Source organism: Thermobia domestica, chromosome 3 (assembly GCF_964235325.1).
Source record: "Thermobia domestica chromosome 3, izTheDome1.hap1.1, whole genome shotgun sequence".
Taxonomy (NCBI): Eukaryota; Metazoa; Arthropoda; class Insecta; order Zygentoma; family Lepismatidae; genus Thermobia; species Thermobia domestica.
In genome coordinates this window covers 54,029,717-54,142,861 of record NC_137456.1, presented here as the reverse complement: position 1 = coordinate 54,142,861, position 113,145 = coordinate 54,029,717, and the positions used below count along the sequence as shown (strand labels likewise).

At 35.8% G+C, this 113,145-nt stretch overlaps 1 protein-coding gene across 1 annotated transcript; it reads left to right on the top strand.

Annotated features, from left to right (window-relative positions):
- Positions 1-39,963: 39,963 nt before the first annotated feature.
- LOC145680388 (uncharacterized) lies at positions 39,964-112,614 on the top strand. Its single transcript, XM_081750827.1, has 9 exons — positions 39,964-40,115; positions 55,953-56,135; positions 61,944-62,085; positions 76,224-76,432; positions 84,433-84,579; positions 91,434-91,669; positions 95,615-95,806; positions 97,202-97,364; positions 110,244-112,614. The coding sequence occupies exons 2-9, from the start codon at positions 55,959-55,961 to the stop codon at positions 110,286-110,288; spliced, it is 1,311 nt and encodes a 436-aa protein (XP_081606953.1). The 5' UTR covers positions 39,964-40,115; positions 55,953-55,958; the 3' UTR covers positions 110,289-112,614.
- The last annotated feature ends 531 nt before the right edge of the window (positions 112,615-113,145 follow it).

The window sequence follows — 113,145 nt, the reverse complement described above, 5'->3', positions numbered from 1 at the left end:
TAATACGATTTGGCAATGTTCCCATATACAGGTTATCAATAGTTTTGGATTGTATATCCTTCGGGATGGTAAATGATTTCATTTGAACCCTTGTCAGAGGATACTTTGCCGGTGTAGATTGTAAAATTTTATTGTGTGCCAATTTAACACTAGGGCTGATGCTGACTTTTTTCACCTGCAACGATGCATCTAGAATATTGATTTTTGCATTGACACCACTTTCACCGGCCATGAGACAAAAGTTTGGTTTTGCAGGAATAAGTTTCACACGTAATTCCACTCCATGAATTAAAAATTTATCTTGATTAAAAATGTCACAATGAAGATGTCCAATCATATCGAATTTCATACTTTGTTTTGTCAGTTCATAGCGTTGTTGAAATCCTTTGTTCTCACTTGTGGTTGCGTTCATATGACCAGCCGTATCTTGAAACCACATTGCTGTTTGTAAATGTGTATTTTTAGCTCCATCACTATAATTGAGCAGTTTTTCCATGTACGAACGATATGGATGATTATGTGACGGAAATGAAATCAGTTTATTGTTCAAGTAGATTTGTACTTCACTAAACATAGCATTTAGAAAATCATTGACAGGTGCAATTGCTTTATCCGTATTGGTGAAGGAGGAACCATCTGGTTTCACAATTTGTGCTTGGATGTACAATAAGGTTTGTGGCAAATCAATGTATTCATCACTGCTACCACTCACTACAAATTCTATTGGTGAATTTTCAGCTATTGAACTAATTGGTTTGTAGCCTATAATACGATTGTCCAGAACACTGGTTTGCGTGGGCAACGTTGAAAAAATGTCCAATTCACTTTTTACACATTCACAGGATTGATGATGTAAGAAAGCCATCGTTGAATTAATCAAAAATATCTGGTGACGATGCCAATGATTTCTTCTTCTTCTTATGTGATAATTTACGTCTCTTTGTAGGATTGATGGTGTTGTTGATCGTTGGAAGGTCAACCTCAAACTGAGAGCAGTCATCCCATTTTCGTTTATGATATCCACTTCCCAGCATAGTTTTCAACTTATTTTTAGCTTTTTCTTGTAAATTTGATTTTGCCTCTTGCATCCGTTGATGAAACGATTCTTCCAGCGGTTGATTCGAGATCACAACATCATTAATCATATTGGCACCTGATTTTAATAATTCTTTTCCCACAGTTTTAGCTCCTTGCTTCACAAGTAGTAACACTGAACGAAATAAGCCACCAAGGAAACTTCCAATGCCATGTCCTGCTTGATAGGGACTTCCCACATAGACGTTGCCGATACCGGACAACGCTTGTTTTTGGTAGTATTGCAAATACGGATCAGTCATGACGACGACGACGGAAATGTAGTTTTGTACACACCGTTCCAAAGGTGAATGGCATCCGATGACCTGTGCTATCCCTTATATCGATTTGTATTTGCTCAAAATTCATTTTTTCCACCGGAACATAATGTGCAGGATTAAAGATTTGTACTGCATGACTTCCAAAAGTATGATTCACAGGATCCATGTTGACAATTCGTAGCAATGGTACCATTGTATCTCCAACAATGACAGATTCAATAATGTCACAATAGACGTACATTTGTGATGGTAAGCCTAATCGTACATCCGGTGTATATTGTCCCTTTTCCATATCTTTTAAATCACTTTTCGGTTCAAATCCAAGCATTAAACTAGCACTTGGTGAAATTTGTACAGAAGTATGGATTTCCTTTTTGGGATGTCTTATGAGGCATATATTATTAGTTGCGTCATGAGATATAAATAAATTGGTTTCTTTATGATGTATATTAATTGCATGAATAAGATCCCGTATATTGTTATAATAGCGAACAGGGATCGTTACAACCTTCCACGGTTCTTGATCATTACTACTTGATGATTTGTAATATATTTTATTGTTTTCACTGTTAATGTTCAGCAAAGAATGTGGATAATGAATCTCTACAATTGCCACATCCCATTTCTGGCGAAACTCTACACGCCGTTGTAATTTCGTAATATATGAAGTCAATGTATTTTCTGGAAAATAATCCATGGAACTATTACTGGGAAGTGTAACGTAAAAATCTTGATCAGGTTCCATTCTTCTTCTTCAATGAAGTTGCAGGGATCCACGAATTGAATGAGGAAGGATATCCTTTCCACTGGACGAGATACTCCTTTCTGCGACCTTTTGTTCTTGTACGTAATATTTTATCGATGAGGAACGTCGAAGGGAGCGGTACTGGTTGTAATTCTTCTCTGTAGAAAACGCCATCGATGAGTTGATGATTTAAATCCTCTAGTCGATACACTGGTGGGTTTCTTGGTACAATGGCTTTTACTCTGAATATTTCCCAAGTCCAGTTCTCGAGGTAACCCTTGTCAAAGATACGTTTTGTTTTACTTATACGAACAGTATCACCAACAGATAAATCCGTATCTTGTTTTGAACGTTGTAGCTTTTTGTCGTATAAGTTATGCCACACCTCCAGTAAATTGTCCTGAGAAACGTTTGCAGGTGCCATTTTAATACTGGAATGCCGACTTTCATTGTATGCTTTTACAAGTAAAGGCAATACTTTGATGTAATTGTATGTTTGATATTTGGTAAAGTATTTCCACATACGATGTTTCAATGTCTGATTAAATCTTTCTGCGATGCTGGCTTTAATATCTGGATCCTTTGTTGTAACATGTTGCACGTTGTGTTTCCTGAGAAACTTTTGTACTGTCTTGTTGGTAAATTCAGTTCCTTGATCACTACGTAGTACAATTGGTTTCCTGTCCTGGAAAATCATTTCAAATGCATTCACTATATCCTCGGCACTTTTTGATTTTAGTGGTACAGCCCACCCGTACCGACTAAACACATCAATCACTGTAAGAATATAGCGGTAATTGTCATTATAGTTTTGAAGTGATTGTAAATCATTTAAATCACATTCCCATTGATCATCAATATTGTTGACAAGATAAAAATCTCTACGGAAACGACGACGTACAGGACGGTGTAACGTGTAGGTAGGTTGTTTGTTTAACCAAAGTTTTATTTTGGCTAGAGGTATAGATTTTCCTGTGGCTTGCCATAATTTCTTTGCAGTAGAAAACGATGCAGGATGTGCTGGATTGTAATAAATGGATTTCAACTTTTTGTTCATGGTTTGTACGTTGACCATTGTGGAATAATACGTTTTCTTTTTGGTCGGACTTCTAAAACATCATCATCATCTTCTTCTTCTTCTTCTTCTTCTCCGGAAGAAAATAATTCAGGTGCCGGTTTTGGTGGTGCAGATCCTTCAGATGCTGTTGTACTATTATGCTTGACAATATAGTTTAATCTTCGTGGATTACCAATCAATTCTTGAGGTGTGTTTGACGATGCAAGGTAGTTGCAAAACAATTCCCAGCCTTGAGGATTAGAATGTTTCCTCGGTCGAGTCACATCACACATTAAATCTACAATATTGGATCCATGTAGTTTATTATCGTTGATGTACACTGTTCCTTTATGATCCCACGTAATTGCGTCATCTTGTTTTAAACGACGGAATAGTAGTTCGGCTTTCTTACGATACATTTGTGGTATTGCGGCTAAAATTTCTTGTTTCGTGCTATCGTCAACATTCGGGACGTCACCATCAGGTTTCATTGATGTAATTGTAAGTGGTATTGGTTCTTCTTGTTTACGTATCACATAAAGATATTTCTGTAATATTCTATTGTACTGATTCCATTTTTCTTCATCACTTGGATACGATGTATTCAATATAGATTGCATTTCACGATCGAGATTAGATTCTCGATTTTCACTCACACGGGATGATGATGCATGAATTCGTTGAAGCATTTCTGGTGGCACTAAAACCATCTTCTTGCTATGTTCCATGAAGTTTATTGTTTAAACAAAATACTGGATAACACACTTCCTACAATAGGTGCAAGTAATGCAGGTAAGAATCCTCCTTGTTGTACGGCTAAATGTTTCTTCTTTTTATCCAATGATTTTGTATTGTCTACGAGATAGCGGAGCGTGTTCTTGTAACGCTTTAATCTTGACTTCTGCGCACTTGTCAGTGGAACATTGCCTTTTAAGACATTATAACAACATTCACAAATACTATGAATTAATGAAGCGTCTGCATTGGCAATAATAGCTTTACGCAATCTTGGTTTAGCTTTGTGCAGAGCACGTAGCAGATCAGCGTGTTTCACTGTAGGAGACATCGTGACAGACTAAGTCATTCTTTTCACATGCACAATAATTTAAACATGTTTTGTTGGTACGTAAACATAATGATGCAAATCGTCGGGAAAAATATTTGTACGAAATCGCATTTCATCGGGTGTATCTTGTTTAAGATCCATCAGTAAATAACCATGTGGATTTCTTGTTGCGTCTGCATAACTTTCTTGTAGAAACAGTGGATGCTCAGGCATGATTTGATAACTCATATGCTTGATTTGTGACTTGTCACGTGGATTTTTAAACAACACCAAATACGAACAATTTAAACTCATATTTCTATTTGCTTTACTTTGATGAAATACATTTTGTGTTATAAAAATCACACTAATATTTCGATGATGTGATCCTTTTGTGAACATATCAACAATATCACTATTCACTTCTCGCATATGGTCATCAATAATAATCAAATGTGGTCCATCTTGAGGCTGAAAATCTTTCATTCGTGGAAGTCCTTCGTGAAATTCTACTGGAACTGGCATTGTTGCATACACGTCTTGCCATTCTGCATAATACCAGTATATCTTACGAAATTTTGCATTGATCATGGTTGGGAGATGTGACAGTAATCGCTTCACAAAATACGTTTTTCCACACCCACTAGGCCCTGCGAGAATACAGGTAAATGGATGTTTCCACTGTGTATCCATAATGAACACTAACACCTTGTTTCAAAAATGATGCGTATTTAAAGAGAGTACAAATTTTCTTTTTGTTTTAGATTGTAAATTCTTGCACTCACTGGTGTGAAAAGGAAAGAAACAGTTCATCTGTTTATCGAATAGTTGAAAACCGTTTATTTGTTAATCGAATAGTTGAAAACCGTTTATTTGTTAATCGAATAGTTAAAAACCGGATAAAGTTTAACGGTTAACCGTGAAAGCTGGTCACTGTTTGATTTAAATTCTAATTGAAAATTTTTCGTTTGAAATTTGTTTTGAAAATTGTTTCAAAAATTTTTGTTTGAAAATTTTTTGTTTCAAATTTTTTTCAAATTTTTTCGTTTGAAATTGTTTTGTTTGTAAATTTATTGTTTCAAAATTTTTTGTTTGAAAATTTTTCGTTTCAAATTTTTTTGTTGAAAATTTTTCGTTTCAAAATTTTTGTTTCAAATGTTTTCGTTTCAAAATTTTTCGTTTCAAATTTTTGTTTTGAAAAATTTTTTTAGTTTCAAGATTTTTGTTTAAAAGTTTTCGTTTTCAATTTTTTGTTTTGATTTTTTTTAGTTTGAAAAGTTGAAAAAAAAAGTTTTAAATGCCAAGAATCTTGTTCAAAGTTTCCGCCTAATTCCTAGAGAACATTGACCAGGGACCTCGTCGCGCATCAAAACCAAATCATTGATCACGTGACCGTACTACACCCGAAGGGTACTACCAAATTGAAAGGAGATACCGTCCATACCTTATAACTTTATCAAATAGGATAAATTGAGTCAGTAACCGAACACGTGGTTGTACTTAAAAATTTGAAAATAGAACCACCGAAACATATTGAGGTCCTGTACTATGCTTAAATTGGACAATTTCAGTGGACCCCCATTGCCAAAATTTAAGAAGGGTGCAACAATATACCCATGTCTTATGATAGGATATGGACCCCTTGTAATCATAGGATCTCATCAAAGGGGATAAAATGGACCAAAAAAACAAACACGTGGTACAACGTATTACTTACGTTTATATTTTGGCAATTTTTGTACCCCTAAAAGGGAACGATGTAGACCATCCAAATTTATCATGATACATATTGAGGACCTGTACTATAATACCAAATGTTTAAATTGGGCAATTTCCAAAATTTAAGGGGTGGGCCAAGGTACCCCTCCCGGGGTGCACCAATGTACCTATGTCTTATGATAGATAATGAACCCCTATACATGACCATATAACCATATAAGGTAATAGAACCTTATCAAAGGGGGATAAAATGTACCAAATACCAAACACGTGGTTGTACTAAAATTTTGGCAAAAGAGGCAAAATCAAATTTACAAGAAAAAGCTAAAAATAAGTTGAAAACTATGCTGGGAAGTGGATATCATAAACGAAAATGGGATGACTGCTCTCAGTTTGAGGTTGACCTTCCAACGATCAACAACACCATCAATCCTACAAAGAGACGTAAATTATCACATAAGAAGAAGAAGAAATCATTGGCATCGTCACCAGATATTTTTGATTAATTCAACGATGGCTTTCTTACATCATCAATCCTGTGAATGTGTAAAAAGTGAATTGGACATTTTTTCAACGTTGCCCACGCAAACCAGTGTTCTGGACAATCGTATTATAGGCTACAAACCAATTAGTTCAATAGCTGAAAATTCACCAATAGAATTTGTAGTGAGTGGTAGCAGTGATGAATACATTGATTTGCCACAAACCTTATTGTACATCCAAGCACAAATTGTGAAACCAGATGGTTCCTCCTTCACCAATACGGATAAAGCAATTGCACCTGTCAATGATTTTCTAAATGCTATGTTTAGTGAAGTACAAATCTACTTGAACAATAAACTGATTTCATTTCCGTCACATAATCATCCATATCGTTCGTACATGGAAAAACTGCTCAATTATAGTGATGGAGCTAAAAATACACATTTACAAACAGCAATGTGGTTTCAAGATACGGCTGGTCATATGAACGCAACCACAAGTGAGAACAAAGGATTTCAACAACGCTATGAACTGACAAAACAAAGTATGAAATTCGATATGATTGGACATCTTCATTGTGACATTTTTAATCAAGATAAATTTTTAATTCATGGAGTGGAATTACGTGTGAAACTTATTCCTGCAAAACCAAACTTTTGTCTCATGGCCGGTGAAAGTGGTGTCAATGCAAAAATCAATATTCTAGATGCATCGTTGCAGGTGAAAAAAGTCAGCATCAGCCCTAGTGTTAAATTGGCACACAATAAAATTTTACAATCTACACCGGCAAAGTATCCTCTGACAAGGGTTCAAATGAAATCATTTACCATCCCGAAGGATATACAATCCAAAACTATTGATAACCTGTATATGGGAACATTGCCAAATCGTATTATTGTAGGATTTACATCGAATGAAGCATCCAGTGGAACTATTACCACCAATCCATTTGAATTTCAACATCTAAACATTAATTTCTTTACATTGTACGTGGATGGAAAAGCTGTACCTTCAAAACCATTGCAACCCAACTTTGAAGAAAATCTCTACATTTCATCGTACCACACATTGTTCTCAGGCTCTGGCATACATTTTACCAATACTGGAAATACAATTTCAAGAGCCGACTACAAGAATGGATATACACTGTTTGTATTTGACCTAACTCCCGATTCTTCTGCTGGAGATTGTCACTATTGGAATTTACAACGACATGGCGCCATCCGATTGGAAGTTCATTTCCAAGAGAAATTAGCAGCACCTGCAAACTGTATTGTGTATGGAGAGTTTTCCTCACTTCTAGAGATCGACCACCAGCGCAACATTATCCTGGACTTTTAAATTACAAGGTACGTATACGTTATGTATCATTTCCATTCACGATGTTGAATACATTACAATTAGCTAGTGCTTTACACGGTAGTCCATTATTCAGAAATCATTTTACCGGGGTATTTGCAAGCGATGAGTTGCCCTCACGGATTTCTCTTCCTCTGGCAATGATTGTAAATACAGATCCATCCACAAAACTAGGAAGTCATTGGATTGCAATTTATATTGATCATCGCGGTGTTGGAGAATATTTTGACAGCTATGGCCTTCCTCCTTATGTACCACAACATGTTGCATTCTTAAAACTTCATTGTATGTACTATAAATATAATAACAGCCAAATGCAAAGTCTTGGTTCATCCGTATGTGGCTATTATGCTTATTTTTATTTGTGCTGTAAAGCCCAAGGAAAATCTCTGCGTGAAATTCAATACTTGTTCACAACAGTACCCACGGTTAATGATCGTAGACTGCTGCAATATACCTTCCAGGTAATTTTATCATATTTATCATTGCAAATGTATTGTTTAATCATCATCTATTTCTATACTAATCATCTTTTTCCTCGTTCTTTTTTACAGAATTCACAATACGAAGCTTTGCAAACGGGTGCTATGCTGCAAAACATGGAAACAAATCATTACAATCAAGAAGAGGAGGCGGTCTAATGAAGAAACCCAGCTCAATATACAAACATTGTCAATAAGAAAGAAAAAGAAGAAACCAGAAAAATGAATAAAATACAATTTATACTTATTTATGTGTTTTTATTGTCCATTCCATATACAACGTTATCAGATTCTCCTAAAGAATTGTGCGATATAAGACGAGAACCCTGGACAAAGTTTCCACCTAATTCCTAGAGAACATTGACCAGGGACCTCGTCGCGCATCAAAACCAAATCATTGATCACGTGACCGTACTACACCCGAAGGGTACTACCAAATTGAAAGGAGATACCGTCCATACCTTATAACTTTATCAAATAGGATAAATTGAGTCAGTAACCGAACACGTGGTTGTACTTAAAAATTTGAAAATAGGACCACCGAAACATATTGAGGTCCTGTACTATGCTTAAATTGGACAATTTCAGTGGACCCCCATTGCCAAAATTTAAGAAGGGTGCAACAATATACCCATGTCTTATGATAGGATATGGACCCCTTGTAATCATAGGATCTCATCAAAGGGGATAAAATGGACCAAAAAAACAAACACGTGGTACAACGTATTACTTACGTTTATATTTTGGCAATTTTTGTACCCCTAAAAGGGAACGATGTAGACCATCCAAATTTATCATGATACATATTGAGGACCTGTACTATAATACCAAATGTTTAAATTGGGCAATTTCCAAAATTTAAGGGGTGGGCCAAGGTACCCCTCCCGGGGTGCACCAATGTACCTATGTCTTATGATAGATAATGAACCCCTATACATGACCATATAACCATATAAGGTAATAGAACCTCATCAAAGGGGGATAAAATGTACCAAATACCAAACACGTGGTTGTACTAAAATTTTGGCAATTTTGTACCCCTAAAAGGGAACGAGGTGGACCACCCAAATTTATAGTGATCTATATTAGTGTCCTATACTATAATACCAAATGTTTAAATTGGGCAATTTCCAAAATTAAAGGGGTGGGCCAAGGTACCCCTCCCTGGGTGCACAAATGTACCTATGTCTTATGATAGGTAATGGACCCCTATACATGACCATATAATCATATAAGGTAATAGGACCTCATCCAAGGAGATAAATTAGGTCGAAAACCAAACACGTGGTACAACGTATTGCTTACGTTTATAGTTTTGGCAATTTTGTACCCCTAGAAGGGAATGAGGTAGACCACCCAAATTTATCATAATACATATTAGGGTCCTATACTATTATACCCAATGTTTAAATTGGTCAATTTCCAAAATTTAAGGGGTGGGCCATGGTACCCCTCCCAAATTTTTCAAGGGGTGCATTAATATACCCATGTCTTATGAAAGGTAATGGACCCCTGTATACGCCCATATAACTATATAGGGTAATAATACCTCATCAAAGGGGATAAATTAGGTCAAAAACCCCCGAAATTTGAATTTTTGGCAATTTTTTACCCATGAAAGGGAACGACATAGACACCCAATACTGATAGAGGTACATACTATGGTCCTAGGCTACCATACCAAATTTTTAGATTTGGCAATTTCCAAAATTTAAGGGGGGTGGTCCTATGTACCACTGCCAAAATTTAGGGGGTGGGCCAAGGTACCCCTGCCAAAATTTAGAGGGGGGTGGTCCTAGGTACCCCTAGGTCATTGACCCCTGGCCTTGGGGCCCCTCATTGAGGATAATCCAAAGTTAGGCCAAGTGGGGCGATTACTACTGCAGTTCCTTTTCTTTTGTAAACTTCTTGTAAACTTTACAGATTACAGGAGAAATCTTACTACGGTGTACAAATTGGACCGTGAAGTGTAAGCTTGAACAGGTAACCCAGAGTGTTGTTGCTTAAATCATTTGAAATAATGTGTACATTATATGAAATAAGTATTGTCTTTAATATGTATTGTACTCTTCATCTTAATTATATAGATCCTTAAAATATACCATATATTCCTTTCGGAGGTCCAAAGAAACTGGAGATATCCTAAATCTGCAAAACCACGCATCTAGAAAAGAAATAACTGCTCGTCGCGAGTACTTAAAACGATCTATTTGAGTCGACAGAGACTGCCTTTCCGAGCAACGATGATGACAGCAGTTTAAATAAAGGGAATTTTTTGCAAATATTCGAGTAGTTACGACCTTTCAACCCTTTTTAAAAGAATTATACAGCTCCAGGGAATACTAGTTATTTATCCCCAGAAGTTCAAAAAGAAGTTACCTTGTGGTGCAGTGAGAAAATCACAAATGGCATTGTAAATGAACTGAATGCCGCTGGAAAGTTCAGCGTTATGGCTGATGAAACGCGAGATGTTAGTGTTTCTGAATAACTTAAATGTTTGCATGAGCTGAAAAATTCTAAACTGGCAGAGCACTTTTTGGAATTGGTTAAACTTTGTGAGGTAAATGCTGAATACAAAACGAAAACAATTATCGAAACTTTGGTTTCTGTAGGTGTTAATAAGGACTCAATATGCATTGGGTAAGCTTACTATGGGGCGAAAATTATGTGAGGTCACATACGTGGTGTGCAAAAGTTATTTCGGAAATCTTATTCCCTCGCACTGTATATCCATTGCTATGCGCACCAGTTAAATTGAAGAATTGCAGAAGTGTGTTCGTTCGAACAAGCAAATGTTCGTTTTTATTTATTACAGACTTTGCATAATTATTTCTCTGCCATAAAAGCTCATGAACGATTACAGTAAGTTCTGACAGCATTAGGTTTGGAGCAGTCCAGTATATCTGGCCTTTCAGACATTCGTTGGACTTCACATATTCGTTCACTGAATGCCGTTAAAAAGAATTATGGAGCTATAAACTCTGCATTAGAGAGCATGGATCTAAGAAGACTACTGAAGCTGAGAGTAGTGCGAACAAATTGAAATCATTGCAACTGTTTTTAGCAAAATTTGGGAATTACTAATGGCCTGAATAATTTTCTACAAGGAGAAGGTATTAACCAAGGATCTTATAAAATAGAGGATCTGCCCTTACAACAAAATCTTGAGACCATACGTCACAGTTTCGCCACCCCTACTCTGCCCACTCCACCCAATAGCATCGCAATGTTTTGAGCCAACAAACATGGCGGAAACGAAAGTAGCCAATTAGACAATGGCGGAAACGAGAGTAGCCAATCAGACGTGCCGATGCTCAGTTGCTTTTTGGCTTCATTATTTAATAGGATGAAGATACATATGGGCAGATCCTATATTTTATAAGATCCTTGATATTAACCTAGCAGACGCCCACCTGCTTATTTGTTCGTTGTTGAAGCCATAAAAGAACTTAGAGGAAATTTCATTGCGTCTATACACTGAAGCATTGAAGTTTTGAAACAAAAGGAGAGAAAAGCGAAATAATAGTAGTATGAAATATTTTCTGGTTTCGGCTAGTATTCCGAAGAAATATATAAACATTTATATAAATATATAAATATTCCGAAGTCAAATATAAATATCTGTGATTCGTGCATTCAAGTATGTGATTCTAAATCAAAACTGTTCTTGATGAAGGAGACAACGGAAAAGGCTGCTGCGCAATTCGAAATAGATTTTCCTGAACATGAATCCATTGTTGTGAAAAATTATGTAGAATATCTTATGAAGGAAAAGGAAATTACAAATATCTCGGACTTGCAAGTTGTTCTGTTCAAGGCAATTTTTGCCCAAACTACGAATTTGTTGGAAATACCCTTGACGCTACTTGTGTCATTAGCTTCTTGTGAGCGTTCTTTCAGCGACTCAAAGCATATCTTCGTTGCAAGTCTGCTCAGGACAGAACATCAGCATTAGCCGCACTTGAAACAGAACAACAGATAGCCTCTAGCAGATAGCTTGAAACAGATAAAATTATTGACATATTCGCAAAATCGTTGCATAGGCATCACAGTTTGTGTCCAGCAAGTAATTTGTAAATGTAGTGTGGCAGAATATTGTCAGGTGACGTAAAAACAGCATAAAAAATGGTGTTGTAATATTAGGCCAATATTTTAAAATCATTATTTTATATATATATATATATATATACTCTTCGTTGATTATATTTTTTATGTTCCCGAAAGTTCAAAAGTTCAAGTATTGTAGGCCAGTTTGATATTCATGTTATGTTTGAGAAGCACGGAAGACGTTAACGATTTTGTGAACAATAAAAATGTACTAATATATAAAGTAAGTCAAGATCTTTGAATAAATGAAAAAGTTTATTATTATTTAATTTACACAATATAATAGTCAGTTGAAATTATATTGAAGTTTATTATTCTAGTATATAATGTTACTTCAACTCAGTGGTTAAATTCAGCCGGGGCTCAGCCCCAGTACTTTTTTGGTTGCCGGGGCTGAGCCCCGGATCTTTTCTCGTTGCTTTTTCTAAAATTTTCTCGGCATCTGAAATAATGTTGATAAAATCCGTACTTTAACTTTCCTTTGTCACTGTTTCGGTAGCTCACCTTAATCTAAAATTCAAGTGCATTATTGAGGCAACCGGGGAGTGAGAAAATAGCAGAAACAACGTTCTTTTCTCTCCGGTCGCTGCTGGTAGTTTTCTTTCTTCTATTTGTTTTTCAACAGGGGTATAGCTGAGCTATACAATCCTTGGGAGGGATAGTGATAGAAACTAAGAAGTTCTTTCTTCTGCTGTCTTATGTGAGCTTTCTAGCCTTTCAGAATCCTTGCAAGAAAAGACTATAGCCCTACCGAAGGCAAACAAACTCATATACAGAACAATCGAGGTGTTTAAGGCCTACAAAGAGAGAGGAGGCATATACTGAAGAGAAGTACAGAGAACCATAAAAGAGAAACATTTTAAAGGGGTTCCCTTGAAAATGAGTGGCAGTAAAAACAACGCTTCGGAAATTAACAAAGGGCAGTTCTATGAATGTAATTACAACCTTGAACAGAAGGTGCTTGACTGAGAAGGACACTGTGTACTCCGAAATGATGAAAATTATTTACCCCGAGTACTGGCCGGAAAATATGAATGTCGATTATGGAGAACAAAACTTGAAAGAATTGTGCGAATTGTTTTCTTTGTGTTTTCGAGAAACTATTCAAGCTTATCGCGACTTTAAGGATAGTGGAGGCAGGCAAGTCTTGGGGGGAATGAAGGTACTAATGCAGTGTGTGCAAACGATACCAGTTTGCAATGCTGAATGTGAGCGGGGTTTTGAGTGTAATGAATAATGTTGTCATGCCAACTAGAAACGCGCTATCGGTTGAAAGCAGTGCATTTTTTAAGAAATCGCTACTGGGTATCCAGGTACAAAAGGGCCATTGACACACATGGCAGAGTTTTTAAAGTGCCTTTTTGTATAATGTACACTTTTGAAATAATGACATACAAAATGACGCATTTATCAGACTTCTGCTAACCATTTCATTTCCGATTCAACACATCGCCATCAATACAGGAACATTGTACGTAACCCTGCTTTCCCTATGAAAATAGAATGCATGTGGTGTATTGGAGATTTCGGCATTAGATACTATTAGGACAGTCTATTAATTATGTAACGCTACAGAGCATGAGAAAGGTTTACAATTTGTTACGCTTTGTGGCATAAGGGATTCTTTTGAACAATTTAATTGTCACAAACGTTCAATCATTTTGTAGCATCTTACTGTCGTAAAATTATCACAGAAAAGGAAATATTTCTGGCACTATTTAAGAGAACTCGCGCTGAAGAAAAAACCGGAAAATGGACAGTGACTATCTGAGTATTATCTAGTAATAGGGAAAACAGGGGGATTGGCACAGAGGTAACCAGTGACAAATTTAGAAAAATATTTCAGTAGGGGCTTCTCTTTAGGAATAATTTGTATTTAGAAATTTTAAATTTTAAGGGGAGGGGCTTGAAGATTATGAGGAACATTTGATTCGTTTTCTATAGAAATTCTAAAATTTTGGAGGAGCTCAGCCCTTCCCACCGGCGTAATTCCGCTACTGAAGGTAACTGTGCAACAAATTGTGTAAAAAATTGTTAAAAATAGCGCTTTGTTTTTAATGGACAATCCCTTACTTTCTTACAAGTTTGTGCCGTCTATTAATTGCGTCAGAAAATTGCGTGAACAAATATCACTAACCAATATTGCCCATAACAGACACGAAATGTTTGATTGCGAGGAAATGTTACGCCAGGATAAAACAGATTAGGTTAAAGCAGAGATGCAAATAACCACTCGCTCACTCACCATGGACAAGGGTTCATCGGTGCGGGCGAGTATTTAATATCATATCGAAGGTAAGTATATTATTTCTATTGTAGGATGTGGGCTAATAGCTTTTCTCTTGGGCAGTGTTGGGTAAGTTACTTGTAAAAATGTAACGCGTTACAAGTTACTTTACTTTCTCTTAAAATGTAACGCGTTAGTAACGCGTTACTTGCCTCAAAAAAGTAACTGTTACTTTACTTCGAAAGTAACGCGTTACTAACGCGTTACTTTTAGGTCCGAAACTTTGAATATGTGGAAAAAATCTTATTACTTCAGTTTTCCGTACTGCTATTACTATCGATATTATTATTATTATTATTATTATTATTATTATTATTATTATTATTATTATTATTATTATTATAACAACACTGTGTATAAACATGAAAAATAGGCGGTTTATATATGAATACTAAAAAAGTAGTTGACTGCCAATTTCGGTAGTCGTGAAGTCTAGGAGTAAAGTAAGATTGTTCACGAGCTTCTGAGTTTGGGTTGATGATCGAGGTTGAGTATTCGGGGTCGAGCCAAACGTTGTTAAAAGTTATAGGGCACTGGCCAAATATCTTCAAAACTGCTCGGCCCAGGTTTAGAATTGTCAACGACTCGAGCAGATCAGCACATAGCTCATTCACTATCGACTCAAACCGAGAAGTGAGCTGAGCCAACAACTCACCCAACCAAGTCGGCTAGAGCCCTTCGCTCAGTTGAGTCGAACCGAGCAGATGGCTTATTCCAACCAAGCCAGGTCGAGTCGATGGTTCACCCCAAGCGAGCCGGCTCGAGCCATCGGCTTAGTTAAGCCGAGCCGAGCTAAGCTTGTTTTAAAAAAATCTCTTGTAGTCTCGCTATAGAGACGAGACGAGATGCGAGCAGTGTCCCCTCTCGTGAGCAACACTAAAAGTATTCCATATTACTGCTTTGCTTACATTTCTCATGGTTTCGCTTTCCAGTGTAATCAGCCCATGATTTCAAAACGAGTTAAAACGAGCGAGCCACTTATCAAACTCGACTCAACTCGAAACTCGACGCCAAAAACAGTGAATCGGTTCGGAACTCGACTCGAGAATATTACTTTTGACTCGTCTCGAAACTCGACTTGGATTCGAGTCGAGTTTTAGCTTGACTCGTGCCCAACCCTATGCATTAGAAAAAATGGTTGCTTATTATTATTCTGCTAAACTAATAACAATGTTGCTATGTAAAATTAAAAATACAGAATATAGAGAAACATTACACTACAACTGACGAAATGAGAACACATGAACTGGGGGTGAATCAAATTTGCCAATAACTCTAAAATAGATACATGCTTTTTAAAGCTAGTTGTTCCAAACTCTATAATCAACGGGACTTTAGGATATGCAAACTGATCTAAAAGAACCCTAATATTACATACCATCAACATTACATCAATAAAGTAGGCCTGGTCATCAGAACATCCTTTATTCATATTAAACCCTTACTGAATGTCTTTCATTATGGCACCCTAATTGTTGATAAATATTTCCCGCCGGGGCACCACTTTACTTTTAAATTCTGTTCAGCAGTGGCGTACTTACTATTTTGTTTCGTTGGGGCTTTGCCTGAAAATGTGAAAATTCTGCAAGATATTTTATATACTTTACTATAGTAAGTAAGATTTCAGGGGGGCTTAAGCCCGGAAGTCCCACCCCTGAACACGCCACTGCTGTTCACCATCATCTTCAGCTTTAAGAAAAAGTATTCTTTCAAATGTTCGAACGATAAAATATTTTCGTTCTCCATCTTTATAAAATAATAATAATAAAAAAAAACATTCAAAGTAAAATAGACTACCAATACCATTGCACTCGTAGTTCACCTACTGAATGTATTGATTTGGAGCTGTCAATATCTAAGACAAAATCTTCCAGGTGCTTGCAATCAGTACACGTGATTTCCCTGAGGCTCTCCTCATCTTCCAAAAGCAGCAAGTGGCACTATATTTTGTTATGTAAATAAACAAATCAAATTGTATCTATGAATGTATTTGCAAGCCTACCAACGTAAAGTTCGTAAGGCGAAACGGGAAAATACACATCGAGATTTCCCGTTCCGTCTTGCATTAAGATGAAAAGTGATAACAGGTTTTACATGCTAATTTCATTGCTAGAGGTCATAAGGCGAAACGGGAAAAGGCGAACAGTGCAGGAATTGTCGGTCACTGGCATCGTTCATACTCCATTATTCCATTCTGAGAAATTCACTTACAGGAAAGAAACATTTGTTTCCAAAAAAAAAAAAATATACATATATTGTAGTTACTCATTCGAAATGTAACGCGAAAAAGTAACGCAAACTAAGTACGTTACTTAAAAATTTGTAACGCGTTACCGTTACAGTTACTTTGGAAAAAATGTAACGCGTTACTAGGAAACGTTACTGAAAAAGTAACGCGTTACAAGTAACGCGTTACTTGCGTTACGTTACTTCCCAAGACTGCTCTTGGGCGAGTAAAATTTTGTTTCTTGTTTGCATTCCTGGGTTAAAGAGAACAATCTTTGAGAAGACTGGAAATGGGCGATAATGAGAATTGGGAATTTCTGGAAAGGGAACCAAATTACGAGTGCAAGAGTGTAGCTCAGGAATAGCTGAAAGTTAGCCTCAACAGGCTTCTAAAATAACAACTTCAAAATTATGTATGTACTCAATATGACCCAACCTAAGAAAAAAATCAAAATTGCTTTATCAAAGTTTATAACCTAATATGCGTTGCATCAAATGAATATCAACAATATAGTGCATAGTAGATCGGTGTGATGGTCAAGGGCGCCGATTTCTCTGTAAATTTGGGGGACCCCATTCAGATGCAGAAGGTATATATATATGGGGATTTTAAGACAAATTGCATTCAAATTATGCCTAATATTGTATATTCATATATACAATAAGGGGGGCCACATGAGCTTTGGGGGGGCGTGCCCCCCAGGATCGGCGCCCTTGGTGATGATAGGATGTATGAAACAACCACATTATGGTAAAGAGTAAGAGACAATCTGACTTTAAAGGAAAAATCGTCTGTGATCGCCTCTTCTCAATAAAACGGAAATAGATGCTAGGAAACCCGATATTCAATTGTCTCCAGTAAACATGCAGGAAGCAAAGCAAAACAAACATGGCAAGCCTAACTAATTCTGTCACTCTACTTCCTCCCTCCTCTTCAATACTTGACAATAACCTCCTCTTCAATAGGCAGGTTAGCTTACCCTCAAATATGTTGTAAATGGTGGGCCTACCTTATAGATGACAGGCGACAATCCTGGATTTGGCTTCACGTAGCTACATTAATCATTTGGCATGAGATTTTCACTAAAAAGCCACCGGCGTCGGCACTGAATCAGCAACTCCTTCTTGCTCTACATATTGCCGATTTTGATCTAAGTGGCTATCGTTGCAACGCAAAGTGTTCCCCAAATGTGTTGTTCTATTCTCAATATTTTATCAGAAATAATGAGTCTTAATTGTAACGCACTAAAAAAAGTATTGTAAGTTAAGGATTAGTAAAAGTTCCATTTCATAAAAATTAAATATCCAAACAGCAAGTTGTTTTCTTCGGTTATTTTCTCTCAGAGACCATACAAAAGGTGTATAATCCAAACGCCATTTGGATCGTTACTGATGTGAGAGTTCGGCTTCAACCTTTCTACCTCTTTAATCAGTCTATTAACTTTCTCTGTATTAGAATAGAATGAAAGTGCTTACATCTCGAGGTAGACCAATGAGTAGGCGAAACGAAGAAAAGATAAATATCTGAAATTTCAAGAATGAAGCTCTCCAATTTTACACCTATCCACAGAATACAAACTAATACATATACTCACAAAAGCAAAGTATATTGAAGTAATTTTAAATTTACAGAGTAGTAATGACTAGATTTGTCAACGACAATAGATTTTATTGCCCCCTTAATTGCTTTTATCACTGTATACATTTGATGTCAATATGGCCGTGTCGGCCTTGGGAGGTTTCTGGGGGAGGTGGTTTTATTACCCTGTTTGTTAGGTGGTTAGACGGGTTCCTGGAAAAGGTTGAGTGTTAGGAGGGATGGAGTAGTTTCTAGAAGAGAGGTTGAAGGACATGTATCACGTGATTTTGATAGGGTTGTTTCTAACAGCTATGCTATGATCAAATTAATTATTCTTTTATTTGTATTTTCTTAATAAATTAGTCGGAACAATTGTACTGGTTCGCTTGCTAAGCAAGCTCCTTATTTATTAGATCGTTTGCTAAAGCATACTCCATAGAACAATCTCTGATTGTGATTATATTAATTAATTCGCTTCATTAGAAGCTCATTCTTATTTGCATTCTCTTAATAAATTAGTCGGAACATCTTATTTTACGGATTGCTTGCTAAGCAAGCTCCTTATTTATTGGATCGTATGCTAAAGCATACACGTTGTTAAATTTGATTGTGATCATTTTTCCCAAATCGTATGCTAAAGCATACTCGTTGTTAAATTTGATTGTGATCATATTAATTCTTTATTCTTTCGCTTCATTAGAAGCTCTTTCTTATTTGTATTTTCCTAATAAATTGGAGGGAATAAACTTTATTCATGCGGGACACATTGTGGATTCTCCGTCTGAAAGACGTCGTGTATAAAATATGTATACTTCGGTACGATAAGCATTGCTGGTACATATACAGAGCGTGGTTCTTGTACGTCTTTCGCTGGTGAACTCAAGACATGAACTGAACTTTTCGCGCGCTTTTTGGAAACTCGTTGTGCAAGAGGGAAAGATGTCGTTGTCGGGTAACAGGTGCGTGTTAAAACATGAAGACAAATACAAAGGAAAACCGACGACACGATTAGTACACATCACAGAGTGCCGACAAAGTAATAAAAACAAGTTTGGCGCCAGGGTAGGTGAACACAAGATATTGTCGGCGAAGAATACAAAGAATATTGAGGTTGTGGCAGGTAAACATGTTGAATCATGCCCCTTTGCTAATTGGTAATAGAAAACAAGTTTGGCGTAAGGGTAGTTGTACACAAGATATTGTTGACGGCGAATACAAAGAAGATTGAGGTCGTGCCAGGTAAACATCACAGAGTGCCGACAGAGTAATAAAAAGAAGTTTGGTAATGCGTTAGGTGAACACAAAACAATGTCGATGGTGAATACAAAGAAGATTAAGGTTACGGTAGATAAACATTACAGAATACCGACAGAGTAATAAAACAACTTTAATGGTATAGGAAATGAAAATAAAACCTTGTTGACGAAGAATACAAAAGAAGTTTGGCACCACGAATGGTGGTACATGACGCGACACTGAACGGAAATACAAAAGAACTGTTGATTCTGTTGAAACATGAAGCGGCATTGAATACAATAGAAGATTGTCACATTGATATGATACCGAGTGAAAACACAAAAGAAGTTTTGCAGTATGAACTGTGTTGACACTTTTCTTTGTACGTAGATAACATTTTAAGTGAATAGTACAGGATATGAATAACATTATTGAGGGAATACCGTTGTAAGATGTGAATGATCGTAACACAATGTAAATAATATTGACAATGTTGTTTCAAAAGAATGTTTGATCAATAAATGATACATGAGAACATAAATGCAATGTAAGTATATGTTTTCTCCGTCCATTATACCTATTGAAAGTTGTATAGAGAATTGGGAAAGTACATTTGAAAATATTTTAAATGATGTAAGGGGCGTGTTTTAAAGTACCATGTTGACATAAGTTTTCCTTATATACTGGGTATGATGAGAAGACTAGCATAGTATCATCATGGATTCGTCTGCCAGTACAGTACAACGAGAAATTCAACTTTGCAACGAAGTAGATTGCGATTCTTCATTTGACTATGTTGAATCTCCCAACAAAAAGTTTAAATTGCATAGAGAATCTCCGGACTTGTTTATTGATGAAGAAACTTGCTATTTTTCACCGGCTTCTCCAGATGTTATTATAGAGGAAGAAACTTGCTCACCGGCTTCTCCAGATGTTATTATAGAGGGAGAAATTTGCTCACCGGCTTCTCCAGATGTTATTATAGAGGAAGAAATCATTGATTTAAGAGAAGAGCCAATATTAATTCCAACTTCGCCCGTTGGATCAAGAACAACTTCACCAGTACCAGTAACAGGAACACCGGAGCAAAAGTTTCAAGTTCCAGCGATAAAGTGGACACTTGCAGAAGAAGAACAAGAAGAAAGATCAACATCTCCTGATTTATTTAATGAGGAAGAGGAGGAAGAAATTTGTAAGTTATTCAACGAGATAGAAGAGTGTAAACCCAGCACGCCATCACCAAGTGTTTCACCGTTGGACTTTCCATCTTCACCCCAAAAGGTTCCATTGGATTTGCGTGTGCAGTACCAGTGCGAGTGTAATAGTGACTTTGTTAGTGAAACATGTGTTAAAGATAGTATTTTAAAGTGGGAACCGAATACAGTTTTACTCTGCCCTGGTTGTACCCTAAATTTTTTCAATCAGTTCGGGCACAGGTGCCTTCTTGTGAATATATTAACTCTCGAAGCAGAAGCATGGAAAATTATGGCCAGCAAAAATGTGAGAGACAATGTGTATTCAAATTATGTGAAATCGCATTCTGCTAACAAAAGAAGTGAACATTTATTTCATGAAAACTATGACAACTTATTAAAGAACCCAAATTATATTGAAGGACTAGTGAACATTTTATTAGAAAAAGATAGAAACGCTGCAAAGTGATTTCTTTTTTTTGTATGTAATATAATCTGTATATATTATTTTTATATGTGTGTCTGTGTGTGTGTGTGTGTGTTTGTACATATATATCTTATTTTCTATACTTGTTTGCTTGTATATATCTTTATCTCCAAATAAATATATACGAATTTCATTTCTTGATTTTTATTTAATAAAAGAAACTTTCCTAAATAAAAGGTATCATTGACATTTTACAAGGTGAAACTCATTTATGGTTTCTATCGTTTAAAATTGGTATTTGATGAGCGTTTTATATTTTTTCTTCATTTTACTAATACTTTGAAGTATTTAAAAGTTTGATGAGTATTTTACAAGTTTGCGATTTTGAAACATAGATCCTCAAAGTTTGTGTAACAAACAAACATACCTTGAATAAGGAGAGTTTATGTAACGAAAGATCCACATAAATAAATAAGAACGAATTTGTGCAACAAATATTTGATGAATTACACTCTATGAGTATTGTGTTAAGAAAAGTAAGCAGACTTTCTGCAAGAATTTTTTATCATATTCACAATCATAAATTGTTCAGAGTTCCACAGAAACTTTTTTTTAAATATATTTACAATAAAAAAAATTAACACTGACTTTGCAATGAGAAAGCATTTTTAAGTTCACACTTAAGTGCCCTTAGTATTTTACATAGTATTTATTTAACACTACATAACTATGTTGATGTAAGAGTATTACGGTAAGTAAAACGAAATAAGAAGATTGTTCATCGCATTCTTAATACGTTCACACAAAGTGTTCGAGTAAATAATTACGAGATATTAAATAATACAAGAGAATAAAAAAATAGTAATATTATAATATGATTTATATACTTACCTTACAAATACAATAAGTTTCACATACATGTGATATAAAATGCAGAAACTGATTTTACAAACACGAATCATAACATGCAGAAAGTGTTTTTACAAACGCGAATCATAACATGCAGAAAATGTTTCACATACAAGCATCATAACATGTAGAAAGTGTTTTACAAACGCGAATCATAACATGCAGAAACTGTTTTACAAACGTGAATCATAACATGCAGAAACTGTTTTACAAACGCAAATCATAACATGCAGAAACTGTTTTACAAACGCGAATAATAACATGCAGAAAGTTTTAACATACAACCATCATAACATGCAGAAAGTGTTTTACAAACGCGAATCATAACATGCAGAAAATGTTTTTACAACGTGAATCACAACATGCAGAAAGTTTTCACATACATGTAATATAACATGCAGAAAATGTTTTACATACAAACATCATAACATGCAGAAAATGTTTTTTACAAACGCGAATCATAACATGCAGAAAATGTTTTTACAACGTGAATTACAATATGCAGAAAGTGTTTTTACAAACGCGAATCATAACATGCAGAAAGTTTTTCACATACATGTGGTATAAATGTCGAAAAGTGTTTTTCAAAAACAAATAATTAACACGGAACTTCTATTGAAGTGATTGAACAAAATTAAAACTAAAAATACAACTTACGAAAATGAAAATGTAACTTGCAAAAATGAAAATGCGAGTTGTCAAAACTAAAATGCAACTTGTGAAAAAATGAAAATGTAATTTTCAAAATTAAAAAAATGCAACTTGTCAAAATGAAAATGCAAGTTGTCAAAACTAAAATGCAACTTGTCAAAATGAAAATGTAATTTTCAAAATTAGAAATGCAAGTTGTCAAAACTAAAATGCAACTTGTCAAAATGAAAATGCAAGTTGTCAAAATTAAAAAATGAAAATGTAATTTTCAAAATTAAAAATTAAAAGTTGTCAAAATGAAAATGCAAGTTGTCAAAACTAAAATGCGAGTTGTCAAAATGAAAATGCAAGTTGTCAAAACTAAAATGCAACTTGTGAAAAAATGAAAATGTGAAGTTTTCACATGCATGCAATATAAAAGTGTACAAACAAATTTTAGGCACGCGGATCATAACATACGGATTTTTGTTATATGCACATGTTAAAGTTTCATATGCACATGTTAAAGTTTTTAGTTGCATGAAATAATTTTCACAGAATATTTTAAGTACGATAATGTAAAACGCATTTACACAAAAGAAAGTTTTAAAATCATACATCTAAGGAAATAATAAAAAAATGAAAACAAGTAATATACAGTGATAAAATTTTATTTACAAATTACAATAAGATATATATATATAGTTTACATACAGATACATTTGTGATTTTAACATTCCTTGATATATTGTTTAATACAATCTATATTTATATTAGTATATGTACAATTACATATTGGCCAGTTTACTGCTGAAAGTTTTTTATCACTTGTTTTTGTTAATTTATACACATTGTTATTATTATTATTTTGTAATTGATTAGCAGAAGAGTTTTTATTTTCCATTATTACTATTTTTTGTGCATATTATAATGTAAATCTTTTTTGTAAGAATAACTCTGTAATTAACTGAATGTTATCTTTGTTTAACAAAATGTTATATAATGTATATGTAAATGTCCAATCATCAATTTCAATATCACAATGCACTGTTGCAAAATCTTTATATAAGTCATCAAAACTTTGTGTGCTTACCATTCTACGCCATGCATTATAGCATAACATATCATAGTCTAAAGTAATACAGTCATGCTCATTTAAATTTGCGCGATTTTGAAAACACCCGTAACACAAAAGTTCTCGCTGTGGTTTCCAACGGTCAATACATAATAACATACATTGTTCATCTATAGAAAAAGAAGAACACCGATATTCGCAATACTTGTATGTATTTAGGAAACGACATTGGTATTCACAGTATGGATTGTTGATACACATTTTTATCGTGTTCAAGATATGTTTCTCTTAAATCAGAAATGTGATAATCATTGAATGTAATCTCCTGATATGTATAGTTAAATTTGTTTATAAGATGCGGAATAATGTTTACGTCTATATATTTCACATGAATCTTTAGATATTGTTTTAATATTTCCTCGCGTGTTGATTTCTTAATTAGGAAATTCCACACAGTAGTATTTAATTCTTCATCACTTTCACTTACACATTTATGCTCAGTTTCTTTCTCACTACGAATTGCACAACTTTCACAAAGTAATGGTTCAGAAAGTTTATATTTTTCTAGTAACTGTTTTACACAAACTTCATTTACTTCATTAGGAGTACAACCACACTTCACATCATTGAATATCAGAATGTCATTAGAAATTGTATTTTGATCTAGCACTACTACTTCCTCTTCAAAGGGTATTTCATTCGGGTATCTGAAATTTCGTCTATACACACTATCGTCTATGCTAATTTCTTGTGTTGGATAAATAATCCTATATTTTTCAGCGTCTTCTTCAGGAATGTCAGGATCATTTGGATGTACAACAATAATTTTCTTTTGTTTTTCAAGTTCAAAACGTTTTTCACGTGGTGAAATGTACTTTACATGTTTACTTTGCGATAAGGAAAGATTGGTTTCAATTTCACCTTTCCTTTTCTTATTATGAAAAGAAGAATATGTTCTTAATTGTTTAACATTATGCGGGTCTTTATTTATTTTTCGCTTTGCAACTGCTGAAACATCTACCTTTTGACTGTACATCTTAACAACGTATCATCCACTTTATTTGTGTTAGTACAAGTACACGCATGCGCAGGATTTATAGTGCAAAGGTAGGGGATGCGCGAAACAAATGCGCAGAAAATAAGTATGAATATTTTAAAAGTTTTCCCCATTATAATATTTGTTTACGTATTGAATTAGATTCTGTGTATTTTAAATATCAAAAATATTTAATTTGATACGTCAGACTAACTGCACTTTTTTTATTTTGATTGAATATAATATTAACTTAAGAATAACATTAATTATATACATGATCTTATGAAAATATAGTGTGAGAAAGCATGATTTTATTCATACAGATTTAATTGGATGACAATTCAGTATTTGGATGTTACAGTACTATATCCAATTGTAATGTTTCATGATACAGAACATATACACAAAGTAAAGAAATATGCATGTAACAGTAGACATATACGTGTAACGGTTGACATATGTTTGGCTTATGTTGCACATGTAAGGAAGAAGGTATCATTGAATGCACACATTGTGACACTCAGCATGTCTTAACAGACACATATTGTACCCCAGAACTTCATAAAGCGTTAAAGACTGGATATAAAATTCTGCAAATTATTGAAGTATGGGGATTTGATCTGTTGGTTCTGAGCATAGTCATTTAAATATATCAGGAAGCTTTAAGATTTTACCTTATGTCAAATCAAAGGAGACAAAGAAAAATACATGAAAGAGTATCATGTATATGAAGGAATAGAATTAATGGAAGATAACATTAGGACGAACCCATGCATGAAACAAACTACATGTCAATGTACGAAAAATGGACATAACGATCAGCCTTACTGCAAAACAAAAGATTTTGTTTACTTGGTGTTAACGCAACGCTATGCTACGGGTGTGAGGGTAAACATATGTAAACTTACTGCAGGCAGCATTCCTGCATTTTGGTTGTGTACCGGCTATTGTATTGAAGAGTTGCAAGTTCGCAAAAGATATTATTGATTTGTACTGTGTGGGCTTCTTTCGTCAAGACAATATGCTGAAAGCTACGTGTGAAAAAATTAGTGAATTTGTGTCTGTAGGGAAGACTACTGGCTTAACTGCTGATGATTCCGACGAGTTAATGGGTGTTTTTTTCGGGGTTAGTACGAGTTTTGCACCAGAACATAGTATATGTTCTACATTGTATGGTACTGGCACTCGGGAATACTTTCGCATTGTTAATAGTAAAACTATGCAATATCCTTATTTTGGTCTGCGTGGAAAGGAAGTTACCATTGAATGTGTGCACACTAGTGGTATCGAAGACCCGCAAACATATGTTCGCTCATTATTCGAATTTGCACAAGAACATAGGCTAAATGACGTCAATGATGATGATATGTTTATCAGTATTACTATTGAAAGCTCGCGTCAAAATTAAACAAACGATGTACATGACATGACATCCTAAAAAAAGGAATTGAATCCCGATATATCGTTACATATAGTTGAAAATGTTTTAAATACTAATGAACATTTGGAAAGAAGGGAGATCCATGCAAGGGAAAGGGTCGAACCCGTGGATCAGCCAAATATGAAGATTATGCAACGCTTTGGAAAAGTGTTCCATCCCAATGGAGAAACATTGTATATTGTCATTCTTGGAATGGGTAAGACTGATCAACGTCGTAACTGCATGTACAAACTAAAGAATCATCCTGAGCTAGTATTAAAACAGACTAAGGATTTGTGCATTGATCCCAATGTTAGTGTTGACCATTAACATGGTTGTACTATTGCAGATGCGAAGAAGTTCGAAAACAAACTAACCTCTGAATACCAGATAGTTATTTATGAGAAGAACAAATGAGTTAAGTATATAATATATCCGTGAATTAACGATGGCAACAAAATTTACACCTTGTATGAGAACCAATTGATAACTAACATACATAAACGTTTGTAACCCAATGTTTTTGTGGTTATTGTTTGTAGGATCTTAAATGTATTATAGTGAATATCTTACTATCACTTATTTCCCAAATAATTCTAGCAGAAGCGTATCTTTCAATATTTTAAATTGGGTTGTACATAGTTTTCATTTTGTATTAGTGTTAATCAGTTCTTTGCAGCATTTACTACTTTCTTTTCATCATTATCAAACATATGTTTAAAATTATCGCACTATACCGAACTATGCAGTAACTATTGTCAACTTTCTTAGAGAATTACAGCAGTTAGATTCATTTGTTATCAGTTTTTACGCTCACAGAAGAAATCAAGTCATACCAAATCCTTTTTACACTTTGTATGTGTAATACGTCTACAGAGGAGTAACATTTTCACCCATACGTCTATTATTTCTTCATATTTTTCAATCACAAACACTATCACTATCACTATGGTTTTTATTCCAAATTAAGAATTTCTTAAAATCTTTCTGCAAGAATATTTCTATCAGTTGATTAAGAAATGTATCATTATGAATGGCATCATCATATATATGAAAAAACTGTTCTAATTTATTAAAAGTATTGCCGTACATCTTTTGAAACTCATACCAAATTTCATCCTGTGTATCAATATCCATAACAATGCTTAGTACTTTTGTTTTCAATATATTTTATCTAACAGAATACAGTCATGGTTTATTGCGTCTTTTAATCCCCGTGCACATCCACTGCAAAGAAGCATACTTCTTCTTTTAGATTCCCACAGTTGAAACGCATTTATTAAGCACTGAGTGGTTATGCGAATGTTATCGCAGTAACAGACCCATACGTTTTCAGCATTAGACATTTTCAGTTCAAATCTTCAACAGTTTGAAAATATTGTTTTTATGTATTTTTCTAAAACACTAGGCACAAATATTTTCACTGCCCAACATACGAAGAAGAAATCTTTTCATCGACTACAACGGAACAAGATTATTATATGTACCTCTGTTAACCCTGGTATTTATACGTTTCACCGTAGGATGTATTGCATTATTTGGATTAACCAATGAAAACAGGTTTGAACAAGTTTAAGGTAGACCTGAAACTCATAGTTTCCACCCCCAATTAGTTTTAGTTGCTATTCTTTTATGATTATGAAGTGATTCTTATATTCAAATTAACTTGAATATTTCATCTTTGCAACAGTTTTTTTTAAAACAGATAAAGTCACCCATGCCATTTACACGCGCTTGCTTGAATATCACATCTTTGCAATAAAATCATTTTTTTACAAAAGTTTTTTTACAACATACAAAGTCACCCACCCCGTTTACCCGCGCTTGCTTGAATTTCTATATACTGACATTTAGATTAATAATTAGAAATCACGATACCTGAACACCAATAGATCCTTTGCATGTGTTTGTTTTAATTAGACTATTGGATTTCAACGCAATGTGACAGTTTGATTTGATCCATAAATAATCCCTTTAAAAGTTAAAGGGAAGATTTTAACAATGTTTACTAGATTTTCCGATTCTTAAGTAGTCCTTTGCTCTTGTTATTTTCCAATAATGATTATCTTAAGCTGTATCTAATTATCATTTTCTTACTTTTGAACATTCTTAAGTCTCTCTCATGCTGAGTTTCCTACTTTGTCCACAGTCGTCCTATCCTATTACCCATTGAAGCCTTAGCGGTTTACTCCCTTTTCTATTTGCTTTTAGTATTGCTTTTGATTTGGTTCCCGCGTAAAATTCATCAGAGTTGTCAACCGGATGTGGGTAGTTGCTCTACTAATGCAGAAAAGTATGTGCACAGATAAGTACAACAAACATTATCTAAAATAATACTGGTCATAGGAAAGATCAAATGGGAGTAATAAATTGTTTAAGGATCTGAGAAGTGAACTTTGTGCCGGACAATATTGTGTTCGTAACTTTTCTTGGGAATTTTCCCCGTTTTCCCTCATAGTTTTATTCATTTCGTCATTTCCTTTAGCCTAACCGACATAAATGTGGTACGTAATACTCAAAGATTTCATTTATTTCAATGTTTAAGGAGAACGAGAATGTTTGTCAGCATTGGTTAGTGTAGGTTGCGAATATATGTTGCAGATGTACTCGCTGTCCAAATCAGCTATTTTGCTACAAACTTATACAAATTCTCATATTCAGTTGATAAATCTCCGAGTGTCGATATTGATCACAGTGCAGTACACTTTTTATAGATAAATAGATACTGAGACCTTCATAGCTAACATGTCCTTAAATACTGATAAGCTCAAGCAAAGAAAGAAAAAAATCTAATTCCTAATAATATTTAAAGTAAACTGAGCAAATTATAAAAGTTTCCAACATCGGCCTCTGCCACCTTTCCTTCTTACGTTTCATGAAATTGGAATTTATTTTACGGATAAAGTGTAGTATATCGCCTATTTATCTGTTGTACAATCAAATAGCTTTATATGTAATAGGGTACACATCTTTGATGTGGTAGTTTGTGATTCGATTCCCAACACCCATGTTTTCATTCACCCACATGTCTTAAGAGGTGTTCTTCATACCCACTAGAAATAAAGATTTCAGTTCAAGTATACTTTCTTACTTGAGCCCATTCAACTTGTTGGTATTTAATAGCTTCAGCTATATATCAGGTCTAATTTTGAAGTGCTTACTCATCATTATTTAGTGTTCAAACAATTTTAACAAGGAGTCTGCTACGCATATGCACTCTAAAATAATACGAAAAATTACAGTGAGAACTATGAAATTGTTGACAAATCCATCATTAGGTTAGTTCTAGCTTCGTATTGCTTATGAGGAATTCAATTCAATATGAAGATCGTAATGTTGTAAAGAAAGATAGGAACATATTTCGCAAAACCATGAAGATTATTGAATACAAACTTCTTGTAGTGTACATCCTCTTTCTCTTCCTCTCTCTCTCCCTCTGTACTTTTCTCTCTGAACTTCTCTCTCTCTCTCCCTCTCTCCCTCCATCTCTGTACCTCTCTCTCTCCTTATCTATCCCTCTCTGTACCTCTCTCTATCCTTATCTGTCCCTCTCTGTACCTCTCTCTATCCTTCTCTTCCTCTCTCTCCCTCTCTGGACCTCTCTCTACCTCTCTACCTCTCTGTACCTCTCTCCCTTCATCTGTGGACCTCTCTCCCTCTCTCCTGCTCTGGACCTCTCTCTCCCTCTCTTCCTCTGTGGACCTCTCTCCCTATCTCCCTATCTGTACCTCTCTCTCCCTCCATCTCTGTACCTTTCTCTATTCATCTCTGGACCTCTATCCCTATCTCTGAACTTCTCTCTCTGTACCTCTCTCTCCCTCTCTGGACCTCTCTTTGAACTTCTCTCTCTATACCTTTCTCTATTCATCTCTCCCTCCCTCTCTGGACCTCTCTTTGAACTTCTCTCTCTATACCTTTCTCTATTCATCTGTGGACCTCTCTCTGAACTTCTCTCTCTCTCTCTCTATCCTTCTCTTCCTCTCTCTCCCTCCTTCCCTCTCTGTACATCTCTCTCCCTCCATCTCTGGACCTCTCTCTCTCTCTCCGTCTCTGTACCTCTCTCTCTTCCTCTAAATGTACATTTTGTTTTGTTTTGATTGTCAGCATTATTCATTTCTCTTAGCTTACAGAGCATAAGGAAAGGAGATTACACTAAATGATCAATGTATCGATTTCACGTCTCATATAACCTCACTACTAAAAGTAATAAGAATAGTTTTTCTCTTTCTTCTAGCTTGCCTATGAGATGAGACGAGATGAAACAAAAGTTTGTATGGTTAAGCGTACATGTCTTTGACATCTAAACTTTATTCGTACTTATAGTTTTCTAATATCATTTTCCATTTATTTCACAAGTAGCTCTTAATATGATCATAGACTTTAGTGTTTCGAAACATTTAACAACTATTTTTTAACGTTCACACTCAAAGAGTGTTCTGAATTTGCAAAAAGCAAATGATCCAATGTAAATTAAATAACACGAAAGAATTCAAAAGCTGAGTTTTAATAAAAACGAAATAACACAAAAGCAGAGCGTGAACTCTTAAAAATTGTAATTGCTAAGTCAAAATACATACCGCAAAGCAGATAATCCAATAAAAGAAATACTCAAAAGAAGAAGAAATAAGTAATAAGAGGATTCGATTCCCAAGTAGAATGTTTAAAAGAACTTCAAAGTCTATCAGTTTACTGTCTAAGGACTACAAAGAAAATATCTTTGATGATGGCGAACTCCAAACAAATTCATACAAATCATGACTATCTTACGTGAAGTTTTCCTTAATCCTGCAACGCAAATGTGATGTCAAATAAAATAAGATTGTTTTCACATTACGCTCACAAATTCAAAACCAAGGGAGGTTTACACCAATTAAATGTTAGAATGAGACTTGACATACAACTTGCTTACTGTTCTATCTTCACGAATCCATATTTTTAAACTAATTGTTGAACCAAACTTCACCTTAGATGGTTGAGATCCCGGGTTGACCAACTAAAATTATGGCTGAACATATTGTGTCTGTAACTTTTTTTTTCTTGAGCATTTCCAAGCGTTCCCCTCAGAGTTTCTTCATTTTACCAATTGCTTTATCCTAGAAAAAATAATTGTGAGGTGTCACATTTCATTTTAATACACAGTCAAGGGAGAAATCATTTCAATACATAGCGAAGAGAGACCACTAATTATTTATTTAACTAGTAAAGAATCTGATTTCAAATTTCAATATAAGACAGCTGTGGGTCAGTGGTAGTACCAGCAGTTAGACTTGTAGTGAACTCTCTTGGAGTTTTTCAAGACGAAACAACATTAAATCATTCATTTCTCATAATTACTATCTCCTTTAGCCTAACCAAGTTTAAACTTTGATTAGTTTACCACAAGACAAAGAGAAATATTACTGGTGAAAAATGAAATAAGCAATTACCAATAAGAAAATACTACTTCAATTCTCTTTCTCTCTTTTCAATTGTTTTGAAATCTTCAAGGTTTGTACAGTATAGTTTCGTGTACAGTTTGTTTTCTACTGTACCAATTAAAATTGTTTCATGGCCAAGTGGTTAGTATGATCGTCATGGGTAACTGAATAGTACATCAGTGTTGGACATTTAATATTTTTTATTTGTACGAAAACATTTTCTAATATCACTCGTCGAGGGTTCGATTCCCGAAGATAGGTCATGTGACAACAGATTAATTCTTACAAGGAATGTTCTAAGAATTTAGAAAAAATAGAGACTTCTTGCTGAAAAAATAGAGACTTCTTGCTGAAAAATAGAGACTTCTTGCTGAAAAAAAATAAACTCAAAATTCAACCATTCATCAAAAATAGAACCTGCATTAATTTCAAGTATATATATATATATAACAGAAGAAACCTTATATGTTTGCACATTAGTTATTGAGACTATTATCAAAATACCTCAGTACTGTTAAAAAGTTAGAAAGGTTTTAAAAATTCAGAGGAAAGAAAACACAAATTTCCCAGCACCCATCCAACAACAACACACGATTTATTTACAAATATATACAACTTATTTATTTCAAAAATTTTTCTTTTAATTTTCTCGCCTTCTCTAATCTATCCCACTTTTCCCCTGCCTTCACTATAGCCCAATCTTCACCATCGTTCAAGAATATTTGAAGTTCATCTGCTCCCCCGCTATTACCCCGCTCCCCCACTATTTCCACTGCTACTTTTTCCACAGGCTGAAGTTCTTCTCTTTGTTGAGTTAGTGGCACTGTTACTTCTTCCACTGGTGTAGCTTCTTTTCTTTTTTGAACTATTTCTACCACTGGTGAGTAGCGCGTCTTTTTCGTCCTTTGTGATGTCCCCTCATCTCTTCTCCTTTTCTTTCCCTCTGCTACATCTAATAAATTATGTATTTTTTCAAACCAATCGATATGGTTAAGGGATGAGGAGGAAGAAGCGAATGATGATGTTGATGGTTGTGGGTACTCATCCATTTTCTTCTGGAAAATAATAAAAATAAAAATTATTAGTACAACATAATTTCATCAAAATAGTGCAAATTATAATTAATGTTTTTAATGTGTACAATATATATATACTTAATAGAAATAAAAATTCTGTTATTCTATCCACGTACGAAAATCAGTTTCTTTTAGCCTATAAAAACTATCTTTAGTTTGCAAGAGCTATGTAGGATTCTGGCAAAGTACTTTATACATTTTCGAATTCTCAATAAATTTGTACAAGCAAACTATCTGTGTTGTGTAAAACCCAAAGCTAAACGTACCAATAACTTAAGATCAAATCTAGTGTTCCCTCACAATATAATCGGTAACGTTCTTGCATTCAGTGCGAGCACCACCGGGTTCAATTCCCGGTAGGGGAACTAATGTTCCCCTCACAATATAATTGCTAACGCTCTTGCATTCGGTGCGAGCACCACCGGGTTCAATTCCCGGTAGAGGAACTAGTGTTCCCTCACAGCGTAGTCGCTAACGCGTTTTGGCTTTAATGCGGGTGGTTCCGCGTAGCATACTTGCTTTCGCTTTTGCGTTCAATGTAAGCGGTCCCGGGCCCGATTCCCGGTATAAAGGTGTCGCGACGCGGACGTATCCGAAAACGCATTCAAAGCAAACGGTTCTGGTCCAATTACCGGCGGGGCATTTAGTCAAAAATAATAATAATAATGATTTTCTCATTTACACCAAACAAATGTCTTGCGTGATACCTAATTTCCCTCTTTTCCCGAATAGTATGCTTGCTGGGAGTTGTCTGATCTCACAGGTTAAAATGTTTAGAGATCGGAAATATAAAATCAAATCAATCTTTCATCATCGTATAAAAGATAAATCTAATTCACCCGCAAAAACTCTTGCACTTGTAAAATCCTATATCTCAATCCCGATAAAAAAAACTTATATGAGTCCACTCCAACAACATAACAAGCAAAATTTTGATGCTATAAACAGAATTCAAACAAAATTATTTATTTATTTATTTATTTAAAAAAAAGTGGTAAGGTGTTCACTTCATATGTTTAGGGGGTGTGTAGTTCAATCCTAGGTCATGCCAACTGAACAAACACTATGTCTGCGGATTCCTTATACTTTTTATACTAATACTACCAATATGTTTCCAAGAAAAAAAATCAGAACCAGTACATTAGCAATAGTGATTTAATACTATTTTAATAGAACTAGTAGTGACACCTATCGGCAAAAGTCATAATTAAAGATTAGTTGTGCGTTGAAAGTCCCGCAGTGCTGACGCGTGTGCGACTGATTTCCGTATATTTCTCAGGTGAGTATAGTATATATGTTTTCAATTTGTAATAAACCATAGCACATGCTTGTATATTCTGTTGGTCTTAATATTCTATGAAAGTATTGAAAATCAAACACGTATAAGTAAAACTATTGGGTTAAATACGGAATATAAACCCATGTCTTTCAGTGACAGACCGAGTATTTACTTAAGTGGTGCGGTACCTCCTCATTTCAGGGGGATGACTCCCTCTACTAGTATTGTTGTATACGTTTACATTGAAATCCTAGTGCCAAAAAAAGACGGGGTAAAACCAAAATCTCTCACTGCAAAATCCATGTATAAAACAAGTAACGTTCAGTAATTGAAAAGTTGTGAGGGGGAAATTCAGTGCGGGTATAGTCCCTCTTCTCTACGCAACAGAGCGCGTTCACACTGCATTGGATTCTCTTTCTGCATCCCTAACAATATATTTCGTATTTCATTTCATTTTTACAAAGCCAATATTTATTTTTCTCACTCATTACCTTGCTTAATATAGAGTTAGTATGTACAAAAAGCATGCGACTACCATATGATTAAGACTCTGAATACTGCAACACGTGTTTAAAATACGCAAGTTCATATTTCTTATATTTTTCAAATATATTCCCAACACTTATTCAGAAATAAAGAACATCTAGCTTAAATTTCTCTCACTTAATTACATTCTTTTATTCGTCATGTCTTGGAAAAAGAACCATTTGAGTATTCACTACGTTTCGTGATAAACAAGCTATTCTAACACGAATTCAAAGGGGGAAGTCCGCTGCTATGATCCAAAATGAATCAATGAACGTAGTTCTTTTCTTTGGAGTCTAACTGTGGGAAAGAAAAGTCTACACATTTACGTAAAAATTGCAATATCCACATGTATCTTGGAAATTGCATCCACTACAACTAAGAACTCTTTATATAAAACACTTAATACTGACTGATTTTCTAAAATATTAGGGATACAAGCAAAACAAATGTCTATCTTTTCTGTTGAACTTAATTATTTTACACTAAACAATATATTTTGAACATTATCTGTAGTAAATATGAATATGTATGTGTTCTAAAAGTGTTCTTTATGTGTAAACTGCTTATTTTCCGAAAAGACTTTCCAATATGAATACAGATTCATGACAAATCATTGAGACACAATGTATTTATATAAAATCTACCATCAACAATATTGGACAGTACGCAATTCTGTTTAATCACAATTTCAGTTATAAAGATTCAAAGAAATTGCACACTTGATTTTTGCCGTAAAGTCCATCAGTGGCGGGTCTTAAGGCACATTACCAAACATGTCTAAAATACCAACTATTATGTATTAAACTATAAAGTATCTCATTGACGGCTCTTAAGGGACGTCACCACGCATTTCTAAAACTATAAAGTATCTCATTGACGGCTCTTAAGGGATGTCACCATACATTTCTAAAACTATAAAGTATCTCATTGACGGGTCTTAAGGGATGTCACCATGCATTTCTAAAATACCAACTATTATGTAAAGTATCTCATTGACGGTTCTTAAGGAACGTCACCACGCATTTCTAAAAACGTCAAAAAATTCTGTAGTAAACTATAAGTCCATCTATCATTGGCGATTCTTAAGGGATGTCACCATGCATTTTTCTCTAAAAAGATTAACACTGCCAAGATATTTTTCGTGTCCCCACATATTCTTAACTATAATATAATAATGCTAGTTCCATTCTTCACTCTATCCTGTGGTTAACTTGTCCAAAAAAAAACGCAACCGAAACGGAATCAAAACTCAAACATAGTATTCAAACAATTTTAAAAAAAAGCAAATATTTCGTTCCTTCGTGGTGACCGTTCAGGAAGCTAGCTTTTCCGGTGTTGGGCGTTATGCCCCCGCATGTATGGTTCCCCTGTTTTGGCAAACACGGAAGGCGATATAAGTCAGACGCGGTTCCCCCACAGGTTTGGGGCACTATGCCCCACCATGTATGGTTCCCCTGTTTTGGCAAACACGGAAGGCGATATAAGTCAGACGCGGTTCCCTCAGGTTTGGGGGGGCTATGTCCCCATGTATGGTTCCCCTATTTTGGCAAACACGGAAGGCGTTATAAGTCAGACGCGGTTCCCCTGTTTGGGGGTGCTATGCTCCCCACAAGTTAAAACATATTGGCAAACTCTTAGTTCGTTTCTACACTGTGTTAATTATTTTCATAAGAAAAAACAATATGTGTTAATTTTCTAGGGGAGTCCCACCATTCGATACTTATGCAAATATATCTAATCAATTATAATGATATAAAACTTACTTGAATATAATATCTTCTTCTTTGAACAAACACAGAAAAAATCCAGAAAAACACTTTAAAGAAGCAACGTAGAAGCCTTCGCGAGCAAGATTGTCAATACAAGAAATGTATACTGCACTTATATAATATATTTTTTTATTTATTCATTAACATAAGGGGAATGGAATAGGGGGAGAAAAAAATAAAGTAAATGAATTTGCCTTGTAATACAGCATTGCCTCACCCTGCAAAGAAGCAGAAAAGAATTCCTTTGTCGGTCTCTTGCCGAATCGAAGTAAATATTTCTTTCTTTCTTTTTCTATAGAGGTAATACCAGGGAATTTTCACACAATGCCTAAAGTTTGAAAAACATCGCCAGCATGTCTGAATTCGTACCTCAAAGACGCCAAATTGTCGTATTTTTCACAGCAAATAGTTGTTTACCAAGCAATAAAATTCGTTAGCTGGGTTCAGGCGACAATGTTCCTAGATTTTAAAATTCCGGCTTTATTCAGTAAGCTATATAGCTATCATTTTCAACATCTGTTTCAATAACTTGTATTTTACCGAAAAGAACAGGACAATTATTGTATGTGGCAATACACAGAAACCATTCTACAGGTTCTTTTTTATGTGTTGTTTGCAAACTCAATATGAGGCTATCGACATTAAATCCAAGGACAGCCTGGAACCATCACCCTGTTTGTTTGTCCGAACAGGGTAGTGGGCGGGGGAAAGGTTGTTGTCCGCAAAACCAGCCACCACAAGTGGTTTGAAGAAAACATCCTTTGTGAGGAAAAATGTATGTCAGTTGTCCGGGGTGGGGAGAGAGTGTATAAGCATGTTCACAAGATGCGGCCAAAGAGAGGCGGGGAAGGGTGGGGACAAGAAATGTATGTCAGTTGTCCGGGGTGGGGAGAGAGAGTATAAGCATGTTCACACAAGACATTGATGAGGGAAAGAGAGGCGGGGAAGGGTTGGTTCTCCCGTTCACTCAAACTAGAGGTAATGATTGGCAGGTATCTATCTCCCATGGTTAAACATAGGAGGCGGAGCAAACTGGTCTTTCCTGGCCAATCATATCGCAAGGATGTTTGCATAGGGTGTGAGAAACTGAACTTCATTCTTCACCCTCAGTATTGCAATGGATGTTGGAGAGACCACAGGACCTTGCGTATCTGCGAATTTTGTACTGAGCAACGCTGAAAAATAGCAAAGTTAAGTCTGTCATTTAAGAACCACACAAGCTAAACGAAAGAAGTGCAGTTCGCAACAAAAAATAAATGAAAATAAATAAATATTTCTTCCTTTCCTTCCTTTTTCCTATCTTAATACTTTATTCCGTAAAACAAAGCACCATTAAAAATCGTTGCTAAACATAGGAGCTTAAAGGGTGTAATCATATTCATTATTCATAATTTTCTAGTTCAAATAAGAGTGTTCAATTAGTTACGAGCTTTACAAGTCAGATCATAATTAAATTAATGGGGAAAAACCTTGTGGAAGCTAGGGACCGCGTTTTAAGCCATATACTGAAGTTCTAATTATCTAAATCATAGTTTTAATTCTAATTTAATTATAATTTCGATTCAAAAACGTATAGGTTCATGTTTAAAGCTAGGAACAGCGTTCAAAGCCGTATCCTCAATCAAAATCGTGTTGGATCGCGTTCAATGACGTATACCAATGCTCTAATTATCTAAATCATAGTTTTAATTCTAATTTGATTATAATTTCGATTCAATAAACGTATTAAATCATGTTTAAAGCTAGGAACAGCGTTCAAAGCCGTATCCTCAATCAAATATCGTGCTGGATCGCATTCAAAGCCGTATACCAAGGCTCTAATTATCTAAATCATGGTTTTAATTCTAATTTGATTAAAATTTCGATTCAAGAATCGTATAGGAGCGTGTTTCAACAAGAAAGAAGGTCATTCCACTTTTCCAAACAACCTCTATTGCACAACTAATAAAACCACTTCCCCCAGAAACCTCCCCCAAGGACGGGGCCGGCCTCTCCAAGGCCGACACGGCCATATTGACATCAAATGTATACAGTCATAAAAGCAATTAAGGGGGCAATAAAATCTATTGTCGTTGACAAATCTAGTCATTACTACTTTACAGTAATTCAAGTAATTTATTGTTCAAGTACTTTTCCAGTAATTTAAAGATTTATGAAGTGCACTGGATATCCAAGTGCTGGGCCTGGGTATCCTTTTGGATACAAAAAGGTAGCTTAAAAATGCCCTGGTTGAAAGTGTGTCATCTTTAATAACAATAAATATTAATGGTCCGCCATTGTCACACTGTGATCCCCTCCCGTACGTTAAGCACTGGATATCCCAAGGGAGAAACCGCTCTCTCAAGTTGCAAGAAAAGAAATCGAGTCAGAAGACAAATCGAAGGAAGCATTATGGAAACTACTGTGACTTAACTGCATCCATTGTCTTATAAGAGGTAATTTCAGTTATTTTGATAGTATTATTCACATAAAAATTATGTGAAAATACTATATTGTCATGAGATTTGTTTGATTTGTATTTGCACAATTTTTCTCAACTCTATTTAATATGTATATATATGGTAGCCAGGAAGGGCCCCGGTACTTTTTCATCACGAATTTAAGCACTGCTTCAACTGTGTAGAACATTATATTTTAACGCAAAAATATACGTCTTGATAGCTTGTGTGTTCAGTTTAGGTAGCCTCTTCGAATTCATGTCATACTTTTAGGGTAGTGAACGTTTGTTACTATATTATTTGTGACTATTTTCTCAAGCTACGAAGTATATAAAAGTATAAGGCAAAAAGGTATACATAAATATATCAAAAATGTATAAATGTATCAAATTTATATGAAGTATTGCGTTTTTTTAAAACAAAAATTCTAGTTGGATGTCCTTCCATAAGTAAACACTATTAATAGGTCTACATAATTTTTAAATTATTGTTTCATTACCGCTTAGCGCGTTTTGTAGGAGAGGTTCACTTTTCTCTTCTAATCCTCGAAAGATTAGTTACAGTTTAATTTAAGACAATTTCTTGGTGAGTTCTCCAAACGATGTTTTCGTGTTGATTATCCGCGGTTGCCGCGCCACCCGATTAAGCAAAATATCGTGAGTGTCGTGACTACATAATATGTGTGTGTAGAGAGAGAGAGAAAAAAAAACCGGTTGTTAAAAAATCAGGGTTATTCCATTTATAAATATGGCCTTCAAACTCAGAACTCTATCACTGGATTTTACCAGTGGATTTTGTCTACATAATAAATGAACACTCTATATATATGAAACAATGGAACATACACGCAAACTATTAGGGAATGTGGCCAGTAGGTTTCTACAAGTGTGGTTTTGGCTCACCACATTTTGGAGGATTTACGGGAAAATTCAATACTTTGCATGAAAGAACGTGTTTATAAGGAACACATTTCTGAAGATTACAGAATTAAGTACGAAGTGATATTAAACTAAAATGAAATTAATTATTAGGAATCTTTATTTAAAAAAGGAATTTTGGATAGTTCTCGGATATGACTGTGGGAGATATCAAGTGATCTCCTTGGCAACACTGAATGGCGGGCTGCATTTTAAGTGATTTTATTTGTAGTTGCTGTGCCGATTCTGATACATTTCGTTTTTCCGTGAATGGTGTAGAAGATAAGACAAGAATAGTTGCAGTGTTTAGTAAATAAGCAGGTATTTCACATTGCAGTCCGTTTTATGCAAGTTAGGCGTACATAAATTGCAAATTCAGAATACCCCTGCATAAATACCTATAACTGGGACGTTCAGATTAAGAGTAGAAATGTTACTATGATGACAGTAGAATTTTAAAATAATAATCGAACACATTGAGAATAGACCAAAAAGGCATTACTGCTGTATCGCATTATCACACAAAAATCAAGAAGGAGTGAACATTTAGTTTCTCCCCCAAAATACAAGGTTGTTACCTTGACTCACTTAGTAGTGATTATTGTTCGAAATAGAGTATGGATGTATGGCATAAACACTAGTACATAGAACACAAACTAACTTGTGCTAGGTGGTCACTAAAAAATGTTATCCAACCAAGTGAGCAGGAGCGCAGCAGGTGGTCCCGAGCGCTAGCGATGGGCGCGTGAGCGGCGCTGGGTATACGTATAAACGAAGGGAGTAAAGACACATTTCCTATATTAAAATGCATGGCTTATGTGTTGCACAGCTTTGGGGGAGATAATAGATGCCATCCAAAATGTACGAAATTAGATTAGAATACACTTACGACGACTGTTGGCCTGTTTTGTGGACCATGCCTTGCACACAATTTCAATACTGACACTCATTTTTGTACAATTCGATAAAACACAAACACGATACGTGACAATCTTGAGATTTACACATTTCCACACTGCCTTCCCCATAAATTATAACAAGTATATCTGTTCGCCTGATAGTTCCATGCGCCTGCACATATAGTGCCGCTTACAAAATCAAAAACAACTAACAGCAAGTATTTTCTTAACTTCAAGTATTCCTCTTACGTGACTTTCACGCACTCTTCCTCAAAAACCAAAATACTTCATTTCTCTGGTAAATTTTCTAAAATTGGTTCAGCGATACAACAGTTAACCCGACCAAAAATAATAGTAATAAAGAATGTTTTTGTGCTTTAAACGATTCCCTCAGAATTCTTCACCCTTACTCCCTTAGCACAATAAGGGTGCCAAAATAATTGCGTACAGATTGATAATATATGTACAAACCGATGTGACCCCTTACGGTATAATTACGCGTCTGGACAAGTGCTATGAGAGTGAAGTAACGCAGGGTAGGTTTAGGAATGTTGAAGCTAACTAACTGAAACTAAACTAAACCAACCTACCACAATAAACTAATTCAAGTTCAAAATGTTATACTTACTCTGTAGTACAAAGGATGACATTTATTCCATTGGGCCCTGACGGCTTTTCATTATGACACTAGTTATTTAATGAAAGGTTAAATGATTCAGATTTACTATACGGATCAATACATTTGTTAAATTCACAGAAGAAATTTTTAATACTATTTTAATAGAGTAGTGTGTAAATAATGGAAATATAGTGTACACTTACCTATTTATTTACTTATTTGAACCTATCACAGGGCTTAAGCCACATAGGCTTGCATAGAGAAAAGTATAAAGATTTCATAAATAGAGACTATAAAATACTGGACAGGACGTTTGGGCGCTGCCGTTTGGGTGCAAAGCCGTTTGGGCGCGAGGTACTCCCATGCGCAAAAAATATTGCGCGTATACTGTAACTCACGATTTTTCGCAATTATTTCATTTTCCATATGTTTATGGGTAAAATTTAGTTATTAGTACGTGGAGATAATAGAAAGCAATCCATCTAAGGAGATATTTCCAAAAAATATAATAAAATAATAAAAATATAAGCAAAAAACAAAATTATGTTCGGTTTTGTGTATACTGGCAATAATGTTTTCGAGGGAATTTTTGGAGTAGCACAGCACGATTGCAGAGGGAATAACAAGATTAGTAGGAGAAGACCTGAACCAAGGAATGGAAATTGGAGTAAAATATTGCATTTATTGGCTTAAATCTAGGGTGTAAATTGTCTGCCAAATATAAATTAGCTTCTGTAAGCAAGATGTTATGCGAAAATATATAAACAAAGAGAAAAACTGTTGTCTTAAGTTTGGAAGTGACATGCTCTATAGCCATGAGCATTTATTTCTTAAGAAAAAGATAGGCAACAAAAGAAAATCTGTGTGGTCAAGTGGGTAGTGTGACGGACTAGTAATTCTTATACTGTTTTGACACCAGATCGAATCCCATCCGGTCCTGTTCAATTTTTTTTCTTTACAAAACATTGTAGAAAGTGTATAATTTTTATGTTGATAAAACTGAAACAATACAATTAGGAAATAACTTTTTGTTTCCTCTGATGACGTATTTATTTAGAATTAGTGTACTATTAGTAATACCGATTGCTTTCAGTTTATGGTGTTGTATAGCTTCCTTTATCATCCTCTTTTCTTGAAAAAAAAAAAATTATCTCCAATAAAGTATGAAAAATATATATAGTCAGAAACAGACATCTTAGTATCAAACGTGATTAATCGTGATGAAATGAATAAGTTTCCCGTTATTAAAAAAGAAAACTATAGAAAATCATTGAATTTGGTCTTAAGGTTTTTATTGTGCTATATATATTCTTTATAAGACTATACTTTATAAGGGAAGATGAGCGATCATACCCTCAAATTTAGCTAGTGAGTGAAAGATGTTTTCGGCACAAATATTTTACAGGTTTAGGTGCATGAAACACCAATACGCCATGGTCTTGACCTTCGTTTATTTCACATTATTATCCGACATATCATAGCAGGTAAAAAGCAGCATCAATCGGCAAGAAGAACTGCAAGTTGTGGTCTTAGTCTGTTTTTGATGCTCCGGACTCGACCGCCTAGCACGCTCGTCTATACCTTGACTCATACGTCTATCATTCAGTGCAGGCACATATCCAACTTTTCTTTTCGGAGGGGACCCGACACGAATCCTCGTAAGCACGTAATTCTAATGTTTCAAAAATATCAATAATAATAATAATAATAATAATAATAATAATAATAATAATAATAATAATAATGCAACAGTTCTGTATTTCTCTTAAACGTTTCTTACTTGTCATTTATGAACCGGTCAAACTTAATTCTAACTCACACGAAATCGAAAAATATTTTCTAGAGACATGTAAGGAAAACTGTCTGCTACGTATATCACATAACAAAAATAGCAAATGGCAATGAGTGTATCGTTCTAATAAAGTAATGTTATAAACAGACCGGAAACGAAATTGTAATCCCATTTAAAAGTGTTCTTTAATTCCACCTGGTATCAATGGCATTACGGTATATTCTTACAAGTAACACTTCCCAAGTGTAACACTCCGATTTTGATAAAATTTGACAGTCAGATACTACACATAAAATAAACGAATACATGTTTTTTATTTTCTGCGGAAAAACTGTTTTACGGGGGCAAAAGCACTCACCCAAAATTTTGAAAGTTGACGCCCGAAAGACAAAAACAACTGGACCAAAGTGTACGAAATTGTGCACAGATATGGCAGACGTAAAATGAAGGAATACGTGTTTTGTATTTTCCTGGAAAAAACGGTTAGGTGGGACGCAGACCCCTCCAAACCTTTGATCATGAAATATCAAAAGTGCTAGTAACAATATGTCTGATGTGTGTAAAGGACGAAGAATTCCGATGACACTTTGTGTATGGACAATACGCAAAAACTAAACGAATGCCTGTTTTAGGGGACAAAATCCCCTATCCAAAATGATGAAAGTTGACGCCCGAAAGGCAAGAAGAAGTGAACCGAAATGAATGAAATTGTGCACAGATATTGTAGACGAAAAATGAGGGAATATGGGTTCCGTATTTTCCTGAAAAAAAAAAAAAAAAAAAAAAAAAACGTTTCGGTGGGACACAGACCCCTCCAAACAGTATGTCAGAAGTGCTTAAAGGACATGAAGAATTGGAACGACACATTGTGTAGGGACAATACGCAAAAAAAAAAAAAAAAAAAAGTTTATTTTCTGCGAAAAATTGGTTTTAGGGGGCAGAATTCCCCCCCCCCCCCAATTTTGAAATCGTGCACAGATATTCTAGACGTAAATCGAGGTAATTGTGTTTCGTATTTTCCTGGAAAAAAGCGATTGAGTGGGGCTCGGACCTTCTAAGCTGTTGATTAGGAAATATCAAAAGTGCAAATAAGTATGTATACGTCAGAAGTTCCTAAAGAGTATGGAGAATTGCAACAAAACTTCGTATAGGGACAATTTGCAAAACAATAAATGAAATGCATTTTAATTTGTATGAAAAAACAGTGTTGGGGCCTAGAGCCCCTCCAAAAAAAAGTTAATATTACCGTAAAAGTGCAGGAAGGAGTGGACCGAAGAAAATGAAATTGTGTGTAGATATTGTATAGACTGTATGTAAAATAAGGACTTTCGTGTTTTAAAGATGTCCCTATCAATTTTGGCACATCAACAGCAAACAGGAAATTAATCGGCACGAGTTTTTGTTTATGCGGAAAAACATTGTAAGGGTTAAAGTTGCCTCGTGAAATACTACAAAATACGCTATACTGTTTGTGCTTGTTGTTGATCTGCCAAATTTGAAGAAATCTGATGGAGACACTTGTGAAACACGAGGGCTTTATTTTTCATATCCAATATCTACAGACAATTTCATTCGCTTCGGTCCAATCCTTCCGACATTCAACGCCTCGGTCCACTCAAAAGGTTTTTTTCTCTTTTCAGGAAAATACGAAGCACGTATTTCCTCATCTTACCTCTACAACATTTGTGAACAATTTCATTCAGTTCGGCACATTTTTTCTTGCCTTTCTTGCGTCAAATTTCAAAATTCATGGGGGAGACCTTTTGTCCTCTAAAACCGTTTTTTCGCAGGAAATAAAAAAGCCGAATTTGTTTATTTTTTGCTTATTGTCCTAACACAAAGTTTTGTTCCAATTCTTCATGTAAATTTAGGCACTTCTGACATACTGTTATTAGCACTTTTGATATTTCATGATCAAAGGTTTGGAGGGATCTGTGCCCCACCTAACCGTTTTTTCCAGGAAAATACAAAACACGTATTCTCTAATTTTATGTCCGCAATATCTGTTCACAATTTCGTTCACTTTGGTCCACTTGTTTTTGCCTTTCGAGCGTCAACTTTCAAATTTTGGGTGAGGGCTTTTGCCCCCTAAAACCGTTTTTCAGAAGAAAAAAAAATAAAAAAGCACTTATTTGTTTATTTTATGTATAGTATCTACCTGCCAAATTTTATCAAAATCGGAGTGTTACACTTGGGAAGTGTTACTTGTTAGAATTATAACAACAACGCATTGTCCACAGTTTGGACATTGACTCAAAGTAATCTGACATAAAAAAAAAAAAAAAAAAAAAAACTCAAAAGGGAAAAAGTAGGTTTATTAAAAAGTGCTTGAGGTTTGGTAAGGGACAGCTTCCAGGACCTCACGCTGGATATCACTGAGTCAATGCATTATATTTGTTTCTTGCAAAGATGATAATTAGATGCGTAATGTGTAAAATTATATCATAGTTTGACTTTTTATAGGTCTTTCCTTAACACATCCATATTATCCGGCGTTCTGCCTGCCTGTTTTATGTCGGATAAGCGAAACTCTACTATATTTTCAGATAGCATATACACAGGAGCTAGAGGTCTGCACGGGCCGGAATTTTTAGAACGGACTCGGCCCGTCCCCTTTAATTTATAATCTATAGGCATTAGCATTAAGGGCAGAGCCAATGGAGCCCAGGGCCCCCAGCTCAGGGGGCTCTTTAAAATCCCTCTGTTTAATACTTACGCTCGCGGTATCGCTAGATTTAAGTCTTTGCATCAGCAGCATTTACCTGTTAATAATGAATGCAATTATTTAATTGTTAATAATGAATTTAACTAAACTAATTATTGTAAACTTGGAGCACATTCAAATATTACAGCATAGTTCTCGGTATTTCCATAAGTAATTTCAGAGACCACGGTGTTTCAGTGGTAGAGCGTTCACCTTTGGTGCATGGAGTCCTTGGTTCGATCTATGCTCGCGCCAAGTGAACCTTGTGCTGGACAAACACTGTGTGCGTGGGATATCTCGAGGTTCTCCCGTTTTATCCCACTTTTTTCATTCCACCATTTCATTCATTTCTTATCATCACTGTCTCTTTTAGCCTATCCGGCATAATCGTGGGACGTAAAACTTAAAAATTTCATTTCAAATCATTTCAATCAAAAAACGGTTGCAGGAAGTACCGGTATGTAATTTCGAATAAAACAAACTACTATATACAATTCTGAGTATATTATTCTTTTATGAAATTCTCGCGAAACTTATTTCTAAATTGAAGGGTAAGAAGACTAAATTCATTCTCTTATTATTATAGATCCATTTCAATTGAAGCAGTTGGAATAGTTGAAAAAAAAAAAAAAACATACCCTATATTCCAGTGTGCCACAATCGGTATAACGCGCCACACTGGTGTGTCCAGCAAAGTGAACAGTGTGACGCAAACTTTTTCCTATTATTTGCAAGAATATTTGTCGAGTTCCTGTTATTTATTATTATTATTATTATTATTATTATTATTATTATTATTATTATTATTATTATTATTAACGATTTTTTCATGGATCAGCTGTCTGTATACGGTTAAGCAACCACAAGTATCACATTGAAGGAATGAGTGTAATTATTTACTTTAATAGTAATACAAAAGTCTATTTGCTTGTATATTTTACCGGTAATAACTGCATCCGTCTAGAAAGCTAGGACTAACAACAAAGGGATACCAAGTTGTGACCACACACCGCCCCAAATCGTGGGTGCCACAAGTTCTCTTCTACGCCTTAAAACAATAAGGGCTGTAGCGTTCAGGGAGAGAGAGAAACAACTTAATTCCATTGCAGTTATATGATTATTAAATGTTAACTTATATTTATAAATTGTGTAAGTGATCGTATCGTTTTCTGTTTATTATTATTATTATTATTATTATTATTATTATTATTATTATTATTATTATTATTATTATTATTATTAATAATAATAATAATAATAATAATAATAATAATTCTTATTATTATACATTTCTTAATACGTTGATTGCCATGTGTATGGAATTCCATACACACGGCTGTCCTGTACAGTAGAGCGTGATTATTTTCCATACGCAAACAATGTAGATATTCCAATTTTGTTGTGTTCGTTCTATAGGCGTGTATGTAATTAGATACATATGGCGTAGAAATCAAAATTTAATGGTGTATGGTTTTGCATGCCACGTATATGCAAAACCATACACAAAGACATTTATGAACAAAGACATTGAGTTTGAGTTTAACGTCTCGTTCAGCAACGAAGCTATATGAGACGTCGGCCTACTGATTAACGTGGACTCCGAACCACGTGAGCTCTCGCCAGGAATCGAAGCCGGGTCTTCCACGCCAAAGGCGCGTACGCTAGCCACTAAAGAGCTTATGACTGAGACATTTATGAGCTAAAACAAAGGCGAAAACAAAGATGTGTGATGTGATTTTGAGTTTATCGTCCCTTTCAGCAGCGAGGCTATATGAGACGTGGACCTACTGATTAACGTGAAATCCGAACCACATGAGCTCCCGCCGGACGAAAACAAAGACCTTTGGAATTGACAATTGTTTGGACATTCCAGTCGAACCTACCTAATATTAACAACGTTTCTACGATAATTTCGTAACTTGTATTATTTCTTTTGTTGATTAGCTTGGTTAGGCTTATTTAAACACTTGCTTCTTTGCACCGACGTGTCACATCTCTTGGATGAAGATTCACTAGCTCTCACTGGAAATCTAATCCAGAACCAATGCACTTGAACCATTTGACCACAACAAGGCACATTTAAAAAGAAGTTTCGATTTTGTTCGGAAAATTGCGATTAGGTGTAACATTTAAAAATATATTTAAGAAAGGGTACGGAGTAAACGCACTGTACTTTCTCGCTCGAATTTTTTACACTGACTTATGTTAGGCTGCAACTGTTATTGAAACATTTATTTGGGAAATTGCGAATAAAATAATGTTTTGGAAAACTTTGCTAGAAGAAACTTCAGGCCCAAAAGTAAAGTACCCATTGGTCATATTTCCGTTAGAAATAACTTGATCCATATATTAGAATTATAAAGGATATAATTGTATGTGAACTATAAGCAAAAGCGTCTGAGTAATTTCTGAGAAAATTATGCAAAAAGTCATCCCCAAGAATAAATTATCCCTTGTGGATCTTTTCAGTACAAACGAGCTATGCTATATTGTTAGTGTTTTCATAAAACATTTATTTATGAAATACAAACACAATCGCCTGAGTCGTTCTTGAGAATATCGCAGGGTAAAACTTACTGTCAAAAGTAATATACCATTTCTAGATTTTCCGGATGAGGGAATTATACCATATAGCTAGGTTATTTATGTAACACGTATTTATAAAATATGAACAACAAACATCTCCTGAGTTGTTTTTAGGAAGGTCATCGGGAAAAGCTTACCCCCAAAGGTAAACTCTTCTATCTGTACTTTTGACAGTATATCGAGTAATTTTTAAGCAAATCGTCGGGAAACATTTCACTGTCAAAGTAAACTCTCTCTTTTGGATTTTTCTTTTCGGAACAAGCGAGTTATACCATATTGTAAGATTATTACAGAAAATATTTTTACTGAAATTAGAACAAATTTGTCTCAGTTATTACTGAGACAATTGTCCAAAAAAAATCAACCCTTGAGAAAACCACTTCTTCTGTATGTTATCGGAATAAACTATTTATGCTCTATGTTAGTTTATTAATGAAATATTTCTTTACGAAATATGAACAAAATTGCCTGAGGCGTTAATGGGAAAACCATCGGGGGAAAGCTCACCCTAAGATTAAGCTACTCCTTCGAACGAGTTGTCATATTGTTAGGTAATTAATGATACGTTTATTTATGAAATGTGGTTGAGAAAATTGTGCAAAAAGAACGCATCCCATACAGTAAATTACACCATATATATTTTTTCAGAAAAATTATTCATATGTGGTGGAGATTTGTTAATAAAATATATATTTATCAAAAGTAAATAAAATCGTCACAGCTTTTTTTATTTGAGAAAATTGAATTATTTTAAATTTTAATCCTTCAGTAAATTACCCTTGCTTTTAGGTGTCGAAGGACATAAAATTCGAAAGATATTATGTTATTAAAATGTTATGTCTAGAATTCGGTGCAGATAAGTTGAACGTATGGCCTCTATTTGAGTGCGTGTAAAAGCGTGACGAACCGAGAGACAAATAGATGGACAGACATCGAAAAATCATTTTTTTCGATATGTAGGAGCCATGTAACTTGAATTTATTGAAATCTAGTATTCGGTTTTTATAACTATCACCACACTTTCTTCTTTCGTCGCTCGAATGTGAAAACGAATAGGCCTACACCGACACGTACTGTGATAATTTGTAATCTCAAAAATTTAATTTGTTATGTTTAATGTGTGGTTACTCTAGAAAAAAAGCTTATGCATGTTACATCATTTTATTATCAGTTTTTCATGCTACTGTATAATTTGGTACGATTATAGTTAATATTCATGGCATCTTTTGGAAGCATTCGCGTTCCTCACAAAGAGAGCTGTAAAATTTACTTTTGTTTAAAGAAAGCACTCTTGATTTTTTTTTTCACACAGACTTGCATTTGTTGTACTTGTGGATATGAAACAAAAGGAGAGAGAGAGAGAGTCAATACTTTAAAAAGAAACACACACACAGAAACACTAGAACAGTTTTTTTTCTTCATGACAACGAGCTATCGCTGTGACTGTGTTCCTCACGCTGTGTGTAAGCTGCAGGTTGCTCTTGTTTTGTTTTTTTCTGTTCCTGACTCACAGACACTCGCAGTGAGTTGAAGCTGTGTAAAAACGGAGAGGGAACGGTTAAGCATACCATACCATAAACTAAAAACAATCGCTATTAGTAATAAATAGTAAGCTAATTCTGAAAAAATACGTCATCAGAAAAACAAAAAGTTATTTCATTATTATATTATTTCGTTTCTTATTAACATAAAAATTATACACTTTCTACAATGTTTTGTAAAGAAAAAAAAATTGAACAGGACCGGATGGGATTCGATCTGGTGTCAAAACAGTATAACAATTACTGGTCCGTCACTCTACCCACTTGACCACACAGATTTTCTTTTGTTGCCGATCTTTTTCTTAAGAAATAAATGCTCATGGCTATAGAGCATGTCATTTCCAAACTTAAGACAACAGTTTTTCTCTTTGTTTATATATTTTCGCATAACATCTTGCTTACAGAAGCTAATTTATATTTGGCAGACAATTTACACCCTAGATTTAAGCCAATAAATGCAATATTTTACTCCAATTTCCATTCCTTGGTTCAGGTCTTCTCCTACTAATCTTGTTATTCCCTCTGCAATCGTGCTGTGCTACTCCAAAAATTCCCTCGAAAACATTATTGCCAGTATACACAAAACCGAACATAATTTTGTTTTTTGCTTATATTTTTATTATTTTATTATATTTTTTGGAAATATCTCCTTAGATGGATTGCTTTCTATTATCTCCACGTACTAATAACTGAATTTTACCAATAAACATATGGAAAATGGAATAATTGCGAAAAAATGTGAGTTACAGTATACGCGCAATATTTTTTGCGCATGGGAGTACATAGTAAAAATCACAATTTACGACATATAAAGTAAGCTAGGCACTGAAAACTAAGCGCGAATCAAGATATATACATTTCCTATACTTCTGTTCTTATCTCACCTCATTTATCTGTATATTTTCTAAATTAAATAATTTAATTCGTTTGTGGTATTTGTTGTCTAACCTCGTCATGGACTGATTTTTCGCTTGTTCACTATTCTTGTACTTCTGATCTAATGATCTAATTTTTGTATTATATAAGAAAGCTAGAAAATGAAGGAATCAGACGACTGTTAATAATGCCGGGGTGGTATCTAATTTACAGGTCCAGGCCGCTTCTTTTCTTCCCTTTCCCCGGATAGTGTGCTCCCTCAAACGTGACGGGTTAAATGGCCTTAAATGCCAAGAACCCAGAAATCTAAAAATCCTAAATACTAATCGAGTTGAGGGAAAGATGTTAATACAGGGTGTTTAAGACATTGAGTTCAGGAACTGCAGTATTTCTGGTATCACTTTTTTATATTAACATTCCAATATAACACACATTTTTTTCGTCCCATTGTAAGCATTTAATCTGCATTAAAGAAAGTGGAGAAAGGAAAAAAAGAACGATTTCAAAGTGAAAAATATTGTGAAGTGTACATATATTGGTCATTTAGCCACTAGAACATTCACACTTATTGCATAACCACAGTAGAAGGCCTGTTTAACACTTTCAGCCCCATGTGTATCTTTTTGATACACAGTGAGGGTTTACTGATGGACCACGTGTATCAAATAGATAGACATTGGCTGACAGTGTTCATAGCAAACTGTAGTCTGGTCCCGGGATGAAATTTACTCAAACAGGGTTGGGGCTGAAAGTGTTAAATTTTTTAATGGAATAGGCTCACTATGTATGTAATGCGGTCAATCATGTCTAGTCTGGTCTACTTACCTTTGGCTTGGAAAGTTATCAAATAAAAAGCACACAACTTTGGCTGAAACTTAAATTTACAAAATTTAATTGTTAATTCAGTTTTTAGAATTTTGAAATTCCAGTATTTCTAGTATGTAAAACAAAATCGAGTATAATTCAAGGACTTCCACTACAGTAGACACCTTGTGATATCTTGATTGGAACATAGTACTCAGCGCCTAACATAGTGACTTTTTAATTTAACTCGCGCCCAAACGTCCAGTGCCCAAACGGCGGGGCCCAAACGTCACGTACCGTATAAAATATATAGATCCAAACAATGCAAAAGTAAATAGAAATTACAATACCAAAAAAGAAAAAGAGATAATTACATACTTTCTTTTCAAATTATTTCCATAAACATAGGATTACATAGTCCAAAACAGTAAAAGTAATATATACACTACATACACATTCATATATTCATACATACATACATATCCACACACTCATACATGCAGTATATACACGGTGTTTCAAAACAGCACCGACAATGTTTGGGAGGTGATTCCTGACACCAAGGTAAGACAAAAAGTATAGACCAACCTGGGTGCACAAATGCTTCCTTTCTGAGTTATAGACTGCTAAAAGCATGAAAAAAAAAAAAAAATTAAAGGTCCATAGTTCCAAAATTATGCGATTTACTGTAGTCAAGACTTCTCTTAGGAAATAATGTGTATGCTATCCAAAAATGCATGTTTCAGAGTCCTAAGGTGCTCGCAAAGCATTTTTTACAGAGGAAGTTTGGCTACGGACATATAATTTGAAGTACTCTCCTACTACCTATATATAAATTGTTGCGAAATTACCACATAATTCTGTAACTGAGATTTTTGGATAGGGCTCATACTAGTTCCTAAGTAGTCCATAGTATTGGAGCTATGGACCTTCAAATTTCATTGTTTCATGTTTTCGTCAGCCTATAACTCCGATAGGAAGCATTTGTGCACCTGGGTTGGTCTATACTTTTTGTCTTATCTTGGTGTCAGGAATCACCTCTGGAAAGTTGTAGGTGTTGTTTTGAAACACCCTGTATATATATATACACACACACATATATACATACATACACATACACACATACATATACTAGGGATGTACCGATATATCGGTATCGGCAAATGGACACCGATATTTACCGATACATTCTCCGAACTATTTTCAGTTTGTTTAGTATTAACAGTGACAGTTATATTTCATCGATTTCTTTTAAAGTTGATCTAAATTATCATCAATTGAACGATGGATTCCTTTATGCACTTGTACACCATTCATTTGCACTACTCGTATTCATTCATGTTTTTAGTCTCTCCATGCCAAAGTACTGGCGAAGAAAAGCCAAATGTTCTCAGTCAGGATCATGGGCGCCCGAAGAAAATTTTCTAGGAAGGGCCCATTCCATGGCTGCTATATTACGTTTGGTATACTTTTTCGTGAGCCAGGGGGCCGCGGTGGCTCAGTGGTAGAACGTTCACCTCTGGTGCTTGGGGTCCCGGGTTCGATCCCAGCCCGCGCCAAGTGAACTTTGTGGTGGACAAACACCGTGTGCGTGGGTTTTCTCGGGGTTCTCCCGTTTCCTCCCACTTTCTTCATTCTACCATTTCATTCATTACTCATCATCACCGTCTCCTTTAGCCTAACCGGCATAACCGTGGGACGTAAAACTCAAAGATTTCATTTCATTTTATTTTTTTCGTGAGCCATGGGGGATTGGCCCCACCCTGCATTCCCCCTTCGATAGCCAATGATCAGGACAGTAGACCCGTCATTTGAAACCCAAACGAGACAGACATTTCGATTCCAAAGAAAATGTTATGGAAGAAACCCACAAAACGCTCACTTTGTCATTATTTTCTCCTACTTACTGGTTAAAAACAATTAATTTTAAAATTACTAAATAGTTGTATCGTTTTCGACTTTTTTTTTTTTTTTTTTTTTTTTTTAATGGTGTAAACAGCAACCCCTGGTTCACTATAGTTCATAATTTTCTAAACTATAAAAATTAGTAACGGTAGTATCCGTTTGCAGTATATGTATGCAGGGGCGACGATTAGGGGGGCAAGAAGGTGCAGTTGTCCTCCCACTTTTTTTTAAGTGACCCCTTAATGTATATAGTTTCATTTGGAAATGTGAAGTTTGTGTATGTATTATTGGTTCATAGAAAAAAATGGTGCCATATAATATTTTGCCGTGGCGTGAGTACGTATTGGTTATTTGTCTATCCGTGGAGTTAAGAAAGCTACATGAATTGTGTTTTAATTGCCATGGAAAATGGCCCCAAAATTAACCTTTTGAAGCGCAATAATTTCGGTATACTTTCATTTCTTCTTACAAGGACTCGATATGTTGGTCAGCCGCTTTGAAACTAATTGAGAGAACATTTCGAAAAACAAGAAAAGTCTTTCGCAAGTTATTCTTTAATTGAACAAAAATCGACGGTTCCTAAAATGTCTTTTCTTCTTTCTAATAGTAAAGAATATTGATTAAAAAGAGAGTAATAAGAATCAACTTCTACCTTTTTCATTGTTTTGCCTACAGCATTTTTGATGTTACAAATTGATGGTAAAAGTAAAAATATTTCCTTTTTTACTAGCACACACACCGATGCTCTTTTCGCAAACGCAGCAAAACCTTTTTCCTTTTTTTTTTTTTTTTTTAACAAAACAAGAAAGAAACCGTTGAGGATGCTCGAAGAGCATAGCCAGAACGAACTCAAAAAGAATTAATTTTTTCGAAATTTACATGAAATTGTATATTAAATGTATTTGATTAAATTCAATAGATAATCATTTACATATTTGGAACCTGCGTATTAGGGAATGTGTTGAATTAGCTATATTGAGCTGTCACTACCGTATATATATTCAAAATGAACATATAACCAGTGGCCACCAGTTACTATTTGTTAACAAAATGTTTACCGTCCTCTTAGGTATTGATCAACACAAAAATATATATCTCTCTCTATGACTTACGATTCCCGAGATATGGCTCCTTAAATCTCCCGAAATCAGAACTTTTTCGGCCAATATCTAGGGAACGGTGGCCAGTTGGCCAGTGGCCACCAGTTACTATTTTGTACCAAAATGTTCATAATCTTAGGCATTGATCAACACCAATATCGTCTATCTATGACTTACGGTTCCCGATATATGGCTTCCTAAATCTCCCGAAATCGGAACTTTTTTGGCCAATATCTTCGGAACGAGAGCTTCTTTTTTTCAAATTTCCACGGTCTCCCCTAGGGTTACCATCCGTTCCAGTTTCGGAGAAAATATCTCGACTTCCATGTTCATTGACCAGTTTTGTGAGTTTTATCATTCAGAATTGTAGGTTTCATGGAGTGAATATCAGGGTTTTGTTTTTTATTGTAACTGGAACATTGTTATTGATTAAAAAGAAAACTGAAAAATACATTACAAAACAATAAAAGTGCCATTCTTGTTTAGAAAATAAAAGCTCTTGGTTCATGACATTAGCTACGTATTTTGCAATGCTTATATCTACTAACTGCTAAAACATGTTTTGCTGTTATCTTACTAATAACACTCGCACATAGCTGGAAATCAGGATTGTTGTGGGAATGATCATGACTTAGCTATTTTTCCGTTTTTCAAAGAACATTTGTCTATAATGAGGACCAAATATTAATCAATTAGCTATATAGTACCCATTTTGCTCGATAACGTTTTACATCTTTCATGCTCATAATTTCTCGTTCATAGAAGGTTCGTATTTTATCTGGGAAACACTGAACAAGAGTTGATTTACAGTTTCATCTGTATTGGACGTTATACCAAGCAAGGAGTTCTGAAGAGAAAAATAAGGATGTCTGATGGCGCAAAGGTAGGCTATAGTGAGTATTGCAACACATCCCATTCAAGATCCCGAAAATTTCTGATCCGTGATCAGACTTGTGTGTAGTTTTGCGTCGTCTTGGTGAAACTGAACTGGTTTACAATTAATGAACCTTAGACGTTCCTGGATGATGGATGTGTTCATATTGTTTAATTGTCAACATTACATATTCGATTTGATTGTTTGGTTGCTTGGTAGGAGCTCGAAAAACATTACCTTCACATTCCCGCTGCACTGGAAACATGAACTTCCTCTGATAATTGTCTCCTTTCGATGTTGTCTGAGTGTTAGGCATCTTTCGATACTTTACAGGTAAAGAAAGTAAGTGATCAAAATGCTGCAAATCTCTTGATTTTGTCCTCATATTTTTAATGTATGCGACAAATTTGTATATGTAATTAATTTATGTAGTTATGAGTTTCGATGTCCTTTTTCAGGTCAAAATGGATATCGAAGTCCCGACAATGCCGGATGAGTACTTACTCGACAATATTAGAGAACTATTACCAGATTTTGTGATAACAGAAGCCAACCTGAAAATGCCTACGTGTGATTTTGTCAAACGTTTTTACTTGAAAGTTATTGATTCCATTGTAGGCAACGCGGATCAATTCTATGAGGTAAGTTTGAAATGATTTAGGGTCAGAATTTTCCACAAAGTATGTAACGTAAGGGCTTCTGTAATTCGTTTATGGCAAGTGTTAGTATATTTTATAGGAATTTTGTTTGAAATTTGTATTTCCATTATTTTTCATGTAGTGGGCCACAGTGGTTCAATGGTAGAGCACCCACCTCTGGTGCGTTGAGTCTCTGGTTCGATCCCAGCTCGTCTAAAGTGGGCTTTGTGAAGGACAAACACCGTGTACCCGGGATTTTCTCGGGATTCCTCACTTTCCTTCCTGTTTATTCATTCCATCATTTCGTTTATCATTATTATGGCTTTCTCACTTAGCCTCTTACTATAATAATCCTGGGACAAAAAAAGTACTTTCATGTATGTAGTTTTCGCCCTTCATTTGCTTCTTATAAAAAGTAAAGTTAGAGAAAGACGTAAACTAAACGTGACTTACAGAACTCATGAAGGTAGACCGTGGCTTGCTTAGTACACGTGTGAAATTGTTCTTTTGTTTCTGAGTTCTTACAACGTTTGGGAGGTGATTCCTGACACCAAGACGAAAAGTATAGACCAACATGGGTGAACAAATGTTTCCTTTCGAAATTATGGGCTGCCGAAAACATGGGGAAAAAATTAGGCCAATAGCTCCAATACTATGAGATCTACTGTAGTCGAGTAAAGTTAGAAACTAGTATGTGCCCTATCCAAATACCCATGTTTCAGAATCTTGCGATACTTCCGCACAATTTTTATGAAGGTACTTGGTGAGTACTTCAAATTATATACAGCCAAACTCCCTCTATGAAAATTGTGTGAGTATCTTAGGGTTCCGAAACATGTATTTTTGGATAGCGCACATATTAGTTCCTAAGTGAAGTCTTGACCCGACTACGGTAGGTCTCATAGTTTTGGAGCTATGGTCCTTTCAAGTTCGATTTCTTAATGTTTCCGGCAGCAGAAGCATTTGTGCACAGGTTGGTTTGTATTTTTCGTTTTATTTTGGTATTAGGAATGTGAAGGTACTTATGTGAAGTATTTTCCTGTGTAAACCTTTGGTTTCTGGTTATTTTTCATCAAAGTAGAATTAATTTTCGCAAATTAAAAGGAGAATAAAGAATAAAAAGGGTACGATTTATTTCGAACACGAATTAAGAGAAAGTACATGAAACAAATTTGTCAAAGTTAAGTAAAGGCAGTGTTACTCATAATAAAGATTGGTTAAAATCAATGAAGGATTTATTGTTTTCCACAATCGGGAAATTTCATTACTATTCAATATAGCTTACAGTATACCTGTGTAATGGTTTAGGATCCCGGAGGTTCATCATCGTAGAAAAGAAACTCATATCACTCCCTGAGATCCTCCTTTATATTACCTTCCATCTTTAGCCTACCTTAAGGTATCTGTGCGAGTCTTTCCAATTAGAACTGCACCATTCGTATGTTATACGTATCCCGCCCTTCTTAGGTCTCTACTTTTTTTTTACCTATGATATTCGGTAACCTGTAATTCTTGGAAAGTTCAACGTTGTGTATCTTTGGAGATTTACCCATTTGCTCATCTCTTTCTCTGGCACAATATTTATCTCAAAGTATTAGTTCTGGACATCCTTTATCTCCGTTCTTTCCGCGTAAGCGATCAATTTTCGCATCCAAACAATACTATAATTGTGAAAGAGAGCAGAATTATGCTTTTATGTATTTTATTTTCAATGTCTTCGATATTAGTTTTCACGATAAAAATTTTAAAACAAGTAATACGCATTTCCTGCCATTAGTCTATTCTTTTGCACTACACGTTCTCTGGTCAGCAATCTTTCGATTAGTTTGTCGCAGCTTTTCTTTCTTCCTTATGTTTACTTTTTCTTCTTATATTTTATTTTCCTTACATCTATTATTTGGCTCGTATATTTCAATTGCAGTCTTCCTTTAGTCATTTTTCCTTCTCTTCATAGCAGATTTCTTGACTTTTCCGTGTCCAGTAAAGTATCCAATCATCCTCTCTTTCCGAAATATTCTTCGGGGAGCACGGTAACTCAGTGGTCAAGCGATTACCTGTAGTGGGTGGTTCCTCAGCCAAATATGTTTGTGGTGGGCATCTTATACGTGGGTTTTCTCAGGGTACTCCCGTTTACTCCCTCTTTCTCATTCCACCAATTCTTCCGTCATTTACTTGCCTTAATCATTGTATCCCCTTATCCTAAAGGGCATAATCGTGGGACGTTAAACTGAAATATTTCATTTCATTTTGAATTACAAATATTCTTCAGTACTTTTTTTTTAATAATCAAAAGAACAATATATTTCAGGCAAAAAGTTTTTTGTAGGCCTCATATCTGGAGAACTACATATAATGTAGCCAAACTATCGTTTAACTCATTATGATGTGTTTATTCCGTCAAAATTACGAAAACTCAAATTTTGTGGCCCCTGATCCAAAAATGCATCAAAAGATCCTGTATATTTCAATCAAAAAATTTCTTGTACGCATTATTTCCGGAGAACTACATATAGTGTAGCCAAACCCAAACTAGGGGGCGCGGTGGCTCAGTGGTAGAGCGTTCACCTCCGGCGCTTGGGGTCCCTGGTTCGATCCCAGCCCGCGCCGTGTGGACTTTGTGGTGGACAAACACCGTGCTCGTGGGTTTTATCGGGGTTCTCCCGTTTCCTCCCACTTTCTTCATTCCACCATTTCATTCATTTCTCATAATCACCGTCTCCTTTAGCCTAACCGGCATAACCGTGGGACGTAAAACTCAAAGATTTCATTTCATTTCCAAACCCAAACTACCACTTAACTCAGTATAATGTTATCCCGTAAAAAAAATTCGAAAACTCAATTTAGGGGCCATTCAAAATTTTTTGCATAAACTAACTATTGGCCAAGATCGCAATCTTTTGATTTTTTTTTTTTTAATCATTAGTAAAATTCTTGTTTTCTACAATTTCCAACACTTTTGTATAATACTGTGTCTACCCATCTAATTCTCAACATCTTTCTGCAGCTCTCTATTTCAAAGATCTCCATTCTCCGTTTTTCCCCTTCCCCTAGAGTCCATATCTCATTTTCATACAACACCACACTCCATACGTATGCTTTTGTCAACCTTACTGGAGCAAGGTATTAGTTTTTACAGGGCAACTCTAAACCGTGAAAATAATGTTCCGGGACACGATTTTATTTTTCTCCGGAATAAGGGTGTTCTTTACTCGCTTTCTGGCGTGGGAGTTCAGTTAACTTTCGCAATAGTATTTGTGGCTTTAAGGTAAATACTCAGATGTGCGAAAACTAATAATAATACAAAGTGATTTAAAGACTTTATTACTTGAAATTCCAAGTGAATAAGTTGCTATTCGAAAATGGGCGTGTATTATGTAAGCACGCGATCGTATTTTATTGTTTATATGTTTTAGTTCCGTCATTTTCATTTCTTACCGTAGAAATTTAGCATGCTTAAACGCGTAGATTAAACAAAAGCTGGTTGTCCCAAAAGGGGAAGTACCAGTTACAAGTTGATTTTATGCAGTAGATAAATATAATCATCACCAACAGGCTTTTAGTAACGGCACCATAATTTTGTCTAGAAAGGCGGTCAGGATGGAAAGTGAAGAGATGTTTTAGTACTGGTTGTTCGTTGTGTCCAGTGTCCCTGTGTAAATAACAAGGATGTCAGTTTCCACGTAATCCTTTTTGGTTGTTAGATATTAGTGTATCATAGATTCGGGAAGTACTAAGTGACAAATTTTCTGCACGCTGCTATATTTGCCAGAGCGTCTTTTCACTAAGTAACATGAGACGGCAAGCGATAACAAGTCACATAAAATTTAAAAGAATATACAAGTAGTCACATTCATCATCAAGAACAGTTAGGGCTTTTGTGATTTTTTTTTTAAGGCAGTGTTTTCTGATTTGGCATGTCATTCTATTTGCAACTCATCTGCCCAGAACTTAAATGTTTCTGGTGATGTTGCGTGCTCAAATATGGATTTTACGATGCTAGTGGGTACGAGTTCGGGACGAAACAAAGTAGTTTACAGAGATTTGTAGTAAAAAATATCATTACAAAAGCAGAGTTGCTAGGGTATATTCAAAGTGTAATGACACACATTAATGCGCGCTACTGCTAAAGATGTGAAAATATTCAAACTTTTGTTCCGGGACAGTGAGATTGCGTAGAAAATGCTGCTTCAACATGACAAAATGTTGTACACTTTATTTTATACGTTAACACCATACTTTAGCAGTGATTTAATTCAGTTGTTGGACACACAAATGTGCGATTCTGAAGTACCATGAAAGAGCAAGTGTGCACGTGTTATTTTGACATGTGCATTTTCAGGGAATTCTGATCCTTTTAACCGCTTTCAAAGAGAGCTTTCACCCTTCACTTAAAAAAAGATAATTCAAATTTCAACGAATGACTTCAATTTAAACTTTACATTTCTACATGTCTTCAAGCCAGATACTACCGGTAAGACACTGCCAAATGTTTCTGTAATACTTAACATAGGAAGCAGTATGTTACTTACTTTGCATGCTATGGAAGTAACGAACTGGAGAATTGTTGAATTTCTAAAAGTTCTGTGTGGATTTGAAAATAGTAATGTTTCTCAGCGAGCCTTTAGATTTATTCGTCTTTTGTTGTGTATTCATGGTGCCGGTAAGGATAAGAATGTTCTCAGTTCTTCTAGTTATCAGATCGTGTTAGGTATGATGGAAGAAGATAAAATAATTGTTTCTAAACTTGCATTTTTTAAAACACGTGCTTCAGAAATAGAACCTCGCCTTACTGATCTTAAACTGACTCTCTTGTCACTTCACTTCTGTACAGTACTTTATAAATAAATAAAATAAATGCACAAATTTGTAGGAAATGGCAGGTTGTAGGAAATGTCTACGGAAATTTGTTCTTAAAGTTCTGCAAAAGTAGACTAGAGTTATTTGATGTTTGGATTTTAATGTTTCCTTAAGGGCTGATGTTGGAATGAATCCCATGAAATCTTTATCTAAACAAGTTTAAAATAATTAGTTAAATGACAATAGCGCAGATAAAATTGTGAGGGAGATAAAAGAATTTTGTTGAAATCTAAGTTGTAAAACAGTTTCAACAGAGTAAAATGATGTAAGAGATGTGTGCATTGAACGTGATGGAAGTGATCAATCTAGTTCAGCGATCCGCAACCAGTGTGCCGCGGTACACCGGAGTGCCAGATCAAGGTGAAAGGTGTGACGCGAATTTTTTCATGATTGTATAAAAAATAAATTTTATTTCATTTTTATTCCATTACTGTGTAAAATATGAATACAACTATTTACTTTAATAGTAGGTCTAATAGAAAAGAATTTCTCCTTAATATTTCTACACTCTTTCTACAGTGTTTTAAAGTATATAAATTCAGAAGTCTATTTTTGTTTAATAATAATAATAATAATAATAATATGAAATATAAATAATAATACATATTACATGTTTGTATTAGCAGTGACAATATCAACATTACATGAGAGAAATTACATTTTGGTGTGCCGTATTGGGTCATAAATAAGTTATGGTGTGCCGCGAGAAGCAAAAGGTCGAGGATCTCTGATCTAGTTGATCTGAAGATTTACCACCATGCCCTATAAGGGATTATTATAAAAGAATTGCTCCTCTATAATATGCAACCCAACTGTACATAAAGCTCAGATTAGTTACATGCCATTCAGTTACGTCCAATATTCTAAGCAAACTTCTACACGTGGTGTACACATGACACTGCTACTTGTTTTATCATAATTTGTTTATATATTTACTTTTTTATTTTGTTATAGATTACCACTGAAGAAAAGCAAAAAATATACTTTCCAGATATACTGAATAATTTAGGTGATATACGTCTTTTCGGTTTTCTAAAGAAATTGTTTGCTCAAATCTATATACAGGATTTTGGAATGAATGATCTCAAATATCCAAGTAAGTATGTGTAGTTTTATTATAGGCTTTTCTGTACGTACGAGTGTTTGTATTTAGCAGAGATTAGTACTTTGAAAATAATAATAATAATAATGTACTCGAATTATTTGTATATAATTATCAGGTAGTCTAAAACGTATTGAATCTTTGGGCACGAGATGGCATTAATATCCTAAATCTCAGAGTAGTTGCAGAGGATTTGGTCTAACGCCATGTGACTGGATGCTATACATAGGCAGGAAGTGGTGGAATTCTTATAATAGGATGAGATATTGTGCCGTGAAAATAGGTGAACTTCCCGCAAAACTAAGTTACATTTTACAGTTTTAAGCCACGAATACTGCCTAGGGCCGGGAACAAATTTGTACTGTTTGTGGCCAAAATACGTTATTAAAAGCATTTGTATTTTTGTATTTACTTGTATTTTATCCATTTTAAACAGCTAAAACTTTACTATTTTGTAATCCTATGACCGCTATGACTAAACTGCTCCACTATATGCAACCTTGGGCTTACACATCATGTGGATTAATTAGTAAGTTCATATTTGATGAATCTTAAATTTTTGAAACAAACTATTGATAATACAACAACAATCTTTGTACAGGTAACTTCATCAGAATTTAACTTAGGTTTCTTCTTTCTGTACTTGTACAGGGTATCTCAAAAGTCCCCCGGCATAGGGTAACTCTGTTATTAAGTTATAACAAAATGTAAGAGGGAAAACTGTCTCCAAATATGATGTTTTCAATCTAAAGTGAGGATTTTTTTTAAATCGGAGCAGCCGTTTCGGCTGTACACTCTTTATGCGCCCAGTGTTAAATGAAAATGCGACGTTGCCATTTACCTGGCCCCACAACATAATCAATAGGTAAATGAAGTTACTGTTTGAAATGGGGGCTGGCCATCGACACGTTGGCGTAAAAGACAGTGACTTCATTCACTTATGTTGTGGCTCCAGGTAAATGGCAACGTCGCATTTTCATTTAACATTGAGCACATAAAAAGTGTACAGTCTAAACGGCTCGTCTGATTTAAAAAATCCCTTCACTTTAGATTGAAAACATCATGTTCGGAGACGGTTTCCCCTCTTACATTTCGTTGTAACTCTGATAATAACAGGGGGTCGCGGTGACTCAGTGGTAGAGCGTTCACCTCTGGTGCTTGGGGTCCCGGGTTCAAATCCTGCTCTCGCCAAGTGAACTTTGTGGTGGACAAACACCATGTGGGGGGGGAGTTTCCTTAGGGCTCTCCCGTTTCCTCTTACTTTCTTCATTCCACCATTTCATTCATTAATCATCATCACCGTCTCCTTTAGCCTAACCGGCATAATTGTGGGACGTAAATCTCAAAGATTTCATTTCTGATAATAACAGTTACCCTATGTCAGGGGACTTTTGAGGCACCCTGTATATAAAACAGTGTATGTCTTCGTTTGTGTGTGCCTAGCAGCAGATTTTCGCATAGAAAAGAGTTACCCAGAGCGGCCAACTTTTGCACACAGATGATCTTCACTAGATCTAATGACATATGAAGCTCTCTTCTCTTTTTCCGATTCTTGACTTAGGAGGGGGGAGTGAAATGTATGCATAAAAGAAGAAGATAAATACCCGGAACGACGGATATTAATGGTGGTGGATTGGAGTTTATCGTCCCCTTCAGCACCAAGGCTATATAAGACGTGGGACTAGTTTCACGGGAAATTCGAACCACATGAGCCGCCGCCGAGAATCGAACCCGAGTACCCTGCGCCAAATTCAGGACGAAGCTTTCGACTGAAATTTTTGTATCAAATCCATAGTTTTTGAGGTCGCTGAGATGATTGGTGACGTTTTAAGCCCAAGTTTAGGCAAAAAGGGACATGTCAGCTGGTCCAGGAGTTGACAGGGATAACGTCTAAGGAGTTGTTCTTACTTATTTATTTCGCTCGCTGTAGTGCCCGGCTATGACAGCTTTACACTACTGTTTATTTTGCTTAATTCATGTTTTATTTGTTGCTTTGTTTGTTCGCATGTCTAGTTTATATTATGTATTGTGATTATTAATTTCACTTCAGTTATGTTACGTTTTTGTTAACTTACTCAATCTGGCCGTCATTCTCAAATCTGTACCCAAATTCTCATATAATTATATTAAATTAAAATTTCGAATTGGCAAAAAGGGTTAAATTATGGAACTTGAAGAAGAAAGAATTAAATATACATACATACAACGAAGTTTGATTTTAAATAATGATTGTCATCGGAGATTAACCCTAAAATTCCATCTAGCCACTGTAAATCATCATGAAAAACATACAGTAAAATAAATTATTCTCTTGTCAAAGTTATCGGTATTCTATAATCTATTTTGCTCATTATACCAAGATGAAACGATCCTTTCCAATGTCATTTGTGGATTCATATATTCATCATGTGTCACTCGCAGCTTCTATGAATAAAGTAAATGTATTTTATATAACTAAACATCAATATGTTTTCGTTGGAAACGAGGTACAGTACTACTAATTTTGACGTTTATTAACATTTTCATGTGCCGATATATATATATATATATATATATATATATATATATATATATATATATATATATATATATATATGAAGTTTTCTTAACGAAGTAAGGTGTGTACTAGGGATGGCCAATTCCGGAATTTTTACTTTCCGGAATCCGGAAAGTAAAATCGGAAAATTCCGGATTTCGGAAAAATTCCGAAATTCCGAAAAATTCCGGATTTCGGAAAAATTCCGGAATTCGGAAAAATCCGGAATTCGGAAAAAATTCCGGAATTCAGAAAAATTCCGGAATTCGGAAAAATTATTTTTTCTTTTTGTAACTCTAAGAATTTTGTTCAAATGCAAACGAACAAATTTCCTTTTTGTAATCCTAAGAATGTATGATGCAAGTTAAGCTGAAACTTACATCCTAAAGTATACACTACTCAATCTTCTCATGGTTAATGAGATGTAGTCCAAAAGTACGATGCACTCCTAATATTTAATTTTTGTTTTACTGTGATATTGTCCAGAGGTAATACATACATCACACTGAGATAAACAACTTGACAGAATGAAGATATCATACGTAGTTTTCCAGAAAATCGTGAGAAACGAATTTTTATGAAGTTAAAATATGCGTCGCTTGTTGCCAGTGTGATGCAATTGATAACTTTTATGCTGGAAGTCTTATTATTATTATTAATCGTTTATGTACTGTAAAAGAAAAATATGAACCGTTAAGTAGTAGATTTTATCTGTTGTTTTTTGATATCTTCTAACAGTAATAACAAACTGCTTGTAAATACGCAATGGCATATTAATGTAAGAACTACTCTGCAGACTAGCAATAAACAATAAACAATAACAGATAAACAATAGTTGCAAAAAAAAAAAAAAAAAAGTAACTAACTTGGGCATGTCAGAATGTTCGCGAGAATATAGGGACGCATTGAGACTAGCAAAGAGCGTTGTGTTATTATTACTCAAAGGGCCGTACGATGGAGGCATTAACGCTAATGTTAATGGCACTAATGATCACTTACTTACTCTAACGGTTAACCTCATTTTTGATGATTCTTAGAAGTGGGCGTGTTGGCATGCAGTTAGAAGACATATCCATTATTTAAAAAGCACACGTTATCTGTGGAGTACTAACGATTTGCGTCACTATCGAACACTAACATAGTACTAGCGACGTTTAAAGTCGAAATTGCAGTCTGACATAAGTGGCTTGTCAACTTCACGGACATTATATTTTCCTTGAATGCGAGAATTTTGCGCCCTACCACTAAAATAGGAAAAAATGCGCTCGCAATATATTTGCACTGGGATGTTTGCGCCCTACCGCAAAAAAAGGGGAAAATGCGCCGGCTATATATTTGCACTGGGATGTTAGCGCCCTACAATTCAACTTATTTTTGTATTGTGTAAAGTAACTTCCACTCACACTTGAACTAGGCTTGCCTCTCATCGTCTCAGTGAGTTACTCCATCCGTTACAATATTCCGAACAAATGAAAAAAATGCAATTTTAGTTCACTAAAGGATAATCCATACAAATACAATTTTTCATTACACTACAAAATTTACAATAAAAGTATAAATGACTGATATATAATTATTTATTAATATAATCAAAGAGTATAATTTAATCTACAAAAGGCTGTTTGGCTCTATCTTGTGATATCTCTGTTCACAATCCTTGCGAGTTGTTTGGCTTTTTAGGACACAAAATATAGAAAAGAAAATGTAAAGTGAATGTAAAATCAGTTCATTAATATTATCAAGAAAACTAGGTACAGTGTGTTTACTTGCTGGAATTACACTTCAAACACACAATTGCGTTCAGTCGTTCTTTCAGAAAAAATGTTCCGGGGGGCACACTTAGTATTCCGGAGGGGGTCACTGCTGGTACTATTCTATTTATTATTATATTATATACGTATTATTTTGGTCTCCTCCGAGGGGGCACTTTGAGAGCTTTGGGGAGGCCAGTGTTCCCCCAAAATCATCTCTCGAAGAAGCAGTGATTGCGTTGATCCGTTGGGTTCTTTTGGCTTATATTGAAGTTTATTGTCCCCTTATATAGCCACAATGAAAATAAATCACAAATGGCATGGTTGTGGAGGGAGAATTGTTTATGCTGTAATGTCAGCCCCTCCGAGCAAATGCGTAAGCTCCAATAGGTTCTTTTATTTCGCAGGGCTCAAACTTCCCGGTGGAGGTACATTGCAGGCGCAATTTTCCCTGTTCTTGAGGTAGGGCGCAAATTTCCCAGACGCAAAATTCTCGACACCGTTCGAATGACCTCGGAAGACTATATCTTTTTCAATACTTTTTTATATTTCTTTACTCGAGATTTCTTCATAGCTTCTTATTAAAATACTTACTAATATATCCTCATTTTATTGTCCTAACCAATCAATATGGGTATGTTGTCAGTAAAATATTTAGATTGATCGAGCCTCTGGTGTGTAACCACAGTATTTCATATCATCCCTCCATTAGAAATCTTGGCTAAACGAACCAATATATGTTGCCAATAAAATAGTTTAGAATGATTGAGCCCCTGGTAAATAACCACAGTATTTCGTGACAGACCCCCCCTTCCTATTACAATATTCTAGCTACGTGCCTGACTCAGCTAATTCTCTACATTCTTTACCAAGCATACATTTTCTAAAGCGGAAAATGCTCTCTAAATACCTAAGCTCATTATTTTCAGCAGATGCACAAATTGGGTAACATTCTATCTACATGAATGTTATAGGCCTATATGTCGATTACTGGAAACCACTTCTCGCTATCTATTACCATATTTACTATATAATGATTAACGTTAAAACTAGAAATGGTTGATTTGTACCGCTTCCGGTTTGAATATTACATTCATCAGGGAATTCGATTCTTAACTATTGACTCTGTACATCATGGCCAAAATTGATGGTAATCCATTAGATAGTTCTTGAGACTGTTTGTTTCACTGACGGACAGAATGAATATATGGCTATAGAGTTTTGATAAACTAAATTCGTTAATGAGTGATGATGGAACAAATATAAGAAAGGGAACCAAGAGTAGGCCTACCACCAGAAAAATTTTCGAACACAAAATTAGCTATCGAAAACCCACATGTCCTGGGTTAGAATACCATAGATGAAAACTCTACCACTGAGTCATCAATCACCCGCTTATTAGTTTTATTAATTATTATATTAATATAAATTAATGAATGCCTGCTTATGTTAATTATTGAACAATTACATTGTATACTTCGTAAAGTCAAAAATTATAAATTTGTATTTACTGTACATACAGTGAGCGCAGAAAGTGTTCGTACACCTATGCTATTGAAACGAGAATGCCTGCGAAAAAGAAACAGAAAATTTAAGAAGTGTAATAACACACACAATATGAATAATGAAAACTAAGCTTTATGAATATATCAATAAAGAACCACGAAGACAAGTTTAATGGTCAGAAAGTAAATAAATTCCGTAGAAAGTGTATAGAGTAGACGCAAAAAGAGATCGTACACCTGACATACGAATACGAAACAAAGATACCACAACTGGGGTTCACTAGTATTCACCTGATTATACGCCTCTGTATAGCATGACGAATAACAGAATGAGTTTAGTTGTGAATAGGAGTGAAAAAACTGCACGGTGGGCTGTCAAAATGGGAAGCAACCGAACATAAACAAATGAGGAGACAAGAAAAGTAATTATTAAATTGCATAAGAAAGGTAAATCTTTGAGAAAGATAGCAAACCTTGCAGACAGACCTCGTTCAACAGTACAAACAATAATTGCGATGTATAATGTTTCTATCACTGTGCGAAAAAAAAAAAAAAAAACTGGAAGACCAAGAGTGTTGAGTGAACAAGATAAACGTTACATTATTAGGGAAAGAAAAAAGGTTCCGAAAAGTAGTGCTGTGCAATTGGCAACGGATCTGGAAACACGCGGTGTTAAAGTATCAGCCAGTACAGTGCGGAATATTTGCAGGGTATCATGGTCGGATAGCCAGGAAAATGTTCAGGGTGAACAAGACAAATCATATAAAGAGACTAAAGTTTGAAATAGAGTATAAAGATAAGGGATCAGGCTTCTTTCTGGAATAGGGTCATATTTTCGGACGAAAGTAAATTTAATCTTATCGAATCCAATGGGAGGCGTATGGTATGACGCAAGGTGAATACAGAGATGAATCCTCAAAATCTCGTCCCTAAAGTAAGACACGGAGGAGGGTCCGTGCTCGTCTGGGGTTGTATGAGTGCCTCAAGAGTGGGTCGTCTCCACTTTATCGATGGAGTGATGATCCACAAAGTGTATATTAACATATTAAAGGAAAATCTCCATACTAGTGCGCAGAAAACAATTTATTGTTCAGCAAGGCAACAACTCCAAACATACAGCGGAAAATACTCGATTTTGGCTACTCTATAATACCTTGAAACAGCTTCGCACACCTCCCCAATCCCCAGACATGAACCCCATAGAACATCTATGGTCTGTTCTGGAGACAAGAATCAGAAGGCACAGCTTCTCTACTAAAGAAGGCCTGAGAAAAGCTATTCAAGAAGAATGGGACATAATCAGTAGGGTGGAGCGAAAAAATTTTTTTTCGAAATGTGAATTTGGATAGGGGGCAAAAGTTGCATCATATCATAATACTTTACCATAGAAAATTTCAGCTCTCTGAAATAATTTTTAGCCGGGGCGCAAGGGGCCTTAAGTTTGAGATTTTGTAAATCAATTTCCATTTACTACGTAACTATTTGGCAGATCTTCGCTGGAAGCAGACTGTAAGTTTTAGTGTAGATAGAGTGCAAAAGATGCATCCTGTATCAGTACATAACAACAAGAACTTTTAATTCACTAAAATTATGTTCAGCCGGGGCGCAATGGCCCTGAAATTTGGGAATAATTAGACGAAAAGTGATCAACTATAAGCAATTTGCTAGTTTGCCATAAAGAAGTTTTGTTTTTTTGCTATTTAGTAACAGTATTTTTCTGGTATAATGAACTTGTTAGCTGTATTAAGTCACTAGTATAATAATTTGGTGAGTGGAGATACGAGGGTACAAAACGAAATCAGGGCGCGCGCTCGTGCAGCTGCTAAAGTATTGTGCAACTGTTTGGCAGCTTGACGATTGTTATTAGTGTGTTGTACCTGTGTTCGGGACACGTGTCTGGTTAGCGGCCGTGTTGCTACGTTAGTGATTTGATTAGATTTGCGCTTTTGTAGTTACTGATGGGTTTATTATCTACCACCGTATTACAGCCTAGTATCTGGTGTTTTTGTTTTCTGCTATAAAGAAGAAAGGTGGCAAAATCAACCAGGTAAAATATGTAAAAAGCACAAGAGATGTTTCGTAGTGCCAAAGGTCGCGACTGGAGAACGCTTCCAACTTACGAAGGCGTTATGGCATGTTATTTATTTACGCATCAGCAGCTGGAGGGGGCGGAAGTAAAGAACCAGCTGAGAATTTGGTTTCCACGAAGGTAGCAGAAAAGGTGGAAGACATTTGTTAACATGTTTCAATTCCTGTTGTTTCGCTCGGCCGTGTATCAATAGTGATCAACAGTTACCACAGGAAACTGAAAATATTTTTAAAATTGGCAGTAAGAGGGAGAATGAAAGAAGAAATAAATTACAAGAATTGAAGAAGCAGGGCAATAAATCATTTGATGTAGCAGCTTGCAAGTGTTTAGATTTCACGGTGTGTCGTTGTACAGAACACTCAAAATATCTGAATCGGAGAGAGTGTTTTATCAGACCAAAGGATAAGTAGAAAAATGGTAATCGGTAGTATTGATGTTACTTGGACAAAGAAAAGAGAAGAAAGGAAAGCCAAAAAGCAACTTGTGGTCAAACTTTCAACCAAAACAGTACCAGTTACATTATTGAATCTTTAGACTCCTCGTCATCTTTGGAAACAAGAAACGAAGGCAATAAAGAACACGCTAAAGCTGGAGAAGATCCTGATTTTAGTTCGAAGTATCCTTTAAAGACAAGAAAGCAATCACAGATTAGATGCACGGAAATGAGAAAATTCCTCTCGACATTAGCAAAAGTGAAGGAGAAAACCGGCATGACTAGAAGAAAAAATACAGCTATTGCAACTGAAGTTTTGAAAGATTTTTAATATTGTGAGTCCAAAGCAGCTGCAAAACAATTGATAGAAGTAAAATACAAAGAGAGGTTGCGAAAAATCGTAAAAGTGTAAGAACTAAAGTGACTGTTAATAAAGAGAAACCTCATACCATTTATTTTGTTGAGAAGAAAGACAAAACACTCATAATGTCCAGCTCAGGAAGTCATAGAGATGTGAAGAAGAAAGAACATTTTTGTGTGCTTGAAGAACCGGGTAATAAATTTTTCAGCCATGCTTCTTTGATCGTTTCAGCATTAGCAAAGAATACTGCTAATTCCATCTGCCGGGAATAACAAGAAAATAATGTGAACCTATGAGATATGGTAGCCATCGGCTGCGAGTACTAATACTAATGCTGGATCAAAAGGATGATGATTAGAGTGCTCGGAAACCATTTAGAGAGGTCCTTGCAGTGATGCATACGTTTATTACACATCATTGAACTCCTACTTCGTCATTTACTGAAAGAATTCGATTATGTATCTACTGGTACTTTGTCTGGTCCTATTGGTAGATCATTGGCGAATTGAGAGACGAATCCAGTGTGCAGCGTCGGAAAGATTTCTTCAGAACTCCCTACATACCTAAACGTGCGTCATCTCAGTTATGATCAAAGATATTTGTATGAAATATGTCAATCTGTCATAAGAGGAGGCTGTGATAAAAACCTAGCAGATAAGAAACCTAGGAAACTTGCGCATACTCGCTGGTTAACAATGGCTTGCAGACTTTTGCGTCTATGTACCGGTATATATACGCCAAATTCTTGGGAGAAGCTCTAAACTCTCGTAAAATTCGTAGTAAAAGTATATGCACCAGTGTGGTTCAGCATAAAACTGAAACCTCTTCCAAATACGGAACTAAACATTTGTTCTTGACCATAAGACTTTCGAGATGTTTGCAAGAACCATACAAGACTTTTGTCAATAAAGTAATTTCCAGAAATGCATTCTATGCGAATTCTGAAAATAACCTTGTTGCCATGATTGGTGACTACAGATCAGCTACGCGAATCCTTGCTGCCGATAAAATCCTCAAAACCAGAAAACAATGTAAACGTTGTGAAACTCGTTCCTTCCAAGTGCCAGTGTTAAACTTCGAGGCTAGTAATTACACAGAAATGATAAACTAAAATGGGTGTAACAATACAACCGCCAATACTATCTCATATTACAGATGATAAATTGCGAGAAATTTGTTCTTGAGAAAGTATAAGTGTTGATATCCCTCTGAGTTTCCATGTTATACGCAAGCAGTGAAAAGATTAGAGAAAATACTTAGTGAAGGTTCTTCGTTAGTATGTGAGCCACGAGAGATTTCTTTATTTGTTCCAAATATGACTTAAGAAAATACATGACTACTTTTCAGATAAAGTCGCAGTATTTTGCTTGAAGACGTGAATGAAATTTATGAAACATTCAGTCTAATACTGATGTAGCCTGTAACATAAAATATGAACTTCGATAGCTTTAGAAATCCACCTGGACACGACAACGAATCTTAACACCTTCAAATTATAGTCTCCTTCAAGCGAAGAGCTGCCTAATAATTACACAAATGAATAATAAACGTGCATTTATTTACAAAACCTATCAAACTTAAGGCCCATTGCGCCCCTGCTAAAGAATATTTTAGAGAATTGAAATTTTCGTTGGTAAAGTATTACAATATGATGCAACTTTTGCCCTATATCCAAATTCGAATTTTAGAAAAATTAAAATTTGGGCTCTTATCACTCATTTATAAAATCTGTCAAACTTAAGGCCCATTGCGCCCCGGCTAAAAATTATTTTAGAGAATTGAAATTTTGCATGGTAAAGTACTACGATATGATGCAACTTTTGCCCCCTATCCAAAATCGAATTTCGAAAAAAAAAATTTTTGGCCTCTTTTCACTCCACCCTAATAATCAGTCCCGAAGCTACTAACTAAGACTAACTCTATGGCCTATGGAACCCGGAGGTTCAATGCCGCGTTCACAAAAGCTCTCCACTGACTTCTATAGTCCCGAAGCTACAGAACTACGAACTAGTACAGGTGAAATCAATGCCACGAAGACTACAGACAATCATTAACGCACAGGGTAATCCCACAAAATATTAAATAACGTAATATACTTTATAAGCATTAATTCAATCATAAGTGTACGGTGACTTTTTGTGTTTACAAAAAAGGAATTCTCTCTTTTCTTCTGAACAAAACAGTGATTGTCTTTGTTTGGCCTTTCTCTTGTATATAGAAATAAAATGTATGAATGTGTAGTCTTAATTCTGGTTATATATATATTTTCCACCTCCCGTTCTCATGCTAGCTGTTTTCAATATAAAGTATGCATGGTGTACGAGCACTTTCTGCGCTCACTGTAGGTATGTTGACAATAAGCGAATGTTATTAGAATATTTGTTGAGATTTCTTTTCCTTCACTGCCTTTCGCCTGGTTAAAAAGTAGTTTGCAGTGCTTTGGAGCAGCTGCAGGTGGGAAAGCGATAATGTTTGAGACATACCGGCGACTTTTTTGTGTGTGAAAATAAGACCTTCCTCATAAAGCAGTAAATAACTGCAGTAGCAATTGTCTACGTAAGTGATAAAGACATATCCAACTACAAGAAACTAATACAGTATATATATTCATTATTGTGTTTCTCTTTTAACAGCTACTAGCTAGGGATGGCCAATTCCAGAATTTTTACTTTCCGGAATCCGGAAAGTAAAATCGGAAAAATTCCGAATTTTTTCTAAATTCCGGATTTTTTCCGAATGTCGGAATTTATCTGAATTCCGGAATTTTTCCGAATTCCGGAATTTTTCCGAAATCCGGATTTTTTCCGAATTCCGGAATTTTTCTGAAATCCGTATTTTTCAGAATTCCGGATTTTTTTTCTGAATTCCGGAATTTTTCCGAAATCCGGATTTTTCTGAATTCCGGAATTTTTCCGAATTCCGGAAAGTAAATTTTCCGATTCCGGAAAACAAAATTTCCGGATTCCGGAAAATTTTGGCCATCCCTAGTGTGTACATATCTACATCCTTAGCAATCAGTGTAGATTAATGCAATGGTGTTTCTTACAATGTAAACAAGTACTTACGTGTGTCGTACGAAGATTCATACTAGCACCGGCATCAATTAGGTTAACCTATAAAAGGAAAGTATATTAAATCGGATGATGAATCGATATAATGAATTTAGTGTATATATATATATATATATATATATAGCGCGTATAATGAAATATGATAAGGTGTAATTTTGCTTGTTATAAAAGAATAAGAATTATAATGCATTTTAAAGGATTAATATATATAATAGAGTCTACGATAAGACAAAAGAATGAGGGAAAATAAAATAAAAAGTACGTACCTGTGATGAAGAGGAATGACTGGTGATGTTGGGAATCATTGGATCTCGACGAAACATCTGAAAAATAGAAAATGTTACTAGACAGAAAATAATAACTAATCTAAACGTAGAAGTCTTATGAGACTCTTATACTAAAACTAACTATTGCTAAGTATGCACCACGCCTACGATACTATAGAAATGGATTCTTCACAAATAATAATTAAACTAAACAACGGATACTTACTTTAGTTACCAAGCATTGTGTTGTATGAAAGGATTGTTAAAAAAAAAATGTCAACCTACTTCATATTTGATGCTATTCGAATATGCTGTACTTAATTGACTCGAAGTAATTTTGTTTTGAATTCTTCATGTACAATTTAGTTAATAATATAATGTTTTCAAAATTGTATTTCACTGTTTCTATATTATTTCCACAATTGAAAGAATAAGCTCATGTTCCTTAGCTGCTGCTAAGTTCGATACGGAAACAATAATAAACCGTACGATGTGATTATTATATCGTCTTTGTGTACTCCTGTGCCCACACGAATTTGGAAAATGCGTTTTCTTCTCTTCCGTGGCGAGTGGCTGCGGTGGTGACTTCAGTATTTTACTGGGCCAAAATTGTTTAGTTCCTGCGTGTTTCCAGGAATGCGTTGATGAGCTATAAACTATATTATAAATATGTTGCGCAATGGAAAGAAATAAAAAAGACCGTAAGTACGGGCTACAACATCGGTTCGTGCTTTCAAATATGGTATGCTGCATAAACAGGGTGTCCACATTCTGGAAAGTCAGGGAAATAGCAGGTTGGTTAGGGAAAAATCGATTTAGGTCCATTGTTCAGTTACTGAATTTATGAAATAGTAAGTGTAATATCGGCCTAATGCATATGTTTGTAAATTTACATTCTTTTGGACTAGAGAAAATTGCAAAAGAAAGAAACAGAAGTGGAGATAGCACAAGGCTAGCTATGGGGAAGGGAGAGACTAGGATTTCTTGCTTTTTTTTATTTTTAAATTATTCAGTGGTCGGAGAGATCTGGAACTTTGGTCATGGAAAGTCAGGGAATTTTTGGCCAAATAGTATGGATAGCCTGATAAACTTTATCCTCCTCGTATGAAGATCGCGTATTTCAGTTAGTATATAATACAATTCAAACACATTCCTTTCAATGTATAATGAGGTCTCCTTCGTGGCTAAGCGGTTAGCGTACGCACCTTTGGCGTGGGAGACCCGGGTTCGATTTCCGGTGGGAGCTTATGTGGTTCGGATTCCACAGTAATCAGTAGGTCCTGTCTCATGTAGCCTCGCTGCTGGAAGGTACGTTAAACTCAAAATCAACTCGAATGATTTTAATCTTCTTAATACTATATAAACTTAAAACCTGAGAGTCCTGATCTTGAGTCTTACATGTTCCTTGATACTAGTGTCAATATTCCTCTGGGTCATATTAATCTAAGAGTTTCACATTGACGTATAGTTTCATGTACTGCCGACATTTACGTTTTATTTTTTTTTTTTCTGTGTGTGTTTTTGTGTGAAATTTTCCTTTATATTAATCGTAGACATACGTAACTTGCGTGTAGAGCATATTTCTTAGCAACTGTAAGTTAATTTACTGCAGAATGGAGTAGGCCACTTTTTATCATGATTGTTCATATCCTCCTCAATGTCCAGACCTCATTTCCTTAGTTTTTCTAAAGTACCCCAATATTATCCGTTTATTTCCCCAATTGAAAACTAATTTTTCATTTCTTCCTCCGTATATATCATTCTTTTGGAAGTGAATTTATTGCTCCGTCTCCTGTACGTTAAATCAGTGAAGTTCAATTTATTGCAAATAACTGGTACACTTCTGTTATCTTTCCATTTAACACAAGTACACTCCTTTAACACACTTTCAGCCACTGTATACAGTATACGCGTATCCAACACATTGCATTAAAGATTATTATAGCAATAATTTAAATTGAGCCCTGGGTTTTAAACAATCCATAACGATAGGCGGATAGATTTTGATATTAGAAAACAGCAGATTATAGCAAGAATAGGCGTAGGAGATTTAAAAAAAAAAAAAAAAAAAAAAAAAGCTGATCTGACAAATTTAATATTTTGTTCTATCTTTATTTCAGCTGCTAAAAGGACGCGAAAGTTGTTCTCGGCTCTTGTTAACTTTTGGATCTTCTGTGACAAGGTGACTGCTGAAAGGGATAATGTCATAGAGAGCGCAAAAAGGAGTGTTGTTCGTCGTAATACCCTCATAAAAGATATTGAAGAATTAAAGGAGTCCATTAATGACAAGATTCAGGCGCATGTAGAAAATGAAAAAAGAATAGAAGAGGTATAAAAAGAGTTCGATGAATCTTTTCAATTTTGGGTATCTTAATTATTTGATGTGTTTTGGAATTTAGTTTTGCATTTGAAGTTTCTACCACGTTGACTAGACTAGAGAACAATGCAACAGAGTGAAATGGAATGCGAAGAAACAGAACTAGCGAGACAAAATACAAATACGATGTTTTGGCCACATTCTGACTTCAGTGCTGCGATCAAAGCTAGAATTGCATCGCCCCATGAAGTCACTTAATCGTAACATGTTACCTGAACATCCGAATAACAATGTAATCCAATCGTAGCTGTTTCAGCGATAAATTATCTGGATTAAAATTGCGAATTAATTAAAAAAAAAATCCTGTGGTTGAGGAACCACATATTTATTAAACTCCTCTGCAGTACTAATAATTACAGATGCTTTACGAATCCCTTTAGTTTTACAGAGAAAATGACTTACTAAATACTAGCTGTAAGGACCTGTTGCTGCTGAATCTTAATTCACAACCTTGGAGAGGAAAAAAAAAAAAAAAAAAAAAAAAAAGAGAGAGAGAAGAATGTCCGTAAAGGAGTATGTTCACGCAACAATTCCATTGTCCAGATATTTATCCTCTCTTTTTAGGGAATTAGGAATTAGATTTCTGGGCTGTCGGCATCTAAGGCCATTTAGCCCGTCACGTACATGAGGGATGAAGTCCCTTGGCCAGCACACTATCCGATAAAAGGGAATTAAGGAAGCGGCCTAGGACCATTATGATAGGTATCATCCCGGCATTTGCCTGGTGTGAAGGAAACCCAGGATAAACCTTAGTCAAGATGGCTGGCCTGAAAAAGCGTAACACTTTTTCGACCGAGTATCCCCACCGGAAGTCGAACCTGGATCCGCTTGCACCGAAGGCGAGAACCTTAGCGACTACTATCCTCTCTTTTTACGTAAGCCCGCGTCAATATGAATAACCTTTAGGCTGTTCTGTTACGTAAGCTCACATACCCAAGATGTCATGTTGGTTGCATACAGGCAACTCTTCGTGAACATGTTAAATACGTAAATTTTCCAGTTAAAAAAGTGCATAACTTTTATCCTCCCTTCCTCCCAGATGAAAATCGAAAAGTCGGCTTCGTACGGAATTAGAGCTGTTAAAGATCTGTTTGTATTAGGAATGGCTAATTCGGGAATTTTTACTTTCCGGAGTCCGGAAAATAAAATCGGAAAAATTCCGGAATTAAAAAATTTCGATTTAAGAAAATTCCGGATTTTTTCGAATTCTGGAAAGTGAAATTTCCGGTTCCGGAAAATAAATGTTCAGGAATCCGGATACTTTTGACATCCCTAGTTTGTATACAAAATTTGGTGACTCTAGGTGATCCATGTTATGATCTGTTGACAGAGAGAGAGACATTATTTTATTGTTATTGAAAAATGTATATCTTCAAACAGTGTAAGTTTCTTTAAAAAGTACGAAGTAACAATGGCGAAGATTTATCACTGAAACGGCTTCGATTGTAACGTTGCTCTGATACTTAGATGAGTGTTAATACTGTTACTATAATTGGTATGCATCCTATTATTTCATTAAGTAATTGAAGACTTCGGTACAAGAAGGTGACAGCTCCAATTGTAGATTTGGCTTGGGATTGAAAAGAAAAACAGTTAAAACTCAACTTATTTCATTATAGGCTTCAAACGTTTTGTAAAGGGAGGTGCTATTATAGGGGTAATAACCTTTCTTTACAAAAAGTTTGGAGGCTAAAATACAAATATTGATTTTTTAAAAGTTTTTTTCTTTCAATCCTGAACCAAATGTACAATTGGAGTTGTCCCCTTTTTGCACCGAGGTCTTCAATTTCACTTATAACATGTACATTATGTCCAAAGAAATCATATTATGTGAATTACTTGTGTATGCTGTAATCTATAAGTATTATAGATTAACCTTTTTAATTAACATTTAATATACTGTTCTATAATATATACACACAAAGTATCAGATTCTATAAAGTCTTTCTACTATTCGTTCCATCTAAAGCTGATAGGCAATCAAAATAAATTCACCTGCTCTCCTTTTCTTTGCCATTACAAAAGCAAGTTACTACTTTTCTCAATGAAGATACTCTCTATAAAGCACAATACCGTGTAAAATCTAAATTTCCACCCCATTTCACTTGCATTTGACGCCGATGAAAAAACTTTGGTTTTCTTCTTTTTAGCTACTTTCAGCTCTATCTACCAATAATAATTATATTTAATTTATTATTATTCTAAAATTGAATTACTACAAATAATTCATTATATAAAGTTAATTTCTTTCATTTAAGATTCGAAGAAGGCTATGAGGCAAATCAATCTTGTCAAGTCTACCTTTGATGTAAATTTCAAAGCAGGTTGTGGTCTGTTCGATAGGGTAATCAAATACTTAGAGCATTGACGTTTACAAAATATACGAATTTAGCATCTGTAAATATATTTAGTGTTGTGTGTAAGATATATATTAGGGTGGATTGAATTCGGGTAACATTGTGTTGGGATAACGAAACATGGTGAAATTGGTGCTCCGTATCGTCCTGAGAGTGGGAAACAAAAGAATTTTGCATTTAAGTACTGTCTATTGGGGCCAATTTTACTTTGAATAGACGAATTTTACGTCAATTACTGCGAGATATGGAATACACATTCTATATGCACTCTGAACTGCTACCTGCAGTAGTATTGTGGTACAGATTGCAGACAACGTCAAATCGGAGCTCTATCCAGTTACAAACTAAAGTGTTTTAAGTAATTCATCCCAGATTCGTTTGTAGATCACAACGTTAGCTTGCTTTCGTTGTGTTTTCAATTACTACCACAGTGTAGAGTGAAGAGTAAATATTCCCAAATTCTTACATGCTAAAGCAACTGGCAGGCCAAACCCTTGTTCAAAATTAGGCTTTGTCTGTACAGAAGGTATTTCTGTTCAAGACTGTTTAAGTTTGTAGTATTGTACCATGTCAAGAAAAATGACCAAAGACGCTAGTACAAACAACGGACACATCTTTGATATTGCGTTCAACATCGACCAAATGACACGGATACTTTGGTAGAATAATTTGTGAGCTTGAGAGAACAACTGGTCCAGCGACACATGAAGGACCTATTACCAAACTGCTGTTCTTTGATCCTCAGACCAAGCTCATTACTATGTTTCAACCTATTTCAGGCTCTGTAATTGATGTGGCGAAAGATCTAAGTTCTGATCAGCTGTATTTACTAGGGATATGCGTATTAATTCAGCAAGGAGCGCAAAATTCAGATCCTGTTATTCTGCAATATTTGAAAGCTGTACAGCCAGGTGCCTTAAGCCATGCACGATGGTTGACTAAACCTAACCGACTATTTCAGACGAATCTCCATCAGAGGAACTGATACGTTTGGTACGATTCGTACTAAACTTCTATGCTCCTATATGGTTCTATATTCCATCCAGCCTGTCAAGATGGTGCAAAGAATTATTACTTCATGTATCATTGTATCAAAAACTTCCTCCTGAGGACCAGATCACAATTTTCCTCGTCCCCTTAAATAACTCCTATTTCTGCCATCCTGAAAACCTGTTGCTCGCTGGTGTTGCTGATGAACAGGAAAGTATAAGAACATTTTCATGTCGGCACATTGTTCAAGCAAGAACGAAGACTCCCAGGAGTGTGCAAGTACGCTAAAAATCAATCTCAATGCTACTGCCTACTTGGAACAAATAGACTGGAAGAGTACTCCCATCACCCCTCCATCTTTACTTGATGACATACACTGTAAAAAATTTCATAGGTAAATTTACAAAAAATGGTTGCAGTTTGTTTGCCAAACCTCTATGTAAATCAATTTACACCCGTAAAGTAAAATTACTAATATGAAATGTGTATAATTACATTTTTATCACTAAAAATATCATATTTTCTTATAAATCTGTAAATTTGTATAAAAAGAAACAGCAAATTTTGTAATTTAATCTAAGGAAATGTATATCAACTTACAAAATGAAGGGTGAATGATTTTACATTGATATTTGGCAATAACAGATTTTTTTTTTTCTGTGTAAGCGATAATGTTCTGGTACGTAATCAACAAATTATTCTACTAAAGTATCAGTGTCATTCGGTCGATGTTGAACGCAATGTCAAAGATATATCCGCTAGTTGTGCTAGGGTCTTTGGTCATTCTTCTCGACATGGTGCAATCCTACAAACCAAACATTCCAGAACAGAAATACCTCCTGTACTGACGAAATTTAATTTTGTATGAGAGTTTGTGCTTCCAGTTGCTTTAGCATGTGAGAATTTGAGAATATTTACTCTTCACTCTACACTGTGGTAGTAATTGTAAACACAACAAAAGCAAGCTAACGTTGTGATCTACAAACGAATCTGGAATGAATTACTTTTAACACATTTTAGTTTGTAACTGGATAGAGCTCCGATCTGACTTTTTCTACATTCTGTACCACTATACTACTGCAGGTAGCAGTTCAGAATGCATATAGAATGTGTATTCCATATCTGGCAGTAATTGACATAAAATCCACCTGTTCAAAGTAAAGTTGCCCTCCTCTCCCTCCTAGACAGTACTTAAATGCAAAATGCTTTTATTTTCCCCTGTCAGGACGCCACGGAGCACCAATTTCACCACGTTTCGTTACCCCGCCAAAATATTACCCGAATTCAACCCACCCTAATATATATATGCTCATTCGTAGCATATTGCATATTTAGTGGTTAGTGAAACGATAATTAGTCTTGCAGTTAAAAAACAATGAAAACAGTTTATTGATGGTCCGGACAAGGTTAGTGAGTATTTCCAATCATTTTACAAGTTCCTATATCCTTAGCGCACTTGTCTTCGGTGTGGGAAGCTCAGGTTTAATTCCCTCATATGCTTTGAATTCCACGTTAAGCTGTATGACTCCGTCTCTTAAGTCTCGTCTTGGTGCTAAAAGGAACGTTAAATTCCAATCCAACCAACGAGTTTACAAGTTCCACCGTTACCGCTCCGATACTCTACCCATACAGATTGTGTGTGCTTTTGGGTTGCATATTAATATGAAAAAAGTTTCTTTGAATTCCCATCCCTGTCATCGCTTGACATTCCAACATCATCTCACATCCCCCGAATACACGACAAATGTTCAACTAAATTTACAATTGTGCGAAAAGATGTGTTCCCTGCCTTGCTAATACAGATTAATGTAACAGTCTTCATGCATGTTAAGATGTATTTTAATCCTCCAGTTGCTTGGTTTGATGATAATAAGAGAAACATCAATATTTACGTTTATCAGATCCCGGGCGAGAACGTGGTGAGGAGAAACTTTGTTTTGATCCCCTGTTAGGTTGAGTGAATAGTACTTACTTTCAAACTTTTGATGTGGTTAAACTGAAATCTTTCTTTATAGTTTAATGTTCTACTATTATATTCTATCAGCTAATGATAATTGCAAGGGAACTAAGTCATGTTATGGTCTTAGAAACCAGCCGGTTCAACATCGAAGAAATACTAAAGGTAGGTTGTATAAGAAAAGATATATATGAGTAAATCCACTGACTGACTCAGTGATGCACACGTTAGCAAATGTCGGAAACTATTATGCATAGGAACTTAAAAGTGGAAATGTTCCTCTTGCACCGTAGACTAGGTAAGACGGAGTTTTGTGAAATACATATTGTGAGGGTTGATTGGAGAAGGGGGGACTTTAATGACTTTTTGCCGTTTGCCAGACCTCCGAAACTATTTTATGTAGAACGTTGAAATTTTGCATAAATGTTTTCCTTGCACCTTAGGCTGCAAATTATGTGAAGTTTTTGGAACTCGATATCCTAAAAGGGGAGAGAATAGCTTAAATAGTTATTTTTTTCATTCGCCATATCTCCGAAACATAATGCATAAAACCTTGATAATTTCTATAGATATTCTCCTTGCACCCTAGACAATTAATAAAACGAAGCTTCGGGTATTTTCTGTTCTAAGGGGGGTGGGTAGAGTAACCTTGATTTTTTTTTCCCTTTCGTCTGATCCCCGAAACTATAAGGCATAAATCCTTGAGATTTTGGATAAATATTATCCTTGCATTCTAACCTATAAATAAGATTGAGTTTCGGGAATTGCATATCCTTAGATGGAAGGTGGGCTGAAATACATATGTTTTTTTGTGTTCAATTCATTTGCATTTAATATCAAAGACGAGGAAAGAAATGCAGGGAGAGAAAGAGATGGAAAATATTGTCCGCGGTAACGTGCGGGGTGTATGCTAGTGTTAAATAAATTTATACTTAAGCTAATGAATACTATCCTTCTTGTTTTCCTTGAGGATTCTAAATGCAATACATTTTTTCAATCGTTTATTTTAAAATATTTAGCATTTTGGTTTGTTTAAACATTTTTTGAGGTTTCGAAAAACGAAACTAATTTAACTCAGAAACGAAACTAATTTTGAAGTTTCTTTGAGACAGGCTTGTTTTCTTGAATCGATTTACCTCTCAAACTTTCTAACGAAAATTTAGGAATACCCTATATAAGCAAGTTGCTAAGTGTTAAGATTGTACAATTTCTTATGCCACCTTTTGATATGTATTCCATTGATTTCTATGAATCGCCCTAATTTCTTTGAATTAAAGAACTTTTAGAGTTCTGATTTCGCTCTTTTTTCTTGTTTATTCTAACATTCCCGATTAGTAAGTGAGATTGTGATGGTTCAGGGGTAGTGCGTTCACCTTTGATGCCAGGAATTCCTGGTTCGATTCTCGTCCACGTAGGTTTCTGAGACTTCATAGTGTCCGTGTGTTTTCTAAACAGTTATTCCATTTCCTCCCACACTCATTCCATCAATTTTTCGATAATCATTCACTTTCACTAATCACCTATCTCCTTTAGCTTAAATGGCATAAGTGAGGGAAGTATAACTAAAAATGTCTTTTTCTGATTGGTGAAGAACTATTTTATTCGTAAAGTTAAAATTTGTACAGCTTGTAGCGTAGAGATTTCTAAGTAGACGAAGGAGAGGGTAGGAGAATACTATAAACGTTTGAGAGATGAATAATAACAATTTGACTGCATTGGCCCGACTTTTCGAAGCTATGTTGTATCTTTTATAGTTTACGTGACGTTAACTACGTATTTAAAATAATAATAGAATAAAAGTCGATCCCTTTTTGGTACAGGACATGAAAGCTCACAGATTGTGTGTGGAAGTAATCCAGTCAGCTCTACGCTTCTGGTTTCCCCAGATTGCCACAGCGAAAGTAGAAAATCTTTGAGTTTTACGTCCCACGATTATGCCGGTTAGGCTAAAGGAGAACAGCGAAAGTAGAACGAGAAAACATTCCGCCCCTGCTGGGATCGAACATGGGCCTCCCTGTTGGCAGTTAGACGTTTCACCGACTATGGCATTGCTCTTAGTATTAAATTCACTGAAACTCACTTCTATTGAGCGCAAGGATACTACAGTGATCATAGGAGTCCTTCATGTTGTTGCAGGAAACCAGATTTGATGCCCGATGAGAATAAATGTAGTTCAAATTCCACCTAAAACTGTTGGTTGACGTCTGCGTCTTTTCTGCGAAGGGACATTAAATTCCGAAGATGGAAGCAAATTGAAGAAAATCAGCGAAATCAAAACACTAAATTTTCTGCTCATTTCGAAGAAAAAAAAACTTTCTTATAGAAATAACGTATTAAAAATCAAAGGGGAACTGTGGCTTAAGGTGAAACGTTCACCTTTGGTAGTGGTATTTCTGGTTAAGTCTCAGCTCGAGTTATGTTTTATTTTAGTGCAAAAATACCGTGCATAGGTCTTCTCGGGGTTGTTCTCGCTTCATTCCACAAATGTTCATTATCATCACCGTCTCCCTTAGCCTTGGAGCGTAATCATGGGACGATAAAACAAATCAAAGATGTAGCCATGGTTGTACAATCTCAATATTCTATTGTCTTTCAAGCCTCAATCTAGAGTGAGACGTGTATTAATGCACTAAATTGTATATTTTCAGCTTCTTTCCGAATGTAAGAATATTGAAAACGAACTGACAGAATATCATGAGAGAAGAGAAGAACTGGAAGGTGACATTGAAAGATTGAAGAAAATTCTTTCTAAAGATACTCAAGAGAAAGAACGATTGGAAGCAAAAGCTTTGAAGGTAAAGTATTGATAGGAAAAGGAAATAGAAACCTTAGTAAATTAATTTAAGAACAAACATGAACTTATCAATCTTGACTTTGAGTTGTTGGTCGTTAAAAATCACTTGAAGGTAATGATATTTTTCTTCTAAAACTGAGTGATTGATAATTGAAGTGATTTATTCAATTTGGCTGGAGCCCCCAAAGAAGTAAACCAGAAAGGACTTTTGTATCCTTCAGCTTTCCTTATAACGGAAATGGTTATAATAATTTTAGAGTTCTGTTTCAGAGTTATTTCTTTGATTAATATATTCTAACTTTTAGGTGTTATTCATTTCTATATTAGTTTCTTTAAAGCTTAAATCCATAATTTTCATTCGAGAATAAATATTAGTACATATATATATATATATATATATATATATATAGAGAGAGAGAGAGAGAGAGAGCTTCAAAACACCGACAACATTTGAGAGGTGATTCCTGACACCAAGATAAGGCAAAATAAAGACCAACCTGGATGCAGAAATCCGTCATTTCGGAATTATAGGCTGCCGAAAACATGAAATAATAAAGTTTAAAGGTCCGTAGCTCCAATACTAGGGGACCTACCGTAGTCGGGTCAAGACTTCACTTAGGAATTGGTATGTGCCCTATCCAAATAACCATGTTTCAGAATCCTGCGGTACTTCCTCAACAATTTTTATAGAGGTGGTTGGTGAGTACTTCAAATTATATGCTCGTAGCCAAATTCTCTCACAGGGTGTCTATCTGTCGTGAAAGTAAAGAAAGAGTCACGAAATCAGAAAACGGTCATGAAAGTAAAGAAATTAAGCCTTTGGGTCACGAATTTTGTAATCTGTACAAATAAGTACAGAGTGGAAAATTTTGTTCTATAAAACGTAAAAATTCGCCACCAAAAATGTCTATGGTCGACTTTAGACGCTACCAAATCGTAAGCAAAGCATGCTACTATCGCATGCATGAAAATTCGGCTTATTCGCACTGGAGAATGTTACGAAATTTTATGGTTTAGTAAAGAAGAAGTCACGAAATTTCATTTTGTAATTTTAGTAGACACCCTGCAAAAACTGTTTTGTGAGTACCGCATGATTCTGAAACATGTATTTTTGGATAGCACACATTAGTTTCTCAGTACAGGTATATATGTACGGATATACCTGTAATCCAGCTCTCCTGGAGTTAAGAATGTTATGGATAATGGCTATGCTCCTGCATGATAATCTGTGCACCTAGCAACTCTGCCGAATTCAAGCTCCGATTATGTTTCGGATCCCACTTCAGTTGTAGGTTCTGTCCGTCATAACCTCGATATCGGATAAGAACGAAGCAACAAATTTGTTGTGGCGTCATGGTGAGTTAAATGCACGCAGGGTTAAGCGACTTGAACTGTGTGTGAGGCTAGTCCTGATGAATAAACAGTAAGAAGGCGAGTGCTATCGGTGAAAGTATAGCTATAAAGCTCACAGATTACTGGGAGGGATACATTTGCGGACTTTCGAAGATGGACTGGAGCCTGTCAACGATAGTTAAAGATTACAAAAAGTTTGGTTTAGAGATCAGTAATGCCACCGTGTGATGTGTCGCACTACCACTAGAAGAACGGGGGTGCCCCAAGAACAAGACGTGAAACTGACTTCAGCTGGCACGGTGCATACTATTCGCTGCGCCCGCGAACTCCCGTTATGTTGGAGGTGAGGTAATAACGGGAGTTCAGCCTTCCTTTCATTTCAGTTCTGTTTTTAAAACAAGTGACTTTTGTTGCACAGTCTGAAGCTATGATAGACTTTCAAACTATGGGAATTCAATAGACAATCTTGAAGTAGTACAGGGTGTCCGAGAAGTCCTTCCCTGATTACAGAAATTGATAACTCAGGCTAGAAATAAGATAGAAATATGAAACTGGTGTTGAATTGTTTACAAACTATAAAAGTTTTTGTCTGTGTTAGGTTTGTTCTGTTTTACCAAGTCTCAATTTTTTTTGTTTTAGGTTTGTAGTACGTAAGTAAGAAGCCCAAGAAGCCATGCCAACCAACCAGGAGAAGGCACAGTGTGTCCTGTGGTACCATGAGACACGATCACCAACCACGGTGCAGAGACAGTTCCAGACAACATTTGGGAGGACTCCACCTGATGTCAAGAGCATTAAAGCCTGGTATGAGAAGTTCAAGAACACAGGGTCGGTTGCTGACCTTCCGAGGGACATTTCCTGGGCGATGGATTGGTCGTGATGGACCAACAGCTTGGCCTCCCCGCTCTCCTGACATAACCCCATTAAACTTCTTTTTATGGGATTATGTCAAGGATGAGGTCTACCGAACACGTGTACCAGATCTTGAAACCCTGCAGCAACGAATAACCACAGTCGTTGCATCGATCCCTCCAGTGATGTTGGCTAATGTGTGGATGGAAATTGAATATCGCCTAGATGTGCTACGTGCTACCAAGGGTGCTCATGTGGAAGTGTACTGATGTGACCAAAACTTTTATAGTTGTAAACAATTCAACACCAGATTCATATTTCTATCTTATTTCTAGCCTGAGTTATCAATTTCTCTAATCAGGGAAGGACTTCTCGGACACCCTGTAAATCTATAATTACTGTAGATATTTTTTAATGAAAGAGTAAACAACCGATATTTTTTTTAACACACCATATTCTCTATAGATGTGAATTCGATAACGGACAGAGTGAAAAAGTGTGACTGGACTGTGACTCGAACTCGGGACCTCCAGCATACCATGCCGATGCGTTAACCACTACGCTACCCAGTCCACTTCCCAGAACAGCCACCCACTCTTTCACTCACACGGTATGCTGAAGGTCCCGGGTTCGAGTGGGAGTCCAGTCAGTCACTTTTCACTATGTACCTTACTATAATAGATTAATAAGATCAAAGATAGAACCTGTTCTTCGGACATTGTTGCATGTATGTTGCTGTCTTAGAAACCAGAAATCAAATATAGTGTTCCCTCTTGATGACTTAATAGTGTTTCGTGTGTATAAAATCAGTTTAATCGTCAAATAGCTATTACATCCCTCCATACTTAGTATAAATACCAATCTTTTGACTCACCTTTACTTATAAGAAAAATAAGGTATGTGATTACAGAAAAAGTTAAAAAAGAAAATCAGGGATAAAACAAGTGAGTTTCGTTTGACAGTGCGAAATTACGGTATGCTTCCAAACTCTGCAAATTCAATACTCTGACTTGAAGTAGAACATCTATAACTACTAATAATGATCAAGAGAGAGCCCATTCCTCGAGTGCTGAATTCATATCAAAAAGCCATCACTCGACATCTCTTAACCGTTTTGGCTCCATACAAATCAATATTAAAATCGGGTGTACTAGTAAATTTCTATAGGGTGTTGTGGGTGCTGATTGTATGTTCTGTTGAGATGCTGAATTGATTCCAAAAAAAAATTGCATGTTGTTATCTATTACCGTTTCTATTCTTTGGTAATCAACGTTGAAATCGGAAATGGTTGATTTCTACAACTTCCAGTTTGAATAAAAGGTTAGTGGAGGAGATGGAGACCTAGTCTTGGGACGTTGAATTGACTGCAGAAAACCGCTTCTCTATGTCTTTTACCGTTTTTACTCTATGAAAATCAGTGTTGAAACCTGAAGTATTGGTAAATTTCAACCACTTCCGGTTTCGAAGGTATGTTGCGGGTTGTGACGGAATGTTTTTCTTGAGAGGTTGAATTTATCGGAGAAAAACGCTTGGGGCTATCTATTACCGTCCGGTTTGAATAGAGGGTTAACGGAGAACAAGAAACCGTATTTCGCTATCTCTTATCGTTTTTGTTCTGATACTTGTCGACAGATGGACAGACGGATGTAGCGGTTCTATGAGACTTTCGGCATTTATGCATAACATACAAATCTAAAACTCAGGGCAATTTCTAATTGTACAAGTTTCTTTAAAACGGTAAATCCCAGAAGACCTCAGGACTAATAGGTCGAAATATTGGAAGAAGAAAATAATTATGGGTAATGAGGTTAATTAATATTATTATACAGGATGTCCACATGAAACCCCCCAGGTTACAAATATTAATTGCATGGAAACTATTAGTGCCAGAGAATAACAGTTTCCGGCATCTTGAAGAGCAACTCAGTTTTTTTAAATCTACATATGCACTTCTATATTGGCCCCGTTAGTACCTCTCAGAATGTCCAGTTGATATTCAATCTCCCGCCATGTGTTGTGTTGCATGTCCGGTGTGATCGGGTTGGTGGCTTCTTCAATTTTGTGACGACGAGTAGGAATATTACGTACTGGTGTGGCGTAGACTCTATCTTTCACATAACCCCATAGGAGGAAAGCCATAGGGGTTATGTCGGGAGATCGCGGTGGCCAAGGAGTGGGTCCATCGAGACCAATCCGTCGTTGTGGAAAAGTTCAATCTAAAGCTTTACGAACATCTAAACATCAGTGCGGGGGACACCATTCTATTGGAATGTCACATTTGGTTGCAAAGGGAGCAGCTGTGGAAAAGCAAAGTGTTTAAGCATGTCCAGGTAAACCAGTTATTGTTTGCTCCATGAAAAATGGTCCAATAATACTGTCGCGTCCCAAAGCACACCACGCCATTCACTTTCCCTCTATCTCTGACATATTTACGAACAACATTCGTAACCCCAAATGTGCACATTGTGACGATTCACCTTGCCTGATGTGTGGAAGGTTGCCTCATCGCTGAAAATAACCCTCCCTAAGTAATCGGTATCATCCTCTATCCGTTCCAGAATCTCCATTGCAAATCTCGTTTGTTTTGGTAGGTCATCGGGCTGTAGCGCCTGAAAGATTTGCACCTTATATGCATACAAACGCAGTCTTTTATGGAGCACCTTATGGACCATTGAACGTGGGGTGTTCAGCTCGATGTCCGCTCTACGAACAGACTTTGTTGGGGTTCTAGTAAAGGCCTCCCTGACCTCATCCAGTTTCTTCAGACGTTCGTGCTTTGTCTGAGCCAGGCTGTCGGTTGACACTCCCCGTGGCTAAAAACTTCTCAAACCATGTTCTTGACGTCTGGTGCGTCCCGCTGGTATTTTCGTCTGCAGTTCCTTTGCACGATAATTGGTGATTTAGTCTCAGTCAACCCCACCACACACTGCGCTCCTTCTTGTGCTGTAGTGATCTTTGTTCTTGAACACCTGCAACAAATAACAATTAACAACAAAAAACTGTTTGAATTGCTCTTCAGGGTGCCGCAAACCGTTATTCTATGGCACTAATGGTTTTCATGCAATTAATATTTATCAGGGAGGTCTCACGTGAACACCCTGTATGTGATTTAACAATAAAATACCACTCTGTAATTGATCATCATGACAGAAAATTGTTCATCATGTGAATTTTTATATATATATATGTATGGACATGTAAAGATTTGAAAACATATTAGCCCTTCTAACTTCTAAACGTAAGTCATCGAAGACATCGAGGTTCCCATTGTCAGACTCATAATTTTCATAGCACCAGGTTTCGTCACCTATAATGATCAGATCCATCAATAAGGGGAATCAATTTCACGGAATTAATCAGCTCTGTGCATGACTTAGCTCTGGGCCGTATGCTCTTCAGTCAAAGAATGAGGCACAAATCTTCCTTTTCCCCATATCTTTCAGGATCTGTCGGATTGTTTCGTGGTTGATGTGTAGCACACCCTACATCATGCTAACGATCTGACTGCTGCATATTCTCTGAATGACTGGTTGGAGGACATCCACTTGTAAGGTCATCCGAAACGTCTCCATGCCCATCACGACCACGAGATAGGGCATTCTCACTGTAAAGGGTTCTGGTCATCTCGTAAGTCTCGCTTTACTACTGTGTTTACTCGTGCAATAGTTGCACTTTTTGTACCAATTTTTTAATGCGCAAATCCAACTGCAACTATTATGCGAGGAAAGCTGCCATTGAATTATAGCTAAGATCAAAAGAATTTCGAATTTTGATACATACAGCATTGTGTCAACATAAAAAGTAAAATATACCCTACATAGATAAAATATTAAAACTTGTAAAAATAAACTCGTAACTTACCGATTCGTGGGTTACAAAAATGTCTTCTTGCCGTTGGTACAAAAGAACGATATATTCACACAATCTGAAAAGACATGAATTACAACTGTGCAATACCACAAAGAAGAAACATACACACACAAGAAGTGTCAAGAGCTGTCTATACATGCGAAGGGTACTGTTCACTCTCATCCAAAGTTTCACTTTCTGTCATATCTGCGTCTGCCAAATCTGTTCCACAGAGCATCATCTTCAATTCTGTCCAAAGCGTTGGATATGATGGTCTTTTTGAAGCTTTTTGACACGGTGTCAGATGTTATCGAAGACCAACTTTCTACTATCTACTTGCATAAGATAAGCAATTTCGAAGAAAGTCGCATTCACAGACAAAAATCTCATAGACTGCGTCTTTTATGCAGGGATTTTTTTTTTTTTTTTTTTTTTTTTTTTTTTTTTTTTTTTTTTTTTACGAATGATTTTACTTCAAAATTACGCGAATAAACAAGGTAATTTTCCTAACTTACAGTGAAATTTAATGTTTGTCCTTTATGCTATATAAGAATCCATGACAACGGGAATCAGGATGTTTTCGATGATCGATGTTTAGAAGGACAAAAGTTCTCTTTACTAAGTCTTGACACATCCTGCAAAAGAAGAATTACCATAACATTAATCTTACATGATAAAGAGTTTTCTATCGTTACCAGCATCAGTCCTGATACTTCATTGTCAAACATTTTAGTAACATATTTAGTACGTAAAAGAAAACTAACTAGTGCAAACTTTTTTTTTTTTTTAATTATTATACAGTTGGAGGAAGACATTGAAAAGATACGTTCACATATAGTGGAAAACCCTGATGAAGTGAACGCTCAACTTCAGGAAGGATTAAAAGCTTTGCAAGAGGTTGAAGAAGAAAGAAACGCTCGTTCAAAGCGAATTGAAGAGGCTAAGGATGCGTTGGATAGATTCGATTGTTTTATTCCAGAAGTGCAAGCGGCGATGAAGTTGTTAAGTGAAGTGTTAAATATGGAGAAGGAAGTGAAGTAAGCATATGAAGAAGAAAACAAGGAAGAGTACTTATATTTTATCTTTAATTTAGCGAATTCTTTGGTTTACATAACTAAATCTGCCATTAACTTTACCCTCTTCGTTACGAGACTGACAAATGTTTTGTATATGTGATTGAAATGTTACGAATTAATTTGCTTAGACTCCTGTTCTGACTTGTTCTTTATTTTTTATTTATTTAATTTATTTATTTATTTCGCACTTCTCTGCTGGCAGTTCCAATCCACCTAAAGCTTTCACTACTCACGAAAGACTTTTTAGAATAAGTATTTGAACTTTAATAAAGTAAATATTAATGAAACAGGAAACAACCGATATTTTAACACACCAGATCCTCTGTAGATGTTAATTCTATAACGCACAAAGAGTGAAAAAGTCACTCTCGAGGTCGGTGTTTACCACAGACCACTGCTGTGGACAATCCATGCGTCCACCGACCTTGAGAGTGAGTAGTTATTCTGGAAAGTGGACTGAGTGGCTTAGTGATTAATGCATCGGCATGGTATGCCCGAGGTCCCGGGTTCGAGTCTCTGCCCAGTTAGTCACTTTTTCACTCTTTGTGAGTTATCTAATTAAGTAAAATTTGCAGAAACTTTCTTTTGCTACTTTTTTAAGTTAGCCGTTAAATGAGTTAATGTAGATATGTTTTTCTTTGTGTGGTTGATTTCATCTTTAATTAGTGATCCGTGTTGTAAACTACTTCTGTACTACTTTCACCGCTAAGTTTTCAAATGCGATCATATATGAGGTATGATCAAAAAGTACGGTGAATAATTTTATTAGAAACAAAGTAATAAGTTTACATGGAATTTGATTTAATCTGCTTCAAAGTACTGTCCTTGGCTAGCAGTGCACTTATCCCTACGTTGAATCCATGACTGGAAGCATTTCTGAGAGACTTCTTTTGGAGGGGCATTCAGCTGCTCTGTCATGACCCTCTCAATCTCAGAAATGGTGTTAAAACTTCTTCCTTTAAGCACGGTTTTAATTTCTGGAAAGAGCTAGAAGTCGCATGGTGCTATATCTGGAGAGCACAGCGAATGTGAAGAGACAGGAATATTTTTTCGGCCAAAAACTCGCGGATCAAAAGCAAGGTATGGGTACGGCGCGTTTTCATGGTGAAGAAGGAAGACATGTGCTCACTTAATCAGTGGTTAAAATGCTTTTCACGGACCCATACGAGATGTTTAGTTCTTCGGAAGACTCTCGAATAGTCATTCGCCTGTTTGAACGCGGTGGCTCAATGGTAGAGCGTTCACCTCTGGTGCTTGGGGTCCCGGGTTCGATCCCAGCCCCCGCCAAGTGAACTTTGTGGTGGACAAACACCGTGCTCGTGGGTTTTCTCGGGGTTCTCCCGTTTCCTCCCACTTTCTTCATTCCACCATTTCACTCATCTCTCATCATCACCGTCTCCTTTAGCCTAACCGGCATAACCGTGGGACGTAAAACTCAAAGATTTCATTTCATTTCATTTTTTCGCCTGTTTGAAAAAATCATTTGCGCCAGTTTTTGCACGTTTTCATGTTTTTGATGCGGAAGGACGTCTCAAACGTTGTTCGTTTTCAACCGACTTCCTGCCGCTTTTGGGTCGCTCATACTATTTGTAAATAGTTTTATTTATTTTTTAAAATGGCGGAGTTAAGGCATAAGTTTTCAATGCCACCACTTCATCGCCATACACTGATTTAGACATGTCGTGAGTTTCTTTGGCACTTTTTTGCAGATAGGACAAAACTTAATGTTTGTGCGCGACTAACACTTAGCACGTCTTACTCTTCTGCCTCTGGAACCAACTAACATGTCACAACTCGTTCAAACTCGACACTGACTGTCCAAATGAACTTCGTGGTGGACAAACACCATGTGCGTGGGTTTTTCGGGGTTCTCCCGTTCTCTCTCACTTTCTTTATTCCACCATTTCATTCATTTCTCATCCTCTCCGTCTCCTTTAGCCTAGCTGGCATAACAGCTTGACGTAAAACTCAAATATTTCATTTCATTTCGTTTCGACACTGACTGTTTCAAAGATTGAGGCTACCGGGCTTAGTAGTTCAAGTGGATACAACATCGATAGATGTCAGTGTGTAACTACATTTACCGTACTTTTTGATCATACCTTGGTAGAGATGAAGTGAAGTAAATTTGGACAAAGTTGTTAATTCTGAATTTTTATTTATTTATTTATTTATTTATTTATTAAAAAAGGTAGTTCCGATTTGATTCGTGTGTATAGATACATGCTGTCGGTGTGTTTACGCGACATCAGCTTCAATATAGGTGCACCAATTTTGATTATTCTTTTTCTTTAAAAGACTATGCTTGTACGATGATCCCATGTAAATTTCATCAGAATCTGATAGTCTTCAGAGCTAAACCATGAAACTCTAAACGGCTGACAGTATTATTTACTGGATACACATAGATGCACCAATCTTGATGGTCTTTTCTTTATGTCAAGTGGAGGAAGTAGTCGATTTTATATCGTACCAAATCCTCTATAGGTGCAAATTCAATTATAAACAGTTAAAAAAAAAAGAAGTTTAAAAGTGTGTTTCCGTTGTCTTTCAGAGCTGGGCCATGAAAATATCTCGACTTTTGACAGTATTAATACCGTGATTGTATGTATCTTCACGTATAATTCCGTAACGCGTATACTGATTTGAAATATACAGGTTGGTTCTGGTTCAAAAGTGTGGAAAGACCCAAATAAAATCCAAACCGTTCAGAATTGAGAAAAAAGTAAAAAGTGATAACAGACGAAAGGGAAAATCTTTTGAGACATATGGCACCATCGGCCACCATCTTGAAATGGTGGGAACTTTCCTAAGTGGGAACCCTATCGTGTGATACATCAGTAGGATTGAAATTTTTCAAGGAATCTAGTGGTGAAATATTTTTCGCTTTACCACCAACTGTTGCAAAGTTTTAACCGATTTTCTGCACTTATATGGAGATAACACTGCGGGGAATGTTGGCCCACTGACCAATGTTACAGCAGTTGTTCAATGTGCCGTCCCTTCTGAGCAATCGCTAAATGTATCCGCTGCTGCCAGTGATCCATTACCCTGCCCAGCATGAACTCAGGAATTCTGGCAAACGCGTCAGTGATCCTACGTTGAAGGTGGTTCGCATATGTTACGTTGGCTAATTCATTTTATTTAAAGTTAATATCTTACCTGTAGTTAAGGTGCCTACCTAAACTACTGGGTTAAATAAGTAGAAATATAAAAGAAAGAAAAAGAAATAGAAATATAAAAGAAGTAGAAATACAAAAGAAAAATAGTAGGAACTTTAAAGTGAAAAAAGTGCTAAAAGTAGACAATAATAAAATAAGTCATCAAAAGAGCAGAAAATAATGAAAAGCGTTGGAAAGCGAAAACAATTCACCTACCCTGATAAGTGCTTATGTAATTAATTAGAGGGCAATAACGGTACGAATCTACATAACAACTTAAATACCTATATTATATTGTATTTATTTATATAAGTTTTATACTATTATCTATAAAAGATTTTAAAGTCTGTATCAAGCCAAACAAATTAATGCGTAATATAAAGTAACAGGTTCAGTCTTGTTTTGAAACTTCTTGCCTCGTCCCTCAAGTTCCTATCCTGAAAACTAAATAAAAATAAAATAATAAAAATTACAAGATATCGTATACTTTTTTTTTTTTTTTTTTTTTTTTTTTTGTGGTGATGTGGGAAGAGTCTGCAGGAAGTGACTTCAACCTACTGAGAAAAAAAGGTGAATATGTGGTACCAGTTTAAGAAAAATCCATAGATAAACTTATTAAGACAAAGTGGTAAGTTTTGTCTTAATAGCATAGTAATTAATTAATAGTAATAAATACAGAGTTCATCTCTGGTTGAATTCCCTAATCATATATTGAGATTACTAAGGAATGAAATATTTTTTGCAGAAGCAAAGTAGCCAACATAGAATCCCATAAAGAGAATTCCAGGAATGTAATAGAAAAAGTGGAAGAAGCAGCTGAGGCTGGGCGTATGAACAAAGAAAAATTGGCAGTAATTAATGAAAGATTAGCCTCATTGAAGTTGAAGCATCAAATGCAAATGAAATCTATGTCAGAAAATCTAGAGAGTTTAAAAAGGTAGGATGATTATGTAGTTTATAGATGTCGTGCCCATTGCTCAGAATAGACGAATAATGAAGATTTTTGTGCTTTTTTTTAGAGAGAAAATTGGTAAAAGCATTCCTTACCTTTTTTTCTGAACACGAGCAGAAAGTTTTAAGTATAAAACTTACTGAAGTCCGTACATCTTCATAATAAAACTTGCTGAAGTGCCCATTCTTTGTAATAAAAGTTGCTGGACTACCCATTTTACTTTGTAATAAAACTTGCAGAAATACTAATTTTTCTTTATAATAGAAGTTGTTCATGTATTTATTCTTCTTTGTAACAGATAAGACTAATGGAAAACATTTGAAACATGCAATCCTTTTTGCTTCTGGCGCTGGAAATCTATTGACGCAAAATGGAATTCATCAGAATTCCGAAATTCCACTCACAATAGAAGTCGACTAGCAATTCAACTTTTCTTAATAAAAAGCAATCCCTGCTTCCACTAATTGAGTTTGCTCTCTCTCAGCATCATAATCAGAAACAGGTTCACTGGAAGCAATGAAATCACTGAGGATGTAAAAGGAATCGTATTTTCTTTCTCCAAACGGTTGCATCACAAGTTTTACTTCCTGATTGTTACCGGTATCTTGTCTTATACAGAAAACTCTATGATAGGTATGCCTTGAAGACTCGAGCAAAAAGTATTCAGGATATTGAAAATGTCCGCCAAGTAAGCAAGACGTGAACCGTGTGAAATCGTTTAAATTCTGTGTCAACCCAAATTGAAATTAATAAGGAGCAACTCATTTCGTTACGAAGCTCAAGCGACCGTGTCAGAACCTTATCCTGAGACAGCTAAAACACTTTTGAGTGTAATAGTGTTTCTGATCACTTCCCATTTCATTACAAAGGGCAGAGAATAATAGGCTGTTAAGAGAACGGTACAGGGTACAGCTAGTCTAGTTTATTAATCTGAATAAATATGTGGGGCCAGGTACTATTTGAGAATTAATAGCTTAAGTTCTTTATGTTGAAATTTAGTCTTGGTTGGTAATAAATTTTATTTCTTACGTTTTGTATTCTATTCTTTTTAATTGGTTGAAATCTAAATAATGTTAATTACAAATATCCCATGTGTGAGCTGCATAAGATAAATTTTAATGAAAATAAAATGAAGAAATAGATTGGGAAACACTGCGTTAGAAAAAAAGACCTTAGTGTCAGTATTTTTTTCTATTATACATCATGTAAGTGTCTCTAAAAATAAGCCTTTAGAATTGCATTATTAATATATCTGTGAATCATTTCATTATATTTTTAATCTTATTCGGTATGCATCGAAAAATGTCTAGTGAGCAGCGACTAGTATCATTATTTCTTTTAAAAAGTAATGCGTTTCAGTTTCCTTAATACTTTTTCCAGAGTTGAAGAAGAAACGCAGAAACGTTTACAGGATTCGATTAAGACAGATAAAAAGGAGCAGAAAATATTAGAATGCGCAAAGAAGAAGTTCGAGGATAAACAGAAATTTATTAACAACTATAATCTTCACCTTCAAAATTTGTATGCCAAAGTTCTTGAGCGGGTAAGTATTTCTTTGTTCTGTTCACGATTTTAATAGTACACATATCATGTATTTAGTTGGTGCGATTGAAATATGCCACTTCCAAATAAAAGAAATTAAAAAAAAATACCTGGTTAGTTGAAGTAGACCCTGGTGACAGCCACACCTTTTTACTTTCGTTCAGAAAACGATTAGCTTCCATAACGAAAGAAGTCCTCAACTGCAAGTGACACCACCCACCCGCAGGCATCAAGGAAGTTCTTACGTGTCAAGAATTGATGGAGGTGCCTGCAGAGGTGGTAGTCGGAGGAAGAGATAGCAGGGACGATAGGTGAGGAAAGATTTCATACGGCAAGTTGTGGAAAGTCAACACTGTCCCTTGAGCAACATGAGAATACCATGTCTGTTAACCATTACTGGTTATTTGCGGACAAGTCTGCTGTGCATTTTATGGAGTTCAGCACTAACGATCCGCAGTGATGCCTTTGCCTCGACAGAAAGATATGATAGTCACCCCCATCGTAGATTACCATATCACCAAGAACAGCTCCTATGGGTATAGGAGTGGTTTTGGAAACTACTCTGGATGTTGATCACTATGCAACGACTGTCTTGACTATTTAGGATTCTAGTAGCAGATCCATTTTTCGTCTGAAGTGACAATCCGATGGAGAAAACCTTCCCGTTTATCTCCTACATTCAGACAACCTCCGTTTATCTCAACTGCATACCTCTTCTTGATTAGTGTCAACTCATGTAGTACCCACGAATCCTACTTTTCACCTTACCGAATGCATGAAGCCGCCAAACTACGACAGTATAGTGTATGCCTAACTCGTCTGCAATTCCATGAGCACGTTTTCGAAAATCTACGTCCATGGTATTCTTGAGGAATGCATCAAAACATGCTGTTGGTTGGTGGGCTCACTTTTTAACAAACCAACGGTGTCTGATGTGTTCATTCATTACTTGTGGCCAAATACATTATTAATGTTTTCGCGGCTAAATGTGTAGAATGTTCCAGTGTGAAGTATTAAAGGAAGATCACCCGCAGTTGTCATACTGCCTGCTGACTGAGCACCCTAGCCTATTTTCTGAACATGTACGAGTTTGAGTTATCGTATGCTTGACTTCTGTTCTTCCATTGGTTTCCTTCAAAAGCTGGTTTTCCATCAGATATAAAAACGTTTATTTCAATCGCATTAACTTAATACACTGTATGAATTTTACATGTCAATTTTCATAATAAACCATAGGGTAAAGAAAATTACCTTCGTTTATTTTTATTATTAAGTTTAAGGATTTAGAAATACGTATAAGATACATGTGATATTTTAATGTGTATATGGCTTTTCTGGTATAAATTAGATTTTTGGTTCACTGGTATAATGTCAAATCATCGACCCTATAATATCGACAGTAAAAATCATCGACAGCCAAATCATTCACGACAGTACATTTAATAGACAACCAAAACATAGACAGTTAAATCATTGATTGCCAAGTCATCGACGACCAAGTTGACAACCAAATCATCTACAGCCAGTTCATCGAGGGGCAAATCATCGACACCCAGAAGATAAACAACCAAAACATAGACGACCAAATTATCGATAACCAAATCATTGACAATCAAAACCAGGGTGGATTGATTTAAATCAGTCTGATTTAAATCACTTGATTTTTTAAAATAAAAATCGCTGATTTAAATCAAATTCCGAAATAAAATAATTTAAAGTGAAAATAAGTAAAATCCCGTTTCTGTTCTGTTATTTCGGTTACGGAAGTTAATAATCATAATACAATGAGACTTAAATGTACAGTATGTACAGCATAGCATGAAAAAAGTGTCATGCATAGGATGATTAGGGAAAATCCCGTTTTGAACGGGTAACGAAGCAATGCTGCTTTCTTCTCTTCGTAACAATGGGTTTGGGTTTTCAAATCGTTAACTATTCCAACGGGGAAATCAACATCGACATTTAAGACGAAACTTCTTTCGCGTGCGCGTCTGCTTGTTTGTCCCCAGATAATAGGGCGTATATAGAGGGGTCCTATTCCCTCTCAGATTTTTTTAAAGATTTATAACTTTAGGCGAAATTTATGTATTTCGTGCCTAAAGCTAGTTCCAATTTTTTAAAAATATGCCCCTACCAAATATCAGTAACTTTTGTGAAAAAAGTGACATTTTGATAAACGTTGCTATACTTTTTCCTTAATGCTTAACATTTTAAATTATATTACCTATTTTTGTTCTATTAAAAATCGAATCTTCATTATTCGATTAAAAAAGTACCAAAAACTTTTTTTTTTTTTTTTTTTTTTTTTTTTTTTTTTTTTTTTTTTTTTTTTTTTTTTCAAGACTGAAGGCATTGTAGAACGTGTTACATATGCTTTCACGGCTTTCTGGGTTTAGACATAGTGTGTAATGACATCGTAAATTTAAAAAGATATTTTTTGTTATGCCTATTATTATTATTTTTTTTGGCAGGCTTACATTTTGCATTCAAAAGACTGAAATTTTGCACACTCGTTCAGTGCACCTCTTAGTATTTTTTAGATGTTTTCAGATCTCTGTGTGAAAACAAAGGGGTCCAGAAGGGAAAATGTATAAAAAAAAATAACAAAATAACTTTTTCCGCGATTCAGATGGAGACATATGAATGATACCATTTAAAAGGCTGTTCTATTCTGAAGAGAATGATGTACGAACCATGATCCTAGGATAAATAGGGATGTTTCAGGAAACTGTTACCTGAGATACTGTTTTATACGGAAATCTGGGGTATTTGGGGGATATTATTTTTCGCGGGCTTACTTTTGCACGTAGAAGATTGAAATTTTGCACATTTATTCAATGCACCCCTTAGTATTTTTCAGTGTTTCAGATCTTTACCTTAAAACACGGGGTTGGTCCAGAGGGTAGAAAGTAAAAAAGGATATTTTTAACAGAAAATCCTTTTTTTCGTGATTTTTCCGCCCCAGATACACGATAGAAACATTTGAATGATGCGATTTGAAAATATTTTTTTATTCTGAAGAGAATAATATACAAATCACGACCCTAGGATAAATAGAGATGTATGAGGAAATTTTTATATTACATGCAGGTTGTCTGGGGCATTGTGGGGATGTTGTTAGCTCATTGTTAAATATTTTCCCCGCCCTTGCTATTCAAGATAGCTTGAAATTTTATACACACATTTAGTACACCCCTTAGTATTTCCCAGTTAATTTTTTGAGATATGTGCGTTAACACAAGGGAGTCCAGAGGGGATCAAAATTTGAAAAAAAAATCAGAAAAATCCCATTTTCTCTCAAAATTTCCCGCTTCAGGGACATGATAGGGAAATGTGAATGTTACCATTTCAAAGGCTGTTCTACTCTGAACAGAATGAGGTATGAACCATGATCCTAGGATAAATAGGGATGATGATGTAGCTGCTTGACTGAAAGTCCATAATTTTCCTTTTTTTAAAAAAAAAAAAAAAACATAATTTAAAAGGGTTAAGAAACATTGTTTGGGATTAACAGAGGTTAGCAATTGGGGATTAATTCTAAATTCAACCCTAATACTTTCACTTAAATGGCATAATTAGCATTTAATACTAATTCCTAATGCTTTTTCTTCAGTTCGCGACTTGTGATTTACGAGGAGAAAGATTTGATTTAAATCGAAAAAATCGATTTAAATAAAAAAAAATCAACAAAAATGATTTTTAAAAAAATCATGATTTTTTCCACCCTGATCAAAACATCGACAGTGCGTAACATCAGATTCAAAATAGATAACTAAAAAATCGACAACTAAAATGTCGACACCTATGATATTGGCAACTAAAATATAGACGGTATATAACCTCGTCAGCTAAAACTTGATAGCACATAAAATTGACAAGCAAAGTATGAATATAGTCCAGGAAATCTAGAGCAACTTTACCCTCAACCTGGGCAAAATTGCAACACAAGCTTTTAAAACATTTTTCGATTCAGGAATTACTACTGAATAACATATTCAAAATCCGACAAAATCGGACCACGGGAACACCCACAAAAACGGTTTCAAAATGGCGGACCCTAGTTTTTCGAAAAAATCGTAGACCTTTACTTTGGAGGCTCTAGTAGCCCTCTTAATTGACACAAAGACATGAATGATACCTCGTTGGAACGCTCATAGACCACAAATTGCAACGAAGTGACTTTTGTACCCATCATGTCCAACCCGTAGAAGAAGAAGAAGAAGAAAGTCGATTTTTGTTTTTTTTTTAATTAATATTTCTTGGACCCTGGCAACACTGTACGTCCTCATACTCCGGCAGAAAAATTCCTACGCGTAGACCAGACATTGGTAACAATAATATTAAAAAATGAAGGACGTAGGTTCAACAGTAAGGGAGATAAAAATTCGGAACCGCGGACAAAGGAGGGTCACTCTGTATATTTTTTACTGTGGTCTAACTTCTGTTTCTTAGATCTAGTATCCTCCCTAATTGTCACAGAGACATGAAGCATACCGCGTTGGAAAGCTTATGGAACCCCCTTTGCCAACGACGTATCGTTTGTGCCCCCTGTGCCCAACCTGTAGAAAAAGAAAAAGAAGAAACCTTGAACAATTTGGGAAAATCTGTACTTTTACCTTTCTTGGGCTCTGGCAATCCTGATAATCGTTGGGTATATTGAGCACAAACGATACGTCGTTGGAAATGGGGTTCCATAAGCTTTTCTACATATCATGCATGAACCTAGACACTGAAGAACCATGGCTAATTCCCTTACACGTTTGTGTATCATCTGCAGAAGCCTAGATCCTGACGATAACCTCATCACACTTCAAGAAAAGGGAGCTGAAGGAGTAAACAATGCCAGTAAGGCTCGCGGTAGTAACATTCTCGCCGCTACAAGTATGGTGGGTCATGTCTCTTGTCGCAAACGTTACATTGATAAAAAAAATATTGCGATTGCCCTAGAAAGAAAAAACGTCATCGCCGATTCAAAAACGAGTTACTCGCTCGTCGGATGGGTCCTTCAACAGCAACAGCGACTGCCTGTTTTGCGGAACGCCTGTCTTATTTGATGACCGTCACGTGTTGAAATCAGAAAATATGCGAGTGAAAACACAAACATTGCCACACAGCATTTTAAAGAAACGATACCGGGTCACAAACTGTCCGAGGTCGAATTGAGTACTTCTCATCTGATCTTCATGCAGGAGATTGTGTCTATCACAGATCATGTAGTATCAACTTTCGAACAGGTAAAGCAATTCCTCAACAATACTGCACCGACAATCAGTCAGCGTCAAAAAATTCCGGGCTGGCCGACCTACAAATTATGAGAGAATCCGAGCATTTCAGCGCATCTGTAGTTATTTGGAAGAGCACGATGGTGAGCAACTGTGGGAGAACTTGTTACAAAAATGGACACATTTCTTGTAGAGACTGATCACATTGCATATGACAGACGGCACATGAAGCGTCAACTAATGGAGTACTTCGGTGAAAAAATTATAATTTCCAGTGACAGTGGAAAAAACGACTTCATTACACTTTGAGAAACTGCCAATCACATTCTACGGGCATATCGTGATTTACCACGAGAGTATGATGAAGAAAAGGAAAACATAGAATAATAGAAAACGTAGCTCGACTGATCAAAAGCGACGTAAAATCCAAACTACATACTGGAAGTGTTACATATCCTTCACCCAGCGACTTGACCATTCAGGAATTCCTTTAGTACATTCCACCTAGCCTTAAACTATTCTATGCCACACTTTTTGCCGGAAAGGATAATGAAACCAAAATAGCATCGATTGGCCAGTGTTTGATGCAAGCAGCCAGACTAAGAGATATGTTAGCTCCTCTTCAGTTAGGTGTTGCTATGCAGCTGCACCACCACTATCGATCGAAACACCTGATTGACACGCTGCATCACCTGGGATTTTGCTCTTCATACACGGAAGTGCAGCGGCTTGAACGCTGTGCTGCCAGTACATTTGGTAATCGTGTGATCGAAATGCCAGCAGACCAGACTCTCCTCTTTGCAGCAGATAATGTAGACCATAATCTCCAAACGCTGAGTGGTTTAGGCACATTCCATAGTATGGAAATGTTGGCGGCCATTATTCCATCCACTACTACCAGTCTAACCATTCTTCGGAAGCCCGTCTCTGATGCTGATGTGAAGTCCCTTGCCAGTGTTCCCATTCACGCATACACTGAAGCCAGGGTTATTCTTGAAAAGGTCAATTGTGAACTGGTAACAGCACCATCACCGAACAAAAGCTCCCTGGATATTTTGTGGAAACTTTCCTGGCACTTTCCGTCACGCACACCAAACTGGTCAGGAATGATGCAGTCCATTCATGCAGATCCATCTCTTCATCATTCAGGGAAATCCAGTTCTCTGCTTACCGATTATTGACCTCCATCCATCTGATATGTCATGCATCTATTCCACTTCAGTGTACCTGAATAGTCTTGCGAGAAAATATAAAGTCACACCAATCATCATCTTAGACCAACCACTGTTTAGGAAAGCTTCACGTATCCTGCATGACAGAGCACCTAATACCAGTATTAAGGACACGGTTCTCCTGTTGGGCTCATTTCATACTCTGATGAACCTTCTAGGAGCAATTGGTTCCCTGATGGATGGTTCAGACTTACGTGAAATCTTGCATGAGCTTTATGGAGAAAATTCGGTTGTACATATGTTAAGTGGCAAGTCCGTAGCAAGAGCCTTCCGTGCGCACATGATGGGTGACCTTGCATTAAATGCATTGCTTGTGGAAAATGTTTTTCTGCACACCGATAACGGAACACAGAATTATTAACGATGCTTACTCTCTCTACCAGAGTCTGATGTCGGGTGAGATTACTGTAACTGGAGCTAGTTCTTCACCTCTTCTTCAAGAAGCCCGAGAAAAAATAGAAGCACGAAAGTCAGAACTTATTAACACATCAAAAACAAGTCAGTTGTGGCTTGCATACCAGCACATGTTGACTACAGCAAGGAAACTTGTGGCAGCAGACCGAACAGGAAGCTGGGAGGATCACCTTGATGCTATAGCAGAGTGCATTCCCTTATTCGCTGCAGCAGAACACTTAAATTATTTGAAGTCGACGTGCTTGTACCTGCAAACAATGTTAACGCTGCCATCGGTTAATCCAACAGTTCACGAAAGCTTTCAAAATGGGTTCGGAGTTATTAGAAGAAGCAACCGTTATTGGTGGGTTCTCCTCTGATCTAGTCATAGAGCAGGTTCTGATGAGATCGCTAAAATCCACTGGAGGTCTAATCCATGGGAGTGGAATGTCGGAGATGCAACGAGCTTTGTGGGTGCTCTCAATGCCAGCATGCTCCGAGTACAATCTGGCGATGCAAACTCTTACTCACACAGCATATGTCACTAGCGAACAACATAAAGAAGCCGAAACGTCAAGAGTGTCACGTGATATCAGTGACACACGTCGCATTCTTGCAGGACTGCACCCCATTTCACCATTTGACGGAGACAAATCGTTGAGAAACATTGTCACTAGCGTCACAGCGGATTCCTCGGTCAACGTCCATAATTTATTTTCAGTTGGAGAAGAGCTTGCGAAGAAACTATTTGGCAAAGACCTGTTTGTGAAGTGGAAACGTGCAGATAGTCAAAACTCTAGCATCCCCGAGTAGTGTTAAAATCAGCAGTGATATCTCCGTCGATTCGAATCTTTTGTTTCAAAGACTGTTAGTTGTCGCTAATGCTGGCAGCACATCTTTAGAGGAGACCTTAGCGCAAGAATTATGTGCCTACCCATCAGCTTTATTTGAGTCACCCAGCATGATGCGTAAGGCAGACAAAGCCCCACTGGCCCATGCGATACTAGAGTTCAGCAAGCAGCACACCGCACAGTTTGAGGAAACAGAGCCAGACAATATTCTGTATGTCTTAGACGAAAGATCTCTGTTACATAGACTTCCATGGTGTAAAGGCAGTTCGTACGACAACATCGCTGCATCATTTGCTGAGTATACGGTTCGTAAATATGGCACATCAACTATCGTGTTTGATGGGTTTGGAATTTGCTCACCATTGTTCATTGCAACTGTGCTATCGGGTGTGCAAGAACGTATTATACTTGCAGAGAGTTTGTGGTGTGTGCCAAGAAACTGAATATTTTAACTCATTAAATGAATATGATGAGGACAGTGTTAGCGTAGGCAATGACGATGTAGATGTGTAATTTGCCTCCCAAAGTCTTTCGTTATTCCTATTCTTTTGCTTAAGAATATTTTTGTTTTATGTATAGTACTTATATTAAAGCGACCTTTGATTTAAAGAAAGAAACAAGATTTTTTCATACATAGAACGATTATCAGGGTTGCCAGAGCCCAAGAAAGGTAAAAGTACAGATTTTCCCAATTTGTTCAAGGTTTCTTCTTGTTCTTTTTCTACAGGTTGGGCACGGGGGGCACAAACGATACGTCGTTGGCAAGGGGATTCCATAAGCTTTGTAACGCGGTATGCTTCATGTCTCTGTGACAATTAGGGAGGATGCTAGATCTAAGAAACAGAAGTTAGACCACAGTAAAAAATATACAGAGTGACCCTCCTTTGTCCGCGGTTCCGAATTTTTATCTCCCTTACTGTTGAACCTACGTCCTTCATTTTTTAATATTATTGTTACCAATGTCTGGTCTACGCGTAGGAATTTTTCTGCCGGAGTATGAGGACGTACAGTGTTGCCAGGGTCCAAGAAATATTAATTAAAAAAACAAAAATCGACTTTCTTCTTCTTCTTCTTCTACAAATGGACATGATGGGTACAAAAGTCACTTCGTTGCAATTTGTGGTCTATTAGCGTTCCAACGAGGTATCATTCATGTCTCTATGTGAATTAAGAGGGCTACTAGAGCCTCCAACGTAAAGGTCTACGATTTTTTCGAAAAACTAAGGTCCGCCATTTTGAAACCGTTTTTGGGGGTGTTCCCGTGGTCCGATTTTGTCGGATTTTGGATATTTTCATCAGGTGAGGTACCTAAACAAATACAGGTGTAAAACTAAAGGTTGCAATTTTGCCCAGGTCAAACCGTATTTTGACTCGACTAATAATATATAATATCGAAAATCAGAAAACCAATGTTACGTAAAATGAGGAGCCAAAATACCGACGATGCAAAACATTTACGCATGGCACTCAAATTATCTTTAGAGCAAATGTAGAATTTAATGATTTCCTACAGTAACAATTAAAAGAATACTATACTATTTGAAGCAGCAGTTAGCAATATTTCGTCGTTCACCAGTTATATATAAGATGAAGTAAAGAACCTTTTCCCGTAATAGTTAACATTTTTGTCATTTTTAAAAATTAAAAGTTTCTTATATTCGATGTTTGATTATCGATATTTGTCTTTAATTTTGTCGTTGTTTCGGCGCCAGATATTACCTACCCCTGGTATTCTTAGTATCGGTCTATATACATATTATTCTTGTGTTGCATGTTAATTTTGTTTGTGGTCAATGTTATGTGCCTTCGTTGTTTTGGATGTCGATCATTAGCGAAGATATGTAGGTCAAGCTGGCGCTGTATAACAGCACATACACGTATATATACATACACATATAGTATGAGAGAGAGATCTGATCCATCACTTCAGCGATCAGAGAATTGGCGCTCTTTGCTGTTTTATTGGTCCAAGGCTTGACCTTTAATGACGTACTACCGTTATTTCTGGCTTACTTGACTGGAGTCCGCTACCTCTTAATTCAGACGATTTCCCAATTTCCTCCTGATTTGTTGGATCAACACCAAGAAATTTCTAAGCTCCCACCAGGAATCGAACCCGAGACTACAAATGAGGAAGATACACGCGCCAATCACTCAGCGAAGTGGAAGTTTTTAATAGCCACAATAACAATAGGCTTTCTCTTGTCTTTGTAAATCACTTAGATCAAACAATATCACAATCCTAAAAAGTGAAGCAGGTAATGCTTAGAAAATATTATTAAATGAACTGGTAGTTGCTTCTCAAGGTATTTCATAATGTACAGAAATTGGAATGTCAAGACAATTATGATATAGTAAAATGTACATCGAAATTTCTAGTCCATAAGTAGTAAAGACTTATGATTAGTTAAGTCATTAGTTTAGTAGCATTTCTAGATAGCGTCCCTCCTACTTTCTAAAATTTTTATACGTTTTGTGTCATTTTAGATATTCTTAGAATTCAAAGCAGTGTTGGGGAGCGTAGTGAAGGCTCTGAATAGCTTAGGGAATAAATTATATAGACTTATCTGTCCTTAGTATCATTATCTTTTGCAGCAGAATGAAAAAACCTACACCTGGATTCACATGACAAAACTAGAACTAAAAACTAATTAGTTTTTAGTTCTAGTTTTGTCATGTGAATCCAGGTGTAGGTTTCTCTACAGCTTTGTATCATTCCTCATATACATTTTCTTAATTGTACTTTCCGTATTACCTCGTGATTTGAATTAGTTTAAGTTATGGATATTGTTATTTTACCAAATTTAAATGTTTAAACTTAAATGTGTTGCTTCAAATATTATAATTACGACAACCTAGTTACTTTTGGGGCACCCTGTAGTTTAAATATGAGTGAAAACGCTAAAATCAAATAATTTTCTAGTGTTACGTCCCACTATTATGCTCTTCAAGCTAGAGGAGACAGATGGTTGGTGAAAGTGAGTAGTTATTGGAATATGTGAAATAAATGAAGGGGGGATAAGAATGTGGTAGGAAACGGGGAAATCCCGAGAAACCGAGGGACGCAATATTGATCACGACAAACTCGGTCTGGAATCGAACCAGGGACCCTTACATTAGAAGTGAGCTCTTTTCCGCTGAGCTACTGCGCTCCCCTCAAAATTTCAATTCGGAAAGTGAAGTACATGGAATATTTTTCGTGCAAAATTATTATAAGTTGAAAAAACAATTTAAGAACAAAAGTAGCACCATTGGCTTTTGTAGTCATATAGAGCAGCGATTCTTAAACTGTTATCAGCGGACTTCTGGCGGCCCTTAAGTTCATAGTCAGAGGTCCGCAAGTCGAACTAAATTTTCTTTAACTTCATTATGAAAATTACGAGTACAATAATTACGTTGGGAATATATAGATAGATAGATAGATACAGATATATTGTCAAAAAATAGTTTTTTTTTTTTTTTTTTAATCTTCTACGAGGGCTGTTAGATAAATTCTAAACCTAACCAAGAAATATTAGAACTACACATGTAATACTTCTAGGCCCTATTTATGAGCATTCCTATAATGTCATGCAATTTTGATGGTAATATCGATTATCGACATTTATTCTGTTGTTACAAATCCAGAAAAACAGAAGAGTGGGCAAAGTGTGGCCAAATGGAGAAATTGAGGGCGAGAGCTGTTATGGAATATCTCCACAAGAAAGGTTTAAGCCTCAGGAAATCCACGTTGACGTGGTTGCTAATTAAGGTGATAGTGCACCTTCATACAACACAGTGAAGAAATGGGCAGCCGAATTTAAGAGGGGGAGAACGTCCATTGAAAATGACACTGGATCAGGAAGACCCGTAAAAACAGTAACTCAAGAGAACATTGACAAAGTGCATGAAATCATCATGAATGATCGGCGAATGACCATCAGGCAGATTGCTGAGCCTGAACTTGTCTACTGGAAACGTTGGCCAAATTATCACCCGGTATCTGGGAATGAGCCGTTTCTGAGAGATTGGTGCCAAAATTTTTGACACCTGATCAAAAGCTAACCAAACGCAATATTTCAAGGGACAATCTTCATCTCTCCTGGACAAATCCAGATGCCTTTCGCACTCAATTCATAACAGTAGATGAGACCTGGGTACACCATTACCAACCAGAGTCCAAACAAAGTTCCAAGCAGTGCAAATACCCCTCATCCCCCCTCCCTCGAAGAAGGCCATGTCAGTGCCCTCAGGTGAAAAAGTGATGGCTACAGCTTTCTGGGATTCGGAAGGGATAATGATGATGGATTATCTTCTAAAGGGGCGAACAGTGACTGGGGAATTCTGTGCAGATCTTCTGTAACAGCTGCGTGATAGTATTTCTCAGAAGCGTCGTGGGGAAACTGACATCAGGTATTCTCCATCAAGACACTGTCCCTAACCTCAAGTCAGTCATCGCAATGGCGGCAATTCACAATCACGGGTACATATTTGTCCCCCACCCACCTTATCTAACTGATTTGGCACCTTCTGACTTTCATTTCTTTCCAAAGCTCAAAAAAAAAAAAAAGTTGGAAGGTATTCATTTTCACACTAATGATAATGTCATGCATGCCGTAGATGAAAATTTACATGCCTTCGACTTTTTTATACCAGCGGCATTAACGCACTTGCACATCGATGGGCAAAATGTGTTGACTTGTGAGGGAACTATGTTGAAAAGTAACACCATCCATAAACTTTCTGCTGCTTTGTTCATAGGTGGTCTTAGAACTTTTGTAACAACCCTCGTAGGGGCCTCTAAAATACACATCGTAAAGGAGGTCTTCGAAATCTCAAAGTTTAAGAACCGCTGGTATGAAGTCAATATTTTTAAAGTGGAACTTCCTGGCGCTGCAAAGCTTGTTGGGTTATAGTCACCAAATGGCATACCCCTTCGTACTGCATGAGGTTGGGTCAATACCGTATAATTGCATAAGATGCCACGCACCTAACAGTTCCGCTCAGAGTAGGTGTAAATTTCTAAAATTAAGTGTACATTGCAGTATTTTTGAACGTAACTACAGTATACCATACTTGTAGTATTGGTATCCCTTAACTTTAACTGTACCGATATACATATATGATTTTTGTTCTATTGAATTCAAGTTACTTTTCGTAGTAAGTTATTTTTATTTATCAGTATTTTCTTTTTAACTTCCAGGTAGAAACTCAAGTTAATGAAATCAATAAGTGCTTGGATCCCTAGTAATAGATTTAATTCTTTTATAATCTACGAAATTGCTTGCTTTTATTTTGTTTAAGCAATTATTAAATAATTGTAATAATGTCATACCACTAAAGATAATTATTAAATATATTTTGTAAATATGCAGAACAATTTTTATTGATTTTTCCTGTTTTGTCTGTTGTATTTTTTGGAAACAATGTTGTAAGATCTATATGGGTAGAGTAAATTTTAATAAATGCAATTTTTAACGATAACTTTCATAAAATAATGTTGATGGAGTATGGTGTGTAATTTTTTAAGGTAACTGCTGATCCCGAGGTGTTGTTTGCGGGTGAATCGAGCCTTGAACGGTGAAAATAGTACTCCCGTTACTTGAGAAAGTTGTCAGCAAGAACTTTGGTCCAGGGTCAAAATTAGGTAGGGGTGTTTAGGCACCGTTTCAGCACCAAGGCTACCTGAGGCGTCTAACCATCGTCATGAGTTCAAATTTTTCAAGGTTGCCCCACCGGGAATTAAATGGAGTTCATGCATCGAAGACGAGTGTGCTAGCCGCTAGACCAACATAAATTGCTCCTAATTTATATTTTCTGTTTTCATAATTTGTAATACTCCTACTGTATCTTTAAATAATATGCGTCGGCGGGACAAAACAGGGGGTTGACGGAAGCCCTCCCCCAAATCCTCTCGCACACAATAATCCACACCAGTGGTTTCCTTACCTTGTTTACCCTTTCGTAAATCCTTCAAAATTTTTCTCCCCTTTCCCTAATGTTCATTGGTCATAAGTGTTTTTTTCTTACCCGTTCTGCGATTTCAGATGCACTATTAAATTCTTAAATTTCAATAATAATAATAATAATAATAATACAGATTGGTATTTCCGTCAAGACTTTTTCATATCATTGTTCTGAAATACTACTTTTTTTATCAGCTTTTTTCTTTGTGAAACCATCGCTTACAGAATAGTTATTTTGTGTTTGTACAGTTTAATACCTTTTTTGACATTTGTAATATTTGTAATTACACATTTCTATCAGTAATTTGCATCTCTCTTGCTCGTTCTTCATGCACCACTAGGTTGGCAACCACTACACCATTCGTTATCTGTCACCACAGGTAGCCATAGTTCTCGTCTAAAATGTGGCAACCCGGTGATCGCTTTGGTGAAAGCATATATTTTAATCGCACTTGACCCTAGCTATAGGAGCTAAATATACGATTCTAATTGGTTGGAGTTATCAGTTTCTCGCCACGTAGCATACATATAGCACAAATCAAACGCGAGATGCTGCCGGTCCTCGTAGCCAAGCTTGCTAGCGAGTGGGCTAGTAATGAAAATCGCTTATGGTGTGGGTTCAAACCCGGCCCAAGGAAAGTGTTTAAGTTTACGATTTATGTATCTCTTGCCTGCAGTTTCATGAAAGGTGAACAGTTAAAACATGATTTTTTGATGTTGGATACGGAATCGCTTGAACGGAAAGCTATAGATGTAACAAAAGTTCAGGTTCGTAAAGAATTATCAATTTACAGGAAAAAACATGGACATCTGTTTGTGACTACGTGAAACTTTATTGAACGTTTACCAGAGAAAGACTGGAAAATATACTGATATGTTGTGAAAATGTACAAGAATGTAAGAAAGTACGTTAAAAGTAACTTTATTGTGAGTAAAAGATTTTTATCTTGAATTAGATTTTGTACATTATGTGTAGAAGATATTGCCAATAATAATAATACAAATATAATTTTATATTTTACTATTATACATTTATGTATTTTATTATAATGGAATATAAGTTCATGGAGTATATTTGAAAAATAATAGAACATACGTGATGATATCATATTGTTGAATTGTTTCTTGGAAAGATTTTTGTATCGCCTTGAAACATATTAAACAAGAAATTCGAATGAAATATTATTTAATTGTAATACAATGAAAATAAGAAATTAACAAGTGTTTGCTGTAGTAAGATTATCAATTATTACAAAAGGTGTGGACGATCCTAGTTAAACGTAAAATGAGAGAAAATTTATAAACTTTATTTCAAGACACATTTTAAAGGTTGTAATATTAAGAACATTTATGCTCCGTAGAAAAAAAATTAATCTGGTATATGAGTACATTAAAGAGTGGGATTTTTATATTAAAGAATTTTGGAGAAAGATAAACAACTATTTAATCCTGTAAATGCACACTGAGACACAGTAGCATATGCATTCGATTGTGTATGAATAGAACATACTTTGTCCTCATATATTAGAGCTAAATACTTTGATGTAATTTGTGACGTTAAAAACGGTTACAGGAAATTGAACTGTCATTGGGTTTACAAAAAATAAATGATCCGTAATCTTAGATGAATTAGTAGAAAAATTATGTAATCTAAAGATACCGATTAAAATTATTCGTATAATACTTAATACATTAGTTAATAAGAAAATTTATATAAAAATTGGAAACACAATACGTCTCGTACTACATCATTAGGACTCCTACAAGGTAGCAAATTAAGTCCTATACTCTTCAATATATATCAATGATTTATTTAAACTAAAATATTGCTGATGATATTTTATTTATTACACTGGCCACTGACTTGGAGAGTGGGAAAAAGAAGGTAGAAAATTTTCTTCAATCATTAGCATATTGGTCCCAGCAAAATGGATTACAAATAAATTGGAGAAACGAAGTTCATAATTTTTTCACGCAGTAAATTGATAGCTACAATTTCAATTAATATACAAAATAGTCAATTATTGAACGAATCCCATATCAAATATCTAGGATTAATTTTAGATAAATTAAATTGGAATCAACATTTATGTCATCTTTCACAGGAAGCTATTAAATACTCAAAACTTTTTCAGTGCA

Bases quoted from the DNA above. Each gene is read 5' to 3' on its own strand.
- LOC145680388 (XM_081750827.1), top strand. From the start codon at position 55,959: ATGGATATCGAAGTCCCGACAATGCCGGATGAGTACTTACTCGACAAT. The intron at 56,136-61,943 runs GTAAGTTTGAAA...ATTTTGTTATAG, and splicing joins ACGCGGATCAATTCTATGAG to ATTACCACTGAAGAAAAGCA. The intron at 97,365-110,243 runs GTAAGTATTTCT...TTTAACTTCCAG, and splicing joins ATGCCAAAGTTCTTGAGCGG to GTAGAAACTCAAGTTAATGA.